At 42.1% G+C, this 144,179-nt stretch overlaps 2 protein-coding genes and 1 pseudogene across 3 annotated transcripts in view; 2 read left to right on the top strand and 1 right to left on the bottom strand.

Moving 5' to 3' along the window:
• Positions 1-15,704, top strand: part of b4galt7 (xylosylprotein beta 1,4-galactosyltransferase, polypeptide 7 (galactosyltransferase I)) — a 22,523-nt gene extending 6,819 nt beyond the window's left edge. For both annotated transcript variants that reach the window (XM_078231197.1, XM_078231199.1), the window contains exons 2-6: positions 1,856-2,188; positions 4,824-5,049; positions 6,261-6,344; positions 10,089-10,193; positions 13,716-15,704. In XM_078231197.1, the coding sequence (XP_078087323.1) occupies positions 1,856-2,188; positions 4,824-5,049; positions 6,261-6,344; positions 10,089-10,193; positions 13,716-13,871 (904 nt within the window). In that variant the 3' untranslated portion in view covers positions 13,872-15,704. The remainder of the gene's footprint in view (positions 1-1,855; positions 2,189-4,823; positions 5,050-6,260; positions 6,345-10,088; positions 10,194-13,715) is intronic.
• Positions 172-735, bottom strand: LOC144505214 (small ribosomal subunit protein uS8-like; annotated as a pseudogene).
• A 22,568-nt stretch (positions 15,705-38,272) lies between the features above and the next one.
• LOC144505211 (uncharacterized) lies at positions 38,273-132,652 on the top strand. Its single transcript, XM_078231195.1, has 11 exons — positions 38,273-38,695; positions 38,992-39,261; positions 69,399-69,624; positions 75,314-75,544; positions 76,961-77,068; positions 92,090-92,205; positions 100,838-101,006; positions 114,368-114,420; positions 115,109-115,206; positions 119,138-119,321; positions 124,868-132,652. The coding sequence occupies exons 1-11, from the start codon at positions 38,675-38,677 to the stop codon at positions 127,061-127,063; spliced, it is 3,672 nt and encodes a 1,223-aa protein (XP_078087321.1). The 5' UTR covers positions 38,273-38,674; the 3' UTR covers positions 127,064-132,652.
• The last annotated feature ends 11,527 nt before the right edge of the window (positions 132,653-144,179 follow it).

Genomic DNA, 144,179 nt, shown 5'->3' with positions numbered 1-144,179 from the left:
AATTAATATTTTAATCAGTGTATTGTCAATTTAAAAATGATCCTGCATATCTTTAATTTGTACTGAATCGTGTTATAGTAAATTAACATCAAGTTAACATTGTAAAACTCTGTCTTGTCACTGTTAATCCTGTTCAGTTCACTCTGTTTTATTATAGACTGGTTTCACGTTTTAGAAAAGGAATCCTAGGATTTTGCCTCCTGTGTGGTTTCACTTGGCCTCTTCATGGTATGATGCCAGCTGAGGTCGTTAGAACGATGTACCCAAATTGACGGGAAGGCAGTAGACCATTTTGCCATCTTTCTATCTCCTTTACTGGAACATTTGGACTTAACACTTGTCAATCTCTCAGGCAGACTGAACAACTATTTTCCCAACTGTGGTCATCACTAATCTCAAACTCTCCAATGTAGCCATACTCCTTCATTACAGTCAGGAATCTCCCAATCACTTTGGAACATGGTCAGATGTGAAGTTGCTATTTTCCACATTTCTCTGCATTGTTGATGCTTCACAACACCAGGTTAAAGTCCAACAGGTTTATTTGGTAGCAAATACCTTCATCTGACGAAGGAGCTGTGCTCCGAAAGCTTATGGTATTTGCTACCAAATAAACCTGTTGGACTTTAACCTGGTGTTGTGAGACTTCTTACTGTGCTTACCCCATTCCAACGCCGGCATCTCCACATTGTTGATGCTTGTCAGAGCATCAGCAAGAACATTCATTCGCACCATAATGCTTGAAATTAAATGGGAACAAAACTCCACTGCCTGGGATGGCGCTGATATCAGTCGGATTACCGCTGGCCAGGCATTGCTAACTTCTGTTTCATGCCAGTCTTTAATTGGTGAATTTGGGCAGTAGAATTTCTCCCAATGGTGGTGCCTTTTCTAACCCAGTGAAGAGACAATGGAACTTGTAGAGCGTGTTTATAAAATATTTTCAACTCATGTTACTGTCCCCATTTTGTTAATCCTGTTGATGCTACAAAGGGAAACTTGCCGTATATACTGAGTTCGACATCAATTACTCAACCTGCTGAATAGCCAAGACCACAGCAGAGGTGGTTTGGGCTAGCTTGTCACCAAGTAAACAGTTTAGTGATAATTAAATGAACATGTTGAGCAATGTAGTGAGAGCAGTGATTTCACCACAGGTGGAGTTCTTCATGTATGTAATTTGGCCCAGGTAAAGCAGCTATAGAGGAGGTGGTATTGTGGAACTTAATTCATCACATCTGCTGGAAGGTCACTGCTCAAAATATTTATTATACAAGAGACACGTTCAACCCAATTACATCAGTCTTTAAGAATTTAGTACCACTTGGATTTGCTTCTTAAATTTTGTTCTATGCATGCAGTGGGAACACGAGCATACAACTAATGATACTGACTGCCCTGGGGAGAACACATGGACTTGTTTTATACCATGCTTTCAGTAAGCGTTCAAGACTCTTTGTTGCTTAATAATCTTGAGTCTTGCCAACCAGGAATCCTGACTGTCTGACTCTATAAGTTGATGGGATAGGCATTTTTTTAAGTTAATGATTTACAGTTGGAACAATTCAATATGGATGAACATTTTTTTGGAAAAGCTTTTGTGTTGATGTTGGGATGTGTGTTGTAGATCTGGAGTAAAGACTGCAACATTTAACAATTAGTTTGGCGTAATCAATAGTGCAGTTGGGTTTTACTCAGGTGGGGACCTATCAGGAAAAACAAGACCTAAGCATTAGTAGAATTTGTTTGGTACTTGACCCATTAGAAACATTTTCAGTAATTTTATTCAGGCTTGATGTTTCCAGACACTGAGTCTCTTTGGGAATTAAAGTATCTACGCTGTTGTCTTTTTCAGGTCAGGCCTGCTCCTTAGAATGTTGCCTAGAAGATGTTCCATCTTTAAACTGTTCTGTTCATTAATAGTCCTCGGAATCTTCTCTGTTGCGTGGCTGCACTACAACTGCAGACTAACCAGCAGCCAGAGTATTGGTGATGATGTCTTGGTGTACAAGTCCTGTCAAGATGAGACTGACAATTCTGCCTGGGGCCCCCACAAGATCACCATCATTGTCCCTTTCAGGGAGCGTTTCGAAGAACTGTTGACTTTTGTGCCGCACATGCATGCATTTCTCAACAAGAAGAAAATCAGACACAAGATCCTTGTCATCAACCAAGTTGATCACTTCAGGTACTTTAATGTGCTTAAATAGTTGTAATAAATGGAATTATCTTTTGTCACAGGAAGAATCAAAAACTTTTGCTAGTCACCATAATTTAAGGAAAGTCACAGCAGCTGCGAGTTTGTAAAATCAAGTTTTCACTTTCAGTCGCAAAGGGTTTCAGATATATCCAAGTTGAATTAATGTTTTCTCAGCACAGTTTCAGACTATGTTCATGCAGTAATTTCCTGATGCCTGTGTTTTGTTGGTAGCTCCTTTACAAAGATCTCAAACTGTAGGTTTTGTGTCTTCCTTAGCCTCGCAAAAGATAAATGTGATCAATGTGACTGCTCTGCTGAAGTGGAATGGCAATTCCAACCAAGACAATGGCTGGAATTTTCCGGCCAGTTACGCCAACGGGATCTTCCAGTCTGGCTGACGAGCATCCCCGGTGTGGATTTCCTGGCAGCCGTTCAACAGGAAACCCTTTTGTCACTGACGGGACCAGAAAGATCCCACCCACCATTAGACAATGATGGGCCACCTCTGCCGCAGCAAAACATATGATGGGAAAATCCCGCCCAGTGTAATTGTTAGCCACAGTCTAACCGGAGGCAGCTTGTTAATTGCATAAATTAATGCTGAGGATGTATAGGTGAAGGACTATTCATTAGATGATTGCTTGAGCTTCTGTAAAGAGATACATAACACTGATGGGGTTGCAGATTTAGGAACTATACATTTGTAATGTTTCACTTTGTGAATAAATATAAAATAGTAAAGATTGACTTCTGGTCCCACAGTGAGGCATACATGCATCTCACACAGTAGTATAAGACAGGCAACAGCCAAATGACAGCAAAAAAAAACAGTTGGAAAGGAAGATAGGAGGAATGTACCACAGGCTGCCAATTTTCCAGCATCCATTCTACACTAATGCCCAAGGTGATTTTATACTCCAGTGGGGACATGTTAAGTATGTGTCTCATGATAAGTATATGCGCATTTACCCAGTATGTGCGTTCATTTCAAATATAAACAAAAATAGAAAATGCTGGAAAATCTCAGCAGGTCTGACAGCATCTGTGGAGAGGGAATAGAGGAAGAGTTTTAACAACACCAGGTTAAAGTCCAATAGGTTTATTTGGTAGCAAATACCATAAGCTTTCGGAGCGCTGCTCCTTCGTCAGATGGAGTGGAAATGTGCTCTCAAACAGGGCACAGAGGCACAAGATCAAGTTACAGAATACTGATTAGAATGCGAATCCCTACAACCAGCCAGGTCTTAAAGATACAGACAATGTGGGTGGAGGGAGCATTAAGAGTCAATGTTTCGAGTCTGGTTGACTCTTCGTCAGAGCTGTCTCCACAGATGATGTCAGACATGCTGAGATTTTCTGGCATTTTCTGTTTAAATTCCAGCATCTGCAGTATTTTGTTTTTATATTATATATGTGCTTCAATTTGTTGAGTAATTTTTGGCCCTTCTCTTTGGTCAGTTTTCCAGTGTGTTGTAATTTTCCTTAATAAGCTTCATCTGTAAATGATTTCCTGCTTAAAATTTGCATACCTATAATATATATTTTCCCTCCAGTAGTAAATCTTCAACATTAGTAGGACCGTAGACTATACCTGCAATAGCTGGGCCTAAGGTTTCTGAAGAAAGCAATTTAAACTAGCTGGGGAGAGTAGAGAAGCGGGCAAAGATTAAGCACCAGGCATAGTGTAGAATAAGACACTAACCCAGTGAAGCTACAATCTGCAAATGCAGCAATGGGGGAGTGGGTTTTTCTTTTCCTTTTTTTTGTTAGCTAACCTTTCCACAAAGGATGATTGAAAGAAAAGCTCTGCAGCCTATTACATACAACCAAGAAAGGTGGTGGATAGTCTGGCAAGAAATCAGGGAAGGGGATCCTTGGGAAATCAGAATCTGAGTGCCAGAGAGAAAGCCGGAGCATTCGCAAGTGTTTTCAGCCAAATGTGCTGAATGAACAATTGTACTTGTCTCCTGGTTCATTCAATGTGACATTAGTAGCTGAGTGAACAGGATTCAGCATAGTCTATGGATCCTGACAGTCAATCATCCCCCTATCAGTTTTCCCACTACCATCAGCTCAGTGGCAGAAGAAATCATCAAATCATCCTGCTGGCTGATATTCAATTCGACTGCTGCCAAAATTGCACAACTCCAAATCCAGCAAAAATTTTAATTTAGAAATGGACACCAGGATTAAGTACAAGAGAAGGTGTGAGAGGCCCTTGTGACCCCCACCCCCAGATCCATTGTCAAAAGATTTGCCTCTGAAAGGCAGGTTTGTCACATATGGACTTTGACTCAGTTCCCCAAACCTATCCTTCGACTGTCACTCCATCCTAATGAAAGCTTATTCTTTCAGATCATGCCACAAAGTAGATTGGCATCCTATAAATTGATTACTCTGATCGCGGGTTGGATGGTGCTGTGTGTATATATTTTTTAATTATATCTGGCAGAAAGGAAACTAGCCTTAACCAAAGGGACTAATTAACTGATTCTAGCTATGTCCTCCCAACACTCATCAGTGATCAGTTTTTAAAACAATAAAGACTTAATTCAAAGAGTCAAAAGCATTGTTTTTTATTCTTGGAAGTAAAGTCTGTATTCATCTTAACTTATATCTTCAGGTTTAATCGAGCTTCTTTGATAAACGTGGGTTTCCTGGAGAGTGGCAATGATACAGATTACCTCGCTATGCATGACGTGGACTTATTGCCCCAGAATGAACAACTGGATTACGGGTATCCTGAGAAAGGACCATTCCACGTGGCTTCCCCGGAACTTCATCCCCTCTACCATTACAGTAGCTATGTGGGAGGGATCCTCCTCCTCACCAAACAGCACTTTGAACTGGTGGGTGATAATACAGCTCAGAGGCTGTAATTGTGAGGTTGAAGGAAACCAGCAGGGACTGGAGATAGATTGTTAACTTAGTAGTTACTACTGTGAACAATATTTATAACCACTTGGAACTGATGGAGCTAGGAATGAAAAGGGCTGAATTTGATTGAACATTGCCTGCTGGATAGATTTATCTCTAGGGTAGATTTTAGACGGAGGGATATCACTGAGGAGATCTCCGCATGTCCCAAATTGCTTTATAACCAATGAAATGTGATTTGGGCTTTCCTGTTCCTCTTTGAATAGCGCCGGCCTGAGGTGGCAGACAGAGGAGTTTAACATCCCAACAAAAAGACAGCACCTCCAACAATGCAGCACTGCTTCAGCACTGCTTCAGTACTGCAGTGAAGTGTCAACATAGATTATGTGCTCATGTCTCTGGAGTGGGATTTGAACCCAAAACCTCAACATTAGAAGCAAAGGAGGGCTACCACTTAGCCAAGATTGATATGACTTGGTAGTTTTCTTTATATTATAGCACTTGCCAATCAAAAAACTTAATAGAATTGAATATGTCGCCAATCGCATAAACACAGTAGAATGTGTCTGGGGTACAGGCCTTTTCAACCCAATAAATTTCCAGTTAAAAATTCTGAATTTATCTCTGTCAACAGGTGCCAAATTGTAGACATTAAGAATTGTCTCTGTGACCTGTTATTTTGAAGAGTGATTGTCCGATGGGAAGGAGAGTTTATAAATGCTCTCTTTTTATGATTATAGAAGCTGAAGTTCCAGAAGCAATACTTTTCACTGTATACTAATACATGTGACAATAAATCAAATCAAAGAAGTCTACATGTAGTGAAACATGCTGCTTTTAATTTGTGTTCTAATTTTCTTGACATTAGTTTCCTGGCCAAATGATTCAGAATACAACCTTTTAATAATTAATAAATCCAATAGGGAATTCAGAAGAAACTTCATTGCTGGGTGAGAGTGATGAGAATATGAAACTTGCTACCACACAAAGTAGTTCAGTTGACTAGCAAAGCTATATTTAAGGGAAAACAAGATGCACGTATGAGGGAGAAAGGAATTGAAGCATATGTTGATACGGTGAGTTGAAGGGAGGTTGGGAAGAAATTCATTTGGAGCATATACTCAGGTCTATTGGTCTGTTTCTGTTCTGTAAAATCTATGTAATTCCTCCTTTTTTTTTGCAGTGTAATGGGATGTCAAACCGGTTTTGGGGATGGGGCCGTGAGGATGATGAATTTTATCGTAGAATAACAGCAGCTGGGCTGCAGGTAATCATTTCACACTCGCGCAGCAGAATTTAACAGGGAGCCTTCAACGTCTTAGTTTTCATGTAAGCAAGTTTAAGCTCGGATCTGTTGTGAAATTGCTGCTCCATCTGTTCAGTAATTTCTCATTTAGAGCTTTTGAATGCTTCTTCAACCTGTGATCGCCAGTGAACTAGGGTAATGCAAGAATGGTGCTGGAAAATGTGGGTGGGAAAGTTTGTGTAAAGAAGTACCACCAGCAGTTGGGTGATTTGACATGGTAGCAGTCAAAAAAAGGGTTACATTGTATTTGTAGTTTATATTAGAATCATAGAATCCCTACAGCACAGAAGGAGGCCGTTTGGCCCATAGAGTCTGCACCGACCACAATCTCACCCAGGCCCTATTCCCATAACCCCTCATATTTTACCTTGCTAATGCCCCTGACACTTGGGTTAATTTAGCATAGCTAATCAACCTAACCCACACATCTTTGGACTGTGGGAGGAAATCGGAGCACCCGGAGGAAACCCACGCAGACACGGGGAGAATGTGCAAACTCCACACACACTGACCCAAGGCCGGAATTGAACCCGGGTCCCTGGCGCTGTGAGGCAGCAGTGCTAACCACTGTGCCACTATGCTGCCCCTATGTTCATCAAATTCAGGATTTCTTTTCCTTTCTTCTTCTCATGGCATCAACCTTTATTAGGATAAGAACATAAGAAATAGGAGCTGAAGTAGGCATGCGACCCCTTGAGCTTGCTCCAGTGTTCAATAACACTAACTCCTGTCATTGCAGAGGTGCATGCCCACTCACATGACAAATTCATTAGCAAATATAACAAACGGGGGAACCAGTAGACGTACTTGGATTTCCAAAAGGCATTTAATAGGTGCCGTATAAAAGATTACTGCACAAGGTAAGCTTTTGTGGTGTTAGGGGTGATATATTAGCATGGATAGAAGATTGGCTAACCAACAGGAAACAGAATAGGGATAAGTGGGTCGTTTTCATGTCAACAAACTGTGATTAGTGGAGTGCCACAGGGATCAGTTCTGGACCCTCAACTATATAAAATCTGTATTAATGACTTGGATGAAGGGAACGACTGCATTGTAGCCAAATTTGTTGTTGATATAAAGATAGGTGGGAGGCAAGTTGTAGGGAACATACAAATAGCCTGCAAAGAGACATAGGTTGAGTGAGCAGCCAAAAATTTGGTAGATGGAGTGTAACGTGGGAAAATGTGAGGTTGTCTACTTTGGCAAGAAGAATAGGAAAGCAAAATATTACTTAAATGAAAAGAGTATACAGAGCGCTGCAATATTTAAGGCACTAGGACCTGTTGAGATGCATCCAAGGATATTGAGAGAGGCACTGGCAATAATTGTGGAGGCACTGGCAATAATTTTCCTAAGATTCGGAGATGGAGCCGGAGGCTTGGAGAATTACAAAAGTTACACCATTGTTCAAAAAGTGTGCAATGATAAAATCAGCAACTACTGACCAGTCTGTTTAACCTCAGTGGTAGAGAAGCTTCCAGAAACAATAATTTGGGACAAAATTAATTGACATTTGAGCTAATGTAAATTAATTTAAGGAAATCAAGCACAAATTTGTTAATGGTAAATCATGCTTAATTGATCTGTTTGAGAGAATAGAGCATCCTATCAATTTATAAAACACTAGTTCAGCTTCAACTGGAGTATTACGTCCAGCTCTGGGCACCACACTTCGGGAAGGATGTGACAGTACCAGAGAGGGTGGTGGAGGAAGGTTCAATTAAGGCATTCAAAAGGGAGTTGGATCATTATCTGAAAAGGAAGAATGTGCATGGCTACAGGGAGAAGGCAAGGGAATTGCTCTAGGTGAATTGCACCTTCAGAGAGCCAGCGGTGGTCACAACAGGCCGAACGTCCACCTTCTGTGCTGGAACCATTCTATGATTCTAAAAAATAAGCAATCTCCTATTTAAAATGTAGATAAGGAAGGGTTTCTTCTTAAAGGGCCATTAGTCTTTGGAATTTTCTTCCACAGAGAGCAGTGGAAGATGGGTCCTTGAATATATTTAAGGCTGAGTTAGTCAGATTTTTAATCTACAATGTTAATTGTGTGAATTACGTAAGTGTATACAGACAGAGGGGCACTCATTGGATAACGACTTGAGCACATATAAAGAGACACTGTGGGGGCTGGGGTGCATCATTACCCCCGAGAATGACATTTTAATTTAATTAGTTTGGTCTCCTTTTGAGATTTTACATTATTAACACTGCCCTGCCAGGGTCTGTATTTCTTGTTCAAATTATTATTGGTTCATTAGAAGAGTATGAAGAGACTCTTATTGGCACTGGTTGGATTGTGGAGTTAGGAATTATACATTTGTAATGTTTCATTTTATGAATAAATATAAAACTGAGTAAAGATTGACTTCTGGTCTCCTCCTTTATCAACTTGCTATCAAAGTTCAGCATATATTGGAGTCAGAGGATATGGGGTCAGACAGAAAAGGAGTTAAGCCCGTAGTAAGATCAGCCATGATCTTATTGAATAGCGGAGCAGATTCAATGTGTTGAGTGGCCTACTCTTATTTCTTATGATTTTATCCTTATGATCTGCCAGTAGATGTGTGGTTTCTCCTGCTGGTAACATCATTGTTGTGTGCCCATTGTCCACCTCCGCTTGATGCCTGCTGGCTGCTTCTTGAGCCCTCGCCATCCATTTCCCAAGCTCTCGCTGTGTCCTGCTTGCTGTCCCTCAGAGTGGGTGTCAAGTGGCTACACGCAACTGTCCCTGTGCTGTGACAGCAAAACCAGTCATATTTCATATAGGTTCATTCAAGAATTTGCTAAAGAAATTTACTGGTAATTTCACTGTAAATTGGCATTAAATGTTCGGTGAAGTTTGTGCAAGAATTCAACATCACTTGAGAATTAATCAACAAAGGAAATTCCAAATCGAGAGTTTATAATGAAAAGCTGGACTAAAGTTTAAAGTTTATTTATTAGTGTCACAAGTAGGCTTACATTGACACTGCAATGAGGTTACTGTGAAAATCCCCTAGTCACCACAATCTGGCAACTGTTCAGGTACACTGTGGGAGTATTTAGCATGGCTAATGCACCTAACCAGCAAGTTTTTTGGACTGAGGGGGGAAACTGGAGCACCCGGAGGAAACATGCAGACATGGAGAGAACGTGCAGATTCCGCACAGTGACCCGAGACAGGAATCGAACCTGGGTCCCTGGCACTGTGAGGCAGCAGTGCTACTAACCACAGTGTCACTCTGCCACCATAATGGCCACTATGCCACTGTGCCGCCATTATGAGATTAGGTAACAAGACAACCATATGATTGAGCAATAATATAGTGTACATTGTAATAGTCTTTTACAGAAGTGCAAATCCTATACATCTTGTACTTCTGCGCTCTTTATAATTGCAGTAGCGATATTTTTGTGTTAATCTCTTTGACACTTCTCACAAAGATATTCTCAGGTTAAAGTTTTACAGAACAGCATGAGGAGAGAATGTTGTATTTCCCATGGAATACTTTTGTTTCTGTGCCTGCAAAAAACTATGCTATTATTAAAATGTTCCATTTTAATTAAGAAGGGACTTCTTTGCTCTCTGGTGTGTGCAGTTAGCAAGATCCTGATATTGTGTTACTGCATGTTTTCTGAAATTTTCTCTCTCAATAACGCAAAATGAGCTGCAAGCCTCTTTTGTTCAAGAGACTTTAATCTTTTTTTCATCATCTGCAGGTTTACCGTCCCACTGGAATTGAAACAGGTTATAAAACCTTCAGACATATCCATGATCCAGCATGGCGGAAACGAGACCAGAAGAGAGTGTCAAGGCAGAAACAGGTATTGAATGTACTTCTGGTTTCAGCACCAGTGGGTACTGTTAGATTGTAACTGGTGACAACTTTGTACTGGATGTAATGTGACCGCTGGGAACAAGATGTAAGGGTCAGCTGACCCAGTTAACCATGGAACCAAATACAGAGTGGTGTAATAGTCAGCTGATTCACTATAAATAAGGAACTATGTAGAATTGTGGGGAGCTTGGAGTGGCCCAGGGCGAGGCCCCAAGATTGGAGTAATGATGTTTCTTTATTAAATCCTTTCTTTGATTTATAAGTTGGAGTAAGTTTTGTTATATTTTCATTAGCTGCATTTTGAAGAGTTCCTTCTGAGGAAACAGGTGTAGGTGAGCTTTAAATGCTGTTACCATTAGATCCCAGTGAGGAATATTCTGCACCCGGCACACCAAACAGGTCAGAGGGAAGGGTACACTGCAGTAATCAGTATTGGCGGATCCAAATAAGATACACTGTATTGTATCAGCTGTGGCTCAGTTGGCAGCACTCTGATCTTTGAGTCACAAAGTTGTGGGTTCAAGTTCCACTCCAGGGTTTGAGTATGAAAATCAAGGCTGAATAATCCACTGCAGTACTGCGGGTGCGCTGTACTGTAGGAGGTACTGTATTTTAGATGAGACGTTAAACCAATTGATTGGTTTACTTGGCAAAACATGTTGGCAACAACAAATTGGTTGCCATGTTTCCTACATTACGACAGTGACGACACTGCAAAATATATTACTTGTAAGGCACTTTGAGGCATTTGCTGGTCATTGAAAGCACTATATGGCCCAAATCTTCCAGTCAGCATCAATGCTGAACACATTGACACTGCACACCAAGGTTTCTGTGACCCAATCATTTTACAATTTTTCATTTGAGCTTCTAATCCTGGCTGAAGTATCAAAGTCAGCGCAAACCTCACTGCAGAAGTTGGAGTCCTGACATACACCTCCCAATTTGTGTCCAATCTCTGATAATCTGGAAACTAGACGATTTGAGTCTAACTATATAAATACTTTCTTTATGAACACTAATAGTTTGATTGGGAAAGCAATCATCAGTATGGAACGGTCCAAGTGGGGAATATATTACAATTAACTATACTTTGTTCCGACTGAGGAATGGAGTGCAATCACTAGTACCCATTTGCCTTATACTGTGGGCTATGCAGGATATACACAGTGATCATCAGGAAGATGGGCCCTGCTGCAAATGCAATAGTGAATCTGAGAAAGGAAAGGGGTGAGAGTGATGGGAGTAGGCTGGAGTTAACAGTGAGTCCAAGGGGAAAGAGTGCTGAGGTAATTAATACCAGAGGTTGAGTGTGCATTGTCATCAATATCATTGGGTTTTGAGCAGGACTGATGCTCTTCTTTTTGATCAGAGTTAATGCAGTTTATTTGGCTAAAGCTTGAATAAGGTTGCTTAAAACTGCTAAATTTTTAGATCTTATTGTAATTAATCTGGCCTCTACTATTCTTTCATACACTTGTTTTTTATTCATTCGTGGGACATGGGTGTCGCTGGCTGGCCAGCATTTATTGTCCATCCCTAGTTGCCCTTGAGAAGGTGGTGGTGAGCTGCTTTCTTATAAAACTGGAGTCCACATGAGGTGGGTTGACCCACATTGCCGTTAGGGAGGGAATTCCAGGCTTTTGACCCAGCGACTGTGAAGGAACGGTAATATATTTCCAAGTCAGGACGGTGAGTGGCTTGGAGGGGAACTTCCAGGTGGTGGTGTTCCCATGTATCTGCTGCTCATGTCTTTCTGGATGGAAGTGGCCGTGTGTTTGGAAGGTGCTTTCTAAGACTCTTTGGTGAATTTCTGCAGTGCATCTTGTAGATAGTACACACTGCTGCTACTGAGCTTCAGTGGTGGAGGGAGCAGATGTTTGTAGATGTGCTGCCAATCAAGCAGGCTGCTTTGTCCTGGATGGTGTCAAGCTTCTTGAGTGTTGTATAAGCTGCACCCATCCAGCTAAGTGGGGTGTATTCCATCACACTCCTGACTTGTGCCTTGTAGATAGTGGACAGGCTTTGGGGAGTCAGGAGGTGAGTTACTCGCTGCAGTATTCCTAGCCTCTGACCTGCTCTTGTAGCCACTGTGTTTATGTGGCGAGTCCAGTTGAGTTTCTGGTCAATGGTAACCCCAAGGATGTTGATAGTGGGGGATTCAGTGATGGTAACACCATTGAATGTCAAGGGTTACTTATTATAAGTACATAAGTTCATTATAATTCTCGTTTGTGTTGCCATTTTTAAACTGTCTTTTGATCCACTTTGGCCAATAGATCAGGAAAGCAATTATTTCCTAATGTCTTTACTGATATAGCGAGATGTGTGATATTATTCGAGGTAATTTTTACCCTTCTTACCTGTGAGCTGGTTAACCGACTCGCTGGTACAGTTCAAAATAGGACGTTGCTATTTACTAAATTGCAAATGTTCATGCCTTTTACTTCACTCTTATGGTCGCAACTAAAAATAATTCCCCAGTTAACAGTTCCTGATTTGATGCATTTTGTTTATTTTTTTTATTCATTCATGGGACATGGGCGTCGCTGGCTGCCCAGCATTTATTGCCCATCTCTAGTTGCCCAAGGGCAATTGAGTCAACCACATTACTGTGGCTCTGGAGTCACATGTAGGCCAGACCAGGCAAGGACAGCAGATTTCCTTTGCTAAAGGACATTAGTGAGCCAGATGAGTTTTTCCGACAATCGACAATGGTTTCATGGTCATCAATATATTCTTATTTACAGATATTTATTTTTATTGAATTCAAATTCCACCATCTGCCATGGCGGGATTCGAACCCGGGTCCCCAGAACATTAGCTGAGTTTCTGGATTAATAGTCTAGCGATAATACCACCAGGCCATCACCTTCCTTGAATTCCTCTTGTTGAGAAATGACATAATACCACCATGCAGACTAAAAGGTCCCAAGTTCAAACTGGTCTGTGCTGTTTTCCTAACCAGAACAATTGCCAATAGCACAATTGGATGGGGTGGGAGAGGGATGAGAGAGACAGCGGGAAGAGAAAAATTGGCCAAGGTTCCCTCTCGTTATTATTATCCATGACTTTTGCTAGAAAGTGCAGATATGGACTTCAGCTGAGATTAGGATCAGACTGATGGTGATGTTACTAGTGGATAAAGGGCATGAGGAAACTCACTGTATTGATTTGCACCTAAAGAATGGTCACTTGGGTGAATTGCTGGAAGGTTGTTGATACCCACCAGACCATATCTAGCAATGCCTTCAGGACAAGAAAGAAGAGAACCTGATGCTGGGGGGCCTGATGGAGTCTTTTGATAGTCTTTGACCATTGCGTCTAGAAGCAGAAAACAGTAATGTCAGTGCCGTGAGTTGGGTTGATTTAGTATCTGTTAGTTTAAAAGGGAATCAATATTACTAAAGTGAGATTCAATAATACCTGATTGTGCCCTCAGTTCTTCCAGTCACATGATGGAGGACTAAATTTACTGATATGTCTATTTCTTCTCCTTCATTTGCAGGAACAATTTAAGATTGACAAAGAAGGTGGTTTAAAGAATTTGAAATACAGTGTTGGGTCGAAATCAGAAATAACGATTGAAGGGGTGCACTGCACCGTCATCAATATCCTATTGGAATGTGACCTGAATGAAACTCCTTGGTGTGTAATAAACTGACTGGACAAAAGGCAGAAATAATAGGAGTTCACTTTGTTGACATGGTATTGGCGATACAGTGAATGGGCCTATCACTGTGTGGTTTTGGGCTCCTGTTCCTACCAGTGATGCTCTTAACATGGAAATCAGGTGCCAAAGTAGCGCAGTATTAGACAGAAGCAGAGATGGAATTTCCTTCTCCAGGTTGTCCTATGTTGATCAATATGGTTACAAATTATTACAGTATTTGACAGGGCATTGCAAGAGGCCTCCAAAGATGGAGTAATATGCTACTCAAGGGAAGTTACTCATCAATAGAAAATATCAAAGCAGTTTAATTTTTTTGTTCGAATGTTTTTATCGTACAAAACCCTTGTTTTATTATTGAGAACAAGGCTTATAAACCATTACAGGTGGTCTCCTGATGGACTGTACCATGCCACTCAGTGGTGAGGCACGGGTCCTTTACCATTGTTGTGCAACAATATAATCTATCTGGAGTCCATCTGCCAGAGCTCAGTAGAGTAACAAGGACCATTGTTAGTTAAAGGAACATTTTACCTTAATTAAGTGACTATCCAGGAACTGATTGAGTTACCTTTTGCCTTCAAATAAACAGAAAACCCACCAACATCAGTCTGGTGATTTAGAGCCTAAAGGTGTCCCTTTTTGATTCATCTAGTGATGGGACAAATATTTACAAAGAAATGGATACTAATGACTTGGCTCCTGTTGTTGGCAAGTATGGTTGTTACATAGAGATAAGCAGTCAGCTTACTCTTGTCTACAAGATGGGCACTTGGTAATGCTGTTACTGAGTTTGAAACTCAGTCAATGTGAATATTCTAAGGATTATCATCTCTGCAATTAGAAACAGATACATTCCAAACCAAGTGTAGAGATTGGAAATTATTTTGTATTGAAGGAAAAGGACACCGTAGGCTATTGTAAGGCAATGGGTTTTGCATTTTTACTGCTGATTCACTGTGATATCTGAAAAAGAAACCTCTATACACCTACGGTTATTGTTATAATATTAGCGCTAACCTTTGCGGTTTGCTATCTTGATTCTTTCCAAGCAAAAACTCCAATGAGAAGGAGCAGAGCAGAAGGTATTTCTCTTCTGTTCTGCCATCTGGTGGAAAATTTGCAATACTACAACCAGTAAAGTATTTTAAAAAAGGGCAGACTTTCTGGACCATATGATTTATTTTCCACACTTCAGCCATCGGTGAATTTTTTTTTTCTCCTGCTTTGAAGCTGTATTGTGCATTAATTTTTTTTTCAGTTCCTAGAGTTTCTTTGGGAGTGAGCGTCTTTCTAAAACTTTTACATATCTTTCAAAAATCAAAACTTCCTGAATTGCTGAAATATGAAATGAACTATAATTGAAACAGATTCACACAAAGAGAATAACAAAGTGACACAAACATAAATATTGCCTTGTTTATTTCTATACTCTTGAAGCATTTGGATTCACTGAAGTAGAAAAAATATCAATGGCAAAAAGTTGCTTTTTTTTAATCTATACTTTACAAAAAGGTATTTTACCAGTTTACTTCATGTTAGTGGCTGTTGAAGGGCTACAGCAGCAAGCTACAGCAATGTTGCCGATTGTTTGGTATTTGTGAATGAAATAGAAGGGAAGAATTGTAAGTGAATCTGAAATTGAAACGATCTTTGGCAAAAAAATTTCCAATTTGTTTTAGTGTCTATTATGCTTTTCTATATAGGTCCATGAGACAAAGAATGTTATGCGTTCCATATTACTGCATAGAAACTGCCATTTCAGTGCATTTCTTTATATTTATTAATTTTACAGATTACTATTGTAGAAATAAATTAATTTTTACCAATTGTGTTGTGCTCTACTTTAAATATACAGATTTACTCTTAAAATCACAAGCTGCTTGCTGATGGAACTGATATTCAATAGGTTTTGTAATTGTCCCCCCCACCACCACCACACACCAAATTTTTTCGTATGCAGCTCAGAGAGAACAGGCTCATCCAACATCTTTCACCCAGAGTGAGCTTCCAATCACATGTTTTATACAGTGCTTGTTTTTATATAAGTAGGTTGTATTTTAGTATGTTGCATTAACGGGCAAATGCACCACATAGTCTGATACTAAGGTATAAAGATGAGAGGTCAATGGTTTAAATCCAATTCTATCATAATTTTTTAAAGTTTTAAGTTATTTATCCGTGTCACCAGTAGGCTTACATTAACACTGCAATGAAGTTACTGTGAAAATTCCCTAGTTGCCACACTGCAGCATCTGTTCAGGTATACTGAGGGAGGATGTAGCACTTAACTTGCACATTCAGATTGTGGGAGGAAACCGGAGCACCAGGAGGAAACCCACACAGACACGGGGAGAACATGCAAATTCCACACAGTTTGATTCCCAAACCGGGAATTGAACCTGGGTCCCTGGCACTGAGAGGCAGCAGTGCTAGCCACTGTGCCATGAACAATTGATAACTTGATGCATGAGCCACATGAACAATCAATAAGATAATCACCCCAGCTTATAATGTGGCTCAGTTACACTTACTAGAGGTGACATTTTCTGCAAACAAAAGGAACCTGTTCAAGCCTTGCACCTTTTTTGAATTACCTGGCAGTACAGAAAGTTTATCGTTCCCTCTTCCTTTGACCAGAGCCAACATGCCAACTAATCAGTACCCCTTTTCTCCTGCATTCTTGCACCAGCAGGATGAAAAGGTTCAGCTCTTTACAGCATGTCTCTCTACAGCAATGTAATTTTTATTCCATCTGGGTCTTCACTTTAGTGAGGATCTATAATGCGATCCAGGACTCTGTCATAATGGAGCATGACTAAGATTCCTTTGGTTTTGCTGACCCAAATAAGCTTATTACACAAAATCACTCTTCCACTTTTGTTGTACAGAACATATTATCTTACAGCTGTTGTTCAGATGTGCTCCCTTTACTACTGGAAAAATGGAAGACAGATTTGGTTACATTGTGTTGTGGATTGGAGCTGCTGATGGACCAGATGATATTGCAGTGTTTATTTATTGGGAGTTAATGCTTCCTTGCTTAAGAAAGGCATGGTCTTGCATCCTATCAGGTTTTTACGGAGGTGACTGGTATACAAGTTTTTTTTTTTAACCAGCAAGGCATTTTTGAGATACTGCTGACAAACCCAATTAACTGACCGTAATAATTCCTCAGGATGGGTGTTGAGCCACAACATTGCTGTTTCTAGAGAAGATCCTGCAGTGTGCATTTCACAACATCACAGGAAAGTCTCATAGTTCTCCAATAGTTATGTTGCTACAATCTTGATGTTCTGACTGACCCAGATCTCAGTTTCTTTCCAGTTTCTGAGATCCAAGATTATTTGTTCAACCATCAAAACTTTTCCCCCACCTGTGAAACTTTAAAGTTATTATGGTTTGATTTCAATCCTTCACAACCAATGCTTCACAGCTCCAGGGACCTGGGTTCGATTCCCAGCTTGGGTCACTGTCTGTGTGGAGTTTGCACATTCTCGTCGTGTCTACGTGGGTTTCCTCCGGGTGCTCCCGTTTCCTCCCACAGTCAAAAGATGTGCGGGTTAGCTTGATTGGCCATGCTAAAAATTGCCCCTTAGAGTACTGAGATGCGTAGGTTAGAGGGATTAGCCGGTAAATATATAGGGATATGGGGGTAGGGCCTGGGTGGGATTGTAGTCGGTGCAGACTCGATGGGCCGAATGGCCTCCTTCTGCACTGCAGGGTTTCTATGATTCTATGAACCACTAGATTCCTTGCCTACTCCAAAACACTTTGTCCATGTCCTCATCCACATTTACGGTCTGCACCACCAGCCTTACCAAGTTCCACTAGCTCCCCAGATAATTGAAGTAAGTCCCATCCCTCACTGGCGGGGTCTTTTGGCCTCAACCAATCAATGACTTCCTCCGCCCTCCTGCATGCACATTCCAACCTTCCAACACCAATGTATTCCTTGTTCCATGCTATAGCTGATCCACTATCACTGCTGTCACCTCAACTATCGCCTCAGGCAGCTCTGCCTTTTCTGCCCTTTCCCTGCCTTTAGCAGCCTCCAGAGGGCCTCTGCCAGTGCGTTTCACTTCTCCCCAGTGTGGAGTCCTGTGCTATCCTGTAAAGTGTGAGGAGCACAATACAACTATAACTTTTGTTTCTTGTTTAATTCAAGCCTCAAACCCTGATCGGTGTTCTTATACCAGCCTTGTCCTCAAAGTAGACAACCACTGCACAATTTAGAACACAAGAAATAGCAGGAGTGGTGTTGACCTTGCTCTGTCATTCAACAGGACCGTGGCTGCTCTTGCACTTCAACTCCATTTTCCTGTTTTCTCCCCTTATAGAACATAAAGCTACAGCACAAACAGGCCCTTCGGCCCACAAGTTGCGCCGAACAATTTCCTTACCTTCTAGGCTCATCTATAACCCTCTAACTAACCTCCATGAACCTATCCAAAAGTCTCTTAAAAGACTCAATCGAATCCGCTTCCACCACCATTACCGGCAGTTGATTCCACGCACCCACCACCCTCTGAGTGAAAAACTTACCCCGAACATCTCTATACCTACTCCCCAGCACCCTAAACCTGTGGTCTCTCGTGACAACCATTTCAGCCCTGGGTAAAAGCCTCTGAGAATTCACTCTATCAATACCTCTCAACATCTTATACACCTCTATCAGGTCACCTCTCATCCTTCGCCTCTCCAAGAAGAATAGACCTAGTTCTCTCAACCTATCCTCATAAGGCATACCACTTAATCCGGGCAACATCCTCGTAAATCTCCTCCGCACCCATTCTATGGCTTCCACATCCTTTCTGTAATGAGGCGACCAGAACTGGGCACAGTACTCCAGGTGGGGTCTGACCAGGGTCCTATACAGCTGCAGCATTATCTCCTGATTTCTAAACTCAATTCCTCTATTGATGAAGGCCAGTATTCCATACGCCTTCCTAAACACAGCCTCTACCTGCGACGCCGCTTTGAGCGTCCTATGAACCCGGATCCCAAGATTCCCTCTGTTCTTCCACACTACCAAGCGTCTTACCCTTAATATTATATTCTTCCATCCTATTCGACCTGCCAAAATGAACCACCACACACTTATCTGGGTTGAAGTCCATCTGCCACTTCGCCCAGTCTTGCATCTTATCTATGTCTCGTTGCAACTGCTGACATCCCTCTACACTATCCACAACACCTCCAACCTTTGTGTCATCAGCAAACTTGCCAACCCATCCTTCCACTTCCTCATCCAGGTCATTTATAAAAATCACAAAGAGCAAGGGTCCCAGAACAGATCCCTGGGGCACCCCACTGGTGACCGACCTCCACTCTGAAAAAGACCCATCTACAACCACTCTTTGCCTTCTGTGGGCAAGCCAGTTCTGAATCCACAAAGCAATGTCCCCTTGTATCCCATGCCCCTTCACTTTCTCCATAAGCCTTGCATGGGGCACCTTATCAAACGCCTTACTGAAATCCATGTAAACCACATCTACCGCTCTTCCCCCGTCTAAGTGTCCAGTCACATCTTCAAAAAACTCAGACTAGTAAGGCATGATCTGCCTCGGACAAAGCCATGCTGGCTACTTCTGATCATACTATTCCTTTCCAAATGTTCATAAATCCTGCCTCTCAGGATCTTCTCCATCAACTTACCTACCACTGAGGTTAGACTCACCAGTCTATAATTTCCTGGGCCATCTCTTCTCCCTTCCTTGAATAACGGAACCACATCCGCCATCCTCCAATCCTCCGGAACCTCTCCCGTCTCCATTGACGATGCAAAGATCATCGCCAGAGGATCAGCAATCTCTTCCCTCGCCTCCCACGGTAACCTGGGGTACATCCCATCCGGTCCCGGCGACTTATCTAACTTGATGCTTTTCAACAGCTCCAACACATCCTCTTTCCTAATGTCCACATGCTCAATCTTCTCAGTCCACTGCAAGTCTGCACTGCAACTACCAAGATCCTTTTCCACTGTGAATACTGAAGCAAAGTATTCATTGAGTACCTCTGCTATTTCAACCGGTTCAATACAGACTTTCCCACCGTCACATTTGATAGGTCCTACTCCTTCACATCTTATCCTCTTGCTCTTCACATACTTGTAGAATGCCTTGGGGTTTTCCTTTATCCTGTCTGCCAAGGCCTTCTCATGTCCCCTCCTAGCTCTTCTAATTTCCCTCTTTAGTTCCTTCCTACTAGTCGTATACTCTTCTCGATTTCTAACATTACCTAGCTCCCTGAACCTTTTGTAGGCTTTTCTTTTCTTCCTGACTAAATCCGTTACAACTTTCGTGCACCACGGTTCCTGTAACCTACCATAACTCCCCTGTCGCACCGGAACATTGCCGTGCAGAGCTCCAGACAAATTTTCCTTGAAAATTTGCCACATTTCTTCCGTACATTTCCCTGAGAAAACCTCCTTCCAATTTATGCCTCTAATTTCCTGCCTAATAGCATCATAGTTGCCCTTACTCCAGATAAACACATTCCTAGCTCGGCTGATCCTATCTCTCTCCAATGCTAGTGTAAAGGAGATAGAGTTATGATCACTATCCCCAAAATGCTCTCCCAATGATAGATCTGACACCTGCCCAGGTTCATTCCCTAATATCAAATCGAGCACAGCCTCTCCTCTTGTAGGCTTATCCACATACTGTGTCAGGAAGCTCTCCTGAACACACCTAACAAACTCCTCTCCATCTAAACCCCTTACCCTAGGGATATTCCAATCGATATTTGGGAAATTAAAATCTCCCATCATGGCCACTCTGTTATTATCACATCTCTCCAGAATCTGCTTCCCAACCTGCTCCTCCACATCTCTGCTACTATTGGGCGGCCTATAGAAAACACCCAGTAAAGTTACCGACCCTTCCTGTTCCTAACCTCCACCCACAGAGATTCCGTAGACAATCCTTCCGTGGCATCCATCTTTTCTACAGCTGTGACACTATCCCTGATCAACAGTGCCATTCCCCCACCTCTTTTGCCTCCTTCTCTATCCCCCCTGAAACATCTGAAACCCGGCACTTGAAGTACCCAGTCCTGACCCTGAGATAACCAAGTCTCTGTAATGGCCACCACATCACACTTCCAAGCAGCGATCCACGCTCTAAGCTCATCCATTTTGTTCACTACTTGCGTTAAAATAAACACACCTCAACCCTTCGGTCTGAGAGCTCTTGATTCTCTTGATTCCCTGAAAGACCAAAAATCTGTTTATCCTACCTTAAAATATAGTCATCATGAGACATCCACCCACCTCTGAGGTAGAGAATTCCAAAAATTCACAACCCTTTGAGTGAAGTAACTTCTTATTTCAGTCCTAATTGATTAGCCCCTTATCCTGAGACTGTGCCGCTGTGTTTTAGATTCCCTGACCAGTGGAAGCAATCTCTCGGCATCTATCCTGTAAAACTGCTTCAGAATGGGGTGGCACAGTGGTTTGCACTGCTGCCTCACAGTGCCAGGGACCTGAGTTCGATTCCTGGCTTGGATCACTGTCTGTGTGGAGTCTGCATGTTTTTCCCCCGTGTCTGCGTGGGTTTCCTCCAGACACTCTGGTTTCCTCCCACAGTCCAAAAATGTGCGGGTTTGGTGGATGATTAGGTTGGCTATGCTAAATTGCCTGTTAGTGTCAGGGGGACTAGCTAGAGTAAATGTATGGGGATAAGGCCTAGGTGGGATTGTGGTTGGTGCAGACTTGATGGGCTGAATGGCCTCCTTCACAGTATGATTCTGCGATACTCTATGATACTCTAATCATATATGTTTCAATGAGATTGCTTCTCATTCTTCTAAACTCCAGAGAATATAGGCCCAATTTACCATCGTATCTTAGGACAACCTCTTGTCCCAGGAACAAATTTATTGATCCATTCACCTCCATTGCAAGTATATCCTTAAATATGAAGAACAAAACTGCACACAGTATTCCAGATGTGGTTTTACCAAAGCCGTATATAATTGTAGCAAAATTCCTTTAGTCCAATATTCCAATCCCCTTGGAATAAAGGCCAATGTGCTGGGCAGAATCTTCCCCAAAAAATTCCAAGTGTCATAAAAGTCTGAAAATGGGAGTGTTCCACACTGGTTTTATTTTGGGCGAGTTCCGCACTCTGTCAGTTTTTCAGACAGCTGGGAGCTGTGGGCCAGGGAAGCTGCCTTCAGAGCACTTGGGCGCCATTGCGCAGAGCACCCCAATCTCCTCCTGAACGGGGAGATCTCCTTCCCCCACCCCTGCCCCATCATTGGTGGCATCGCTACTACCCCCCCCCCCCCCACACCCGCACAGGTTGCCAGCATTGGAGCATCAAGACCCTGCTGATGAATCCCCTGGCGGACCCCCAACATGTCCACTTGCCCCCCTGTAGAGTCCACCCTTACAGAGCTCCCCTCCTGCTGATCACCCCCTTGCAGAATTCACCCCCCATCATCATACATTCCCTGTGTCATAGCCGCACCCCCACTCACTCCCTTGGCACTGCCCCTGGCATACTTATAATTTCCAACTGGGCACTGCCCGATGGGCACTGCACAGCCAAACCCCGTGACCTCTCGCCAGCGAGGGAGGGGAAGCAGCGTGATGCCAGAAGCCAGGCAGGAGCAGGTAAGCCCTTCTAACTTACCTCAGTTTTATGTAAATAACCGTTCTCGCCAATAAAACAGGGCCGAGAAGATACGAAACTGGGCGCAAATCAGTTTTTAGCCTCCCACCCCATCTTCCCAGCTCACCACGCTGATCAACTGGCACGGCGAACCGGTAAGACCATGTCCCCTATTTTCCTCCCTAATTGCTTGCTGTACTTGCATGCTAACTTTCTGCATTCTTTGTACAAGCATAGTCAAGTCCCTGAACCTCAACATTTTGCACTTCACACCTTTTAAGCCTTTGTCCAACCTCCAATATTTTAACACTAACACTTTACAAACTAGCAGATACCTCCAAAACATTTGCAGTCACATTGGGATCTTCATTGCAACAGTACTTCTTTAAATACAGAATTTCTAATTATTCCTTCACCACTTAACAGAATCAAAACTGCTCACTCGAGAAAAAGCTACATAAAGCTGTCTATGTGTAAAAATAGGCCAAGGAATACAAGTACAAATTTTGCTGAGTCTGTCTTTGTGACTTGTTTATAGTCATCAGATATGAAAGTCTAATTGGGAACTATTTTTTGCTGAGTTCCAAAGGGAGATTTACATCTGAGAAACATTATTTCCTTGAAATCCCCCGTTATAATTTTCAGCATTTATCATTGAAGAAAACAGCTTCCAAAATGCCAATCTTCTCCCATGACGAAGTACTTATTTAGGCTTCAAGTACTGTAGCAACATTATAATTGCTCCTTCCTTGAGCCTCTCAGTTTCTGGGATGGCATGCACATTGGAGTTGGATTGTGTAGAAATTCTGGGGTTTATAAGTTATATCAACAGAACCAATACTGCTGTATTATTTTAATTCATCTGACAGCTTTTCTAAAAATCATACACTCAAATCAAGCAAATCTTTATTTTTAACATAAAAACTTTCAAAGAAAAAGTGGTGGGGGGGGGGGGGGGGGCAGGGTTTTCCGACCTCTCCACACCTGGTACGTTTGCACCAATCCTGGAAAATAGTGTGCGGGCCTAAAAAGCAGCTTCGTGCCTGGTGCCAAGCAGTTTGCAATTGTCCTGGTCCCTTTTAACATTTAAAGTTTGTTTATTGGTGTCACAAATAGTCTTAAATTAACACTGCAATTAGGTTACTGTGAAAATGCCCGAGCTGCCACACGCCTGTTCGGGTACAATGAGGGAGAATTTAGCATGGCCAATACACCTAACCAGCACGTCTTTTGAACTGTGGGAGGAAATCAGAGCACCCGGAGGAAACCCCCGCTGACACAGGAACGTTCATACTCCACACAGACAGTGACCCAAGCCAGGAATCGAACCGGATCCCTGGCGCTATGAAGCATAGAAACAAGAAACAAGAAGCAGGAGTAGGCCATTCAACCCTTCGAACCTGCTCTGCCATTCATTTTGATCATGGCTGATCATTAAATTCAATATCCTGACGCCCCCCCCCCCCCCCTTAATCTCTTAATCTCTTTAGCCCCATGAGCTATATCTAATTTCTTCTTGAAATCAGACATTTTAACTACATTCTGTGGTTGTGAAATCCACACATTCACCAGGCTCTGGGTGAATAAATTTCTCCCCACCTCAGTTCTAAAAGTTTTACCCCTTATCCTCAAACTATAATCCCTAATCTGGACTCCCCCACCATTGGGAGCATTCTTTCTGAATCCACCCTGTCTAACCCTGTTAGAATTTTATAAGTTTCTATGAGATCCTCGCTCACTCTTCTAAATGCCTAACCGACTTAGTCTCTCCTCATATGACAGACCTGCCATCCCAGGAATCAGCTTGGTAAACTTTTGCTGTATTCCCTCTATAGCAAGGACATCCTTCCTCAGATGAGGACACCAAAATTGTACACACTACTCCAGGTGTGGCCTCACCAACGCCCTATACAACTGCAGCAAAACATCCCTATCCCTATTCACAAATCCTCTCGCTATGAAGGCCAACTTACCATTTCCCTTCTTTACTGCCTGCTGTACCTGTGCACTTACTCTCAGTGACTGATGCACAAGGATTCCAGGGTCTCGTTGAGTATCAACCTCTTCTCAATTTACACCCATTCAAGTAATAATCTGTCTTCCTATTATTGTTACCAAAGAGGATAGCCTCACATTTATCCACATTATACTGCATCTGCCAAGCAGAAGTGCTAACCACTGTGCCACCATGTTGCCCCTACTGGCATGAACCGGGTCACACCCAGAAAGGAAGCGAGGCAGATTAGCATGAGACTGACTGGATTTCATTCTCATTAACAAGTTCAGCACGCGATCATCCCCCTCCCACAATGTTCCCACCTATCCGACGGGAAGTATCCATTGGTCTCCACTAGCGGAGGACTGTTGCGATGGCCACACTGAGGGGGCTTGGAGGCCATTGAAGCCTCCAAGTGGTTGGGGGCATAGCCAGGCAGTGCCTATTGGGTAGTACCTACCTGGCAGTGCCCACCAGACACTTTTGTAATGGTCATTTCTGGTCTCAATCTAATTTTGTCAATAATCTTATTTGTGGGAACTTATGGGGGGGGCGGGCGGATAAAGTACCCACCCACCTGCTAACCTAAAAGTTCATATGCACCATGGCAACTGAAAACCCAACTGCCCCACAGCAATGTTTTGCTGAGGGCAGTCTTAATTGATTCACAGTGGGGATTCACTCCTTCTGGGAAGGAGTCCTGCACTGGGGAAGTTGCCAGCTGATATGAAAGTCTTTGCTGGAACTGCAAGCTGTCTCCAGAGAAAAAGATGGATGGACTTCGGGGGATTTTGGATGGGTCTGTCTGGCAGGCCCCAGTGAGTGGAGGAAGTGTTAGGGGCCAGTGTTTTACAGGCCAATGGAGCTGGATTAAAGAAGGTGATATAATAGAGCGGGGATTGGGGAGGATGCTGCCTCCAATGGGCATAGGAACTCCACTCAAGGAGGTGTACCTTTGCTGCCTACCAGCAGCATGTGCAGTGAAAACTGCTGGGCTGCCTGCCTTGCATGCCGCAAGTGTTATAGCAACAGAGGTGCAATTGGGCCCTCAAGTGGCCATTAGTTGACTCAGGACAGGTGTGCTAACAGATGCCTTAGCTGCCCACTGCTTTATGGAGACAGGTTGGTGCTGGGCAGAAAGGCGGCAAACATCTTATTTTACAAGCATCTGCCTTCAAATATGCCAGGGGTGGTAAAATTAACCCTGATTAAACTATCTTGAGTGAAGCTGGTGGCATCTCACCATATCACTTAAGGCAACTCATATGATTATTCCAGTTTGGCAAGATTTCAAGGAACTCTGGCAACATCCTTGAGCTGTGCAGCAGAAGTGACAGGGCGATGTGAGGATGTTATTTCACCCTGCTGCTGGTACACACATCATTCTTAACATTGTCAGTGACCCGAGGTCTCAGGCATGTTGTCTCAAGATGGGTGAGGAAGTTTGAAGTGATTACCCTTGATTCCTGTGGCTGACGTTTCTGCCCTCCTGCTTTCTGCAAAGACTGACCTTCTGGAAATTTGGATGTGTTTGTGACGATAAATTTTCCTATTCATGGTGACTGTTGGATTATGGAAACCCAGTGCCTAATTCCTTCTCTTCTGTTTCTTAAGGGACAGTATTACCATCTGCAGAATTAATGTGAAAGAATTGTCTGGGTAGACATAAATGTATTTTCAGTACAACTTTTACTGCATGATTTGAAGAGTTTTTAACCAGATTGCTACGTAAAATTAAATGTTCAAAGTCTGGAATGCAGATAAAAATAGGCATCTGACATTAAATATGTGTTTTGATATCCTGTGGAATGTGACATTGGCATCCAACTCATGTTAGTCGGCAGTGCATGTGATTGATATTTTCATACAGTGAAGAAGGCTCAAGTGAATTTGTCACTTAAACAGCCCAAGGAATTGATTGTGTCTTTTTCACTCACAAAGATAGATTATATAGACATGTTGAGCAATTGTCAATGTTTCAGAGAAACATCTCTATCCTTGCCAATTTTTTTCATGCTGTTATTATGGGACAGCTTCCAACATACCAATCTTTTATTGTCATTGTGTTTTCTGCATTCTGGATTTTTTAAGGATTGCTAATATTAGCCCAGGCATTTGACAAGTCAATGTAAGTTAATATACTAGCTGACCATTTCATGTTTTTTTTTTACTGTTTATAATGAACTATTTTAACAAGTTATGAAGCTTCCTCTCCTTTAGCATGGCTTGCGTGTCAAGCAGAAACACACTAACACTATATTTAGTATCAGTGTACAATAAATCACATCCAACCACAATAACTCACAATTATATAGCACATTTAGTGCAGGAAAATGTCCTATGGTGCTTCATTGCAGCGTAACAAGGCAAAAATTGGCACCAAGTCAAATAAGAAATTGCTTTGCTGGCATTGTGGTAATGTTGTTGGACTAGTAATTCAGACGCCCTGGCTAATGTTCTGAAAACATGAGTTCAAATCCCACCACAGCAGCTGGGGGGATTTAAATTCAATTAATTAATAAATCTAGAATAAAAAGTTAGTCTCACTAATAACGATCATGAAATCACCAGATGTCCTTTAGGTGAGGAAATTTCTGCCTTTACCCTGTTTGGCCACATCCATACAATGTGGTTGACTCTTAACTGCCCTCAACATGACATTCAGTTGTACCAAGGGCTACAGAAGAATTGAATGAGAATAAAACCGGACAGATTAATTGACATTGCAAACAACAAAACCACCCCTTGCCCAGTCAGCGCTGCAAATTCTTCCTTGCTAATATCTGGGGAGTTCTGCCAAAATTAGGAGAGCTGTCTCACAGACGAGTCAAGCAACAGCCTGACATGGTTATACTCACTAGATCATATCTTATAACTATTTTCCCAGACACCACCATCGCCATCCCTCAGTATGCCCTGTTGCACTGGGAGGACAGACCCAGCAGATGTGGCAGTGCAGTGTTCAGTCGGGAGGAAGTTGCCCTGAGGATCCTCAATATTGACTCCAGGCCCTATGCTCTCATAGCATTAAGTCAAACATGGGCAAGGAAAGATCATGTTGATTACCACCTATGCCCTGACCTCAGCCAATGAATAAGCACTCCTCCATGTTGAGCACTGCAGTAACAAAGACAAATGGGTAAATAATAAACTGAAGCAAGTCAGTAACAGGGCACAGACTTGGGCACTTAATGTCAATTAGCAAAGGAGCTTGGTAGGACTACTACTGTCAGATATGACCAAGTCCTGAAGGACATACTTGCAAGATTGATCCTGAGGCAGGTAGTGAGAAAGCAACAAAAAGAAAAAAAACTACTTTACTATATCCTCACCAATCTACCTGTCACAGATGCATTTGTCCATGATAGTATTGGTAAAAGTGACCACTGCACGGTTCTTGTGGAGACAAAGACCCAACTTCACACTGAAGATACTGTCCATCATATTGTATTGCACTGCCACTGTGCCAAATGGGATAGATTCAGATTCAGCAGGGCCACAATATCACAATGTTCAATATCACTCACAACTCTAAAAATACTGAAACAGTTCATCCATTCATGCAGCAAAACCTGGACAGCTTTCATGCTTGGGCCAGAATTTTATGCTCCCCCCACCCTGGTGGGTATTGAGATGGGGTTGGTGGGCGGAGCGTGAAATTGAAGTAACAGGATTCCCTCCAGGCTCCCGCCCACATGACCAACAGCAACTTTACACTGGGGTGGGCAGTTTTCAGATGGGAAACTTGCCCTTTCCCCAATAGAGGTCTTTACATGGCCAATTTTCCTGGCCAGCCTTCATTTTTAGGTTGGCAGGAGGAAAGCTTGAAAAAGAACACAGATTCCAGGAGGGAAGGAGTGGCTCCATAAGAAGCCCCCTTCTGAAGCTGGGTGCACCTGGACCTCCCTGGGCCCAAGGCCTCTTACAGTCTTTCCTCCAAGACTCTGACCTTTGCACTCCTTCCCTACCATTCTGGCCCTGGGACCCCCTGAACTTACCTGGACCTCCAGTGCCCAGAATTAAGCTGCAATGTCCATCTGAACTTCTACTTCTGTTCACTGCAGCACTGGCCAGATCAGATTGCAGTAAGAAGTCTCACAACACCAGGTTAAAGTCTAACAGGTTTATTTGGTAGCAAATACCATAAGCTTTCGGAGCGCTGCTCCTTCGTCAGATGGAGTGGAAATCTGCCTGATCAGATCAGATTGTAAGAAGTTTAACAACACCAGGTTAAAGTCCAACAGATTTATTTGGTAGCAAAAGCCACACAAGCTTTCGGAGCTCTAAGCCCCTTCTTCAGGTGAGTGGGAATTCTGTTCACAAACAGAGCTTATAAAGACACAGACTCAATTTACATGAATAATGGTTGGAATGCGAATACTTACAACTAATCAAGTCTTTAAGAAACAAAACAATGTGAGTGGAGAGAGCATCAAGACAGGCTAAAAAGATGTGTATTGTCTCCAGACAAGACAGCCAGTGAAATTCTGCAGGTCCACGCAACTGTGGGAGTTACAAATGGTGTGACATGAACCCAATATCCCGGTTGAGGCCGTCCTCGTGTGTGCGGAACTTGGCTATCGGTTTCTGCTCAGCGACTCTGCGCTGTCGTGTGTCGCGAAGGCCGCCTTGGAGAACGCTTACCGAATATCAGAGGCCGAATGCCCGTGACCGCTGAAGTGCTCCCCAACAGGAAGAGAACAGTCTTGCCTGGTGATTGTCGAGCGGTGTTCATTCATCCGTTGTCGCAGCGTCTGCATAGTTTCCCCAATGTACCATGCCTCGGGACATCCTTTCTTGCAGCGTATCAGGTAGACAACGTTGGCCGAATTGCAAGAGTATGTACCGTGTACCTGGTGGATGGTGTTCTCACGTGAGATGATGGCATCTGTGTCGATGATCTGGCACGTCTTTCAGAGGTTGCTGTGGCAGGGTTGTGTGGTGTCATGGTCACTGTTCTCCTGAAGGCTGGGTAGTTTGCTGCGGACAATGGTCTGTTTGAGGTTGTGCGGTTGTTTGAAGGCAAGAAGTGGGGGTGTGGGGATGGCCTTGGCGAGATGTTCGTCTTCATCAATGACATGTTGAAGGCTCCGGAGGAGATGCCGTAGCTTCTCCGCTCCGGGGATGTACTGGACAACGAAGGGTACTCTGTCCACTGTGTCCCGTGTTTGTCTTCTGAGGAGGTCAGTGCGGTTTTTCGCTGTGGTGCGTTGGAACTGTTGATCAATCAGTCGAGCGCCATATCCTGTTCTTATGAGGGCATCTTTCAGCGTCTGGAGGTGTCTGTTGCGATCCTCCTCATCCGAGCAGATCCTGTGTATACGGAGGGCTTGTCCGTAGGGGATGGCTTCTTTAACGTGTTTAGGGTGGAAGCTGGAGAAGTGGAGCATCGTGAGGTTATCCGTGGGCTTGCGGTACAGTGAGGTGCTGAGGTGACCGTCCTTAATGGAGATGCGTGTGTCCAAGAATGCAACCGATTCCGGAGAGTAGTCTATGGTGAGCCTGATGGTGGGATGGAACTTGTTGATGTCATCATAGAGTTGTTTCAGTGATTGTTCACCATGAGTCCAAAGGAAGAAAATGTCATCGATGTATCTAGTGTATAGCATCGGTTGAAGGTCCCGTGCGGTGAAGAAGTCTTGTTCGAACCTGTGCATGAAGATGTTGGCATATTGAGGTGCGAATTTGGTCCCCATGGCTGTTCTGTGTGTCTGGATGAAGAACTGGTTGTTGAAGGTGAAGATATTGTGGTCCAGGATGAAGCGGATGAGATGTAAAATTGCATCTGGAAACTGGCAGTTGTTGGCGCTGAGCACTGAGGCCGTTGCGGCAATGCCATCGTCATGGGGGATGCTGGTGTAGAGTGCCGAGACATCCATTGTGACGAGGAGCGCTCCTGGTTCAACTGCTCCATGTGTGCCGAGTTTCTGTAGGAAGTCCGTCGTGTCGCGACAAAAGCTGGGGGTTCTTTGTACAATGGGTTTCAGGATGCCCTCGACATAGCCGGAGAGGTTCTCGCACAGGGTCCCATTGCCCGATACGATGGGACGGCCGGGTGTGTTTGCCTTGTGTATCTTCGGGAGGCAGTAGAGATCTCCAACGCGGGGAGTACGTGGGATGAGAGCACGGAGGGTGTTCTGAAGGTACGGATCAAAGGTCTTGATCAGAGTGTTGAGTTGACGGGTGTGTTCTTTGGTCGGATCTGCACGGTACACGGTACATACTCTTGCAATTCGGCCAACGTTGTCTACCTGATACGCTGCAAGAAAGGATGTCCCGAGGCATGGTACATTGGGGCAACGATGCAGACGCTGCGACAACGGATGAATGAACACCACTCGACAATCACCAGGCAAGACAGTTCTCTTCCTGTTGGGGAGCACTTCAGCGGTCACGGGCATTCGGCCTCTGATATTCGGGTAAGCGTTCTCCAAGGCGGCCTTCGCGACACACGACAGCGCAGAGTCGCTGAGCAGAAACTGATAGCCAAGTTCCGCACACACGAGGACGGCCTCAACCAGGATATTGGGTTCATGTCACACTATTTGTAACTCCCACAGTTGCGTGGACCTGCAGAATTTCACTGGCTGTCTTGTCTGGAGACAATACACATCTTTTTAGCCTGTCTTGATGCTCTCTCCACTCACATTGTTTTGTTTCTTAAAGACTTGATTAGTTGTAAGTATTCGCATTCCAACCATTATTCATGTAAATTGAGTCTGTGTCTTTATAAGCTCTGTTTGTGAACAGAATTCCCACTCACCTGAAGAAGGGGCTTAGAGCTCCGAAAGCTTGTGTGGCTTTTGCTACCAAATAAACCTGTTGGACTTTAACCTGGTGTTGTTAAACTTCTTACTGTGTTTACCCCAGTCCAACGCCGGCATCTCCACATCAGATCAGATTGGCCAGCAGCTCTCTAAGGCAAAATTTCCTTCTGCAGATGTGTAACGCTCATTCAAGCACAAAATAGCTGCAGGGCACTCAGAGTCAGCAAGGATGTGTTCCGCATCGAATCTGCAGATGGCAGGAAGCAAACCCCGCCATCTGAAAATACCAGGCCTTGGGCTGATAAGTGACGTGTGACATTTGCGCCACACAAGTGCCAGGCAATGACCAACTCTAACGACAGGATCTAATGATCTCCCCTTGATGTTCAATAGCATTACCATTTCTCAATCACTCACCATCAACAGTCTGCGACCCGCCTGTGGCCAGGATTTTCTGGTGCCGCCAAAGGTCAATGGATTTTTGGCTGGCTCTCCAAAGTTTCTGTTCCCAGCCGTGATGGATCACACCACAGGTGGGAATGGGAAATCCCGGTCTTTACTGTAAATACTCTAAATAGAATAGCAGGATGTGGAGATGCCGGCGTTGGACTGGGGTAAACATAGTAAGAAGTCTCACAACAGATTTATTTGGTAGCAAAAGCCACTAGCTTTCAGAGCACTGCTCCTTCGTCAGGTAAGTGGGAGTTCTGTTCACAAACAGGGCATATAAAGACACAAACTCAATTTACAAAGTAATGGTTGGAATGCGAGTCTTTACAGGTAATCAAGTCTTAAAGTCTTAATTAAAGTCTTAATCAAGTCCTCTGCAAGACGTGCCGGATCATCGACACAAATGCCATCATCTCTCGTGAGAACACCATCCACCAGATACACGGTACATACACTTGCAACTCGGCCAACATTGTCTACCTGATACACTGCAGAAAAGGATGTCCTGAGGCATGGTACATTGGGGAGACCATGCAGATGCTACGACAGCAAATGAATGAACACCACTCGACAATCACCAGGCAAGAGTGTTCTCTTCCTGTTGGGGAACACTTCAGCGGTCACGGGCATTTGGCCTCTGATCTTCGGGTAAGCGTTCTCCAAGGCCACCCTCACGACACATGACAACGCAGAGTCGCTGAGCAGAGACTGATAGTCAAGTTCCACACATGAGGACGGCCTCAACCGGGATCTTGGGTTCATGTCACACTATCTGTAACCCCCATGACTTGCCTGGGCTTGCAAAATCTCACTAACTGGCCTGTCTAGAGACAATACACATCTCTTTAACCTGTGCTTAATGCTCTCTCCACTCACATTGCCTGTACCTTTAAGGCTTGATTACCTGTAAAGACTCGCATTCCAACCATTATTCTGTAAATTGAGTTTGTGTCTTTCTAAGCCCTGTTTGTTTGCAGAACTCCCACTTACCTGATGAAGGAACAGCGCTCCGAATGCTAGTGGCTTGTGCTACCAAATAAACCTGTTGGACTTTAACCTGGTGTTGTGAGACTTCTTACTGCATTAGAATAGCAGAGTAAGGAGTCTAACAACACCAGATTAAAGTCCAGCAGGTTTATTTGGTAGCAAATGCCACTAGCTTTCGGAGCGCTGCTCCTTCGTCAGGTGAGTAGCGAATAAGCAGGCCAGAGGTTGGGAATTCTGTAGTGAGTGACTCACGTTTCAACTCCCCAAAACCTGTCCACCACCTCCAAGGCATGAATGAGATGCAATACTGTCCACCTGCCTGGATGAGCGCAGCTCCAACAACACTTGTAAACTTGACACCATCCATGACAGTGCAGCCCACCTGATCAGCACACTCACCAGCACTTTAAACATTCACCCTCTCCACCACTGTAGCAGCAGTGTCTACTATCTACAAGCTGCACTCCAGCAATTATCCAAAGATCCTTTGACATCAACATTCACACTGCTGATCTTTATCATTTAGAAGAACAAGGCAACAGATGTATGGAAAAACCATCATCCTGACTTGGAAATATATCACAGTTCTTTCTCTGATACTAAAATCTCTGATAAAATCCTGGAACTCCCTATTTGATGGCACTGAGAATGTACCCACATCACATGTAATTCAGCAAAGCAGTTCACCACCACCTTCTCAAGGGAAATTAGTGATGAACAATAAATACTGGCCTTGCCAGAGATGCTCACATCCAATGATTGAATAAAGAATGATTAAAGATGAGTAAAAGCATGGTAAAAGAAGCAGGTTTAAGGAAGGTCAAAGGAGGAGAGTGAGGCAGAGAGTTTCGGCAGGAAATCCAGAGTTTAGGGTTTAGGTAGCAGAAGCCACGGAAACCAATGGCAGGGTACACGGAGTGGGGTCGACGCAAGAGGCTAAAGTTGGATGAAAACAGTGTGCTTGGAGGGTAATGGGTCAGGAGTAGGTCATGATGTGGAGATGCCGGCGTTGGACTGGGGTAAACACAGTAAGAAGTTTAACAACACCAGGTTAAAGTCCAACAGGATTATTTGGTAGCAAAAGCCACACAAGCTTTCGGAGCTCCAAGCCCCTTCTTCAGGTGAGTGGGAATTCTGTTCACCTGTAACAGGAGTAGGTTACAGGGACAGGAAGGGTGAGGCCTTGGAGGAATTTGAAAACAAGGATGAGAGTTTTAAATTCATGGGTGTTCAAAGATGTGAAACCAATTGAGGTCACCAAGCACAGGAATGGTGGGTAAATGTGATTTGGCATAGATTCTGACATGAGCAGAGTTTTTGGATGAGTTAAGCTTAATGGAAGGTGAAAGATGTGAGGTTGGCCAGCAACTCATTGATTTGAGCGTGATGTAAGCAAATCATGAATGGAGGTTTCAGCAGCAGATAAGCAGTGATGATATCACGGCGATGAAAGTAGGTGATTTTCGTGCTACAGAGGATATAAAATTGGAAGCTTAGCTTTGCTTCAAATAGGACACCAAGGCTGCAAACAGCCTGTTTTAACCTGGCGTCATGGAGGGGGATGGAATCGGTGGCACAAAAAAGGGTTTGTATCAGAGGCTGAAGGCAATGGCTTCAGTTTTCCCAATGGTTAATTCAAGGAAATGGCGATTGATCCATAGCATCCCCACAGCGCAGAAGGAGGCCATTCGGCCCATCAAGCCTGTACTGACAACAATCCCACCCCGGCCCAATCCCCGTAACCCCACATATTTACCCTGCTTTGACACTCGGGGCAATTTAGCATGAGCAATCAACCTAACTCGCACATCTTGGAATGTGGGAGGAAACTGGAGCACCCAAAGGAAACCCATGTGGACACAGGGAGAACATGCAGACTCCAAACAGACAGTGACCTGAAGCCAGAATTGAACCCAGTCCTTGGCATTGAGACATCAGTACTAATCACTCTGCCACCCTTCCAAATCCAGGATTTGATGAAGCCTGAGAGCAATGAAAGGACGAGAAAGGTGGTGGTGAGGTAAAACTGGATGTTATCACCCTACCTTGGAACTTGATAATGTCTTTTTGTATGTAGATGATCTGGGAACGTTTAAGACTTATCTCGATAGCCATATGAACGGAGTGGGAATGGAGGGATACAAAAGAATGGTCTAGTTTGGACCAGGGAGCGGCATGGGCTTGGGAGGGCCGAAGGGCCTGTTCCTGAGCTGTATTGTTCTTTGTTATGAAAAATAGGAAATGTCCCTTGAGGGCCCCATGAGTACATTCCCAACACCAAATCACTTTTTGGCCTTACTCAATGTTATGTCTGCAAAAACTCTCCACCCATATCTCAACATATACTTTCTGACTCTGTTCCACTGCATGCTTCTCTCATTCCTTTCATTCCAACATAGAAGAGAAAGTTTCTCATCACTAAGCCCTTGCACTCTGATTCTGTATTTTCACTCTCCAGCATTAAAAACCTCAAAATGTGCCTTCTCTGTGCCTTCAATTGACTTATCTATTTTGTGCTTGTGATTATGTGACGGCTGCTATACAATATCTGCTGTTGTAAATGGTTTGTGTTTAACTTGTGTTCCACTGGATGGTTTATGGTAATTTGTCTCTCTCAGGAAAGGATGTAGAAAATATTATTAATGGTTCACGAGAATATTAGAGGAAAGTTGCTGCCAGAAAGACACGTAGTCCTTTAATATTGAAAAATGTCCTTGATACTTTGATCAAAAATATCAATAATTGAGTCTTATTCAGCTTGATGTTCAAGTTTAGAGTATCATCAAGGTCTTTGTCTCCTTCTTGGAGTCAGGGATCACCCCCATAAGGAAGCTCTCACCCTTGCAAAATGAGATGTGATCTTACATGCCCAATGTTTGTTTTTGAAGTGTTGACCAGAGTCACGACCAGCCTGGTTACTGTGATTGACACAAAACCCTACCATATACTACTAGTCTTCAGACAGCATAAGAAAAACAATCAGCCCATTTGATTTAGACTATAATCCGTAGAACAGGTTTATCAAAAGAAAGCTTGTTAAACAAGCAGACAACAAAAACTGAACTTTTAATGTACACCTCCTTTCACACAAAAAGAGTGCAAGACTGTCTGCGCGGAGTTTGTATGTTCTCCCTGTGTCTGCATGGGTTTCCTCCGGGTGCTTCGGTTTCCTCCCACATTCCAAAGATGTGCAGGTTAGGTTGATTGGCCATGGTAAATTGCCGCTTAGTGTCAGTGGGATTAGCAGGTTAAAAATGTGGGATTACGGGGATAGGGCTGGGTGGGATTGTTGTCGGTGCAGGCTCGATGGGCCGAATGGCCTCTGTCTGCACAGTAGGTATTCTATGATTCCAAGATAAGATGCAGCTTCTGACAAGCCAGCTAACGATACTGAACCTGGACCAAATACCCATTAACAAATCTGCATGAGGAACAGTCTCTCCAAGGATCTGTGTGTGTGCACATCTATGTAGGTTCCAGGACAGTTAAACAGGAAGAGGTAAAGATCTCCCCATCTTGGAGTGAAATATACCTCTTGCCACTTTTGAAGTTCAAATAGAGATAAAGAAAATCAAAGAAATAAATCAGCCAGCCAGCAGCAGAACTTAAAATGTACATGCTGTCATGGAAGCACAGCATTGAACAGCCACAGACTCAACATTATTTCGTTGTCATCAGATTTAGCTGTCTGAAACACCTGAAATGCCCACACAAGTTTTCCTCATTTTCTGAATGATTACTTTAAATAATGTCAGTATGAAGCAAGCAGATGAACAAAATTGCAACTATGTTATGTTATACCTATGTGTGGAGGGACACAAATGACTTTCCTGTCCTACCACTCCAGTCTGACCATAACAGGCTTTGATGAAGGAATTTTACTTGCTCTTTGTGTTTAACTATTTACATTCTGATTGAGAAACAAGTCTGGCATTTTGAAGTTCAAAATAAAAAGGGTTCAATTCTGTTGAGTTAAAACCCCATCCAGATAAAGACATCAAAATATTTTTTTAAAAATAAGCCTGTGCTTCTCAAACTTTCATGACCTGCATTCACACACACATATGCCTACAAAATTCACAAAATTGTAGGTAATTACTTTCTTAGCCAAATTCAGTTCAGTGCTGAAAGTTAAAGGAATTGAGAGTTCATTGTTTATGGGCCCCTGGCTGCATCCCTGTGATTTTTCCAAGTTCCTTTAGGTTCCAGGAGCTAAATTGAAGCTAATGTAACTGCAATTGCTGGAGACAATTTATTTTTAAATTGTTTTTAAAATTATTTTTAATGCATAATTCTTCCAGAAGTTGATGGATTTTGCACTTGAGGTTCCTTTCAATGGAATATTCCGTGTCCCCATGCTGGATTTTTAAACTGTAGGGGATAGAGTCTTAACTTGGGAAAGGAGAGAAAGGAGCTTCTGCTGCTTCATTGGCTGTTTTTTTTCTGATTACTCAACACTGTTCGCAATTTGCATGCTGTACCAAAGGGATTTCAAAAAGATCACTTTAGTCACACAACCTCTCTCTCTCCCCATAATGATTTCAGAAGGGGTTTGCCTATGTCTGAACTGGCAGTGCTTTTATTTTATTGCTGGGGGGGGGGGGGGGGGGGGGACGGGGACGGTGGGGGAGTGAGTAGATTCTGTAATCTCCCAGCCATTAACCCCCTGAATGAGTAATTACCCATCTTAATGAGATAGGAAAACATACTTCCTATGACTATTGCCCTAGCCGACCTTCTGTTTCCGCTGCAGAGGTAGTCTTATAGAACTGTAAATTTAGGTCCAGTACATTTTCCGGTAAATCTTTTTGAAGTAGTTTTTTACATCTTCAGGTGTGAAATTCCACAGAAGGATGTCATGACATGTCTGAATTGTATTCCATGTTAGAACTTTCCAGAAACTGGCCACTGGCAATCCCAGATGTCAGGTGACTTGCAGTAGCCATCTTTGGTCAATGTTCTTATCTTTAAAAAAGTCCCCTTTAAAACCATTCAGTAAATGTTTGGTCATCTGGTGAAATTTACAGATTGGTTTCACTCAGGCACCAGTCAAATCACTGTGACAATAAGCATATCAGAAACACTTTGCCTCATTGCAGCCCCCTGTGGAAAGTTTAACTCTGGGAACAACTACAGTATATCAAACTAAACACCTAAAAGAAGTTTAAAAGAAACCCAATTTAATCCCCACAGCACCAAGTCTCAATTTTTGTCAACCATATTATCTCAACCTCACCTTTCTGTTAATTGATGCATGAACCTGGAGTATTGTTTTCCGTCCCAGATTTCCAGCAGCTCCAGAGTTTGCATGCTTAATCTTATCTCCTTATCATCTCTCAACAGGAATTACAACCCCACCTGCACATTATCAGCATCCCTCTCTCTGCGGGGTTTATGCATATCCCCAATCCCTGTCCACAGAGATGCAATTCCCAATCTTCACACCCCTCATGACCATGCCTTTATTACCCCGCTTTCCATCATTAGTTTGCGTGGAGATTAGATTCTCAATCCCAGATTCCCAGCCTCTCTGCTGGAAGCTCCTTCCCATTCCCCGTGACGTCACGGCGTCCTGGCAGCTGGGTAAAAATAAAAGAAAGTTTATTTTCAGAAAATAAAAGAAGTTTGGATTTTGATTTTTTTTTAAAAATGGGGTGGTGGTAACAGTGCTAAAAAAAACCCCCACCCCAACCTGTAAATAAGACATGGTTGAGCAGGCAGCTGGCTGCCAGAGAATTGAAGAATAATATATTATTAAAGTGATAAAATATTAAAATAATAAAAGTATGATTTGCGGCTTGGGGATTTGATGAGGATGTTTGTGTGTGTGCTTTCACTTTGATTTTGTTTCTCTGGCTCTTTGCTATTGGGAAGTTGTTGATTGAGTGTGTCTCCAGTGATGTTCTTGTTTGTGATGTAGATGTGAGAGGCGTGTGTAGCTGCCAGGACCTTGCTGCTTTGCAGAGTGCCGGAGGAGATATGGAGCCGCGGAAAATCGAGGTAAAGGAAAACAGAATGGTTAAAAGTTTGAGGAAGAAAGTTTTTTAAATCTTTGGAGGTGGTGAGGGAGGACGGAAGAGAAGTTGGAATAAGGGCAGCCGGCGGGAGAAGTCAGGCCTGAAGGGGATTGCACTGAGGGAGGAGGAGGAGGGGGGAAGATTTTGGCTACTTGTTTCCGAATGCAGTGAAGTTTGATACAATGTGTTTGGCTGCATTGATACTTCTCTTATTAATGGCTTTGCGGCTTCTTTGTTACTTTCTCTCTTACCCTCTCTCTCTCTCTCTCCCCTTCCCAGTGGATCGGCTCTCCCTGCGGCTCCCACGGACCTTACACTTTCTACCGGGCTTTCAGCCTGCCCGAGCCCGGCTCCTCCGGCAAAGGGAAGGGGCTGACGGCCAGGCTTGGCCAGTTCTTCTTTGTCAGATGCCAGCCCCATGAGCCCGAATGCATCGCCGAGCTGCAGCTCTTGTGGGAGGACCGCAGCCACCAGCAGCTCCTAGCCAGCACCAGGCTCTACTTCAGCCCCGAGGATACCCCGCAGGGACGGAGCCAGCACCACGGCCAGGTAACAAAAAAAAAAGAGGGGGAAAATGGGCAACAAGCTTGTGTCTAGTTTTTGAAGGGTATTAAGGGGGTTTTTTTTTGGAGAGGTAGGCTCCAGCTCACTCTGGGATGAACATTCCTTCACCCCCTTTCCAAACCCCCTTTCAATACTTTACAGTTGTTTCAAGGTCAGATGATCACTGCCCAAACATGATTCCAACAACTAACTATTCCTCGGGAAGCTTATTCAGGCCAATATAGTATATGTAACACTCAAACGTTTCAGGAAGATTGGCATTGTTAAATGCTTGTGATTGCTGATCTGAATTACTCAGGGCGTCGTGTCACTTTTGTTTGGGCAGCACCTCAACAAAAGGGTTTTTTAAAAAAATGATATTTTTTCAAATCCTTCGAAGTTTTACCTCGTCGAACATTATCCCCGTGGCTCCAGGGTGGATAAATTGGAGAGTTTATTTCCAGGAATTTTCAAGTTGAAAATTGGTATGCATTTTTAAAAAAAGTATTTTGAACAATGCACATTAACAGTTGCCATTGGCACCAGTTCAAAACTGCAAATGGCTTTTAAACGATTGGTGTGTATTACTGTGATTTAAAATAATAAAAGTGAGATTAAAGTCTGGTTGCAGTTTGATCTCTACTGCAAAGGGCGTGGATCCCCACTGTTTCCTCAGTGTGGGTTAGATTCAGTTCTGATGATGAGTAATAAATATCATAGCTGCAAATCCTCTCTAGAAAGACTATTCAGATTCACTAAATCGGTTTACCCCAGAATCTCTGGCCAGGATTGCAGCATTATGCAAATATTATTATGTATCTGCATTGGGGGAAGTTGGGCTGGATTCAGAAGGACCTCCCCCCCCCCCAACCTTACAGCAAGGTAATTGTTTGAAGATAGGCCATCTCGGATGAAGAAAGCATAGTTTTACATATCAGCTTTCATTTTTTTTCCTTGTGTACTCTGTAATTTGGGATTTGTGAAATAAACTGTTCCGGATTCAAGCCAAGCATTTCCTGACAAACTAGTTTGACTTTTTTTTTATCCCAGAGACTGCTTCTTTGATGTAAATGGCCTTTTATTCTTTTTCAATTCATTTTAACTGCAGAGTTTCTTTTAGGCTTGGTATTTTACAGTAAGAAGTCTCACAATACCAGGTTAAAGTCCAACAGGTTTATTTGGTAGCACAAACCACTAGCTTTTGGAGCACTGTCCCTTCATCAGGTGAGCGGGAGTTCTGTTCACAAACGGGGCATATAAAGACACAAACTCAATTTACAAAATAATGATTAAAATCAATTAATAATTAAAATCATTATTTTGTAAATTGAGTTTGTGTCTTTATATGCCCTGTTTGTGAACAGAACTCCCACTCACCTGATGAAGGGGCAGCACTCTGAAAGCTAGTGGCTTGTGCTACCAAATAAACCTGTTGGACTTTAACCTGGTGTTGTGAGACTTCTTACTGTGTTCACCCCAGTCCAACGCCGGCATCTCCACATCATTTTACAGTAAATCAGACAATATGCTATAGAATTTTTTAACATACTTTAACTTCAGTGTTGTCTCGTTGAGGCACTAACACTAGCAATAGATTCCAATGATAGACTGGCATTATTGGGAAGGATTTTCATTTCTAAAAAAAGTCACAAAACTGAAATCTAATGACAGCCGTACATCCTGAAGCATGTGTTTATATCATATCAAAGCACAGTTTCAATTAGCTGTCGGTTTTGCATCTTGATGAGATTCCCTGCTGCTGTACTTGTTTCATAAGAGATCAGTGGTTTTCGGTGTTCCTGCATGGGGATGATAACACATCGTCAGGGTCCCCCTGTCCTATGTTTGGAAAGATTGTAACAACCGCCCAGAGGAAATTAGTGATATTCTTGCAGAATTTTTTTTTTATGTGGCACAGATACAATATTTCAATATGTCAACAAATCTAGAATGACCTTCAATTCTGCCCACCTCTTCCGCCTCCTTTCCAATTATATAATTCATTACACCTCTACCCCTCTTCAGTTCTGTTGGAGAGTCAAACTGGACTCAAAACGTTAACTTTGTTTCTCTCTCTGGGCAGATGTTTACCCAGCGTTTTCTGTTTTTAATTTAGAATGCTGTCTACAGTACTCCTCTCTTGAATCAATATTGTCTAGCACTGACTGTGTTATTTGTTCAAATAATTGAACTTTTCGAACTTTTTTTTAGTTCAAAAGATTACTTCTGATTATCAGGGGAAGAATGTGCAGAATTGACAAAACTCTGAGGTCTGATTGTATTTGAGATTTTCCTTGTTTTTAAATTTTTTAAAATCCAATATAATGATCATCCATGTCAATCAGTAACATCTCCACACCTATCTCAACTCATCTGCCGCTAAAATCTTTATCCATGTTTTTGTCACCTCTAAACTAGCCCTAAGGTCTCCTGCTCCACTTTTCCTTTCATATACTTCAGCTCATCCACTACATGCATTTTGTTCCATGTCAAATCCTACATAGGTATTGCCCTTGTTGTCACTAACCTGCATTGGCTTGATTCCCAAAACCCTCTAAAATTCTCAAGTTTATTTCTACATCCTTTCTTGACCTCATTCCATCTTTGTAACCTCCTGCCACTCAACAACTTTACCACGCCACCCATTGGAGTACACTGTTCCTCTGATTCTTGCTTTGTGTACATCCTGCTCCTTTTGTGCCCCACCATTGACCGTCATGCTTTTTACTGTTTAGGTGTCACAGCCAGGAATGCACTCCCTTAAACCCCTCTATCTCTTTTCCGTGAGTACTCTCCTTAAAATTCACCTTTCTGATCACACTTTTGTCATTCCTCCTAATAACTTCTTTTGCATCCTTCTTTAGATTCACTCTGCCGCCGCCGCCCCCCTCCCCTCCCACCCCATATGTCACCAAAGTGAGGAGAAGAGGGTAAATTTGGATTTGAGCTGGTGAGGGCTGTGTAGATTTTGGGTTCATGATGTGGAGATGCCGGCGTTGGACTGGGGTAAACACAGTAAGAAGTTTAACAACACCAGGTTAAAGTCCAACAGGTTTATTTGGTAGCAAAAGCCACACAAGCTTTCGAGGCTCTGAGCCCCTTCTTCAGGTGAGTGGGAATTCTGTTCACAAACAGAACTTATAAGACACAGACTCAATTTACATGAATAATGGTTGGAATGCGAATACTTACAACTAATCCAGTCTTTAAGAAACAAAACAATGGGAGTGGAGAGAGCATCAAGACAGGCTAAAAAGATGTGTATTGTCTCCAGACAAGACAGCCAGTGAAACTCTGCAGGTCCACGCAACTGTGGGAGTTACAAATAGTGTGACATAAATTCTGATTCTAGGATCGCATGATAAAGACTCAGGAGGAAAAAAGCAGAAATATTTATGTGAAATAGTGTGACATAAACCCAATATCCCGGTTGAGGCCGTCCTTGTGTGTGCGGAACCTGGCTATCAGTTTCTGCTCCGCGACTCTGCGCTGTCGTGTGTGTGAAATAGTGTGACATAAACCCAATATCCCGGTTGAGGCCGTCCTTGTGTGTGCGGAACCTGGCTATTTTGTGAAATAGTGTGACATAAACCCAATATCCCGGTTGAGGCCGTCCTTGTGTGTGCGGAACCTGGCTATTTGTGAAATAGTGTGACATAAACCCAATATCCCGGTTGAGGCCGTCCTTGTGTGTGCGGAACCTGGCTATTTGTGAAATAGTGTGACATAAACCCAATATCCCGGTTGAGGCCGTCCTTGTGTGTGCGGAACCTTGTCTGGAGACAATACACATCTTTTTAGCCTGTCTTGATGCTCTCTCCACTCCCATTGTTTTGTTTCTTAAAGACTGGATTAGTTGTAAGTATTCGCATTCCAACCATTATTCATGTAAATTGAGTCTGTGTCTTATAAGTTCTGTTTGTGAACAGAATTCCCACTCACCTGAAGAAGGGGCTCAGAGCCTCGAAAGCTTGTGTGGCTTTTGCTACCAAATAAACCTGTTGGACTTTAACCTGGTGTTGTTAAACTTCTTACTAGATTTTGGGTTGTCACTTGCTGGCAAGGATTAAAAAGTTTGAGATTTGAACCTGAAAATTGCATCTCTGACTTCTGGAAAAATTCCAAAAAGAGTGTGATTAATTTAAGTTGAACTTCTTGAAATTTACCATTTTTGGAAGTTGTAATTTTGTATGTGGTCAACCACTGTTTAAATACAGGGCACGGGTGATGTTTTGTGATTTGGGAGGAGAGGTATTCTTTAAGTTTCTTTTAATTTGTTAATGAGATGGGTCAATAGAGGGGATGTTTGTATGAAAAGGCATTGTGAACTTAGTGAAAAAAAAGTTCTGATTTCCTGACTTTTGTTGCGATCTTAGAAATTACAGCATATTTGGAGGCAACTTGGCTCATGTGTCCCTGTGTTGGTGCTTGCTTCTCAACTGGAGCTATCTATTTTAATTTTCTTCCCTTTTCCAAGTATCTTATATTACCATCTGAAATAATTATCCAATTCCTTTTTAAACTGTGTTAATTTGCCTCAATAGCCACCCACCTGCAGTAAGTCGTTCTATGCTCTTGTAGCTAGCTATGCCCTATTGAAACTCCAGCCTTTTCAAGATGGTCTTTGATCCCCGTTATTGATTTACTGTACCAACTTCAGTGAAAACAATTTTTCACTTTATCCCCTTAGAGTCTTTCATAATTTTAAAGCTCCTTATCAGATTCCCAATCATCATTAAATTTAACCATTCCAGTGAAAAGATTCATTATATCAATGATACTTGGTTATTATCATCCTGATGAATCTTCATTGTAGTATTTCCATCGCATTAATATCTTTCCCGTATTGTGATGCAAGGAACTGCATCAATATTTTTGCTGTCACTTAACCAATTACATCACTCCCTTGTTTTTAAATTCAATATATATAAATTCAGAACTCATTTACTTGCGCTCTCACCATTAACAATTGTGGCAAAACCACAGATCTTTGTTTCTCCTCTATGTTAAGAGCATTTAGATTATACTTCCTTTCATTGTTCTTTTTCCCAATGTGGCTATTTCATATCTTGCTGCATTAAACTGCAGCTGCCAATTATTTGTTCCTCTGTATTCTTCCTCATCAACAAACTTTATAATTAATTCAATATTGTTGTGTTGGATGCATTATGCGTTCTGTTGGATAGAGGGGCTAAAGTGTGTCAAATTGCCGTCACCCTCCATATCCATCTTGTGTTAATGACATATCTAGCTTTCGGAGTTTTTCTGGTCTGCAAATAATTTGTCAGTGTAGGTCCTTTGGTGTTGCCCTCATTGCTATGGCTGAGTTTCCCCATTGTACTTCTATCTCTATGATGGGAAAAGTGCTGTAATATTATAATATTCTGGGGAAGAAGCAAGATGTTAAGTAATAAATTATCAGCTTGTTTATCATTATTTGATCTGTTTGGGGGTTCTATCACTTTGTGTTTCCAAATCCAAACTGTAGAAAATGAATGCAGAATTCCAGCTAGGGTTAGATTTTCTATTGTTTACTATGAATAGGCAGAAACCAGCCTGGATACCTGCTCTTTTCGCACAAAGGACTCTCCTCACTCGGCAGCTCAATTTAATGACACTTGCAGTTGATTTTAACAAAATATTAATACATTGTGTTAGTTTGCTCCACAACTATCTTTCCCCAATGCATATGGATTATTCATAGTAACTTCATTGCAGTGTTAATGTATGCCTTACTTGCGACTAATAAATTAAAAAACTGCATATGGACTATTCAGGTCTGACTGCATACTGTTTAAGGGATACGTAATACAATAGGTCTTTCAAGCTACATCAAATATAATTGAAATTAAATAGTGATATAAAGTACAAAATATTTCAGCAAGGAGTAAAAATGAAGTATAAACTATACAGACAAAAAATATCCATAATCAATCCTATTGCCCTCAAATAATAAAGGGGTAGTTATCAATAATGGTTGCACAGATTTGCTGATTTCTGCTGTCAGAGGATACCCATTTTGTTGCACGTGTTATAACATACATTGGTGGAAAGTAATATGCCAAAACTGAAAGTGGTTTTAGATGGGAAAAGGAAGTAGCTGATAACTGTTAGACATTGTTCTGCTTGGGAATGGAAAATTCAGCCATAAAATTAATTCTCTCTTGCTACTTTTCAATAAGGGCGTGGTGTTTTGTGTCCTAATCTTCAGAGAAAGAAGGCCAATTCAGAAAAGGGACAAAAAAAGCTACAAGTCTGAGATAAATTGGGATCTGCTGATGAGATAAAAATAAATCTAGAGCATGAAGGATAAGTTCATGCGAAATCTAAATAAGGATTCGCAAAGAAGCCAAGAACTAGGAGAAGGAAATCAGAATTATGGGTCAAGAAAAGGTTTGAGTGCAAGAAAATTGAAAGGAAACAATTCAAGAAGCGCACTTAAGAGAATGGAAATGGACAAAATGAGTTAAAGAAATAGTCAAGGCAGGAAATTGTTAAAATGACTCTCAGACAGGAAAGGAAACAACTGTATAAAGGGAAAGATAAAGACTATTTATTACTTAATTGCAGAGTAAATTGGAGCAGACAGTAATAATGATTTTAATTTTAACCTGGAAACAAACGTGTAAAGCAAAGAACTTATCTTTGCAGAATTAAAGAATAAGTGGAATAAGAGAGCCATACAATTGTCATTTAGAGGTAGAGATATAGAAGGAAGAGTGGATCATTCAGCCCCTTGATCCTGTTCTATTAAACATTTAGATCATGGCTGATCTCTCCCTGCACCCTACTTGTCCGCCATTACTCCATATCCCCTGTTACCCTTAATGTGATGAAAATTTTAATTGATCCAACCCATACATAAACTGATAAAAATCACTTCAAAATTTCAATTGACCCAACATATCTGGATTTGGGAGAGAGAGCTTAGATCTCCACTGTGCTTCTTAATGTTGCTCTTAAATACCCTAGTTCTAATTTTATGGTCTTGTTCTGATTGTTCTGGATCCCTAGCAGAAGAAATCGTTTCTACCCCTTTTTTTTTTAACCAGCTGAATTAAATAATTTCTCAACTTTCTAATCTTCAGAATAAAAGGCAAGTTGATGCAGCTTGGTCACATAATTAAACCTTCAATGTTCTGGTATAATTCTGGTGAATTTGCAAATTACCCCCTCTCTAAGGTTACATTCATTGCACAGTCAGTCGGCAAAAAAATGTAAATTAGTGACGAGCAGAAATGACTCTTGACTCCAGAAATTTTATTTTAATATGGGAAAGAAGGAATAACTTCTGGATTACTCCCTAAATCATGGGTAAATTGGCGTACGGAAAATCAGATTAGAGAGATAAATGCATGGCTCAAAGATTGGTGAGGTTGAAATGGATTTTTATTAAGGGCTCACTGGCACCAGTACTCGGAAAAATGGGAGCTGTGTTGTTGGCACAGTCTTCACTTGAACTGTGCTGGGATGAGTGTTCTAGTGAGTTGTATAACTAGGGTGATGGAGCATTAAACCAAATAATAGCGGTGAGGGATTAAGTTTGGGAAGGTGTGATAAATTGAATAGAGAAGGCAAAAGCAAGACAGGAATAAGGGAAACGAAGGCAGGAATGGACAGAGTGTTCAAATCTAAGAGTGTACCAGCACATAGTCTAGGGTTACAAAAATGGTAAAAAGATAGAACTCAAAGCTTTATATCTGAATGCACGTAGCATTTGTAACAAAACCGATGACATTATAGTGGCATTGCTGCAACATGGCAAAGATTGGGATCTGAATATTCAAGGGTACATGGCAGGAATCTAGGAAAAGGTGGTAGGGTAGCTCTGTTAATTAAGGATGACAGTGCAATAGAGAGAGATGACCTAGTGATCAGGGTGTAGAAACAGTTTGGTTAGAGAGGCACAATAGTAAAGGTAAGAAGTCACTTGTGGGTGTGGTTTATTGGCCCTTTCATAGTAACCAACACTAGGGTGGGGTTTTACAGGAAGAAATATTTTGTCTTGTGACAGTGGTACAGTGAGAATCATCAGTGATTTTAATCTGTATATAGATTAAATTAATCAGATTGGCAAATGTAGTCAGGATGATAAAATAACGTTTTTGGGACAGTTTCTTAGAGCAGCATATGTTCAAGCCAACCAGAGAGCAGGCTATGCAAAATCTGTTATGTGCAGGATTAATTACCTAAAAAGTGAAGGCGTCCCTGAGTAGCTTTGATCATAATATGATTGAATTTCACATTCAGTTTGGGGGAGAGGAGTGGATCTAAGACTAGTGTTTTAAATTTAAATAAGGGCAATTATGACGGCATGAAGACAAAGCTAGTTGAAGTGAGCTGGGAAATTAGGTTTGGAGATAGGCCAGTAGATGCAGTGACAGACATTCGAGGAGAGATTTCAGAATACTCAAAAATGTACATGTCAGTGAGAAAAAAATACTTTAAGGGAAGGACACACCATTCTTGGTTAACTAAAGAAGTTAAAGTTAGTATCAAATTGAAAGCCAAACCATATCATTCCGTAAAGATGAGTGGTAGGTCACAAGATTGGACAGAATATAAAGAATGGTGAAGAATGGCTAAATCATTAATAAAGGAAGACTAAATTAAGAATGCAAGAGAAAATTAGCTGGAAATATTAAGAAAGATAGCAAGAGTTTCTACATGTATTTAAAAAAGAAAAGAATAAGTAAAATGAGTTGGTTCCCTAGAAAGTGAGTCTAAGGAATTAATAAAGGATTGGTACCTGAATTGAACAGATATTTTGCCTGTCTTTACTGTAGAGGATACAAATAATATCCCAGAAATAATTGTGATTTAGGAGATGGAAGGGAGGGAGGAACTCAAAATAATTATGATCACCAGGGAAAGAATACTAAGAAAATTATTAAAATTAAAAGCTGACAAGTCCCCAAATCCTGATGGACTTTGTTCTAGAGCCTTAAAAGAAGGGAATGCTGAGATGGTGGATGCATTGGTTTTGATTTTCCAAAATTAATTTCATTCTGGAATGGTCTCACCAGATTGGAAAATAGCAGATGTGACTCTTCTATTCAAGAAAGAAGAGAGACAGAAAGCAGGAAACTACAGGCTAGATAACTTAACATTTGTGATAGGGAAATTCCAAATTCTATTAAGGAGGCTATAGTAGAACACCTAGACATTCTCAAAGTAATCAGGCTGAGTCAATATAATTTTGTGAAGGGAAATCATGTTTGACTAATTTATCGGAGTTCTTTGAGGACATAACAAGGAACAAAGATAAAGAGGAACCTGTGAATGTGCTGTACTTAGATTTCCAGAAGGCACTTGACAAAGTGCCACGAGGGTTGCTATGCAAAATAAGCACTCATGGTGTAGGGAGTAACATGTTAACATGGATAGAGGATTCATTAGCTAACGCGAAACAGAGTAGACATAATTGAGTCATTTTTGGGTCGGAAGATGTGATGAGTGAAGTGTCACAGGGATTAGTAATAGGTTCCTCAAACTATTTATATTAGTGCATGATGGGGCTGAATGTATGGTTGCTAAATTTGCTGATGACACTTAGTTGTGAAGAGGACATAGATTAAATGACTAGGCAAGATTTGGCAGATGGAGGATAAAGTGGCAATGAACTTGTCCACTTTTGCAGGAAGAATAGCAAAGTAGTATGTTATTTAAATGATTGCAGAACTCTTGAGGTACAGAGGAATCATCTAGGTGTCCTGGCAAATGAATCACAAGTTAGTATGCAGGTACAGCAAATGATTAGAATGGCAAATGGAATATCGCTGTTCAATGCAGGGAAATGGAATATAAAAGTAGGAATGTTACGCTACAGTTGTAAGACCACATCTGGAGTACTGTGTACAATTTTGGTATCCTTATTTCAAAAAGGATATAAATGCTTTGGAAGCAGTTTGAGGAAGTTCACTCAACTCATTCTTGGGTTTGGGTGGGTTATCTTTGAGTAAAGGTTGGGCAGGCTGAGTTTGTATCCATTGGAGTTTAGAAGAATGAGTATCTTACTGAAACATACAAGATCCACGGTGGATGCTGAAAGGACATTTCCCCTTGCAGGAGAGACTAGAACTAGGGGACACAATTAAGAATAAAGGGTCTCCCATTTAACACAGTAAGAAGTCTCACAACACCAGGTTAAAGTCCAACAGGTTTATTTGGTAGCAAATACCATAAGGGTGAACAACGGAACGACAACGGATGAATGAACACCGCTCGACAATCACCAGACAAGACTGTTCTCTTCCTGTGGGGGAGCACTTCAGCAGTACGGCATCTCCACATTATGTCTCCCATTTAAGACAGAGATAAGATTTTTTTCTGAGCTGTGAGTCTTTGGAACTCTCTTTCCTGGAGAACAATGGAGGCAGGGTCATTGAATAATTTTTAGGCAGAGGTGGATAGATTCTTGACTAAAAAGAGAGTTGAATATTATCAGGGTATGCGGAATGTGTAGTTGAGGCCACGGTCGTAACAGCCATGATAATTGGCAGAGCAGGCTTGAGGGGCCAACTCCTCCTAATTCATATGTTCATATGAATAAAACTGTAAATGCTGGAAATCTGCAATGAAAACGAATGCTGAAGATATAGAAAAGTATTGTCAGAATCTGAAAATAGAACAGATCAATTAACAATCTTGGGTGGATACCCATCATTAAAATGGTGTGGCAAAAGAGAACCAATTCCTGTATCCTACATTTGGGGACTGAAAATCTTGGCACAGTACATTGTTGTAATCCTTTATCAGATCTATGTTGTTTGAGCATGACAACTGGATGCATGGAATTGACTGTAGGATCTCCATTTGAAATGCTATTTCCGCTTTCTCCAAATGGTGATGGGTCTGCTATAAACTTTCTGCATGTTTCTAAATTAATTGAGCAGCATACTATGGGAAAATGTCCCTTTACAAATTCAGCTAGTTGTTTGCTTCACTACTTCCATTATTAATTTGCAGCGATAGACTGAAGGCTGGGATCTTTATTCCTTGCGGTGTCGACAGGTCTCATGTGATGGCTGGCCAGTTCAGTTCTTTATGGGCACAACTACTTCGACAATCTTACTTGGAGACCTTTGGATTGCTAGTGTGGAAATCGCAAAAATCTTGCAGTTGTGCAGTAGGATTTAACCTTAATGAGGTTGGAGCTGAGGCACATTATTGGCACAGAATGAGGTGATCACTGTTTTACCTGACTAGAGATTGCTTAATGCTTACACTTGGGATAGAATTTTCCTGTCCTGCCCGCCACGAGAATCATAGTGGGCAGGGGCGCACCATGCAAAGATCCATTGACCTCGGGCAGGAATTTCTGGCCTTGGGGCGAGCACGGCTGGAAAATCCCGCCCTTGGTGTCCATAATGGAAAGTATATTGTTCGCCATTGGTAACACCTCAGATTAATGAGAACAGAAATTGCTCAGCGCAACTATACTGTCCACAGAATTACAGTATTTTGCCAATCATAGAATCTTACAGCACAGAAGGTAGCCATAGTCTGCAAAGGGATATAGATAATCTAAGTGAGTGGGCGAGGGTCTGGCAGATGGAGTACAATGTTGGTAAATGTGAGGTCATCCATTTTGGTAGGAATAACAGCAAAATGGATTATTATTTAAATGGTAAAAAATTGCAGCATGCTGCTGTGCAGAAGGACCTGGGTGTCCTTGTGCATGAATCTCAAGGAGTTGGTTTGCAGGTGTAGCAGGTAATTAAGAAGGCAAATGGAATTTTGTCCTTCATTGCCAGAGGGATGGAGTTTAAAAACAGCGAGATTATGTTGCAGCTGTATAAGGTGCTGGTGAGGCCACACCTGGAATACTGTGTACATTTTTGGTCTCCTTACTTGAGAAAGGATATACTGGCACTGGAGGGGGTGCAGAGGAGATTCACTAGGTTGATTCTGGAGTTGAGAGGGTTGGTTTATGAGGAGAGACTGAGTAGACTGGGGCTATACTCTTTGGAATTCAGAAGAATGAGGGGAGATCTTATAGAAACATATAAGATTATGAAGGGAATAGATAAGATAGAAGCAGGGAAGTTGTTTCCACTGGCGGGTGGAACTAGAACTAGGGGACATAGCCTCAAAATAAGGGGAAGCAGATTTAGGACTGAGTTGAGGAGGAACTTCTTCACACAAAGGGTTGTGAATCTGTGGAATTCCCTGCCCAGTGAAGCAGTTGGGGCTACCTCATTGAATGTTTTTAAGGCAAGGGTAGATAAATTTTTGAACAGTAAAGGAATTAAGGGTTATGGTGAGCAGGCGGGTAAGTGGAGCTGAGTCCACGAAAAAATCAGCCATGATCTTATTGAATGGCGGAGTAGGCTCGAGGGACCAGATGGCCTACTGCTGCTCCTAGTTCTTATGTTTTTATATGACCTGGTCTTTGAGTGTGGCGACTAGGGGATTTTCACCATGGCTTCATTGCAGTGTTAATGTAAGTGTACTTGTGACACTAATAAAGAAACTTTAAAACTTTAAATTAATTAATCCACTTCTTTGCTGTTTCCTCATGGCCCTGCAAATTTTTCCTTTTCGAGTATACCTTCAATATTGATTCTGCTTTCATCACCCTTTCAGACAGTGCATTCCAGATCATCGTAATTCGCTACTTTAAAAAATATATATTTTTGGTTCCTTTGCCATTGATCTTAAGTCTGTGCCCTCTGGTTACCAACACACCTGTCAATGGAAATGATATACAATATACAGCTAGCAAACATTGCCCCAGATATTCAGTACTTTGCAGATGTGTTGTTTGATTTTTAAAATGGCTTATTATTCTCTTTGCCGGATTTGTAACTGGAGCTCATGCTGACATCATCAAATTTGTTATTGTAATGTTTTCTTGCATGGGACTTGAAATGCTTTAAAATCCCTGTGACAGGCAATGTTTGCAATGCTACGACATCTGATATGGTGAACCCTGGCACTGCCACCCTCCATCCCCCACACCCCAAAATCCCCTCCACCCTGGCTTCTTGGCCTCGCCAGTGTCAGAGAAAGCTGAGCCTGGGGCATGTGGTGGACTGAAGCTGCCAATGAGAATTACATGAAATATGAGATTGGGAATCATCAAAAAAACACACAGAATGGTTTGCAGATTGGCATTGTCATTGAGCTAATAACAGACTGCGAGGGGTGTGATTTCATCTTTGTTGGAAATGCCACTAAGCTCCCATGCCCTCCCCAGTCACCTTGCCAATGTTCTGCAGCTGGGTGAGCAAGTTGCAGCCTATCATCAGCGTTGGGTCATAATTTTCCCGCAGTCAATGGTGTATGCCTCTGCTTCACACTGACTGGAAAATCCAGACCATTACATGTCACGTATGCCCTTGTTGGCACAGTAATGCCTATACTTTAAAGTAGTGATCTTCATTTCTTTCAGAAAATTGACTGAACCAACAGTACGAGCTGCATGTTGTGCAATTTGTCACAGGCTTATTCATTTCAGTTTGATTAGAATGCAGAAATATCAGACTGGAAGTGGCGCGTGATTTTATAATACTGGTATGGGGGTAAAGGTTGAGGCTCTGTCCGGTCCTACTTAGTATGCAGAAATATTTATAGATATGGAATTCGTTGTAGTTTCCTCCTGCACATTGCATAGAATACCCAGCCAAGTCTCCTGAACGTATGCTGTTTTACATACTTCTCATTCCTAAAATTTCTGTTTCCTGTTCGTTTGTTAAGAGCTGTGGTACAGACATGTTCAGGGCCACAACTAGTCCAGGAAAATTTTAACTGAGGGATGAGAAGGAAGAAGTAAGAATAAAAATCTTAATAATTACTTAATGTTTTGCAAGCCAAACAATAGATCCCAATCTGGAGAAAAAAAGAGGAAAGCTTTTCTTGCAGATAAATATCTAGAGAAGACCACTTTCTAGACAAGAATGTCTTGAATGTTTCAAATTAATTATAATACTGAGAATTATTTGGACTTTAAGAATGTGGACATTTTCCTTGTCATAACATTTTGTACTACGTGCATAGAAAATTGTGCACTCAGCAAGTAAAATCTAAGAACCTATTTGTAAGTTCCTAGCTATTATGATCATTTCTGCTTTCTAAACTCCCTCCGCCCTGGAGACTGAAGGGAGTGCTTTTGCTCTAAGGGTGCAAAGTTCTTTTGGCTGGCACCTTCCTCATGCATATTACAAGCATGTGGTATTTTTAGAGAAGATTTTCCAAATTGTCATTTGTACAGCCATGTTCACTTGGAGTTTCGAGGATGTTTTATCATTGTTGACCTCTGGTGTTGATGGGGTGGGATCCTTTTGCCATTTTCCTGCACTGCAGACTGAGTTTCGCTGTGTGAAAAGGGATCTTCCAACTGTGGGTGTCTGGTGAGGGGGTGGGGGGGAGGAGGAGGAGGAGGAGGAGGGGAGAGAGAGAAAGAAAGAAAGAAAGAGTGTCTCTTGATGTGATTCTTCACACACATATCTAAGCTTTACCAGGATGATACAGGTCTCTTGTAGAGAGCAACAATGTCGAGGAGGACAAGAATCAAATGAAAAGCTGATCTGACTTCACTGTGTGGTTTCTAGTGGCTGTGTCATTGAGTGAAGTCAGTTCCCCTGTATTTATTTCCTGCAGAGAAGGAAGGAACAGAATGAATTAAAAACTCACGAGGGTGTAATGTCTAATGCAGGATGATTGATGTCTGTTAGGGGTTCCGTCTTCCCCTGAAAATTCTGGAGAGCTTTATTGCTAAGCACATTTGCAGCAGAAATTCTTTTTTTTTCAGTTATGAAAAAGTGCATGGCACCTTTGTTGAGATGATATTTGGTTCTTCAGTAGTTGTTTTCTGTTCTGAGCCATTTCAGCATTAAGGTAATTGCCTATTTCAATCACATTTTCCAGAGACTCCATGGTGATGGTATAAAAGCATCTGTTTACGAAACACATTAGAATGAGATTGAAGTAGCAAATTAGGTTATCGAGCTGGTTTTAAAATATTATATCAGTAGGGCAATGTGGCTAATTAGTTTTGGTCTGATTACACTCTTGTGTGGCATCTTGCAATATTTTACAATGTCAAAGGTGCTATATGAATGCAAATTGTTGTTGAAAAGGAGAAAAACAACCTTCCATTACTGCTGTCTGGTATCAAAATGTAAATTCATCTGACATTGATTGAGAAATTGGTTGGAGTTTTTGACACATCAGTAATAGGTAATTTTGTTTAAAAAAAAGTTCCAAGATTTTGCTGTTAAATGTTAATTTAGGGATGAATTGCAGCACTATGATTGATAGCGGAGTAGGTGTTAGCATAAGAAATAAGAGCAGGAGTAGATTCTTCGGCCCCTCAACCTTGCTCAATAAATCGTGACTGTTCTACCTCAGGTACGCCTTGCCATACTGACCCCATATCCCTGAATTCCCTTAGTATCCAAGAATCTAAAGAGAGGTCGACCAGCCTTATCTAATGTTCACTATACGCTTGTAGCACAACCTCAAGGGACATTAGAGGGAAAGCTAATTTACTACTGATCAAAAGGCCCATGTAACTGTAAGACTAGTAATTGCTGCTAATTATGTTCCAGCGTTACATTTTCAGCTACAGTAATTAGAAGTGTATTGCTTGCATTTCATTCAGCGGATAAACTTTTCAAGGGATAATGAATTCAATTTTGTTACTTGTATTTATTTTTATTTAGATAATTGCTTTTGTTGTTTTGTTGGAATTGGATGCACACTATCAGGATGAAAATTGTTTATCAAGTTATTTAAAAGTGTAATGAGACAATTCAACATAGGTGCAGATTTTGTTGTGCAGAGGTATACTTTAATTCATAAAATACCTGAATGAGACATTACAAAAACATCTCAAATTATCACAACAAAGTGCAATGATATTCACATTTTCTCCAGAGATCAAGATGCACTCTGAGGTGCTTCAGTTCAGTAATGAGAACATTACAAACACTTTAATGTTTTTGTTACAAAGACTACAAGTCTGTTCAAACTGTATACATTGGTCATATTGCACTCTTAAGGTACTTCAATACATTTACATATGGTTAGGGTTAAGCATACACTTCAAGAGATTTTACATGGTTCCCAGCTGCTCGGTGTAGATTGGCTGAAAGGCCTTTCCCCATTGCGCGGCTGCCCTAAGCATAGGTGCAGAATTTTGGTTTTTAATTTTAACTCCATTCTTAAAATTACAAACTCAACGCGCAGAGTGGATCTTGCTTGCTCCAAAAACCATATTCAAATTGAATTACGGTCCCCACAAGAGAGACAAACAAAATCCAAGTTGATATCTTGGGCTTGATCTTAGCCAAAAGGCTGAGGTGCAGTTACTTCATTTCTACCAACTCTATCTGTGTGTCAGGTCATGTTTTTTTAAAAAAAGGTTCTGATCTCTTTCAGGGCAGGGTTTTAAATAGCTGGTAGTATAAGTATGACTGCCTGTGATCAGGACTTTGCTTGCACTCAATCAATCAGGAGACATGAATACATCTCAGAAAGGATCAGACTACTTCACGTGGTGACATCTATTGATAAACTGCTGGTTTACTTGGGTCATTTTTCCAGTAATATTCATTATGTGTTAATTTGGGTCAGTAGTTGTGTTTATGTCCACTGTGTGGTTTTTAATTTTAACTCCATTCTTAAAATTACAAACTGTGTAGACATAAACATGGGAGACAAAATAACTTGGTTTTTTTCAAGTAAACTTCTTTAACTATAAAAGTACTTGCCGTAGCTTCACTGTTTTTATGTCTTAAGTGGCAGTACCATAGAAACTTGTAATTGCAGGAAAATAGTGAGTACCATTAATTGTTAATTGGGAGGGGGCAGAGCTATGATAATTTACAGGGTGAGAAATTGGATTGCTTAGCACCTGTTTAAAAGATGTGCTGATTTAAGCAGTGGTCCAGGTTTTTGTTGCATTTAAAGTTTAAAGTTTATTTGTTATGTCACAAATAGGCTTTCATTAACACTGCAATGAAGTTGTTGTGAAAATCCCCTAGTTGCCATACTCTGGCGCCTGTTCGGGTACACTGAGGGAGAATTTAGCATGGCCAATGCACCTAACCAGCACATCTTTCAGACTGTGGGAGGAAACCGGAGCACCCGGTGGAAACCCACACAGACATGGGGAAAACATTATCACTGACTCCGCACAGACCGTGACCCAAGCCGGGAATCGAACCTGGGTCCCTGGCGCTATGAGGCAGCAGTGCTAACTACTGTGCCTCCCAGAGGTATGCCATGTAATGATGCATTCACCCACTGACCATGACCACTTCTGAGGCTGTTGAACTTCTTGTGGCACTGTACCCAGGTCCTCGAAGCTTGACCCATGGCATTGATATCCATGGCTCCCTGCTCCTAATTCCACACCTACTGAATGTTTAGAGATTACAGGGCATCTTTCTTCTTTTCCACCTTCTCCACCAAGGCCTCCAGTGCAGTGTCTGAGAAGTTTGGAATCCGCTCTTTCCCATGTCTTGCCATTCCCCACTCTTTCCCAAGTTAGATTCTCTTCAACCACAACTCCCAGCATCTACTCCAGCCACAGCGTACCTCCTTTTAAGGCCTGCAAGCTCACTCTAAACTGTGCAGGCTATCTTCTTGAGCAGTATCACTTGCAATGTTGACCCCGTGCTGGTGGGTCCAGCATTGATCAGCATGTTTTGTTGCTGGCTGGAGGCAGGGGTCACTCGGGTAAGTAGGTATCATGAAGTTGGCTGCTACATGCATTGCAATCAGTGGGCACTGGCGAATCAGACATCACAATGCCACACGTGTTTTTGGGAAATATCCAGTTTGGCCCCCTTGGTGTTTACAGCAAGAGTAATGAAGGAGAGGCAGAAAACGTCCCAAGAAATTGTGGAGAAGCGTAATTAATAGCGTGAATCCATTACCCCATAATTTCCACTTTCATTTGTGTCTTTAGAATGACATAGGCCCTCTGGAGATGCAAGCTGGAACTATCAGGGTCTAAATGTTGATGCAAATGTCAGTGGGTGTTTGCGGGGCAGGGTGGGGGGCGGGGGGAGGTTTGTGGGCTTCAGTGTGTGTATAAAACAATGTCTGCAGGTCAAGTAAAATGATATTTCTTTTAGTTGAAATAACTCGGCCAAGGCTAAATATGATGAGCTGCATGCAGGAAGGTGGATGGTAGTGTGTGATGGGAAAAGGTGCTGTAAAGAATCTACCAAATGCCAGTAGCAGGTCAGTGAAGAGTGCTTTGTGGAGTGTACCAAATTCCACAAACAGATCAGGCTTATCTCATGCACAGAATTGCGTTGCATACTTGTCCCAGTTTTAATGTTAAGACCAGTGTGTTTCCATGGCAGTGAGAGCTTTTAACAATAGCCATAATCCGCTGATCTGACAGGAGTTGCCCAGTGGGAACATTTCTAAAGATATTGAGTAAAAGCTTACTTGTATGAGGAGCTGGGCTTAATAATGCAATTCTTTTGTTCCATATAGAGTTACTCACAAATTAATAGAACTATTTATAATAGATTTAAATAAAAAATATCCCCGTGAAATCAGGGCTGTGGCAGGCATTTCATAAAGCTTCAAACCAGAGAAGGCTTTTGAGAATTGTTTTTCCTTTGTAAGTACTGGTTTTGAAAGCACGGTGGATTTATAAGAGGGACTCTTGCTGTCTGCTGTCTTTTAAGCAGTCAGGTTTTAGAAAGACATTTTAGCGCTTGAAAGGGCTTTTTGTTTTCCTTCTTCGGGTGAGTGTATTTTAAATAGTGATCACTAATGGCATCATTGGGAAAAATGGAATTAAAATGATTACCGATCCTGACAGTGCGAGGGGTTCCAATTAACTGAGCCACTGCTGAAGCTGGGTTGATGTGTTTCATTTAATTTCAATTGTATATGTTGTTTGTCTTTAGGGTTTAATTTCATTACCTTCATTCTTTTCCCTTCTTTTGGGTCTTATCAGTCCCACTGAGGGTGGGGCGAACTCGGCGCCCGGAAATACTGTTCTCGGGTCTGTTATTGACCCAGCAATGGTTTTGCCCTCCTGCCATAAATCAGTAGGCCTTTATACAAGTTTCTCTTAGTAATGCGGATGAAATTGGGAAAGTAGTGGAAACGAGGGAGAGGGTGGTGATTTCCACCACGTCGAGGTTCCCCTCCAAGTCACTCACCATCCTGACTTGGAAGTATATCGCTATTCCTTCGTTGTCACTGAGTCAAAATCCCAGGACTCCCACACTACCAGCACTATGGGTGTACCAGCACCATGTGGACTGCAGTGATTCAAGAAGGCAGCTCACCATCACCTTCTCAAGGGCAATTAGGGATGGGCAATAAATGCTGGCCTAACTAATAACGGCCACATCTCAAAAATGAATAAAATAAATATTTGACCATTATTGTTCAGTGCCATCTTCAATTCCATGTTAATTTAGCTCTTTTGCTCTGTTTTTTTAAAATTCCAATTCAATCAAATCAAGTCCAATTCAGAGTCTCAACAAGTTGAGACATTCCCGATCCAAGCTGACAAGACAGGGTCTGCAACCCCTGTTTTGGGCCTGATCTACATGAGCCAAGCTGATTGGAGTAGGCGCAGGTCTTCCTCCTCCAACGCTTGATCTCATTTGCATCTTAGCCAAAAGGCTGAGGTGCCGCTTTTAAAAATAGCTTCATATGAAAATGAAGCTTAAATGTAACCTAATGACCTCAACCAAGTGCAGCATCCGCACACTACACTTGATCTTAGCCAAAAGGCCGAGAAGTTTTGCTCTGTTGGTATCTGTAGTGGTGTTTAATCCTCCAGTGACAAAAGAATGATCACAAGTCATGTTATGCTGAACCTGACATACTTCATAATGATACTCACTGGGAATTTTAACTCCTTCAAACTTCCCCCGTCTTTGGTGATTATATGAGATTGACTGCGAAAGTCCATCAGCATCAGGGCCACCATGGTCTATGGAGTTCCTTTACGATCGAGTCTGTATAATGTACACTGGCACCTTGATCTCTTGTAAAGGCAATTATGCTAATGTGGGGACCTGGTTGTTCACTGGTTTCTTCTCTTTACAGTTGGGAAATAAGACTCATAAAAATGCGAGATGCCTAAACAGGATCTGACGTTTTTGAAGACCAACATAATGTCAGATACCTGGACAGTGCCATTACTTATTACATGGCATTTTCTGTTTCACTCTTGTCAACCTCCGTATGAATACTAATCCCTATTCTTAAAAAAATCTTGCTGGCCTTGTGTTTTTTGGATGTTACCATTTTTAAAGTGTTAATCCAAACCTTAAAGCACAAAACAAAGCCCATTTTTAAAAATTATTAAATAAGTTGGGACTCCTTGAGAAGGCTGAGGGATGACTTAATAAAGGGCTTTAAGATTACAAAGTGGTACAATCAGGTAGGTGTAAAGAAGATGATTCCACTAATGGAGAGTCCAAAACCATATAAGTCACTAATAAATCCAATGGAGAATTCTGAGAGTTAATACAATGTGGAACTTGCTACCACATGGAGCAGTTGAGACAAATGGCATAAATGTAATTCATAGAATCCTTACAGTGCAGAAGGAGGCCATCTTGCCCATCAAGTCTACACTGACTCCCCCCCCCTTGCAGCCATTAGTCTGTAAGAATCAGTGGGATCATGATCTGGGTTTGTCAGATTTTCAGGTTCTGACTGAAAATTGGGTTCTGTATATCCAGATGGACAGCCAAATTTTCAGATCATAGACAAAGAAATCTATGGTGTGGTTTATGCTGTTGCTCTGACAGGGTTAAAACTTCCACCAGCGCCCACCCCCCGCCACGACAAAGATACTTGCCCCGCTCCACCTCCCACTCACCACCACCCAGTCCTAACAGCACAACCATTGAGGCTCTCCATCCCCCCACAACCAGCAACCATTGCAGCAGGATCACCTCAGCTCTCCTGCCCGCCCCCCCCCCCGTCTCAGTGTCCACTCCCCTGTCATTGCCAAATTCCCCCCCGCCCCGCCCCTCAGAAGCCTCGGCGCACACTCTCCCGCCACCACCACAACACATAACGGGAACCCCCAATCCTAATTGGGATCCTCAGAGGGCTCACCCCTGGCACTGCCTCCCAGCACAGGTTGTGTTGGTGAGGTATGAATTTTAAGTGAGGTGGGGGGGGGGGGGAATCATGTGGCTGGGCGGGCTTGCTAATAATATTAGCATTTATGTAAATGTATTACAATGAGGTTCTCAGCCTTTGTGGGCGGAGACCTCATTATATCATCGGCGATGGACGTGGAAAATTGGGAAATGCAATCTCGCCGGCAAGAATCTGGTTTCCCAATTCTCGTGGAATCTTGCACCCATGTCACCATTCTTGATGATGGCTTACGGGGGGTGAAAATTCCACCCAAAGTTTCAACAGCAAAACTAGAAAGCATTGATTACTTGAAAGAAGACTGTGGAAAAAAGAACAAAACATTGATGTTAATGATAGGTAAGCAGCCTGGAATGAGCAGATAAAAGCAGTTACAAATAGAGGAAAAGATAGATGAGACATTTTAAATATTTCTTCTGATAAGACTGAACTGTTGAATCATCATAAATCTGTGCTTACTAACTGTTAAAGGAATGTGTAAGTGATTCTATGTATCTATGACTGGTGGATCTCTTGGTTTTGTTCACAGTGAGTTGGAGGATGTGGTATTTGCTACTTGAATCTGCTAAATGCAGAAATCAACTCGTTTTTTTTCTCTTGTGTAATTGGGTGGAATTTTTATAGTGAAATGTGATTGAAGTTTAGGTGAAAGGTTCTGTATAATGGTTGAGTTTCTGTAGTCAGTGGTGAAGCAAAGACCTTGGAGAAAGCTGTGCTGAGGGATTTAACGATCTCTGTGTTGAGAGCTATGGCTCTCTTGATGTGCAATGGATTGGAACATTGTTTATTGGAGATTCCCAGCATTGAGGTGCAGTGATGTAATCAAGCTGTCCAAGCAGCCAATTGCAGTAAAGAATTCTCACAGCCAGCCAACCGGGAAATGAGAAGCATAAATATCAAATCAATTATATTAATTTTAGCGTGAAATAGAGATTGGGTTACATACATGGAGTGAAAGTTGAAATGGAAATATAATGAACAAGCTGTAAAAAAAATCAATTAGTTTACATTCCTCCACTATGATTAATTACTAGATGTTTGAACATTGCACAAAATTTATTTTTTTCCGGGTTAGATCTGTTCAACAGTGGTTATTACTCATCACTGTAAATAACCAATTACCCCTCACTGAAAAAGGTTTATCTTTTTGTGGTATTTTTAGCAGTAATAAGCGAACAGGAAAAAATAAGTTTGTGGCAGTTTAATTAAATCCCCTGATTGTTGGTTTGGTTGGGGGGCCATTTTATATACCAAAAAATTAGAAATGCAAAACTACAGATTCTTAACTATTGAAGAAGAAGAAAAGACTCTGGTCACAAAACATACAGAAATTCATAATACAGATGTATTCTGTTCAAAGGTAAAAAATAATTGGTAAACAGGAAAGATAGCTACTGAATTATGTTTCATTAAAGTGCATTGTGCAACGTAGGTTAAGTAGTTTAGAAAGTAACAGCCAGGCCTGCGTGGCACAGGTGGCACAGTGGTTAGCACAGTTGCCTCACGGCGGCAGGGACCCGGGTTCAATTCTGGCCTCAGGTGATTGTGTGGAATTTGCACATTCTCTCCGTGTCTGTGTGGATTTTCTCCGGGTGCTCCAGTTTCCTCCCACACTCAAAGATGTGCAGGTTAGTTTGATTGGCTATGCAAAATTGCCCCTTAATTTTGGGTGGATTGATAAATACATGGAGTTATAGGGATAGAGCCTGGGTGGGATTGCTGTTGGTGCAGGCATTTTGGGCTGAATGGCCTACTTCTACACTGTAGAAAGTCTATGATTCTGATGGTAATGCCCATTAGATTCCGCAGCCGTGATGCAAAAGAATTATGAATGGTTCCAAATGCTTACTCATTCAATCAATCTCCAACAAACTAATCAGTATTTTGTTTCTTGAGAACTGATCTGAAGATTAGGAGCAGAACATACAAGAATTTTATTTTTTTAGTTTCTGGAGGAGGGGGGAACAGCTGAGGCTTTGGATTATGTGGTAGAGGAGGGGAGCGGGTTGATGAAGCCATTGTGATCACAGTATAGTCCCTTTCTGGCTTAGATCAAGGCTGGGGAACTGATCAGTTTTAAGCCAAACGATGGAACTCTGAGGGCTCTATTTTACCATTTTGATTCTAAGTGCTGGACGGACTTGAAACTGGGAGTGTTTCAGATCCAACTTTTAGACCCGTTCTCAGGTGCCCCCATACGCACTCTGTCTGAAAAAATATCAGCAGTTCCGAATTGTGCTGCAGAAGCCGGTGGGCGGGGCTTAACGTGTTCGAAATTCTGCAGCTCCAATCATCGCCTCCAGCTGCGCATGCGCAGAAAAAAAAAATAGAACGCGGCACCTACCACATCCCTCCCAGGCTGCATAATGCCTCCCCCTGGCCTCCACAGACATTGCCCCACCTCCACAACATTACTGACCCCTTTATCCCCCATCCCCTCGGCCACTCAGACTGATAGTGGGCTCCCACCAGACCCCCACCGATCTCGGGCAGAGTGGCAGCAGAACCCCTTCTCCCTCACTGATCACAGGCAAAGTGGCAACAGCTCCCCTTCCCCCTCACTGATCACAGGCACAGTGGCAGCGGACCACCCCCAAACCGATCTCAAACAGAGAGCCGTTGGATTACTTTCTCTCTCTCTCTAACCCCCCCCAACCACCACCACTGATCTCAAGCAGTGAGCTGTCAGATGCTCGGCACTTACCTCCTCACTAACTGGAGCACCCAAATCGGACTTATGTGGAGTCTGTCTGTTTCGCGGCAACTCTTCACGGGCGAATGCGGTGGTAAAGGGGGAAGTGCCGTAAGGTTGGACGTGCAGCCCATTAAGTCAATTTAAATGCATGGAAATGCACTTAAATGGCCATCCCATCCGTTATAGGCACTGTCCCGATCGCGGCCACTTTCGGGCCTTGGTAAAGGGGGACCTGGCACGGATCGCGCTACTCGCTTCTTGCCCGACTTTACCAAGTTTTTGCACCCGAAAATGGGCACAACTTGATGGCAAAATCGGGCCCTGAGAGTCTGAATATGGGGAAGCATTGTATGTAGCAGCGTATTGAAAGGGCATGGCGGTAAGGTTTGAAGAATGGATAGATATTCTCAAATGGAAATTGAATTTGAAGAATACAAGATGCAGCTTGCAAGAAAATCAAAAAGTTTTTCAGACTCCTACACCAGGAGAAATTCCAAGGCCAGTAAATGAGGATTTACATCTGTAAATGAGGATTTCTGTGGCATGATCTTGTCCGTTCTGGGACAAGATCAGGAGACATAATGTAGCAGACATTTATTCCCATCTATTGTCATAGAATATTACCATGGCTAGGAGGGAAAATTGGTGATAATCCAAAGGAGTTTTTGGGAAACTACTGGTTGGAGAAATAGTTTTGTTTTGTTCTGGAAGGGGTATAATGATGGAATGTTCAACGGTTGCTTTTCCTTCAGGATTTTGCTCAGAATCTCATGAGTCTAATTCACAAAAACAAATAGCCAACCAATGAAGAATTCTGAACATATGACATTGGAGCTATAATAGGCCATTCAGCCCCTCAAGTCTGTTCCATCATTTGTGGCTGATTGATTTGTTTCAAATTCTACATTCCCATCTAGCCCCCAATCATCTTTGATTCCCTCTACCTCCACCTTAAAAATATTCAATGGCCCTGCCTCCACTGTCTTCTGGGGCAGAGTTCCAAAGTCGCACAGCCCTCTAAGATAATTTTTTTCCCCTCATTTCTGTCCTATAAAGGCGACCCCTAATTTTAAAACCATGCCTCCTAGTTCTTGACTTGCTCACAAAAGAAAACATCTTTTTCACGTCCAACTTGTCAAGATTGTTCAGGATCTTATATATGTCAATTAAGTCACTCTTCACTCTTCTAAACTCCAGTGGAAACAAGGCCAATTTGTCTAACCTTTCCTGATAAGCCAACCTGCTTAATCCAGGTGTCAATCCAACAAACCTCCTTGGAACTGCATCTCTAATGCATTTATATCCTTCCTTAAATAAGGAGACCAAAACTTCACCCAGCATTCAAGATGTGGACTCACTAATGCCCTGTATAACTGAAGTATGACATCCTTATGTTTATGCTCAATTTATCTCATAATAAATTGCTATGTGTGCATAATAATCTTTTGTGACTTGGGGCACAAGAACATCTAGATTCCTCTGCATTTCAGAATTCTGCTGCAATTCTCCATTTAAGTAATACTCTGCCTTTTTCTTCTTCCTGCCAAAGTGAACAGCTTCACATTTCCCACATTTTACTCCATCGACCAGATTTTTGCACACTCACTCAACCTACATCCATCAACAACTTTCTTATGACCCCTTCATAACATATTTTCCTACCTATCTGTGTGTCATCTGCAAATTTAGCTACCATGCCTTCACTCCCCTCATCTAACTCACTGATACAAAGTGTAAAAAAATGAGGCCCCAACACAGGCATCTGCGAGACTCCACTTGTCACATCCTGCCAATCAGAAAAAGATCCATTTATGCATGTTCTCTGTTTTCTGTCCGCCATCCAATCTTCTAACCATGTTAATATATCACTCTTTACACCATAAACTTTTATTTTCTGCAATAATCTTTGTGACACCTTACCAAATGCCTTCTGGAAATCCCGGAAGAGTATGTCTGCTGGCTCCCCTTTATCCACAGTGGATGTTACTCCATCAAAAAACTCCAATAAATTGGTTAAACATGATTTCTCTTTCATAAAACCATGCTGACTCTTCCTGATTACCTGACAGTTTCCAGTTTTCTGCCTCACTCCCTTCTTTAATAGAGGGGTCACATTTTCTACTTTACCGTCTGATGTAACCTTTCCAGAATCGAGTGACTTTTGGAAAATTACCACCAACGTATCTACAACCTCATTAGCCAAGTCTTTTAAGACCCTAGGTTGAGGTCCATCAGAACTCGGAGATTTGTCAGCTCGGAGCTCCATCAGTTTGCTCAATAAGGCTTCCCTCGTGATTGTAATTTCACCAAGTTCCTCTCTGCCTTGCACCTAGATTTACAGCTATTACTGGGATTTCTTTGTATCCTCTATAGTACAGACAGAAGCTAAATATTTATTCATGTCATCTGCCATTTCCTTATTTTCTACTATTAACTCCCCATTGTCACTCTGTAGAGGACCAACACTCACTTTACTTACAGGTATTTTTAAATACCCGTAGAAACCCTTGACTTCTGTTTCTAAATTTCTAGCTAACTTTCTTTCATACTCTAATTTCTTTCTCCTGATTAACCTTTCAGTCATTTTGCTGTTTTTTATACTCTGGCCAAACACCTGGCCTGACCCTCATCTTTGCTGTTATCTGCTTTTTCCTTAAGTTTGATACTTTCCTTAACTTTTTTATTTAACCACCATGGGTCCTCCCTTTGTAGTAGGAATATGCTTATGAACTTTCTGGAATATCCTTTAAAAGTTTGCCACTGCTTTTCAATTGGTCTAGCCTAATATCCCAGTTCACTTAACCCAGCTCTGCATTCATGCTCACATAGTTGCCTTTATTTAAGTTTAAAATACAATTACACCCACTCTTCTCCATTTCAAATTGGATGTAAAATTCAATCGTATTGTGGTTGTTGCTACCTAGAGGTGCCTTTACTTTGAGAACATTCATTAATCCTGTCATATTACACAATACAAATCTGCTGCAGAATGTGGTGCTCTTTAAGAAACTATCTCAAAAGTATTTTATGAACTACTAATCCAGGCTACTACTGCCAATCTGATTATTCTAGTTTATATGTAGATTAAAATTACTCATGATTATTGCTGTCCCTTTATTACAAGCCCCCAATATTTCTTCTTGTATACTTTGCCCTATGTTGTGGTTATGGTTAGGGGGCCTGCAGATCACTCCCATTAGTGACTTCTTTTCCCAACTATTCCTAATCTCCTTCCAGACTGATTCTGCATCCTGATCTCCTGAACCAAGATTATCTCTAACTATTTCTCCAATATCATCCTTAATTAACAGTGCTACCCCTCCACCTTTAACCAGCTTCCTATTCTTCTTGAATGTTATTTAAACCCTTAAAATTCAGAACCCAATCATTGTCATCCTGCAGCGATGACCCTGTAATGGCTATCAGATCATATTTATTCACTTGAATGTGCATTATGAATTCATTTACTTTATTATGAATGCTCCACACATTCAGATACAGAATCTTAAGTTTTGCCTTTTTGTTGTCTTTGTAACATCTAGTCTTGATTGTTGGTGTGTTCTTGCATTTTATCTGTCTGTCCCTTCCTGCTATTCCACAACCCTCAACTCCCATATTACAATTATATTTTCCTGCCTTGACTCTATCCCTTGATTTGCTACTGGGGAGGCATAGTGGTATTGTCACTGGACTGATAATTCAGAGAATGCTCTGGGGAGCTGCATTTGAACCCCACCACAACAGATGGTGAAACTTGAATTCAATGAAAATCTGGAATTAAAAGTCTAATGATGACCATGAAACTATGGTTGATTGTCATAAAAACCCATCTGGTTCATTTAATGTCTTTTAGAGAAGGAAATCTGCCATCCTTACCTGGTTTATGTCACTCCAGACCCACAGCAATGTGATTGACTCTTAAATGCCCTCTGAAATGGCCTAGCAAGCCACACTGTTCAAGGGCAATTAGGGATGGGCAATAAATGTGGGCCCAGCCAGTGGCACCCACAACCCTGAACGAATAAAAACAAATCTTCTCAAGCTTGATCTCTTGCCCTACTTGTTTAGTTTAAAGCCCTTTCTGCTTTCCTAGTTATGTAGCTCACAAGACACTCGGCCCAGCCTGATCCCAACAATATGACACTCACTTTCACTATTACTGATGTAAGTGATCCATGAACCAGAACCCCCACTCTCACGCCAGTCTTTGAGCCACACATTCATCTTACTAACCTTATTTGCTCTATGCTAGTTTGCAGGTTTGCTCAGATAATCCACAGATTATCACCTTTTCAGGTTCTGCTTCTGAATTTGGTGCCTAGCTCTTCTTACTGACTATGCAGAACCTTTTTTCTTGTCCTGCCTATGTTATTGATAACTACATATATCAATGAGAACTGGATTCCTTCCCTCCTGCTAAGTTTTTCTCTAGCCTTGAGCAAATGTCCCAAACCGGGGCACCGGGCGGGCAACACAGCCATTTGGGCTCTCTCTCTTTGCTGCAGAGAACAGTGTCGATCCCCCTCACCATACTGTCGCCTACTGCCACCACATAACGTTTTGCTCAGCCCACTTGGCCGACTTCCTGTACCATGGTGCCATGGCCAGTCTGCTATTGCACCTTGCTCATCTCGCTTTCCTCCACCTCAAACCTGTTTGATGACTGCAAAGTCTGAGGTTCTTCCACTGCTGTCTGCTAAGGTCCCTTTATCTGCCTCATTCATGGTCAAGTCTCCCTGTCCTTCACTTCGGTTCAGAACAGACGTCAGTGTGACACTGGAACAGAGTGTTGAGGTATTTGTCCCTCTCCCTGATGTTGCACAGTGTCTGCAGTTCAGCTTCCAGATCAATAATCTTGATTCAGAATTCCTCTAGCTGCTTACACTTTCTGTAGACAATTTGTCCTGGGTCACTTTGGCATCTAGCAGCTCTCACAGTCTATACTTGCAACGTAACACCTGTGCCACCATTGTTACTTGTGTTATTTAGTTAATTTCGTTTAATTGCTTTCTTAATTAACTTGGAATAATTGCTACATATGTTGCAATTTACTGTGCTTATTAAAACTAAGTGCCACCTACAACTAAAAGTTATATGTTTCCTAATTACACTGATATATGTTTCAGGTATTTATTTTGGTTTTTAAAAATTATACAGATGTGTTTTAGGTATTTTTTTAACTTATTTACATTTATCTTATTTTAATTAGTAAACCCTACTGCTGCAATAATCTTTACCACTGCTTTACAACACATTATGAAGAAACCCTTGGATACCAAAAATTGTAGCAGCATTTAAATATAAATTAACAAAATAAATGAAATACTGAGTAACCAAACCCTTACCTAATTCCCTAAGACATCACACTTTATTTTCTCCAAATCTGGATGTCAACTGAGACCCAGCAGCAGCAGTGCATTCAACCCCTTATCCCTCCAATTCTGTTCTGTCTCGCTCCTTATCTCCCCAATTCCGCTCTCAGTCTGGCTCCTTATCCTCTCGCTCTGCGCTAAGTCTCGCTCCTTATCCCCCCAATTCCGCTCTCAGTTTCGCTTCTTATTCCCCCCAATTTCACTCTCAGTCTCACTCCTTATACCCCCGATTCCGTTCTCAGTCTCGTTCCTTACCCCCCCCCCCCCCCCGATTCCACCCTCCGTCTCGCTCCTTATCCTCCTCGCTCCACTTTCAGTCTCGCTCCTTATCCTCCCGGGTCAGCTCTCAATCTTGCTCCTTATCCTCTTGGCTCTGTCCTCAACCGTGCTCTGAACCGTGCTCTCAGCCTCGTCCTCAACCTCGCTTTTTCTCTCGCTCCAATCCAATCCAAAATCCAATTCGGTGTTTATGGATCAGTGATCTGCTTTTATGATATTTAGTTAAAATGACTTGTTAAACATTGATTGAAAAACAAATAAAGAATATTAGGTTTTTGAAATCTGTTTCGAATTATTATAACTGTTTCCTCTGAATTGGAAAGTTTGAGCTCCCCATCTATTTGGCATTTCCAGTAAAGTATTGAAAGTGTCCTTTGTCGTTGGAGGTTGTCAACTTTCAACTGAGCTGCTGAACCCAGGTCCTGTTTTGGTTTCCAGATTTCTGGCCAACATTATTCCCTCAATCAGAGCCACCATTACCAGAACCTGCTGCCATTCATCTTCTTTTCAGTTGTACGATTTTGTTCACACAATAATTTGTGCATCAGGTGTAATTAATTTGTTTGGGAAGTGCTTTATAATGTTTCAGACGGACATGACGAGAATTTCTGCAAGTCCTTTTGCTTTTGAATAATTAGCCGGTTGAAGCTTACTAAAGCTTGGGTATATTTTATTTTTTCTTGTGATAGGATGAGGTCATTGCAGTCTCCAAAAGAATAATTATCCGGCTACAAGATTTGGCGAAATGGGTGTGCACTGAGAGTTCACAATGGGCTACAAACACCAAGGAAGCCAAATCCAGCACTATCAGTTTGGACAGCAGTGGCTGCGAGGAGAACCCTGAGCTGAATGTCAGACCACCTTCACGCTGCTGCCACCCCTCAAACAATGTGGAAAATGAATCTGAAAGTTCAGGTGAGGATTCTTCTAGTCAGTGTGTGAGCTGAATTTATAAAGGATCTTAATGTAGGGCTAAAGCAGTGACCAAGTCCGTGTCCCTCCTGTTTTCCTCTCCGGCCTTTGTGAATCACGTAATGATGATTTTTCTCCTGGACCAGCTAATTCTCATCCACTTTTACAAACCACAATTTGACTTTGGTAGCAGTAGAAAGTGGGACTGAGCATGGTGCGGTCATACTATTGATCACAATTGCCCATTTTGGATACCCGTGTTGGCACAGTGGCATGGTGGTTAGCACTGCTGCTTCACAGCACCAGGAACCCAGGTTCAATTCTGGCCTTGGTTGACTGTGTGTGGACTTTGCTCATTCTCCCCCTATCTGCGTGGGTTTCCTCCACTTGTTCCAGTTTCCTCACACAGTACAAAAATTGCAGGTTAAGTGGATTAGCCATCAATTCCCTGACTTGATTCCTTCACTGAAGCTGCCTCTGGCTCAGCTCGCCTGGCGCATCAATAAAACCTGCTAAGGTCTGGATCAACTTGTCATAAGGTCCTTTCACTTAAAAAAAAGTGTTCAAAAAAACCAACAAAATGAAGTAACTGGGAGACAGGGAGGTGTAATGTATCAGACAATGGCCTCCCTCTGGGATTAGCACACATTTCACAAAATCAAAAGTCAATGTGAAAATTGCTGCAGTTAATTGAAGCATTTTGCCTTGTCCCATTTTCAGAGTGGTACATAGTGGAACACAAATGTATGTTCAGGAAACTGGCTGGTAACTGGACCATCGTGGACATACGGGCATTTTCACGTGGAATTATTAAATCCTACAGGAATGTACTTGTGACAGCAGCCAAGGTTAATCAAGTGCTTATTCCTTAGTTGCATCCTTACCTGTAATATTAGCTAATCAAGACACTGCATTGATACAAATCCAGTAATTGCTAAGTTTTAAAGTGGTGAAATAATGAGGTAATGGTGAGCAATGGAACTAACATTTATAGGACTCTGGATTTCAATAATCTAACCTCGTGCAGTGCTGTGCTTCAGAGTCATACAGCTGGAATACTCCTTAAGCGAGTAGGTAGACTCAACAGCTTCTTCCCTGCTGCCATCAGATTTTTGAATGGACCTACCTCACATTAAGTTGACCTTTCTCTACATCCTAGCTATGACTGTAACACTACATTCTGCACTCTTTCCTTACCTTCTCTATGTACAGTATGCTTTGTATAGCATGCAAGAAACAATACTTTTCACTGTATACTAATACATGTGACAATAATAAATCAAATCAAAGACTATATTTTGGTTTATTGCTATAAAGCCGGTTCTGCATATATAGCGAGAGCTTGAGAGGAGTACAGGTCAGTCATGGAGCTGCCAGACTGTGATCCTGATTCTCAGTCTGAGAATTCCTTGCTGGTTGTCACTCCCTCCCCTCCACAAGCAGCATAGATCAAAAATGTATACCACAGTTCTGTAATTTTTACTACCAGTAGGGTGAGGAGACCGGCCCCAAGTCAGCTGGAATGGGAATTGAACTCTGTGATGTTGGTAATAATCAGATGCACATGCTAGCCATCCAGCTAACTGAGCTAACTGGTCCCTCAGTGATGTGTAGAGGAACTTGAACATTGAGCAGTCTCAATAGTCTTTGTGATGTTTAAGGAAGAAGTCTACAGTACATTGATGAGTTTGGACAGGGAATGTTTACAAACCAAGAAGGATGAGCTTGGTCCTGACCTGTCCATTGATTTTGTGCTGTGATTATTTTTTAAAGCCCCAGTGCTTTTGCTGAGGACCTTGTGGGATTATAAAATATCCCAGCAGCAGGTGATAGATATTCCGTGGTGTAACTAATGTCAATGCTTTTGTATGAATCATCCAGATTATTTTTATCTGGCCTGTACTTTTCAGTAACAGTGAGAACAAAACTGTCAGTGTCATCATCATGATTTCTCAAACTGACAGCAATTACAGGAACCTGTACATGCAGTTAAATGTGAAAATCCAGATATTTTACGTGTCCCCATTGGATATATTGTTGAAGACCTCCTCCCCTCCCTCCACCCCCAGAAATCACTGAATTGATACGAACCTGCCCTTTTATGCTGTTAGCCTTGCTGTAAAAGGCCTTGAAGAAGTCAAACCTTGTTAGATGAGATGTGACTCCGGTTTTTAAAGTTGGACTGAGTTACTGCTGAATAGCCCCACTGACCCTGAAAAGAACTAGCTTTATATTTGTGGAATGCCAAATTTCCCCATTGTGATGAAATCTCAATTTTAATTGTTTTTTAAAACATTGTTTATAATCTTTGCAGTTTTTACCTTAATCCCAGGATGTCTCTCTGCCTGATCATTCTTTTTTTTTCTCTGTAATTGAAGTGATTGGAAAATCACTGCATTTTATTTCCTTGTTTGCTATCTGTGGGAATACATAAAAATGATTGGCTGAGTATCCCGCGTGATGATATCACTTGTTGAATGGATGGAGATCACTTTGACTTGACATCAGATTCAAACTGATGTTGAGGAAGGGGAAATTCATGCCACAGAGATCAGTAGATTTTTGTGAGTAGCTTTCTTCAAGGTGAGCGCTGTAGCTTTGCTACTGGACCCATTTTCCAGTTCAATTTCTTATTAAAAAAGTTTTCCTTGGGTGAGCAGGTATGTAGACTGATTACAAATCTAACTAAAATGATCTGAATAAACCATAGTTTGTTTCACCGAAAGAAAGGGAGTGCTGTTTCTACAGAAGAATACCCTCATTAAGCTGAGTATAATCATTTGCAATTGGCGGTCTAAGGGAGGTTCAAAGTTTTTATTGCTGTTTTCCAATTTCAGTTCTCCAAGATAATCATAAAACATTAAATGAGCTGGGAATTAGAAATAAATTCTTCACACAAAGGCTGGGCAGAATGACAAATTCTTTGCTACAATTATGTGTAACCTCTTGCACGAGGGATTTAAACACTGCTTGAAAAGGGGGATATTAAAGAGATTTGTTGAGATTTGGATGCCTGATCTGTTACAGTGGTGGAAGTAGAATATGTGATAGCATTTAACACAAAAATTAGATAAATTGAAAAAGAAATATTAACGGGCAGGGGATTGAGAGTATGCATACTGTTGTAGATTGATAGCATGAGGATTAAATAGCCTCCTTCTGTGCCGTAAATTTACATAATTCTATGCAAGGGGAAGTGAGCATATGAGCAGGATTGAACTCAGGAGGCTCATTTAGAAAAAAAGTTATCATTCCAGATTTCATGGGGTGTTTCCATGCTGTTCCAAATTCCTGCCCATTTGCACTTAAAGGAGCTTCACACATGATGGTTGAACAAAACTGCTCCGTAATCACATTAACCTTACCTTTACCTGTGTAGTTTTGATATTGAATATCCAATGTGGCATTTTTCCTTGTATCGCATTAAAAGAGTAACTCACTATCTTTGTCCTAATCTTTGTACTTCCGTGAAATTCCTGTGATTATCACGTCATAATCCCTGCACTCTCTTACTTGCCCAAACAGCTCACCAGTACTTCTTGAGCAGGCAATCAAATAAAATGAACAAATATTACTTAAGGACCATGCTATTAATACCTACCCTTATTGCTTCAGCTTCCACCCCTTCCTTCCTGTTCATATAGTCCCTTAATAACAATACCACACCTGTGCCTAGGTTAATAAGTCTACTAGTGAAACATTCCATCTCTGTTGGCACCATCTCCTGTTCATTTTCAGATTGCAGCTATCTTCAATATTTTCACTGGATTCCTTTACCTGTAATCACAATGTTATGTTCTCCTCACTCATTTGTGTTGTTACCAAATTGATCCTTACACTGCCACCTGGTCTTAATCTTTCATCCTTGTTTTTCCCCTGTTGATTTTCTCCCCTCTCTGAGAATATACCTGGGATAATTCTCCTCCACTTTGCTCAAGTGGCCATTCACTCCAACCATTTGAATGCCAGCTGGTTATTTGGCCAAAGGAGGCACTTGGTGGTGACGGTTTCTGCTGCTGTCAGACATTCAAATGTCATGCTTCCTGTGGGCAATGCTGGATGACAGTCAGAAATACTAAACCTGACATTTTCCTACTCTCTAATGTTGAGACACTAAAGCTGACTATTACACCAATACTGTTGACTCTGTCTAAGATAAATTAACTTGGCACAGAGCAGGGATGGAATGTGGCACCTTTTTGATCTGTACAGTCCAGATGACTAATTGGAGAGCTATTTTAGTTTATTAAATTATTTGCATCCAATTTCTTATTGTTTTCATTCATTGCATTTCTATAATGCCTTTCACTACTTTGGTATGTCCCAAAGCATGTTAAAGCAAGGAAATTCTTTTTATTTTGAAGTGTGGTTACTGTTGTAATGTAAGAAGCCAGCCAGCCAATTTGCAAACAGCATTGAGGTAATGATCAGATGTTTTGTATATATAACCTGCTTTGTTTGTTCTATCATCTTTTATGCCTTTTTTAATGAACTAAGCATTTTACTTGTCAATTCTTCTCTACTTTACGGGTCCCACTTTTTTTAAAGGTGGCAGTAAGTTTGAAAATAGCCGAATACTCTCACCAGAAAATGACAGTGTCATGTGGCCTGGTGAATCTCTTTGTTGCTTTAATTTGCAATGCCCATTAGGAGTGTATAATCCCTGGATAGACTCCCAAGCAGCAGCAGCTAGGGTAGGCAATTTGTTAACCACGGTAGGTGTTAAGAGTATACTTCAACAACTTAGTCTTGTTAGAGATAGTTTATTAATTTGCATTCATCTCTGTATCCAGACCATTTTATTATTCTCAATTCCTGACAGCTCTAAGGTCTTCCTCTTGCATGTTCCCTAATATCTTGGCCCTCCTCCTCTCCTTCCCTCCCCCACCAGAATTTGGCTAATATGTATCCCGATTACTGTTCGTATTTCATTTTTGGATTACTGTTGCTGTGTTTTACACAAATTCCATCTCTCAATGAGGATTTATTGTCTGTTCTCATGCTAGGTTGGTAGATACTGCAATGCATTATAGTGAATGTTGGGGTTGGAAAGTTTGGCATGTATTTAATAGGGTGGGTTTGGAATAGAGGTGCGTGCATCAAGTGTGTGAGGACCTTTGTGTGTGCTGGGTGCACAGGGAGAGTGGAGCTATTTGCTGTCACAAGGTGTTTTTGGGAAGAATGCAAAATCCTGGGGACAATTTTCACTGTTGGCTGGCCAGGCATTTATCTGTTGGAACAGATTACTTGTTTATTGTTGAACCCACTTGATTTCATCTCATTGAACTCACAGAGATGAAAATTGGACAGATTTTACTGTGAGCTGATGATCAGCCCTATCAAATTACTCTGCCCTTTATGAAGTGAAAGTCCCCCCATGTGTTTTTTTAAGCTGGGGAAGGTATGTGGCCATGGTTGTTTGAAATGAATCAAAACAGATAGCAAAGGCTTAGCTTCCCACCCTGTGCTTCACAGGACTGACCCCTGGACAGGCCACTGCAATAGCCGAGATATTCATGAGAGCTTTGTCTTGTAAGTTGGATCATTTTTCACATCTACTATAGTGATACAATCAATGAGGTAATCAATAAACTGCCTATATCTATTCAGACTAAAGCAGAGGTCATTTACATGTGATGAATTGGTGCAGGCAAGTCTTTGATGTTACCAAAGTAACTTCTTTGTGCTCTAGGATTTAAAGATGATCGACCACGAGTTAAAATATTAAGCTACCCCCAGTACTGTCGCTATCGGGCTATACGGAAAAGAATTCAGAAGGCGTCTGCTGACTGTGTCAGTGAAGCACAGCTATTGGCTCTTGGAGGGATCCTTTTGGTTAACCAGAACACCAAGATTCTTTACTGTCGTGAAACATTTGAACACCCAACGCTAGGGGATAACAAATCCATATGTGATGAGTTTGGTGAGTTCTGAAAGTTTGCCATCTCCTTGCCTGTTCCTTTGCTTTTGTTTTAAACTGGTAGTTCAGCACTTTTTTGTTCCATGATGTGAAATGAAACCTCGCTGCCCGATGTGGATTTGTCCATGCTCGGTTGAAACCTTATGGGGGTGAATCTTACCAAAAAATGACAAATGTGTTATTTCTGGTGAAAAAAAATTAGCATGTCTGTCTCCAGATTCTACCATGCTGTCCAAAAAATAAAGGGGGCGTGTTTCATGCCATAAAGCAGTGGGCAGAGTCTCAACTTTCCAGCAAAGTCTAGCTGCACAGAAATCGGGGTGCCATCTTTAACGGGTGCCCCAATCAGAGCATGTATAAATTCAACCCCCCCCATTCTGCCATGGAAGTCCTGTCAGCATCCCCCCGCCCCCCACCACCCCCGATCATGTGGATGGCGAACGTGGGCTCAAGAACTCACCTATGTCTTGAAATGGAGGACTTGAGCCTACAATTCCAGGCTCAATCACATGTCAAAGGAAGCACTGATCACAAGGACAAAGGGAATGTTTTTTTAAAGAACAGTTGACCAAGAATGTTCTGGACGTTCCATGGATTGACTTGCTTTCTGACCCTTTAATTTTCATCCGAGCAGACTGGCAACACGCCAGGGTTTTTGTGACCAATGTTACTTCTTTTTTGAGTCTGTAGGTAATTTATTTCAGTGCTGAACCCTTTTAACATTTATTACGAAGCTGTGATAATTTAAATGGGCCAATTTTGTGCATGTACTGCACAGGAACTTTCAGGTTTTTTGCACAGCTATGCAGTTTGCATGGAACATTGCTTGTGACCACAGTTGCCAAGCAGCAATTGATAGCAAACATGTGATGACTTGGTATAACTATTAAAGTGCCTTCACAAATTTTGTGGATATATAGTATGTCTGGCATCATCGCTAGTAGAAAATAACAGACAGCCCAGATGCAATGATGCAACTAACAACCATGTGAAAAAATGTAGAGAAGAACAAATGAACCTGCACTTTTTTGCTCCAGACATGGAGTTGTAACAAATATATCTTTTGTGTTATCAACTTCTGTGTTTCTACCTTACCAAGAATCGTTCAATAGGATGAATATAGAGGGAACTTGACACTGAAATTAAATTTTTTTGTGCTTTAAACATTCAGGCTTTAAAGTTAGTTGGTGTTTCTTCCATTCGTCCACTGTAACTTCAGTGGAAGAGCCACAGAAATACTTCATGCTTTCTTATGGAGTTTTCCCAGTTTTTCAACTGAGGTTATGGAGGATGAGCAAGAGAGCTGTTGCAGGAAATTTTCCACTCTGTATTAAGATGAGCCCCCATGTAACTTTGATGGCAGAGTGCTTTTGCATGTGTGAATTTGGGAAAAGTTCATGCTCTTTTTGTCCTCTTTAGCGCCTCGTGTATTGACACGTACTTCAGCCGGGAGAGTGGTGCGAACAAGGCTGCAAATTACTACACAACCACGATCTCTGACGTTGCTGCATCTTCAACTGACAGGAGGTAAATTCGGCATTTTAGCCAGGTTGATAATTTGACATGGCTTTTCTATTATTCTAAAGTGAGTTGCTTCATTTCCATATGGCATTCTGTCTAGCAGTCTAAAATAGAAATTGGTTAATTCCTCCAGTATGTGCAGGCATTTTAGCCAGTAGCCAGGAGATATGCAGTGAGTATCTTAACCCACTGATGCTCATAATGTAACCCAGGTATCGCAAGAAATCCATTCCACTTGTGACCCTCAATAGAACTACGGCTTCCCTTTCGACTCCGGAGGCACTATTTGCTGCCTAATTATGAGATATTGCTAGACCCAGAAATCGGCTCTGTTCCCATTCCCTGTCTTTTTCTTAGTCCGAGAAAGTGAAGGGATGCTTGTAGGAAAAGTAAAGGTTTATTATACAACAACATTTTGTACCGCAACTTCAGTGTAGTAAAATGCCCCCAATCATACCTGGACCGAATCACCTTATGCTCGGCATAATGCCAAAATCAATGCAAAATCAAAAACGCTGGGGTCCAGACCAACTTCATAGTATACCTTGGGGTTTCTGATTTCATCTCTAACAGTTGCATTGGTTAGGGAAATGGGAGCAAGAGCTAGGAGGGATTTGAAAATGAGGCTGAGAATTTTAAAATTGACATGTTGCTCGACTAGGAGCCAATGGAAATGTTAAAAAAAGAGCAGTATGAGGAGGCCAGTGGTTATGTGACTGGACTGGTGATCCAGAGGTCTGGATGAATGTCTAGAGATGTGAGGTCAAATCCCATGACAGTTGGAGAATTTGCCACTAATAAAATCTGGAATTAAAAAGCTAGTCTCTAATGGTGACCATAAAACTTCATAACACTCTGAATAAAGAAATTCCTGCTCATCTCAGTCCTAATTAGCCAACACTTAATCCAGAGGTGATCCCTCATTCTAGACTCTCCGACCATGGGAACTACCCTCTCGACGACTACCCTATCAGGTGCTGTGTACATTTTATACATTTCAATGAGCTTACCTTCTATTCTTCTCAAGTACAGAGAATATAAGTTCATTCTTTGCAATCTCTCCTCATAGAATAGTCTTCTCATCCCAGGAATCACTCTACTGAACCCTTGTTACACCCACTCTAAGCAACCCAATTATTCTTCCTTGGGTAAGGAGACCAGACTTTACACACTGCTCCAGGAGTGTTCCCACCAAAACCCTATCTAATTGCAGCAAGATTTCCTTAATTTTTTGCCTGCAAACCTCCTTGCCACAAAGGCTAACCTACTATTTGCCTTCCTAATTATTTTCTGTATGTGCATGTCAACATTGTGATTTGTGTGCAGGTACACTCAAATTCCTGTACCAACATTCACTAAGCACTCATTTTGGGGGAAAATATTGTGTTTTCTATTTTCTCTTAAAAAATGGATAATTTCACATTTCCTCACATTGCACTCCATCTGCCACCTTTTTACTCCTTCACTTAACTGGTCTATACCCCATTGCTCCCTCTGCGTGTGCTTCACAGCTTACTTTTACCTTAAGTCATTGATTTTGTTGCAAGTAGTTGAGGGCCTAGTACCGATCATTGTGGTACGCCACTAAGTGCAACTTGTCACCCAGAAAATGATCCATCTATTCCTACTCTGATTTCTGTCCATTGACCAATCCTCTGTATATGATGATATATAAGAACATAAGAAATAGGAGCAGGAGTAGGCCATCTAGCCCCTCGAGCCTGCCCCGCCATTCAATAAGATCATGGCTGATCTGACGTGGATCAGTACCACTTACCCGCCTGATCGCCATAACCCTTAATTCCCTTACCGATCAGGAATCCATCCATCCGCGCTTTAAACATATTCAGCGAGGTAGCCTCCACCACCTCAGTGGGCAGAGAATTCCAGAGATTCACCACCCTCTGGGAGAAGAAGTTCCTCCTCAACTCTGTCTTAAACCAACCCCCCTTTATTTTGAGGCTGTGTCCTCTAGTTTTAACTTCCTTACTAAGTGGAAAGAATCTCTCCGCCTCCACCCTATCCAGCCCCCGCATTATCTTATAAGTCTCCATAAGATCCCCCCTCATCCTTCTAAACTCCAACGAGTACAAACCCAATCTCCTCAGCCTCTCCTCATAATCCAAACCCCTCATCTCCGGTATCAACCTGGTGAACCTTCTCTGCACTCCCTCCAATGCCAATATATCCTTCCTCATATAAGGGGACCAATACTGCACACAGTATTCCAGCTGCGGCCTCACCAATGCCCTGTACAGGTGCATCAAGACATCCCTGCTTTTATATTCTATCCCCCTCGCGATATAGGCCAACATCCCATTTGCCTTCTTGATCACCTGTTGTACCTGCAGACTGGGCTTTTGCGTCTCATGCACAAGGACCCCCAGGTCCCTTTGCACGGTAGCATGTTTTAATTTGTTTCCATTGAGATAGTAATCCCATTTGTTATTATTTCCTCCAAAGTGTATAACCTCGCATTTCTCAACGTTATACTCCATTTGCCATATCCTCGCCCACTCACTCAGCCTGTCCAAATCTCTCTGCAGAACTTCTCCGTCCTCCACACAATTCACTTTTCCACTTATCTTTGTGTCGTCTGCAAACTTCGTTACCCTACACTCCGTCCCCTCCTCCAGATCATCTATATAAATGGTAAATAGTTGCGGCCCGAGTACCGATCCCTGCGGCACGCCACTAGTTACCTTCCTCCAACCGGAAAAACACCCATTTATTCCGACTCTTTGCTTCCTGTCGGATAGCCAGTCCCCAATCCACTTTAACACACTACCCCCAACTCCGTGTGCCCTAATCGTCTTCAGCAGCCTTTTATGGGGCACCTTATCAAACGCCTTTTGGAAATCCAAAAACACCGCATCCACCGGTTCTCCTCCATCAACCGCCCTAGTCACATCTTCATAAAAATCCAACATGTTCGTCAAGCACGACTTTCCCCTCATGAATCCATGCTACGTCTGATTGATCGAACCATTTCTATCCAGATGCCCTGCTATCTCCTCTTTAATAATGGATTCCAGCATTTTCCCTACTACAGACGTTAAGCTGACCGGCCTATAGTTACCCGCCTTTTGTCTCCTTCCTTTTTTAAACAGCGGCGTAACATTAGCCGTTTTCCAATCAACCGGCACTACCCCAGAATGCAACGAGTTTTGATAAATAATCACTAACGCATCCACTATTACCTCTGACATTTCTTTCAATACCCTGGGATGCATTCCATCCGGACCCGGGGACTTGTCCACCTTCAGTCCCATTAGTCTACCCAGCACTGCCTCTCTGGTAACATTAATTGTATTAAGTATTTCTCCTGCTGCCAACCCTCTATCGTTAATATTTGGCAAACTATTTGTGTCGTCCACCGTGAAGACCGACACAAAAAACTTATTTAAAGACTCAGCCATATCCTCATTTCCCACTATTAACTCCCCCCCCTCGTCCTCCAAGGGTCCAACATTCACTCTAGCCACTCTATTCCTTTTTATATATTTATAAAAACTTTTACTATCATTTTTTATATTAATTGCTAGCCTAGCTTCATAGTCTATTCTTCCTTTCTTTATCGCTTTCTTAGTCTCTCTTTGTTGTTTCTTAAATTTTTCCCAATCACTTGTTTCTCCACTATTTTTGGCCACTCTGTACGCAGCTGTTTTTATTTTAATACTCTCCATATTACTCTTAATTCCTTGAGACCTATTTGTGTTTAACAACCTCTGTGTGGCACCTTATTAAATACCTTCTGGTAGTCCAAATAAATCATGAATATTGAATACCCTTTATCCACTCTGTTAGTTGCACTTTCAACAACTGTAATAGATTCAACAAACACTTTCTTTTTCATAAAAACAATATTGACATTATTGTGATTTTGCAAATGCCCTGTTACAACATCCTTAATAATAGATTCTAGTATTTTCCTTTACACTGATGTCAGACTAACTAGCCTTTAATTCCTTGTTTTCTTTCTCTCTTCCTTGAAAAGTGAGGATATATTTTGTTACATTCTAATCCAGGAATCATTAAATCCCCACAATTTCCTGTATGCTTTTGTCTACTACTGTGAAGACAGACACTAAATATTTGTTTAGCATCTTGGCCATATCCTTATTTCATATTATAATTTCTCCTGTATCTGCTTGGAAGGGACCCGCATGTACTTTAACAGAACAAAAACATAAAAGTGCTTGAAAAACTCTGGCAGGTCTGGCAGCATCTGTGGAGAGAGAAAATGGGGTTAAAGCTTTGAGTCCATAATCTTCATAGCTCTTATTAGTTTAAAAGCTCTCTTGCTTTTATTATTGTACTTTAATGAATCTCTTTTTACATAATTTTAAAAGCTCTTGCTTTATTTTCATTCTATTTTCTCCCTTTCCATCAGTTTCTTGGTCATCATTTACTGATTTTTGTAATTCTTCCAGCCCTCAAGGTTTATTACTATTTTTGGCAACACTACAAGCCTCGTAGTTTTAATCTAGTACTGTATTTCTTGCTTAGCTATGGCTGTGGCCACTTTTCCAGTGGGATTTTCATTACTCAAGGGAATGTATATTTCTTGAGAATTATGAATCATTTATTTAAATGTTTTCCATTATCTATCAGCTGTGATATTTTTTGGTCTGATTACCCAATCTGCCTCAGCCCTCTGAGTTAACAATTGGCTTTGGTTAAATTTAAAATCTAAGTTTCGAATTTAAGCACATTACTGTCAAACCTAACATGAAATTCTGTCATATTATGATCTTCTTTAGAGGATTCATTACTAAATGACTCTGTGTAGTTCCATAATACTAGATCTATAGTAGCCTGGCACACAACTTAGAATATACTGAGCTATGAGGGGGTTAGTGATAGATTTCAAGAAGACATAGGCATGCTGGTGATATGGATAGACATGAGTTCAGAGGAGATTTGCTAAGGGTGTTTAAAATCATGCGAGCTCTGGCGAAGTAGAAGACATAAAACGGTTCTGGTTTGCAGACGGATGGAGAAGCAGAGGGGGGTAGATTGAAAGTGAATGGTAAAAGAACCAAAGTTGACACGAGGAAAAGCTTTTTTTATGCAGTGAGTGGTCAGGAACTGCAATAAGCTGCCTGAGAGTGTGGTGGAGGCAGGTTCAACTGTGGCTTTCAAAAACATCTAATTATATTTGCAAAGCTTTGGGGAAAGAGCAGAGAGGAGTGGGACTAACTAAGTTGCTGTTGCAGAGATCGCAAGCAATGCTCCACAGTCCAAATGACCTATTTTCTGTGCTAACCATTCTGTTCCCCAGCTCGCTTCTTGACATTTTGCTCTAGTGTAGGTCAGTGAACAACAGGAGGCTGTGCAAGAGGCTAGAGTTGAGAGTAGCGCAGATATTTTGGAGGTTCTAGAGTTAGAAGAGTTTAGAGATGGAAAAGGTGAGACCATGGAGGGGATTTCAAAACAAGGATGAAATTTTTAAAATCAAGACGTTGCTTAACCAAGAGCTACTGTGAGGGTAGGGGTGATGATGAATAGGACTAGGTGCAAGTTAGGATAGAGGCAGCAGAGTTTTGGAAAGGTGAAGTTTATGGAGGGTGGAAGTTGAGATGCCGCCTCGGAGTGCATTAGGATAGTCAAGTTTAGGGTAAGGGGAAGGGTTTCAGAAGCAGATGAGCTGAGATGCGAGTGGAAGTAGAGCAAAATAAAGCTGAAAATATTTTGGTGTTAGCATAAGTGAACCCTTTCTTGTCCAATTCACATTTCCTAATTCCATCACTTATTGCATCCTTGTTCCCTACCTGTCCCTATGATTGTTCTGAAATGAAACAGCAGGGGGCACCATTTGTGCACTTACTAAATGGAAGTGGAGTCGCATTGAAAGGGCTTCAACCTGATGCCAGCTGGTCTGTGACCAGCATTTGATTTGGAGATGTTTGGTTAACATCCTTAAAAACTGTCTTTTTTGAATCTGCATAGGTTTCTGGCATTCTTCAATTGATTGACAATAGACCGGTTAAACATGGATCTTCTCTTTGCCCTCTTTGAACAAGGAGAAACCGTCTGACGAAATCTCAGTGGTAGTCAGAAGTTGACTATGTCCAAAGATTGAAACTTTGCTGTGATCCCGAGTGTGGAGAATTATTTTTTTTCTGCTCAGAGTAGCTCCCAGTTAGAAGCAATCACAGAAGATCATTTGGGCAGTTATAATTTTAAAGTGGCATGGACAGAGAGACGAACAGGAAAAATGTCTGAGGTTCCTAATAGGGTAAAATAAAATTGACTGAGAGGAGGCTGGTGTTGAGCACCAATATCCGCATCGACCAGATGGGCCAAAGGGCCCATTTGTCTGCTGTATATTGTATGCAGACCTGCTTAGCTGGCTACAGTGCTTGAAACATGCACATCAACTGACAAACCTTGGAAAAGCTGGCAAACAACTTCAAAAAATTCAACAGCTTAAAAAAAACAACTTGCAGCTGAACAGGAGCCAACGATTGAGACCACTTCTTCAAGTTCCAACAGCTTCATTACAATAGATTTCAGAACTTGTATTAGTTTTGGGACCACATTCTGCAATTGTTTTCTCTGAAAACTGGAAACCTTGCATACGATGTGGCAATTTAAGAGCAAAAAAAATGCAAATGGTGAACATGTACATTTTTGTCTGGGAGTCAGCAAGCTCACTATGACTTTTTAAAAGAGTGTCAGCTTGCCTCTTCTGCAAATGTGTGCAGGTTACTGGGAATTCAGAAACATTTCAGCCACTATGTGGCTGGTGCTAGCTCTGCCCAAATTGCTGACTGCTGGTATAAAACACAGGAAGTTGACAACTACACCATAGATTTTCAGCATGGATTATGAAAAACTGAACTGTAGGGGAATGGAAATGTTATAGAGAAATTTGGTTTCATCGTTGGATCTGAGTGAAGTAAAATGTAGTATTATGATATTGTTCTGTGAAACTGAAGCCTGCAGTAAACAAGTTTTCATTCCGGCAGATCAGGGCAGCAATAAAATCTGGTGCCTGCCGGTGGAATTTCCCTCCATGTGATGAGTAAAGAGCTGTATTGGTTCAAGTGTTTTTTTTCCGGCTCTGAAGTATATTAATGCCAATATGATTACGAAATATAAACCTCCTGATCATTCTGCTAAAGTTCAGTGGGAGGTTTTGAGGGCCTTGTCCATGTAAAATACTTTTCGGTGAAATGTGAACTTGTCCACATGGCAGGGAGAAAAACAAAGCAGTGTATTATTTAAATAGAGAGATATTGCAGAACTCGGGTACAGAGAGACCTGGGTTTCCTGGTACATGAATCACACATCAGTTTTAAGTTTATTTATTAGTGTCACAAGTAGGCTTACATTAACACTGCAATGAAGTTACTGTGAAAATCCCTTGGTCGCCACACTCTGGCACCTGTTCAGGTACACTGAGGGCGAATTTAGCATGGCCAGTGCACCTAACCAGCTCATCTTTTGGACTGTGAGCACCCAGAGGAAACCCATGCGGACACGAGGAGAACATGCAGACTCTGCACAGACTGACTAAGACAAGAATCGAATCCGGGTCCCACAGAGGCAGCAGTGCTAACCTCTGTGCCACCATGCCGCCCTAATAGATACAGCAAGTGATCAGGAAGGCAAATGGAATATTGGTGTTTATTACAAGGGAATGGAATATTAAAGTAAGAAAGTTTTGCTGCTGTACAGGATGTTGGTGAGACTACATCAGGAGGACTATGTACAGCTTTGTCTCCTTACTTAAAGGACATAATTGCATTTGAAGAAGTTCAGAGAAGATTCTCTTGACTGCTTCCTGATGAAGGGGTTATCCCATGAGAAAAGGTTGGATAGGTTTGGGCCTGTATCCATTGGAGTTTAAAATAAACGAAAGGTGATCTTATAGAAACATTCTGAGGGAAGTTGACAGGATGGATGCTGAAAGGATGTTTCCTCTGTGCGACAGACTAGAATCAGATGACATTGTATAAAAATAAGGGTCTCTCATTTAAGATAGACGAGGAGAATTTTGTTTACTGAGGGGTGTTGGTTTATAGAATTCTCTTCCCCAGAGAGCAGTGCAGGCTGGGTCATTGAATCTTTTTAAGGTTGAGTTCGATTGATTTTTGATTGCCAGGGGAGTCAAATAGTCCAGTTAGTAAACCGGAAAGTAGAGTTGAGGCCACAATCAGACCAGCCATGATCTTATCAACTGGCAGAGCAGGCTTGAGGGACCAAATGGCCTCCTCCTCCTTATTCGTGTGTCTATGGCAGGTTAGTGGCTGCTGTGGCTCAGTTGGTGACACTCTCATCTGTCAGAAGGTTGTGGGTTCAGGTTCCACTTCAAAGACTTGTGCTCAAAAATCTAGTTCTTTGTCCTCGTGCAGTACAGAGAACACCTTATGTTGTTGGAGGTTCCATCTTTCAGATTAGGCATTAAATCAATGTTGATGCTCTGCAGTTGATGCATGCGACCCCATGACAGTATTTCAAAGAACAGTTGGGAGATTAGCACTAGTGTCCGAGCCAATATTTATCTTTCACCAACCTCTCAAAAACAGATCACCTGGTCATTATTACTGACCAATGAGCTAAATACTTACCTGTAATTTACCCCTTTTGTTCTTCACACTATGCTGATTGTGATGCCACTTTTGAGCGTTCATCTCTATTTGTCTGATATCCACCATTTTGGTTCCCCTGACACCAAAAAGACAGTAAGAAGTTTAACAACACCAGGTTAAAGTCCAACAGGTTTATTTGGTAGCAAAAGCCACACAAGCTTTCGGAGCTCCAAGCCCCTTCTTCAGGTGAGTGGGAATTCTGTTCACAAACAGCGCATATAAAGGCACAAACTCAATTTACATGAATAATGGTTGGAATGCAAATACTTACAACTAATCAAGTCTTTAAGAAACAAAACAACGTGAGTGGAGAGAGAATCAAGACAGGCTAAAAAGATGTGTATTGTCTCCAGACAAGACAGCCAGTGAAACTCTGCAGGTCCAGGCAACTGTGGGGGTTAGAAATAGTGTGACATGAACCCAATATCCCGGTTGAGGCCGTCCTCGTGTGTGCGGAACTTGGCTATCAGTTTCTGCTCAGTGACTCTGCGCCGTCGTGTGTCGCTAAGGCCGCCTTGGAGAACGCTTACCCGAATATCAGAGGCCGAATGCCCGTGACCGCTGAAATGCTCCCCAACAGGAAGAGAACAGTCTTGCCTGGCGATTGTCGAGCGGTGTTCATTCATCCGTTGTTGCAGCATCTGCATGGTTTCCCCAATGTACCATGCCTCGGGACAGCAGAAACTGATAGCCAAGTTCCGCACACACGAGGATGGCCTCAACCGGGATATTGGGTTCATGTCACACTATTTCTAACCCCCACAGTTGCGTGGACCTGCAGAGTTTCACTGGCTGTCTTGTCTGGAGACAATACACATCTTTTTAGCCTGTCTTGATGCTCTCTCCACTCACGTTGTTTTGTTTCTTAAAGACTTGATTAGTTGTAAGTATTCGCATTCCAACCATTATTCATGTAAATTGAGTTTGTGTCTTTATATGCTCTGTTTGTGAACAGAATTCCCACTCACCTGAAGAAGGGGCTTGGAGCTCCGAAAGCTTGTGTGGCTTTTGCTACCAAATAAACCTGTTGGACTTTAACCTGGTGTTGTTAATCTTCTTACTGTGTTTACCCCAGTCCAACGCCGGCATCTCCACATCATGACTACCAAAAAGACAGCCAGACCTTTGGAGAATGAGACCTTACAGTCAGGTAGCGGTGTACAGCAAGAAGATGAAGAAAAGGATACCTCGGAGAGAGTTCCCTCTTGCCTTTGGAACAGGATTATTCTATTTAGCAATTGAGACTGAAACACAAGGTGGTTTTTACCTCTCTAGTCCAGACATGCTGCAATTGAGTGTTTTTCCAGCAGACATTATGTAATTCAGCATGATCAAAAATTCAGACTTGTATCTTCAAAGAATCATAGAATCCCTACAGTGCTGAAGGAGGCCATTTGGCCCATTGAGCCTGCACCGACAACAATCCCATCCATGCCCTATCCCTGTAACCCCACGTATTTACCCTACTAATCCCCCTGACTTTAGGGGACAACTTAACATGGCCAATCAACCTAACCCACACAGCTTTGGACTATGGGAGGAAATCGGAGCACCCGGAGGAAACCCACGCAGACACAGGGAAAACGTGCAAACTACACACAGTCACCCAAGGCCTGAATTGAACCCGGTCCCTGGCGCTGTGAGGCAGCAGTGCCAACCACTGTGCTACCATGCCACCCTTGTTGGTCTATGTGGCTTCCTGCACCCTAGCTTGTCATAATCCACTTGACCATCAGGACGGATTTGTGTAAACCGATGAAGTATTCTGACTGTCTGCTCTTTCTTCTGTATCCTCTGAATCCAATTTCTCCTCCAATTCGATTTTCATGTTTGCTGACGCCACCACTGTAGTGGGTCAGATCTCAAACAATGACAAGACAGAGTACAGGAAAGAGATAGAGAATCTGATGAACTGGTGCGGCAACAAAATCTCTCCCTCAATGTCAATAAAACAAAAGAGAAGGTCATTGACTTCAGGAAGTGTAAAGGCGAACATGCCCCTGTCTACATCAATGGGGACAAAGTAGAAAGGGTTGAGAGCTTCAAGTTTTTAGGTGTCAAGATCACCAACAACCTGTCCTGGTCCCCCCATGCTGACACTATAGTTAAGAAAGCCCACCAACGCCTCTACTTTCTCAGAAGACTAAGGAAATTTGGCATGTCAGCTACGACTCTCACCAACCTTTACAGATGCACCACAGAAAGCATTCTTTCTGGTTGTATCACAGCTTGGCATGGCTCCTACTCTGCCCAAGACCACAAGGAACTACAAAGGGTCGTGAATGTAGTCCAATCCATCATGCAAACCAGCCTCCCATCCATTGACTCTGTCTACACTTCCCGCTGCCTCGGCAAAGCAGCCAGCATAATTAAGGACCCCACACACACCCCGAAAATTCTTTCTTTCACCTTCTTCCGTCGCGAAAAAGATACAGAAGTCTGAGGTCACGTACCAACTGACGCAAGAACAGCTTCTTCCCTGCTGCTGTCAGACTTTTGGATGGACTTGCCTTACATTAAGTTGATCTTTCTCTACACCCTCACTATGACTGTAACACTCCATTCTGCACTCTCTCGTTTCCTTCTCTATGAACGGTATGTTTTGTCTGTATAGCATGCAAGAAACAATACTTTTCACTGTATACTAATACATGTGACAATAATAAATCAAATCAAATCAAAATCAAATCCTGCTTACTTCAGAGTTACTACTCTAATTGTTTCTCGTGTACCTTGTAGATTCTACATGGTTTTCCATCACATGACCAATTGTTGATTGGCTAGATGTTGATAAGGGTACAAGTGTTGAATTAAGACATTGTATTTAATAATTGGGAAGTGGTCTTAGTAAAATTTGTGATATATTTCAGCTGGTCTGGGCATGAATTGTGGGGGAAGGTGACTGTATGGAATGCATGCTTTGCAGCTTGAGCAAACCTGGGTGAGTTGGAGAGCAGAATTAGCCAAATTGGTTTGGATTTTCAATTTCTTTCCACTTGCACGATGCAACAGATCTCAGATAACAGGACAGCATACAATGAGTGAAGATAAAAAGGTTTGGAATTTGTTCTCATTTGCTGAGCTGAAATTTCTGTCTATAGATTTGCTCTGAAATGCGGTTAAGCGTCCAGTCCACTCATGCTGAGTAGCCTTAAAGCTTATCTTCAGGAGGAACAACCTATAGGTGTTGACACATACAGTACCCAGGGACCTCTTTTTGAAAGTGACTTTTCAGCTTCCAAATGAAGATCATTATTGAAGATTATTTCCTCTAATGCATTGCATTAGAAATAAAGTGGCATGAGGTTAACCAGTATATAGAGGTCTGATCTAACGACAAATTAACAGAAATCTGTGCTTGGGATCCCGCTTGGTTTTGGGAGGTTCTGTTTGGGGGCTCAGACTCTAAATGACGAATACCTATTGTTTTGGAGATGAGAAGGACCCGAATGAAGATCATCGTGTTAGTTCAAATTCCTGCTTCATGCAGATTGCGAGACAGGCTACAAATCACGCACTGCAATTGTGCAATGTAGCTTTCAATAGAGGGGAATGGACTTTGAGCAACTTTCTTTCGAAGATCATGACAAGTGTCCCACTGGAATGTCATGAATTTATTTTTATAGAAATTATAATTTTCTTGAATAATTGCTAAATACCTTGGATGCCGGAAATCTGAAGTAAATATAAAGTGCTGATTTGAAGCTGCAGGCCTGACAACATCTGTGGAATCATAGAATCCCTACAGCGCAGAAGGAGGCCCATTCGGCCCATCGAGTCTGCACCAACTCTCTGAAAGAACATCTTTCCCAGGTCCCCCCCCCCCCTAACATACACATCTTTGGACACTAAGGAGCAACTTAGCGTGGCTAATCCACCTAACCTGCATGTCTTTGGACAGTGGGAGGAAACTGAAGCACTCGGAGGAAACCCATGTAGCCACGGGGTGAACGTGCAAACTTCACATGGACAGTCACCTGACGGGTGGAATCAAACCCGGGTCCCGGTTGCTGTGAGGCAGTAGTACTAACCACTGTACCACCATGCTGCCCACAGAGAGAAACAAAAATAATGGCCAGAATTCTCCCATCCCGCCTGCCACTGGAATTTTAGTGGGCAGGTTGCGGAGAATGTGAAACGCCATTGACGGTCGGACAGCTTTTAGACCAGCGCGGCTGGAGAATTCCGCCCAACGTGTCGAGTCCAACATGACTTCTTTAGAATGATTATTTTCCTGAAAGTATTGTGGGGGATTTATTCACAAATATGTTTAAAATTAGTGACTGGGTGGTTGGGACCCAAAGAATGGACAGACTTCCTGAATGTTTAGAGCAGCACCCTGCAATCTCCTGTTGAAAGTGACTCTCACCCTAAACTCCTTTTGATATAATAATGGTTTATTCAGATAAAAAATAAACTGATATGAATTGGCGCGGAGGATGGTTATCTAACCTGGTTACAGCATGATGCTATCAGTGCCAGGACTGCAAGCTGGATACCTTGTAAAAGCCAAAATATTATCTAAAATAGGTAAATGGAGATTGTTCAATTGAACATTTCTGAAAGCACCTTTTCTTTTCTGAAGGTCACATAATGGGAAAGATGACACCACACAGTTCTGCACAATGTAAAGCTGCTGGGTGGGTTAATGCAAATTTGAATAGTTGCACATACTTGGACAAGATGCAATAAAAAGCCAATTGTTCTCATTGGTTAGGTATTCAGGAAACTACTGATTCAGTGTGCGCTGTAAATGACTTGTTTAACCTGTCGCTGCTTCAGTGGTGATTTCAATTGGCTGTTTTAATATGTGCATGTAACTTGGGAGGATATTAGTGAGTGCATCTAAGGGCAGGGCTAATTTGTTTTGAGATAATCAAGAGCAGATCAAGGAACACGGAACTATCAGGAGCCGCTTTTATTTAACCTCACTGGCACAACATTGCTTTGGTGTAGCAGCAGCCTCTACTCTGAACAATACTCCAGGGGACTAAATGGAATTTGTACTATTGATCTGCCACAGAGTGAACTCTGGAAGATCAGTGCCGGCTGATAAAACGTAAAATTGTAAGTATCATAGTAGTCAGTTATACATGAAGGAATATGAAATACCTTGAAATCCCTAATGTGAAGGGAACAACATAAAACTCTTGCAGCAAATATACAGAGAAGGAAGCATGTAAAAAAAATTACAAGAAGAAATAGTTAAAATACTATATTTCCAAATAAGCAGAAAGGGGTTTTGTAAAATTATAATTACAAATCAAACAGGAAAGGGTGTAAATACTTTTATGCTTCTATCTGTATTTTGGTAATTTTTAAACAATATTATTGTGAATAGACAGGAAACGATCTAAGACTAATTACAAATCCCAGTACACAGGAAGGAATATATAAACTTTTATAATTACAGTAATGTGGAAGCCAAATGACTCAAAAATTTTCTTTTATAATGGCATTGGAATGATAAGTGGTTGGACAGTTACATGGAATTGAAATAGTATCCGTGATGGTATTTGGAAATACTTGGACAGAACTGTTTGTTTTATTTTCTTGTGGTATGATGCAGATTTATCGCGATCATTGTGCATTTTATTTACTTTTATCGTTCTCCATCTTTAGGCACATTTAAATGAAGTTAAACAGGTTGAGTGAGAGTTTTCAATTGTCCTGTTGGATTTGCCATTCGAGTTGAATTACTTTTGCCGCAACAAGCAGACCCTTGGCTTGCCTTGTGTAACAAAGCCGGTTGGGGTTGGGTCATGGACAGAGTGCATGTGGCGACAGACTGATTATTGATGGGAGTGTAGATAAGGGTCAATCATTGCATGTATTCGTTTTTACATTTCAGTGTTGTAGCTACAGTAAGTAATCTCAACCCGAATTTAAAAGTAGCAACAAAAGAAGGCTGTGGTTTCCAGTCCCTTTGACATAACTTTCATGGTGTTTATATTTGTGGGTGGGAGGCAAGGTGGTCTATATTCGAACTCCCGGGGAGTGAATGCTTATAACTTTAATGTCAGCATGTGGACTGGTTCTTGGTTGATAGTATGCAAGGGGTTAATGTGCAAGAAGATTGTTGAGTTTGTTGACACTGTTTACATTATTTGCTGCTTATGATTCTATACGCCAGAAATGCCATGTAAATCGCCTGAGGGTGGTTGCTTATACTGTATTTTGAAGCGCATGGAATTCATTTATTGAAATTACCCTTCATACCAGAAGAAAACCACAGAAGGGAGAGAAAAGCAACACCAAGGGAATGGTATGCAAATTTCAGCAGTTATTGAATATACTTGGCTGGAGCCAAGCACAACTCCATATTTGGAAAAAAAAAAAATGTGTGCTTTGCCTTGAGCAATGATCTAAAGAATCTAAAGCAGCTACTTGCCACTGATGCTTTTCCTTGTTTTGTTCTTCCTTGCAGCAACTCACCTCAAAGGACGGTCTCGAAAGAAGAAAAAATTGACAAGCAGAAAGAGCAACGAGAGCCCATCGCGGGAGAACCGGCGGCCCAGCCAGTCGGATGTCAAGGAAGAAAAGGTGTGTGGTCGTTTGCCGCGGTGAGGATTGGTTTTGGAGAATTTTTCCCTCTGGCAGGGCTCGCTCAGTAATATTGTGTCTCATTTGCTCGATAAGATTTTGACACCGCAAGCTGGCAGTCTCTGGTGGTAGAAGCTTCACTATTTGTTTGTGGTGAAACTGTTCACTCAACACCTGCTCATCCTTAACTGAACAGTTTTTCTTTGGCGCTGCCTGATTTCATGACCATTATTTTTGACATTCTGCCATATTTTAAATGGCTACAAAATGGGGATGGCTTGGTATCTTGATGAGGACAGAATCCAGTCAACTAAATGAAGAAATACTTAATTTATACAGTGCCTTTTACAACTTATGTTACAAAGTATTTTACACCAGTTAAAGTATAGTCACTGTTGGAATATAGGAAATACAGCAGTCAATTTACACACAGCAAAACCGACCCGCAATATGGTAATAGTTCAGTAATCTGTTTTATTAATGTTGAAGGAGAGATAATTATTGACCACAACACCAGGAAGAATTCGACTACTACTCTTCTAAACATGTCATGGGACCTTTTGCAGCTATCAGAGAGGACATAGGTTTAATATCTCCATTGAAAGATTCCATCTCTGACATCTTCAACTAAGGTCCCAGGATACATCAATAAGTAGAGAGCTTTGTTTACTACTCCTGAGTACCAGATGTTCTGTATGAGTTCTTCTGCAGCACAACAGGATGAAACCCAACCTCGCCACTTCGCTTCTATTTGCCTTCCTTGTTTAATCAGGTCACTTCTTCGTCAGAAAATCCAGTGATAAACTCCTTTCCCAGAACCAGTTTAGAATTTTGGGTTATGGGGTTATCTCAAAAATGCAAGCTTCCTGCAAAATGCCAGGTTCATTTCATAGTCCAGAGATAACGGCATTCTATTATTGTATACTTGCCAAACTTGAGTTATTGGATTATCAAGTCTGTTGCAGTGTTAATTTGGTTCTGATCTTTCAGCAGGTTTGTCATCTTGGAATTACCTTGACCCTTAGGGATCTAACTTTTATTCCCTTTGACCTCTTCCACACAGGCCCGAGGAGATTAGTTGATGGTTGGTCATTTGCTATATGACCAACCATCCAAGGGCGGCACGGTAGCACAGTAGGGCGGCACGGTAGCACAGTGGTTAGCACTGCTGCTTCACAGCTCCAGGGTCCCGGGTTCGATTCCCGGCTCAGATCACTGTCTGTGTGGAGTTTGCACATTCTCCTCGTGTCTGCGTGGGTTTCCTCCGGGTGCTCCGGTTTCCTCCCACAGTCCAAAGATGTGCGGGTTAGGTTGATTGGCCAGGTTAAAAATTGCCCCTTAGAGTTCTGAGATGCGTAGATTAGCGGGATTAGCGGGTAAAATATGTGGGGGTAGGGCCTGGGTGGGATTGTGGTCGGTGCAGACTCGATGGGCCAAATGGCCTCCTTCTGCACTGTAGGGTTTCTATGATTTCTATGATTTCTATACTGTTAAGTAATGCTGATACCTGCTAAAATACATTTCTCTTTTAACGTGGAATGTGTTAGTGATCAGCCTGTGGCTCATTCTGGATATCTTCTGAAAGGGTGGTTTTGCTATTTGCTATACTGAATGAATGCTTGTGTATAAATAGGCTGTTTTTGGAATCTGAGTCTTAGTTTCAGCAACACAGTGTCTTGGTTTTTGTGGTGGGCCAGGTTTTGTCTGTCAATTTAATGGTTAAGCGCTCCTTTTTGTAGGAGAAACCGGTTTAACTGGTGTTGGCCTTGTCTATGGTGACACACTTGTATCTAGGTCAGGATATCATAAGTTTAAACCCACTCCAGGATTTATGCAAATAATTTAGAATGGTCATTCCAGTGCAATAGTGTGTGAGTATTGCATTGTCAGAGGTGCCATCATTTGGATGATTCATTAATCTGATGCACTGTCTGCGTACCCAGTGGATTTAAAGGATCTCATGGCATTATTTGAAGGACAGGCGAGTTCTCCTGATGTATTAACCTAGATTTATAGCTCACCAACACAATGATTGCCTATAAAACAATGGTGACTTTGTTTAAAATGAAAGTGTACCAGCGCTGTGCGGTTCTTGAGGCGTTCTGAGCATGCAACAGGTATAAAATAGATGAAGATTCTTTCTTGCTCCATAATTCCTGGAATGCTTCAGCAGCAACTTGCATTCAGATCTTAAAGTAGCAGAGTGTCTTAAGGAGGCTCAAAGTTAGTATTAAATCTGAGTAGGAATAGGAGGTGACTAAATATAGTGGCCAAACATGCTGTCAAAGAGATAGGTATTAGAGGGAAATAACAAATTAGAATTTTAAGAAGGGAATCCTAGAGTTTAGAAGCAAGGTGGCTGAAAACATTATCATCAATGACAGGGGAGGGAGGCTATTATTAGATCAGCTTTGGAAGAGCAGCGAATAGGCAGCTACAGAGGCCAGGGGTGGTTGAATGGTTTAGCAATGTGGAGTGAAGCCGGCAAGTTGTATTGGAAAACTTGAATTTGGGTGTGACAAAGGCATGAGAGAATTTCAGCAGCAGTGAGATGGGGTAAAAACAGATGAATGATATTTCAGAGGTGCAGAGAAGAGCGGGCAGAGGAAACCTCTTTGGTCTGGTCTGAGGGGGTGGGGAGGTGACATGATTAAGGTGCTTAAAATTATTGGGGTATGGACAGGGTGAATAGGAAGCATCTATTCCCCTTGTTTCAGGGATCAATCATGAGGGGGCATAGTTTTAGGGTAAGGGGCAGGAGATTCAGAAGGGACTTGAGAAAAAATGTTTTCACTCAGAGGCTGGTGGGAATCTGGAATGTACCGCCTGGGAAGGTGGTGGAGGCCAGAAATCTTACAACCTTTAAAAAGTATTTGGATGAGCACTTGAAAGGTCATAACATTCAAGGATATGGGGCAAATATTGGAAAATGGGATTAGTGAGTCTTTAGTGGTAGTTATTGTTGGTGCAACTCAATGGGCCGAAGCACCTTTTCTGCAATGTATAACGCTATGACTCTATGGTCTATCTTGAGCCTGGCCATTGGCCCAAGTATTGGGGGTCAGTTGGCCTGATTGCATATCCATGGCCAGGAGAGGGAACATGCTGTGTCCGCCGGTACACCTAGGGCTTTCCATTATTAGTGGGGCAGGGGTGTCAGTGCTGGAATGCATCAGCACCCCAGGAGCATCATTTTATTTGAATTCTTCAGTTAACTATAAAGTTTTAGTAGGTTAACAGTGTCCTTTCAAACGGGCATTTAATTGTTAATGGGTGCTTTAAGCAAGTATTTTGGAGATGCAAGTTAATAGTCTTGAAGAGGAGGTTGCAGTGTTTGAAGTTCTTGTCTCTGGCTGAGCAGGACAATGATAAATGAATGCAGTACTTACTATATTTTACATAAGGAGATATACTGAGTGCCTGACATTTTCATGTCATATCTACTTGAAGTGTGAAAAATACGCAGGTGTACATTTCTAGACTTTGTCTTTCCGAGTTTAAATTGTGTCCAGAGAGAGCATTTAGGGCTTGTTGGCAGGAAGGTGAAGTCCATAGCTGCTGGTCATGAATTGAGGTTGTCAAAAAGAGGCATGCTATACAGTATTAAAGCTTGGTGACAATGCTGCCACTTCTATCTTCCACCACTGTGTATAACTTGGAAAATGGGGGAATCTTCACACGCTCACTGTCTGACAACATTGTAGCCTAGAACTTGGTGTGGTATCTTAATAACAAATGTAGGTTAATAGAGTAAAAGCCAAAATCATGGATGCTAAAAATCTGAAATAAAAACAAAATGCTGGGAATACATAGCATTTGTGGAGAGGGAAACAGAGCTAAACGTGTCAGTCAAATATAACTTCCTCTGAACTGGAAGGGTTTCTGTAGATTATTAGAGGTTACCTAGTCCTATCTAGGATAAATTCATCCTCTGTTGAATTAGGTTTGCTCTTATTTACCTGTGACTCCCAGATATTCTGCAGCAAGCAACTTGCCACCTGAATCCCCAAAAACAAGCCAAAAACCAAGTGTGTGATGGGATATTCTCCACTCATTGGAATTATGGTTCTCGAGGCAACACTCAAGGAGTTTGACACTCCCTCGACCACCAGTGCGCTATAGCTACAGTGTTGTACCATCTACAAGATGCATTGCAGCAGTTAGCTCGCCAACTCTTCTTTGACAGCCCCTTCCAAACCTGTGACTTCTAGCACCTAGGCACATGGAAATACCACCATCTGCACTTCTCATTCCAAGTCCCACATCATCCTGACTTGAAATATGTCACCATTTCTTTATTGTCGCTGGCATAAAATCCAGGAACTCCCCACCTAACAGCACTGTGGCTGGGCCCACATGGATTGCAGTGATTAAGAAAGACAGTTCACTTCCACTCCCTTGAGGACAATTGGAGATGTGCAACAAATGCTGGTCTTGCTTGGAATATCCACATCCTATCCACAAATTTTAAACAAAAAGGAAGTGGAAATAAGCTAGTTGGAAACTTGAAGCAAGTTAAGGAAGAGAGTGAACCAGAGATTTAAGAAAGTGAGGTAGAGCGACATGGTGGCTGTCAAACATTTCTCTGCGTTACCGAGGTGAGTACTCTCGCAACCTCTGCAGTTAATGTGAATGTTGGAGCAAGACTGGACTTGACAATGACGGCTCCTGCAGTCACAAAGGCTGGAATTTTCCAGCCCTTCACGTCGGCAGGATCTTCTAGTCTCGCTGATGTGAACAGAGATTTCAATGGTCCGCCGGGCCTGCCACAGGGAAATACGCAGCCGAGCAGGGGGCTGGAAAATTGTTAAATGTTGCATTGTGCAAGCCGCTAACAAGATATTGAATCTTGTAGGAATAATAGTAGGAGAAATATAAAATTGAATTCTACAATTTACATTTCCTGTTTTTCCACATTGCTTGGGTAAATGTTCTTCTTTTGGCTTTGTAGGAAAATAATTGAGTTACTGTCTATAAAACAGGTCTGTCTTTGTTCCAAGACTTTGTTGGACAGGTTTGCAAACCTGATTTTTATAAGTACGTAAATCAGATTTGGTTTGGCTTGTATTTATTTATTTCTCTCTTGTGTCGTGGAGAATCTCAGCAACCCCTTTACCCTATCAGCTAAGGTCAGGGCATCTTCCCACTCCACTCTTGGTGAACTTTACATTGCAGACGGTGCCACTTCTGTAGGTTTGCTGCGCCAATGACCTTTTATCCATCTTGAGTAATGGAAGATTGAGGTGGGAAGGACAATGTTAACAATGACCCTTCCTGCAATCTTTAAATCAGTCAAATGCACCACCGTGTGCCCAGTTATTCAAAATTGAGATCCAGATTTCCATTTTGAGCTGAACAGCAGAAAATAATGGTATCCTTAATATTGGCTCTAGTTCAAATCAAACCACAAGGCTGAGCTCCTGCTCCTGACTTGCAAGCAAAAACTGGAGCGGGAGAATCCGTCAAAAGAAAATTGTGCAATGTTAGTCTGAGGAATCGGATGATTTCCTACAGGGCTGCTTAGAGTCAGTGGACTGGTCAGTATTTAAAAACTCTGCCACCAGCCTGAACGAGTACACCACTACAGTAACTGACTTCATCAGTAAATGTGTAGAAGACTGTGTGCCAAAGAAGCAAATCTGCTTGTTTCCCAACCGGAAACCATGGATGAACAGGGATATCCACTGTTTTCTGAAGTCTAGGTCTAAGGCATTCAAGTCAGGCGGCCCTGATCTATACAAGAAAGTAAGAAGTTTAACAACACCAGGTTAAAGTCCAACAGGTTTATTTGGTAGCAAAAGCCACACAAGCTTTCGGAGCTCCAAGCCCCTTCTTCAGGTGAGTGGGAATTCTGTTCACAAACAGAGCTTATAAAGACACAGACTCAATTTACATGAATAATGGTTGGAATGCAAATACTTACAACTAATCAAGTCTTTAAGAGACGAAACAATGTGAGTGGAGAGAGCATCAAGACAGGCTAAAAAGATGTGTATTGTCTCCAGACAAGACAGCCTTGTCTGGAGACAATACACATCTTTTTAGCCTGTCTTGATGCTCTCTCCACTCACATTGTTTCGTCTCTTAAAGACTTGATTAGTTGTAAGTATTTGCATTCCAACCATTATTCATGTAAATTGAGTCTGTGTCTTTATAAGCTCTGTTTGTGAACAGAATTCCCACTCACCTGAAGAAGGGGCTAAGAGCTCCGAAAGCTTGTGTGGCTTTTGCTACCAAATAAACCTGTTGGACTTTAACCTGGTGTTGTTAAACTTCTTACTGTGTTTACCCCAGTCCAACGCCGGCATCTCCACATCATGACTATACAAGAAAGCCAGATATGATCTAAGAGGTTCCATCAAAGATGCCAAAAGACAGTACCGGACCAAGCTACAGCCCCAGGCTAGCCTCACGGACCCCTGCCGACTATGGCAAGGTCTGCAAGACAAAGCAGGCTACAAGATGAAGGCATGTAAATTCGCTGGCACCAACACACCTCTCCCTGAAGAGTTCAATGCATTCTATGCCCGTTTTGAGCAAAAGGTTAGCGAGAGCACGCCCTCCACCCCTGAAGCCTCGGATGAACTTGTATCCGAGGTCACCATCACAGATGTCAGAGCAGCCTTCTCGAAAGTCAACTCACGGAAAGCGACTGGCCCGGATGGGGTACCCGGACGAGCACTCAGATCCTGTACGGACCAGCTGACAGGGATATTCGCACATATCTTCAACCTCTCTTTGCAATACTCTGAGGTCCCTATCTGCTTCAAAAAGAGGACCATTATCTCAGTACCAAAGAAAGCCAAACAGCGTACCTTAATGACTATTGTCCGGTGGCTCTGACATCCATCATTATGAAATGTTTCGAAAGGTTAGTCATAGCACAAATCAATTCCAGCCTCCCAGACTGCCTGGATCCACTACAGTTTGCCTACTGCCTCAACAGGTCCACAGCAGACGCCATCTCTCTGGCCTTGCACTCAACCTGGGAACACCTAGCTAACAAGGACACCTATGTCGGACTCCTGTTTATTGACTACAGCTCAGCCTTCAACACCATTATTTCTATGAAACTCATCTCCAAACTCTGTGGCCTGGGGTTCGGCTCCTCCCTCTGCAAGTGGATCCTGAACTTCCTAACTCACAGACCACAATCAGTAAGGATAGGCAACAACACCTCCTCCACGATCATCCTCAACACCGGTGCCCCACAAGGCTGTGTTCTCAGCCTCCTACAATACTCCTTATACACCTATGACTGTGTGGCAAATTCCCCTCCAACTCAATTTTCAAGTTTGCTGATGACACCACCGTAGTGAGTCGGATCTCAAACAATGACGAGACAGAGTACAGGAATGAGATAGAGAGTCTGGTGAACTGGTGCGGCAACAATAATCTCTCCCTCAATGTCGACAAAACAAAGGAGATAGTCATCAATTTCAGGAAGGGTAGTGGACAATATGTCCCTGTCTACATCAATGGGGACAAAGTAGAAACGGTTGAGAGCTTCAAGATTTTGTGTGTCCAGATCACCAACAACCTGTCCTGGTATCCCCATGCCAATGCTATAGTTAAGAAAGCCCACCAACGCCTCTACTTTCTTAGAAGACTAAGGAAATTTGTTATGTCCGCTACGACTCTCAACAACCTTTACAGATGCACCATAGAAAACATTCTTTCTGGTTGTATCACAGCTTGGTATAGCCCCTGCTCTGTCCAAGACCACAAGAAACTACAATGGGTCATGAATGAAGCTCAATCCATCACGCAAACCAGCCTCCCATCCATCGACTCCGTCTACACTTCCCGCTGCCTCGGCAAAGCAGCCAGCATAATTAAGGATCCTTCTTCCGTTGGGAAAAAGATACAAAAGTTTGAAGTCACGTACCAACCAACTCAAGAACAGGTTCTTCCCTGTTGCCATCAGACTTTTGAATGGACTTACCTTGCACCAAGTTGATCTTCCTTAGCTATGACTGTAACACTACATTCTGCACTCTCTCCTTTCCTTCTCTATGAACAGCATACCTTGCAATAAACAATACTTTTCACTGTATACTAATACATGTAACAATAATAAATCAAATCAAAAGTTCATGTGTTGACCTGCAATTGACTGACTGACTGAACAGTGGCTCGATAAGTAGTTAAGATCTTGTTTTGTACATCCCTTCAGTTCCTGCCTGTCAATCCTGTTGGCAGACTGACTTTTATAAATATTGTGATCAGTTCCAGTTGCACAATAAGTGTTACAATATGTAATTTGTCATACATTGTCAAACCCTGACTGAGTCTATGCAGAATTGGTGTTTCTTCTTCATTGTTCTCTCAACAGAGGCCAGCTAGATAAACTAAATGCAGTTAACGAATGGCAGTAGAAAGACTATAGAGCTTTAGTGAGAGGTTTGGGTTATAGGTTTGCATGGACCTCTTCACTTGCCAGATTGTAGATTGTCTACCCCGATTTACACCATTGTTCCTTAGTGGATTGCCTTGTTGTTAGCAAGTCTCTCTGTCAGATGGTGATATACTCCGGACTCTCAGCCCTCATTTGTTACCATGACATTCTTGTTGCAAGATGGTTCTGTCTTTTTAATTCTTGAATTTCAATGCAAGATATTTTTCCTTCCAGAACAAAGTTGAATCAGAAAGTATGGCAGCTGGAAGTGCACAAGCGAATGAACTAGCCAATTCCAATGACCTTCTTTCTGCAGAGCAACACTTCCTAAAGGCTTTGCATAACTTCATGTGTGATCGCAACACTCCCATCGCCAGAATACCTCACCTGGGCTTCAAGAAAAGTAAGAAAGGCTTTGCATTCAGGCTAATGTAGTTTGGTAGATGTATTAAGAAATGGGTTGACTGGGGTCCAACTTAATTAATGACAAATATTTTGTGTTTGATGTAGCATTCCACTATTTGATTTTATCTGTCACACTGACATCCTGCTCTTACACAGCCTGATGTCACCCTTGACCCAAAGGATGACCAGCTACTCTGGTCCTTAGCACAAAAATATGCTTTGTAGGAAAATAAATGGTTTCATGCCTGTAAAACAGGTCATTAGTGTGGCTTGGCACTAATCCGCCCATTGAATTTTATTGCTTTCTGTCCAGGGAAATGTTTGGCCTCCTAAAGAGTAAAATGAATTCGACATGATGCACATCATGGAACAAATATGGTTAATTTGCAGCGTGTTTTAACGTGTGGGTGTTCTGCTTCTCTCACTTCATCCAAGAGTGAAGTAATTTTCCAGGTGATCACTGCAATGATTATGTTGGCATTCGCTCAGCTGTAAGCTGCGGTAATGTTTAAAATTAATAGTACGAGTGAATGCCAGTGTTCAGAGCAGAGCAAAACATGATTCTGTAAGCCTGGCTGGTTACCATAACAACTGCTCATGTAGTCAGTACATGTTGCATTCACTGATACTTCGCTGATTCTAAACAGTGCTGGTAAAGGAAATAGATCAGTGTGTTACAGTAATCGGGTAGACACATTTCACACCTCAGTAGGCTGAGAGAGACAGAGACTGGCGCTTTAAAACATGCTACATTTAAAGTGTAGGTGAATGAAAAGACTGAGAGGGAATATTGCATACAATGGTGCGAAGCACAGGATGTTGCATCATGATAAAAGAATTGCACTACTTGTGGCTGATTTGCAACATTATAAGGTGCAGGCATTCAGCCAGAAATGATTGAAAAATGATTATGTTGTTTAAAAAAACTGCATGCATTAGTTTCTTTTCATGCAGTGAGTACACTAGCCATTATGTACTGGAGCTGGATACCATGAGCTTTCTCCAAACTGAGAGATTGTCCACTTCTACTGATTTTTGGGATTTATTCACAATTTGGGTATTAAAAGGCAACCACTTCATCTCCCAGTTCCTTTATTCAGAGAAACATCATGTGATCCTAATCGATGCCTGGTCAAACTACAAATAGGGTGCACTAGACAGCGGTGGGTTGTATAATAAAAGGAGGAAGTGGACCATTGCTGTCAGCAAAAACTAAGGAAATGTCAGGTTGCCTGCCTGTTGTAGTGAGTTTTTCTAATTAGATTTTGGTGTATGAAGCCAGCACCTATAAGATCTGCATGATATTGGATTGGATATATATGCTCTCTCACCCTTCCAGCTTGGATTCAAACTTTGGTTAGAGTTGCTTGCTGAGGTTTTAGAAGTGGCAATGGATGTTCTTATTTTATGGGGGTAAGATGCCCTTTTGGAGAATCAGTGTAGACTTGATGGGCTGAACAGCCTCCTTTTGCACTGTAGGAATTCTGTGGTTATATAATATGCCAATCATAAACTTGTGCTCCAGTCTCCCTAGAAAAAGATTAATTAACACATTAATGAGACACCACCAGATAGAAATTGTTTTAACATACTTTATTTGAACATATCACTAATCAGCTAGAACACAATTTTGGTCTATATTTGTAAAAATGAAAATAAACTGTAACATATTAGTTAGCTAATTAATATTTCTTACCAACTTGAGTAAAATCTAATCTTGCCAATGCACAGAGAATATGTGTTCTGCTGTCCACTCTATGGGCAGGAAATGAAGGCTTGATCTCTCATCCCTCCAGGGCTGGGGGCTGCCAATTAAACTGACTACTGCACCTTAAATGGAAGTGATTGGCAACCAAAAGTTGCTGTTTTCATAATGAACAGGGCAGTTCCAATACATTGAACCTAATTAATTCACTCTAAAGAGTCCCATTCTTCAATCACAGTTACAAGTAAGGCTTACATTAACACTGCAATTGAAATTCCCCTAGTCGCCACAGTCTGGCGTCTGTTCGGGTCAATGCACGTCTTTCAGAATGTGGGAGGAAACCGGAGCACCCGGAGGAAACCCACGCAGACACGGGAGAAGGTGCAAACTCCACACAGACAGTGACCCAAGCCAGGAATCAAACCCGGATCCCTGGCGCTATGAAGCAGCAGTCCTAACCACTGTGCTACCGTGCCGCCCCATCTCTTGTGCTCCTCGATGCAGGGGTTTTGTTTAAACCTTTCTGTGCAGAGTAACAATTAGTGAGCTAGCCTAGCTGATTCTTTTCTACCTTACCTATCGGCACTGAGACAAAGTGGGTGATTTTCACTTTGGATGCATCCAGAAAACTGATTGGCTGTCCACTAAATTCAGTAAAAAGGAAAATCAGAGAAGGTGTATAATGAACAGGAATTCTGCTACTACCAAATTTCTGCCTGCACTTAAAGTAAAAATTATTCAAAATGCAACTCCCCTATTACCATGGCTGAGACCAACTATGTCACACACAGGCAAGGCATTGAATATAGCATCTTCCTTATCTGCATGGATAATATATAGATTTTTGCATTTAAGTCTAACAAGTGTGATAGGCATTGCAAAGGGGGCAGTGAACACACTACGGGAGCCTGTAAGAACTAAACTTGTAGGTATTTCTGGAGTTAGGACACTATTTGTTTCCTGTGTCTTGAATACTGTAAGATTCTTCAGTCATTTGCCTAGCCTATTACCTTTGACCTAATGCATGTTTGTTTAGATTAATAGTTAACCCTATTGTAACCTTTGGACCACTGAAATGGTTCGGTGTCTCAAAAAGCACCAGTGATAGTTATATCATCTAAACAACATGAACTAACTCCAGAGATCTGGTTCATCATAACAAATTTCTGCCATATAATATTTTAATGAGTTATTCAACAGTTTCACTAATCCAAGCTAGGGGTTAGTGCCATGAGATTTATATTAACTTGAACTCACAATAAAACGGCACTGTGTAGTTCTTTTAATCATTGGGAAATAAATGGTTTTCTAATCTCCTTAGTACCTAGTTCATTAGCCTCTGAAATGTGGCTGAGACCCATGGAAAACAAAGGGCATCACTGTAAAGTGATAAAGACTGACTGATGTAGGGAAAAACATCTCTGCTGCCTAACCCGCACACAAAATCAAATGATCTGAAGTACTTGTAAACCATGCTTTCTCCTTGACAGACAAAATTCAAAAGCAGAATCTGAAAGGGCCTTCTGTCAGTCCATTGGAATAGGATGTCTTATTTGTTCCACTGTTCACCATTTCCTCCAATATGAGGGAGCTGAATCTTTGTGAAATTCCTTTCAGTGGTCATTTTTTCCCCTGAAAATGGCATTAAACTGGTCAATGTCATTAAATGTATCAAAATTTCTGTATTTGCCCAACTTTAATTTTTGTATTGTTGAAAAAAGAGGCATGTTGTTGAAGTTTTATCTTGCACTCGTCAGGTCAGTTCACAGGAATACCAATAGTAAAGGGAACAACAGTTTATTCTACATAAGAAGGGAGTGTTGATTGGTTGGTAATTGAAGTCTGAGTGCTAGAGTGTTGATGTGGAGATGCCGGCGTTGGACTGGGGTAAACACAGTAAGAAGTTTAACAACATCAGGTTAAAGTCCAACAGGTTTATTATGTAGCAAAAGCCACAAGCTTTCGGAGCCTTAAGCTCCTTCTTCAGGTGAGTGGGAATTCTGTTCACAAACAGGGCATATAAAGACACAAACTCAATTTACAGAATAATGTTTATTATTCTGTATGAAGGTATTGTGATGATGTGGTGACCATAGATTTCAAAAGGTATTTGATGAAGTGTGACACAAGAGATGTCAGCAAAGTTGAAGCCGATGGAATAAAAGGGGCAATGGCACCATGGATATGAACTTAGCTGAGTGACAGAAAATGTAGAAGAATAATGGATGGCTGTTTTTCTGACTGGAGGGAGGTGTCCAGTGAGGTTCCCCAAAGGACCACTGCTTTTCTTGATACATAAAAGTGACATAGACTTGGCGGGCGGACTTTACAGGCACAGTTTCAAAATTTGCAGATTTGCAAACTTAATGTTTTATGAACCGTGAGCAGGATACTATTAGACTTCTCAGGACATAGACTGAGGACAGATCAAATTTAATTTAATGCAGAGAAATTTTATATTTTAGTAGGAAAAAGGCATATCAATATATTCTAAAGAGTATAGATCTAATGGGGGTGCAGGAATATAAACACCTAGGAGTATATGTGCACAAATTGTTGAAGCAGGACAGGTTAAGAAAGTGGTTAATAAAGCACATATGGATCCTGAGCTTTAGAAATAGAGACAAACACTGGTTTGGCCTCAGTTGGAGTATTGTGTCCAATTTAGGATGGGTATGAAAGCATTATAGAGGGTGTAGAAAAGATTTATGATAATGGTTCCGTGAATGAGGGACTTTAGTCAAGTGGATGTTCAATCATGAACAGTCCAGACAAGAGAGAGAAAATGTTTGGCAAACAAAGTAAAAAACAACAAAAGAAAATCTTTCTACGCCTCAGTTGGATAGGATCTGGAAAACACTGTCTGAAAGTGTGGTGGAGAAAGATTTAATAATGCTCTTTGATAGGGAAATGGAGAAGCACCCGAAGAGGAACAAAATTGCTGGGGGAGTGGGATGAGCAGAACTGCTCTTGCAGAGAGCCAGCAGGGACCAGATGGGCTCAATTGCATCTTTCTGTTCTGTACCCTTTCTGTGGTTCAAGTTCCACTTCATTATTTACCGTACTCAGATAAGTGACCAAACTGAATTGAATTCTCTGGGGTAACCTGCAGAGGTTAAATTGCAGGACTATCTCTGTGAAAACTCTGGTTACTACTGCAACAATAAGTAACTATGCCTGACCCTCTACTAATCCAAACATAAATAAGAGGGAGGTTTAACATCTCCACATACACAAGATAGTTGGACTTCTTGATTGTACCCCATGTACTTAGTTAATAAATGTTGGACTTGTTGTTACTGCTCCCTGAATGTTTGTACTTCTTCCTCTCCCTTCCAGTGTCAATGCAGCAGTGATCAAATCCACAGTCCTGGGTAAATAATTGTGGCGGGCAATAGTTGAAGTAACATGGTGCATTCTGGAATTGTATTAATTCTAAAGCAAAATATGGAACATGGTACCAGATGTATTTGATGTTTTGGTATATCCTACCAATGTGCTCTGTTGGTAATTAGCTCAACTGTTGCTATATTATTTATTTCAAGGTGTTTCCTTGGTTAGTCAGTGAATCTAAAGCTGCAGCAGCTTCAGGGTTTTTCTCCAGATTTGCAGTAATGGCCTTATCCTGAGAAGTTGTTTGGTCTGTTCTCCCATATGTTCCAAATTATTTCCCTCCATTTGCAATTACTTTTGGTACATTTTTTTTGTTTTATATGGAGTGTTGTGGACCTAACTTCACCTTGATAAACTTCTGAGGGTAAACCACTTCATCTATTTTACACTTTAACTTGCAGTCGTCCTTGGCTTATTCAGTACCCACCATTCTAAAATAATACGTTAATTCTGATAATAAGCAAGGGGTCCAGCTAGGTTATCTTGTTCTATAGGTAGCCATTGAGTTGTTCAAATAGTCAAGGATAGTTCTGATGTCCTCATTACTCTGCAGTTCCTCAGTTGTCTTTTAAGCTAATCTTGAATTATTTTGTGTGCTCTGTGGGAGCAGTTGAACTGCTCCAGTTGTCTTCATCCATTTCTTCTTCTCACTATACCCCGTCTATGCCATAACTTATTCCAGCACTTGTGTGAAAGATCTTTCCCCAGGATGTGCCAGGATTTCATTGATTCACCTTTACTTGTTGTTTCAAGGATAATTACAGCATGTACTTCAGCATCATTCATTTTCATCAGCATACAGACATGGGCTAGGAGTATAATTTGAGCTTGCATCAACATCTGTCACAGTGTCTAAAAGGCACATCACATCCCATTTCTGATGTTAGGATGTGATAACCTCACCTGGCAGCAAGCAGCCTTGGATACAGGCTGACATTGCCATAGAAAAGTGGATGGAAATTGTCTATATTGAAAGGTGTTTCTTTCGGAGGAAGAGAAAATGTTAAGATGTCCTAAGATTAAGACAAGGGCCCATAACTTCCGAGGTTCCGGAAATCATAACTGGGGGATACCTCAAAGATGCGCAGGGGACCCACCTCTGGAAGTCCCCAGGGTGAGGATTTCCTGGCAGTTGCTCTGGCAACTAACATTGGGCAATTGCCCTGCACTGGAAACCACAACTTAAATCACAAACTTCAGATGGTTCTAATTGTCCTGCAATAATAGTTCCCAGAAAAAAATAGAAGAATTAGAATCATTTCTAACTCTTTTAAGTAACTATAACATTGATCCCTGACACACCACCACCCCCTCAAACCATGCAACCCCCCCCCCCCCCCCCCCCCGCCCCCGCCCCCGGCAACAGCTAACCCTTTGCTCTGATCAGTCCTCTCCACCACACTGACCACTCAACTGTCAACTCCCCTCCCCGTCCAACTGACAACCCCCTATCCTGCCCACTTACCTGCAAACCAATCTTCTTCCTGGCTTGAAAGTGTCAGAACCTTCGAACGTACTGGCTTTATGACAGCTATGCCATTAAAAAAAAGAGAGTATGGCTTCCGTACCTCTGTTTCTAACACGGTTATGTTCATTTTTTATTTACTAATATTATCTCTAATATCCCCCCTTCCTCCCCGATCCTTATGGATTAGTTATAATCTGCAATATTTAGTGGACCTTTCTTTCTTGTAGCTTTGTTTTAGTTATTCCTACTTCATTTGAGTTCCTCGCTGTAGATTATTGCCTCTAGTTCCCCCATTTTATTTTGAAGGCTGCGTACATTATTGTAATTTGTCTTTGGTAGTTTATTTTATTTTTAATCAGATCCTTTTGTGCTTCTGTTTAATTGTAATGTTACCCTTGTTCCATACCTTGGTCTGACTTTCACTCTCATTTATAGCTTTTGCCATCAGACTAATGTTATTTTTACCAGGATCTTCCCTTCGGCTTACCGGTTTTAAAAATCTATTGACATGACTATTTATCCTTTCTGCGAGTATATTGGTTTCAGTCAAGTTCAACTGAAACCTGTCCCAGTGGTACTCCTTCCTACACTAGGCTTTCGGCCAAATATTTACCTTCCTTATCTGTATATACCTAATTAGTATTTAGCTGGAGCAATTATTCCAATATTACTATCCATGAGGTCTTATTCTGATAGTGTCTTAGCAGGACCTTATTCTTTTTCTTCCCTTTGTGATTAGTCCCAGTATGGATCGTGACAAATGGATCTTTCTGCACCCTTTCCAAATTCCTCTCTAGTTGCTCTTGAATGTCCTTCACCTTTGCACAAGGTAGATAACACATCCATCTAGAACTTTGGTTGCGAGTGGAGAGGATACTATTATCAAATGTTCTATGACTATAACCTTTCTATTCTGTTCTTCAACTGCCTTGAACTCTGTGTCACATGGTTAGCATTCCAGCTGTCTAGTCCGTGGCCGGCATCCTTATCCTTGCAGGCAGCTAGTACATTATAAAATGTTGGAAAATTTCACCAGGTCTGACAGCATCTGTGAAGAGAGAATAGAGCCAATGTTTCGAGTCTGGATGACCCTTCGTCAGAGTACATTCTACCTGTTTGAAATGATTGGTGTCTGCAGTGCCTTCTCTATCTCCTTTCAGATCCTTGTTACCCTACTGATTAACAGTCATACATTCCCCTTCCTGAACCTGTGCTTTTCTCTGAGATAAGACTGTTCTTTGGCAAAAGCTATCCAAAAATTTCTCTTTCTCCCTTTGTGTTAGAGTGTCTCTAACTCTCAGTCCAGCTTAAAAACCTCTGTGCCGAGTGTCTCAAACCAGACTTGTTTACTGCAATGTAGAAATCAAGGTTAATCTTACTATCCACGAATGCCCACGTATTACAGTACTGACACCTCTCTTATTTATTTATTCATTGGAAGTAATTTATACTTGCAACTAATATTCAGTTGAGGTCTAGTGTTATGAAAGAAAAATACTGTGGATGCTGAAAATCTGACTTAAAAACAGAAAATGCTGCAAATACTCAGCGGTGCCAGGAAGCATTTATGGAGAGAAAAACAGAGTTAATGTTTCAGGTCTGAAGAAAGGACAGAGATCTGAAACCTTGGTCATAATTCTCTGGCTGTTTACACCAGCGGGGTTCTCCGCTCCAACTGCAGTGAATAGAGATTTGGCCAAGTGCCAAATTCTCCATCATTGCTTGCAGCAGCAGCGGGGTGTGAACAGCCAGAAAATTCCGGCCCTTAGCTCTGTTTTTTAGTTAATCTAATGGATCAGTTTTTTTCTACTGCTGTTTGAGTGGCCAGGAGTAGGTAGTCTGACTGGTGAGGAGAGTGTTCCAGAATGGACTACTCCAGGTATTGTGCTCATGCCTAATCGCCACATTAGGAGCAACTAGTTTTCAGTCAGAGCAGTTGGACGCACCAAACCTGTCCACACTTGTCTTGGCAGTTAAACTACTGATCCGATGCTTTTTTGGTTGCTATTGGCATTCACATCAGTATCCCATGATGTAGTATCATATTACTCGCCAAAATAGTTGGGGAGGAGGAGAAAAACATTGCATTATTTCTCTGCTGGTGCAATCCAGTGTAAAATAAAGTTTGAACTTGAAAGCAAAGTGCTGGAAAAGCTCAGCAGGCCTGGCAGCATCAGTGTAGAGAGAAACAATTAACATTTTGAATCCAATATGACTCTACTTCGGAACTGGGAAACATGAAGTTTACCATTTTCCAGCCTGGTTTATAATCATGACAGTTTTTACTCCCCTCCCTGCCCCATTGCTAGAGAATGGAGAGGCAATTGACTCTCAGGCCTCTGGTAACAGACACGTGTAAGAGTAGCCTGAAGCACCTGCCCCTGCAATGTTCAACCATGATGTGGAGATGCCAGCGTTGGACTGGGGGTGGGCACAGTAAGACATCTCACAGCACCAGGTTAAAGTCCAACAGGTTTATTTGGTATCACGAGGTTTTGGAGCGCTGCTCCAAAGGAGCGCTGCTCCAAAGGAGCGCTGCTCCTTCATCACTCTGGCCGCCACACTACCAGAAGGACGTGGAGGAGTTAGAGAGAGTGCAGAGAAGGTTTACCAGGATGTTGCCTGGTATGGAGGGTCTTAGCTATAAGGAGAGATTGGGTAAACTGGGGTTGTTCTCCCTGGAAAGACGGAGAATGAGGGGAGATCTAATAGAGGTGTACAAGATTATGAAGGGGATAGATAGGGTGAACGGTGGGAAGCTTTTTCCCAGATCAGAAGTGACGTTCACGAGGGGTCACGGGCTCAAGGTGAGAGGGGCGAAGTATAACTCCGATATTAGAGGGATGTTTTTTACACAGAGGGTGGTGGGGGCCTGGAATGCGCTGCCAAGTAGGGTGGTGGAGGCAGGCACGCTGACATTGTTTAAGACTTACCTGGATAGTCACATGAGCAGCCTGGGAATGGAGGGATACAAACGATTGGTCTAGTTGGACCAAGGAGCGGCACAGGCTTGGAGGGCCGAAGGGCCTGTTTCCTGTGCTTGTACTGTTCTTTGTATCACCTGATAAAGGAGCAGCGCTCCGAAAGCTCATGATACCAAATAAACCTGTTGGACTTTAATCTGATGTTGTGAGACTTACTGTTCAAGCCATTGTCATATAAGAACTTCCCAGTCTCCACATTATGACTCCCAAACAATGGAATGCCCAAAATTGGGAATTCAAAGGTACAGGGAAGCCAGTCCATGACCTATGTCACATTTCTGCCACACAGCCGAGGATCCAAACTGGTGCAAGTATAAAATGCAATCTGCCGATTAAGTAAATGTGACACAGTAGAGGATTTAGAGTTAGTGGGGCCCTGTGCATGGCTTCACTCCCCCTTGCCCCAAGAGGAAGAACATTTTCTCTTATCTCTTCCAGCGTTTCCTCCACCCCCCCCTACACAATCACCACCAGTCAGCTCTCCCCCTCAAAGAGGAGAGCAGCATACGGTCGTCCGGGACTATGGCGACTTTACCTTTATTCTTGGAACCCCAATAAATTGCTTAAACATTATTTTTCTTTCACAGAACCATATTAACCCTACCTGATGCCCTTTAATTTTTCTATCATAACATCTTTTAACAATAGCTTCCCCATGACGGATGTTAAGATAACTGGCCTGTACTTTCCTGCTTTCTGTTTCCCTTTTTGAATAAGGAGTTATATTTGCTATTTTTCATTCTAATGTAACCTTCCCCAAATTTAGGGAATTTTGGAAAATTAAAACTCAATGCATCAACTCTCTCACTAAAGACCCTAGGATGTAATCCACCAGAACCTGGGGATATGTCAGTCCGCAGACTCAACAATTTGCGAAGTGCCATTTCCTTGGTGATTGCAAATTTCCTGAGTTCCTCTCTCTCCCAATTTGTGATTTACAGCTATTTCCTGGATGTTACTTGTACTCTCTATGATGAAGACAGGCATAAAATACCTGTCCAATTCATCTGCCATTTCGTTATTATTATTAATTCACTTTAGGACCAATGCTCACTCTGTTAAGTCTTCTTAAGTATCTATAGAAACTCTTATTGTCCATCTTTATTTCTAGCTAGCTTTCCCTCACATACTAATATTTTTATCCTTTATCTTTTTTGTCATTCTTTGCTGACCTTTATATTCTCTCCGATCTTCTAACCTGTCACCCGTCTTTGCACAATTATAGGCTTTTTCTTTAAATTTGAAACGATCTTTAGCTTTTTAATTAATCATGGATAGTGGGCCACCCCTTGGAATTTTTCTTTCAAGTTGGAACATATTCTGTTTAATCTGAAATATCACTTTAAAGTCTAAATTGCATCTCTTATTGACCTACCTCATTTGCCAATTCACTTTAGCCTAGCTCTTCTTTTATTCCCACACAGGGGAGACGGTGGCATAGTGGTATTATCTTTGGACAACTAATCCAGAAGATCCAGGGTAATGATCTGGAGACCCAGATTCAAATTCCACCATGGCAGATGGTGAAATTAAATTCAATATAAAACCTGGAATTAAAAGTTAAATTATGACCATGAAACCTTTGTCAATTGTTGTAAAAATCCATCTAGCTTATTAATGTCCTTTCGGGAAGGAAATCTGCTGTCCTTACCCAGTCTGGCCTACATGTGACTCCAGACCCAGCAATGTAGTTGACCCTTAACTGCCCTCAGGTATAGGCATTAAATGCTGGCCCAGCCAGCGACGCCCGCATCCCATGAACGAATAAAAAAAAACTGCCTTTATTTAAGTTTAAAATATTAGTCTTGGACCCACTATTCTCTCCCTGTAGATCCAACCATCTTCAGCTACTTAATCTTCCCTCCATCGTAAGATCAGAAGTGGGGATGTTTACAGATGATCACACAATGTTCAGCACCATTCGTGACTCTTCAGATACTGAAACGGTCTATGTCCATATGTAGCAAAGACCTAGACAACATTTGGGCTGATAAGTGGCAAATAACATTCATCCCACAGAAGTGCTATGACCATCTCCAACAAGAGAGAATCTAACCATCTCTCCTTGATATTCAATGGCATTACCATCACTGAATCCCCCACTATCAACATCCTGGATATACCATTGACCAGAAACTGAACTCACCAGCCATATGAATATTGTGGCTACATGAGCAGGTCAGAGGCTGGGAATTCTGTGGTGAGTAATCCACCTTCTGACTCTCTAGAAATTTCCAAAATTTCCATTTACTGTCGCAGTGCATTTATTAATTTGTACAGCTTTGTGTTCCTTTAGTTCTTTAAAATGATGATTAATGTTCAAGGTGGTTATTGAGTCATTTTTCCACTTAATTATTGAATGCCACCATACAATGGTTAGCACTGATGCCTCACAGTGCCAGGGACCCGGGTTCGATTCCTGGCTTGAATCACTGTCTGTGTGGAGTTTGCACATTCTTCTCGTGTCTGCGTGGGTTTCCTCTGGGTGCTCCGGTTTCCTCCCACAGTCCAAAGGGGTGCGGGTTAGGTGGATTGGCCATGCTAAATTGCCCTTTAGTGTCAGGGGGACTAGCTAGTGTAAATGCATGGGGTTATGGGGATAGGGCCTGGGTGGGATTGTGGTCGGTGCAGACTCAATGGACCGAATAGCCTCCTTCTGCACTGTAGGATTCTATGAGTTATGTCAGGTATAATTAATGTGGAGCTGAGTCACATTCTCTCCTCCTCCCCCAGCCCAGATAACCTAATTGATGCTCTTTTTCCACCAAAACACCCTCTGTGGAACTTTTTTGGGGTTACCTTGTTGCATTAGTACTAATTATGTCAAACCTGGGTTAGTTGTGCACTACAGCTGTCCAAATACAAACAAACCCTTAAAATGGAGCCTTAGCACCTAAATAAATTTTTCGTGCTAGGATTTATTTTTTATTTTTTACATTGGTAAAAATTCATTCCTAGGTGGTTAAAATTGTTCAGTCATTTTGATCATCATCCCAGTCTTTCTTCTGTGCTGGAGATTTGGGTGCACCTACCTGTTTTGCTATTATTATCTGATCTGCTCTCAGAACAATTACAGCAGCGTTTGTAGAAAGCTTAATTTTCCAGTATTTAACCAAGTATGGGTCTGGTATTTCAGCCTCAAGCATGTCCTTTGCACCTGAACCTTCACCTTCAATATCAAATTCGATGTTTTTGTTTCCTTCCTGAGGTACAGCATACAATTTTGAAATGATTTCAGTTGCTCAAACATCAGAGTTCCCAGCCAAAGTTCATGGTATACTTTCAAAAGCTTCCACAAATTTCTTGATGCCATACTGCTCAAGACCAGGACATGACTCTCCGTAAGTTGTGATCCACTTAGCCAACTCGATCTCAGTTGCTCCTGCACCTGGCACACAGCATTTATCCTTTGTAAGAACTTGAAAAGTGTTGACACCATCATCAACTGCCCTCTCAACTTCATCCATTATGTTATCTGTAGAACCATGGACTACAACTGTGGAGATTGCACCGTCTTCTTTCTCATGCTTAAATATTACCATCTGTGTGTCTGGGACTAAAGGGATCAAGGGGTATGAGTGGATAGCGGGGTCAGGATAATGAATTTGATGATCAGACTTGATCAAAAAGAATGGCGGAGGAGGCCAAATGGCCTAATCCTGCTTCTATTTTCAATGTTTCAATGTAAATTCAAGCAGTGTATCTGGCAAGGGGTGCATTCTAATGTAGTCAATGAATAGAGGGTATTGAATTTGACATGTCTGAAAATACACTGCTCACCCACTCTGACATGCTTTTTGTTTCATCAGTTGATCTGTTCATAATGTTCACTGTCACGCAACGGCTTGGAGGATACGAGGCGGTGAGTATCCTTCCTCTTATTTTGTTGGGGCTGTTAAGGCATACCCTTGTAACTAGTTTTGAAATAAATGATTCTTGGAACTCTGACTCATGACTGTATTGGAAAAGTTGCTAAGTTCAGAAATCTGTGTTCGCATTTGAGGATCTTTCTGACACTCCCAATTCTCTACCCTTATCTAAGGTGGTTTTTCCCAGATGCATCCGACCCCCATGCCATTAAGATATATTTCTTTAATGATGTTTGACTGATCATCGAGGACAAAATCACACTGGATTTTTTCTATTCTCTTTAACTTCCTTCTTCCACAGTGAAATGGAAATTCCAAAGTATTATTTATTTTGGCCTCCCTTAAATTAAGGCATCCTTCCATAGTCTGACCTGCTTCAGTGTTTGAATTTGTCACAGCTGTGGTATTCAGCGAATTTGTTTCTTCGTGGGTAGCTCGTAACTTGAGTTCAGAGGAACTATCTATTCTGATCTTAAGGTCCTAAGGATTCTGTTCACATACACAATGGAATGCTGCTTCCAATAGTACATGTTAGGGTAGCACCTGTCGTATCTAACTCCCCCTTTACCAGTACTTTAAGGAAAATGGAATTTAAATTTGCAAGTTATAAGTTATGTAGCTTTTCATTTTCTTTAAGCTAGAGGTGGCTGTTATTAAAAATATCCTGACTTCTTATTGCAGGTAACTGCCCGTCGGTTGTGGAAACATATCTATGATGAGCTGGGTGGTAACCCAGGGAGCACTAGCGCTGCCACTTGTACCAGGAGACACTATGAGAGGTAGAGTACATTACACCTCACTGTCAATCTGCACTCTTAAGACTTCAGTTATCAGTGAAACCTTCAACTTCTTCAAACAACGGACAGAATCTGATATCAGATCAGTAGCTATTGCACCTGGGCATAATGAGATGGTACGAAGTTGATGAAAGAAGTCATCTGTCTTGTACTCTGGAACTTAGGTTTATATCCACCCAAGTGGAGGTGGTCCGGGTTGCCTGGCTTTCATAACTGACTTGATGCCAGAATCTGTTACAGCTTTTACCTCGAGGCACAGGAGCACAAACTGTCCGTTTCTGCAGTGCGAATTCAGTCCCTGGAAAAGTGCATTCGAAAGCTTTTTGGTTCAGCCCAAGAGAAGATGCAGGCAACCTGGAGCCAAACTGAATTAAACTGAGGCACTTTCAATTTTTCAGCAAATTAAGATCCACACTAAAATTTATTCAAATAATTGAAATTTAAAGAGGCACAGTTTTGTATTAAGAAGTGTTTGCTAAGAAAAACGGTGAAACATGATGATGTACTTTGTATCTTTGTCATTGTGTTAATTGGATATGGTTTCATCTTGAAATGACGCGAAGTGGCTTCGTTTTTCTTAACAGCACATAAAGACTAAATCTTGCTAAAAGAAATAGAGGTGAACCAAAGTGTAAGCCTTGGCTCATTGGTTGCACATTCATCTCTGTGTCAGAAGGCTGCGAGTTCAAGATGCTCTCCAGTGACTTAATCACATCTTGCCTGCCAGTCCTAGTGCAATGTTGTGGAGTTCTTCCACTGCCAGAGTCAGATATCAGATGAAACATTAAATCAAGATTCTATAAAGCTTCTTAGATGAAGGAGAAAGATCCCATGCCATTATTTGAAGAAGAGCAGTAAAGCAACATTTATACTATAAGCCCCAAATCTTCTGGTCTCTTGATTTTCGGATACCACACATACAACCCCAAAATGCATGTTGGGACCCCGCGGAAGTCTCAATGCACACAATGTACTTCCAACAGTCAATTCCCTTGTTCCCTGGGACCCTCCACAAAGGTCTTGGAATCTGAGTTCTAACATACTTATTTGGATAATTACCCAGGAATTGATAGACAGTATATCCTACTCTAACTTCTGAGTAACTATTGACTCTCCCAATCACTCGCGTTGATTTCTCTGCCCCACTCCCAATCAGACCTGACTAACCTCCAACCTGACTACTCCTCCCAACCTGACCCAACTGGCCTCTCACTCACTCACCCATCACATCCACTTCATCCACCTGCCACTCCAACCACTTACCTCAACCCCTTTACCACCCTACCTATTAACTCATTCATCCATTCACTAGCATTTACACTGGATGTTCACATACACGCTCGCACTTATGCACATCCCCCAATGGAGGTCTCAGATGGACGGTATGCTCTGGATGCCTGACATGACAGACCCCGACAGAGATGTGCAGCTATATCTGGGTGCTCCTATCTTTTCAATGTGTTATTGCTTCAGTGCAGAAGCTATAATTTACCTGACAACATCAAGGTCATTAATTGACATTTGCAGTGTCGGCTCAATCTGATGTTGCCATGGATTTTCTGCCACTAACCAGTGAGAAAGAAAGGAAACTTGCAGGAGGATCTCAAGGCACTCCTCAAAGTGTTTCATGGCAAATGAAGTACTTGGAAGTGTAACGGCTGTTGTAATGCAAGAAATATTGCAGCTAACTATGCAGAGCAAGAGCCCACCATCAGAAAAGAATAAATAACCAGATAATCTGTTTTAGTTATGTTGGTTGATGGATAAATGTTGGTCAAGACTCCAGAGGGAGTCCTCTGCTCTTCTTCGAATAGTGTCACCTGAGAGGGCAATCGTTTAATGTCTTACCTGAAAGACTCCACCTCTGACAATGCAGCATTTCCCCCCCAACTGCACTGAAGGGCCTGCCTAGATTATAGTTTTAAATCTCTGCAGCAGCTCTTGAAATCGTAGCCTTCTGTCTGAGTTAAAAGCATTACAACTGAGCCAAGATGAAGAAATTGTTTTAAAAGGCAACTAAATATTTGCATGAATAAGGAGGTATCTTGAAGTACTTGGGTAGCAAACAGCATAGTGCGTAAGCTTGGCTAGCTTGTGGTGTTAACCTGTTATGGATTTGAGCTGAATGACCAGTTTCCAATCTGAATTCTGAGATTCTATATTTAGGGAAATGAACTGTTAATCATTGTAAACTTTCAGGCATGTAGAAGCAGGTCCTGAAGAACTGGTTTCTGGAGGATTGCTCCAGCAAAGTTATTGTTCATTCTAGTAAGGATATTACAGTGTCATGAAGAAATTTTATTCTGTTCTGATGAAGAGTAAGAAGTCTCACAACACCAGGTTAAAGTCCAACAGGTTTATTTGGCAGCACTAGCTTTCGGAGTCTCGGGCTCCTTCATCAGGTGAGTGAGGACTTGTGTTCACAGACAGGTCATATACAGACACAAACTCAATTTACAAGATAATGGTTGGAATGCAAGTCCTTACAGGTAATCAAGTCTTAAAGGTACAGACATTGTGAGTGGAGAGAGGGCCAAGCACAGGTTAAAGAGCATAATTTTGAAAGAATGACTCAAAAAGCAGATGAAATTCACTGAAGAATAAATTATAGCTCAATTTTTTTTTTAAATCATACAAATTAGGCTGCAAATCAGATGATTTCTGATTGTCTCCAGCCTGTGTCATGGAATTGAGGAAGGGGTGGAGAGGAGCGAGAAGAGTGTGCTGTCTGTGGCCTGTAAGGGAGAGCGGGGAAGGTGAGAGGAGTTTGCTGTGTCTGGCCTGTGAATGAGGGGATAGAGGGGTCTGTTGTGCGCACCATGGACAGGTAGGTGCCTGCCTAATGCAGTCCAGGTGCCAGTGTAAAAAGACTTTAAAGGTAACCTTGTCCAGCTCAAATAAAGCACAAATACTGATCCAAAGTTCAAACCCCTCCTGAGATAGTTGGAAGTTAACTAGAAATCATCTGATTTGCAGCCTAATTTGTATGATTTTTAAAAAAAATTGAGCTATAATTTATTCTTCAGTGAATTTCATCTGCTTTTTGAGTCATTCTTTCAAAATTATGCTGCAGCCATTAAAGTGCACATGACGGGAATTGGAGGTGACTTCCCATATTTTTGTTATTGTCTAGTAAGAATACCTGTGAGATGCTCAAACCCTACAGTGCTGTGGAGTTGTGGGTTACATGAGCGATTTTCTGCTCAGCATAGCTTAAGGGACCCGCAAAGGTACGAACAGTCAAAAAAAACTCATACCCACAACATACCACCCAGTTCAGAGATATTCAATCTTTTGCCTCGACCATTTAGGTGTATCTGAGGAACCCAGGGACTGGATATAATCCCTCTATTGCCATTATTTTTAATATATATATTGAACATTGATACTGAGAGATCTTGAGTATTCTGAATTAGGTGCGGAGGTTAATGCAATAAACCCAGGCCTTTTCAAATCTCCAGGTTTACATAACTGAAACTCGGCAACCTTGAAAGTAGGATCAAGTTGCCTGTGTAATGAAGGTCAGATTAACAGGGCTCCACTTCGGCAACCACTCCCTATCTAATGGTTCACAAGAATATTTATTGATTTGTCAATGCTGTCAGGCTCCAGTTGTTATGTGATATGAAGAAATATTGGAGGGGTGAATGCTAACTAGGATGATTCCAGCTCCCACAATGAAACAACTAGAAATGTGGGGCTGAATAAGGCACCAGGAAGGACCCTGGTATGCTGGACGTAAATTTGACAGCATCAACATTTGACCGCTTTAGAGAACCCATGGGTAAATTGATGTTGTTTGAGTCCTGCGATGTGTGCAATTACTTCTGGAGTTTGGTTTGGGGAAAGCTGTGAGAATGATGATTAAAGCTATTCAGTAAGTGAGGTGATACCTGATGCTGTTTCTCTGCAGGCTGATCCTTCCATATGAACGCTACCTCAAAGGGGAGGAGCACAAACCACTGCCACCAGCCAAACCACGCAAGCACACTACAAGCACATCTGAGGACTCTGAGAAAGATGTAAAAGCGAAAAACGGGGAGCTGAACTTGAAAGTGAAAAAACTTCAAGAATCAACTCCAATGTTACAGAAAGAGGTGAGATTTCCCTCGTTTCACTGGATACCGATTTACAGCCGGGATCATGGTATACAATGCTCTTTCTTCTTCAAAAAGCCTCCCTCACTCAATGTGGAAAAAGCTCTTGTAACCTCCGCTTGACATATATATTGCGCAGCTCGAGTCATTAGCAAAGTCCTTTTTCCAGGGTGACCGATAGAGGCCTCTGTATTCGACTGAATGTTTTCCATCAACCATTGTGCTGGGTTTTAATTGAGACAGAGTGATATAGTGCAACTTAGTTACTTAAAATCAGCAGGTAAATTTGCAGTCATTTTACATGTGCCATTTTCCTTATAACTACGAAGTGGCACAAAGTGTTGGCAGAGTCATAAATGTATGTAGGTTACAAGCTGGCATCAGAGCGAGCCCCAATGTACGATGTCATATTTTTAGTTTATTTACTGTAAGATTCCTTTTATTTATTTTCTATACTCTTAAATTAGCAAGCTCCCAGTTCCATATAAGTGCTGCCATATTATTTACCACTAGGGGTGCGCAATTATACAGAAATTATAGTAGAGAAATCACTGTATGTTGGTTCTTATCCTCCGAACGATCAGTGGTCCTAATCCCATGTGTCTGCCCTGTTCCTGTATCCTGTTTACATAAGAACATAAGAAATAGGAGCAGGAGTAGGCCATCTAGCCCCTCGAGCCTGCCCCGCCATTCAATAAGATCATGGCTGATCTGACGTGGATCAGTACCACTTACCCGCCTGATCCCCATAACCCTTAATTCCCTTACCGATCAGGAATCCATCCATCCGCGCCTTAAACATATTCAGCGAGGTAGCCTCCACCACCTCAGTGGGCAGAGAATTCCAGAGATTCACCACCCTCTGGGAGAAGAAGTTCCTCCTCAACTCTGTCTTAAACCGACCCCCCTTTATTTTGAGGCTGTGTCCTCTAGTTTTAACTTCCTTACTAAGTGGAAAGAATCTCTCCGCCTCCACTCTATCCAGCCCCCGCATTATCTTATAAGTCTCCATAAGATCCCCCCTCATCCTTCTAAACTCCAACGAGTACAAACCCAATCTCCTCAGCCTCTCCTCATAATCCAAACCCCTCATCTCCGGTATCAACCTGGTGAACCTTCTCTGCACTCCCTCCAATGCCAATATATCCTTCCTCATATAAGGGGACCAATACTGCACACAGTATTCCAGCTGCGGCCTCACCAATGCCCTGTACAGGTGCATCAAGACATCCCTGCTTTTATATTCTATCCCCCTCGCAATATAGGCCAACATCCCATTTGCCTTCTTGATCACCCGTTGTACCTGCAGACTGGGCTTTTGCGTCTCATGCACAAGGACCCCCAGGTCCCTTTGCACGGTAGCATGTTTTAATTTGTTTCCATTGAGATAGTAATCCCATTTGTTATTATTTCCTCCAAAGTGTATAACCTCGCATTTCTCAACGTTATACTCCATTTGCCATATCCTCGCCCACTCACTCAGCCTGTCCAAATCTCTCTGCAGATCTTCTCCGTCCTCCACACGATTCACTTTTCCACTTATCTTTGTGTCGTCTGCAAACTTCGTTACCCTACACTCCGTCCCCTCCTCCAGATCATCTATATAAATGGTAAACAGTTGCGGCCCGAGTACCGATCCCTGCGGCACGCCACTAGTTACCTTCCTCCAACCGGAAAAACACCCATTTATTCCGACTCTTTGCTTCCTGTCGGATAGCCAGTCCCCAATCCACTTTAACACACTACCCCCAACTCCGTGTGCCCTAATCTTCTTCAGCAGCCTTTTATGGGGCACCTTATCAAACGCCTTTTGGAAATCCAAAAACACCGCATCCACCGGTTCTCCTCCATCAACCGCCCTAGTCACATCTTCATAAAAATCCAACATGTTCGTCAAGCACGACTTTCCCCTCATGAATCCATGCTGCGTCTGATTGATCGAACCATTTCTATCCAGATGCCCTGCTATCTCCTCTTTAATAATGGATTCCAGCATTTTCCCTACTACAGACGTTAAGCTGACCGGCCTATAGTTACCCGCCTTTTGTCTCCTTCCTTTTTTAAACAGCGGCGTAACATTAGCCGTTTTCCAATCAACCGGCACTACCCCAGAATGCAACGAGTTTTGATAAATAATCACTAACGCATCCACTATTACCTCTGACATTTCTTTCAATACCCTGGGATGCATTCCATCCGGACCCGGGGACTTGTCCACCTTCAGTCCCATTAGTCTACCCAGCACTGCCTCTCTGGTAACATTAATTGTATTAAGTATTTCTCCTGCTGCCAACCCTCTATCGTTAATATTTGGCAAACTATTTGTGTCCTCCACCGTGAAGACCGACACAAAAAACTTATTTAAAGACTCAGCCATATCCTCATTTCCCACTATTAACTCCCCCCTCTCGTCCTCCAAGGGTCCAACATTCACTCTAGCCACTCTATTCCTTTTTATATATTTATAAAAACTTTTACTATCATTTAGTTTCCTTTCCTTCAGTCACCAGCCTAATTTATCCTTAAACCTTCTCGTTGCCTCTGTTTTGATTACAGGTAAAGCAGCTAGTGATTGTCCTGCCTGTTTTCTCTCTTTACTGGGTAGCGTCTCCTTTTATTTCTCCCTATGATTGCGTGGCTGAGATTGGGAATTTGCCATGAGGAAAATTAGGCATACATTCCTGTTCTACCAGTATTTGTTGCTAAGACCTGAATCTGTCATGCATGCTTCAGCCACCTGTTGTGTTTGTTTGCTAAGTTTCTAAGCTGGAAGAAAAAGCAGCACTTATCAAAACTTTATTAGTGATTAGACTGATCCAGTTGGTGCACTTGTAAGCAATTTCCTTCACAATATGAATGGATGTTTGACAGATTCTTACAGGAATACTCATCGTATGGGAAACTGCCCAACTGTAAAGATGACTTCAAAGCGAAAAAGAAGTCTTTTTGATCCTTCCTAAATTTGCAAGGAAAGCATCAAGTAGGAATTGGATTTGTGGCTCCCAATGCAAACATTGCTGCTTGTTACATGCACATGTCGGGAGTTAAAGTAACGGAGGAAATAGATGTTTGTTCGGCATATTTAAATTTGGGGAAACTAAATCTGAATTTTTAACTATCTTTTTATAAATGTTATAGGATCCTAGCTCCTCCCCATCCAAATTTAAAAGATTGTACTGAATCATAGAATCCTACAGTGCAGAAGGCGGCTGTTCGGCCCATTGAGTCTGCACTGACCATAATCCCACCCAGGCCCTATCCCCATAACCCCATGTATTTACCCTAGCTAGTATCCTGACACAAAGGGGCAATTTAGCATGGCCAACTCACCTAACCCGCACATCTTTGGACTGTGGGAGAAAACCGGAGCACCCGGAGGAAACCCACGCAGCCACAGGGAGAATGTGCAAACTCCACACAGACAGTGACCCAAGCCGGGAATTGAACCCAGTGTCTGACCCTGTGAGGTAGCAGTGCTAACCACTGTGCCACCATCAATAGGCAAATTCATAGTACTGAGTCATATCTAACAGGAGTGTCCCAGGTAAAGTTCCCTTTAATTTCTCCATCTCTTCATGGCACTGCACAGTCTCTTTAGGATTGCTGCGCATGTGCATATCTCAAAAAGGGACTTGCTCTTGTACAAGCCTATTTGTCTGCTGCATAGTAAGTTCTGCACCATTGCGCAACCACACAGCTTAGAGGGAACAATGGTCTCAGGTTTTATTTGCACATCTATGCTGTGTTAGTTAGTGTCAACTGGTCACTGGTGATACTGGCACTAAAGTTAACCTCTATATAGAGGTAGCCAATGTTGTTCCTTTGTTTAAGAAGGGTAGCAAGAATAATCCAGGTAATTACAGGTGAGCCTTACATCAGTGGTAGGGAAATTATTGGAGAGGATTCTTCGAGACAGGATTTATTCCTACTTGGAAATAAGTGGACGTATTAGTGAGAGGCAACGTGGTTTTGTGAAGGGGAGGTCATGTCTCACGAACTTGATCGAGTTTTTCGAGGAAGTGATGAAGATGATTGATGAGGGTAGGACAGTGGATGTTGTCTACATGGACTTCAGTAAGGCCTTTGACAAGGTCCCTCATTGGCAGACTGGTGCAGAAGGTGGAGTCGCATGGGATCAGAGGTGAGCTGGCAAGGTGGATACAAAACTGGCTCGGTCAAAGAAGACAGAAGGTAGCAGTGGAAGGGTGTGTTTCTGAATGGAGGGCTGTGATAAATGGTGTTCCTCAGGGATCAGTGCTGGGACCTTTGCTGTTTGTAATATATATAAATGATTTGGAGGAAAATGTAACTGGATTGATTAGTAAGTTTGCGGAAACACAAAGGTTGGTGGATTTGCAGATAGCAGTGAGGACCGTCAGAGGATACAGCAGGATATAGATCAGTTGGAGGCTTGGGCGGAGTGATGGCAGATGGAGTTTAATCCGGACAAATGTGAGGTAATGCATTTTGGAAGGTCTAATACAGATAGGAAATATACAGTAAATGGCAGAACTCTTACGAGTATTGATAGGCAAAGGGATCTGGGTGTACAAATACACAGGTCACTGAAAGCGGCAATGCAGGTGGAGAAAGTAGTCAAGAAGGCATGTGGCATGTTTGCCTTCATCGGCCGGGGTATTGAGTTTAAAAATTGGCAAGTCATATTGCAGCTTTATAGAACCTTAGTTAGGCTGCACTTGGAATATAGTGTTCAATTCTGGTTGCCACACTACCAGAAGCATGTGGAGGCTTTGGAGAGGGTACAGAAAAGATTTACCAGGATGTTACCTGGTATGGAGGGCATTAGCTATGAGGAGAGATTGGAGAAACTTGGTTTGTTCTCACTGGAGCGACGGAGGTTGAGGGGAGACCTGATGGAAGTCTACAAGATTATGAGAGGCATGGACAGAGTGGACAGTCAGAAGCTTTTTCCCAGGGTGGAAGAGTCAATTACTAGGGGGCATGGGTTTAAGGTGCGAGGGGCAAGGTTTAAAGGAGATGTACGAGGCAGATTTTTTACACAAAGAGTAACGGGTGCCTGGAACTCGTTGCAGGGGGAGGTAGTGGAAGCGGATATAGTAGTGACTTTTAAGGGGCGTCTTGACAAGTACATGAATAGGATGGGAATAGAGGGATATGGTCCCCGGAAGGGTAGGGGGTTTTAGTTAAGTCGGGCAGCATGGTCGGAGCAGGCTTGGAGGACTGATGGGCCTGTTCCTGTGCTGTAATTTTCTTTGTTCTTTATATTTGTGGATTTCTGCTTTGGATGGCTATCCAGTTAACCTTAGCTGGAGTGTACACACATGAGATAATTGACAGGAACAGGATTGGATTACATACACAATGATGAGTTCAGAGTTGAATATGCTATTGGCAGTCAGATGGCCAAGAGGCTATTTCGGCTGCATTTTGTGTTACTGTTTGTGAAACAGTGTCATAGTGACAGTTAGTGCTTGGGTAGAAAGTTGGAGATGGTGGGAATAGATAAACTGAAGAGAGTGAAATGGGATTTTAAAGAATTAAACCATTTTCCCTTTCTTTTTCAGAGTCATCCAGCAAGTGCTGAAAGATGCCAAGAGAAAAGCCAAAGGACTATCACTGCTCAACACACAGGTACTCAGGGCAACTCCCAAGACAAACGGATACATACTCTAAAATGTAAAACCCAAGATGATGGTGCATCAATTGCAGGGGAATATCCCAGAAGCAAGAATCTCCCTCCTACAGGGCTAGGAAAGGGTGAGATGTCTGAGATTGAAACACGCAGATTGCATGATCAAAAAGTAAAAAATCAGAAAAATAGAGTGTGCTCAAATGCAGGAAAAAGCCACAAGTCACCCCTGCAGCCCCAGGACTTGTCCAATGGCCCTAGTGTTAAACAAAGTCTGCACATTGGCACAGAGGGCAGTAAGTCCATTTTTCCATCTGCAATGTTCCAGCACCTTCACTCTGGTATACTGAACTTCCAGTTACCTGAAGGCATTTCACCTCTTGATGTCCTTAAAAGCAGGCTGGGCTTGACCACATCCAAAGATGTATCTAGACCTGCTTTGCACAGGGCACTCAAAATGGAACAATCACAGAGCATCAAACTGGATAGCAATGTGTACTGCAAAACTCTGAGCGAGAGTGAAGCACAAAATGTTGTTGGGCTTAGTCACGAAGACTCAGAATGTGATCCTCAAACAGCAAAGAAGCTTTGTTTTGGACAAGTGAATGGAATTCGACTGGTGAAAGGGAATAGGTCTCCTCTACCCCTGTTAAGTAACTCGAATTCTGCCAAACATATTGCAGATTCAAGGGAAGAACGCAAAGGTAACCTAAGGACAGTAGCATTTGAGGGAATAATTGTGAATAGTCAGCACGGAGATTCATTAAGTCGCCCGATGAAGAGGGGTTTGGTAGAGGAAGGATTGAATTTAAGCAAGTCCATGGACAGCAGCTATATGTATGATCGGAAAGGACAGCTGTGTGAAATTTTACCTCAGAATTTATCCAACAAACAGTCACCACTACAGATCGAGCCTTCAATGCAATACAGGGAACAGTCCTCTCCATTAAACCTCAGTAAGTCAAATAGAAGTTCTCCAGGAAAGAGAACTGCAGACTTCATGGATGCACCAGTCTGTTTGTCAAATAAGAGTGTCCCTCTTTATCTGCTTCCTAAACCTTCGCAAAATCTTTGTGAGAACAGGGAAAGCCATCACAAAAATGAACAACCAACCAAGAAACTGAGGCTGGACTCCTGTTGCAGCACAGAGGTGAGTGACCAGAGAAGAGAATCTATTCATTCCGATCATAGCTCTGGTGCTGAGTCACTTAGTTCATCACCCAAGAGCTTCAGTTCTGGAGTTGTGTCTGATGATCTACCCACAGACTTAAGTCTACCAAAATATCCTAAAGTCCAAAAGCCTGATCATACTTCCACAAGTTCAGACAGCACTCAAGACACAAAAACACGATTGAGCTCTGAGACAGTAGACAAACATCCTACAGATATGTCCCAGTTGTCTTCCTTATCTGCTGTCTCTGAAACAATTACTACAACAGACAAAGACCAAAGGTCTCCAGCACAAAGTGGGCCTCATGCACCACTTGGAACAGCCTTAGTTTTGGACGGAACAAAGAACTGTCAAACAGAGTTGCAAAAAAGTTCCATAAACAGAGCATTTCCATCAAGTAGCATGTCATCAGTTAAGCAAAGCCTTCATGCACACCGACTAGATGAGTCAAGAAAGGAGGTAGAGGAGCCATCAGGAAAAAAGTCGCTTAACTCTCGGGTGGATCAAGTCAGCCAAGAAGAAAAGCCTGAACGAGGCCAAGAGTTAAACCAGTCCAATCATCAGGCTGTATCCTCAGTGAGTCAAGTAGACAATAAGAAAGGAACACAGACAAGCCCTTATCTTCTAGGAGGCTATCATCCGGAACTTCATAATATGGCGGAAAAATTTGGAGCACATTTTCAGTTGGTTGATTTGAATAAAAATTCTGCAAAGACACGCAAGTCCGATGCAGTTATGATGCCAGTATTAACCCCTGGCCTTCCTGTTATGGTTCCTGGTTCTGTGCAACATCGACAACTTCTTGCTTCCCATTCCCAGCAAATGTATAATCACCTCCTGCGGACTTCAGTGCTACCTAACTTGCCTTATGATGAGGTAGTAATGCGTAGACTGTCTTCCAACACATCAACGTTCTCTCCCTCTCACCTCTCTACAGTTTACTCTGAAAAGCGAATGTGAATTGCTTTAGCAGTTAAGTTAAAGGTGGGGCAAGTTATCTCTCATGGATTTACTAATGCTGGAGTTCAGCTTGACAATATGCAAGGTTGCACCTGCACTCACTATGCTGTTAAAGTTTCTTTCTCCCACGCCAAACTTTCCAAATCTTTGAGCTACGCGTCAACTGTGGTCAAGAGGGAGGATTATAAACTATCTCTATATCCTTGTCTTACCACTCTGAGCAATTAGTGATGATCCCCATGAGGATGACCAGATGGCAATGATGTGTCCTGATTTGTTTTTCTCTCCTCTCCCTGTATGAAGAGAGATGAGGGAGGGGTAGATCACTTGGCCTCCTCACAGCTCCTGATGTAACATGGCCAAGAGTAGCAGGGTGGTGTAATTCAAGCCTAGTTGCATTGAAGCTTGTCGTAGGTGGAGGGTAGGGGTGTCCATTCCAGAAACGACTGTGGCTACAATTTGTCATTCGGTATTTGCTTTGAGCAGGGAAGCACTTCCTTTAAAGCAGAAACTAAAACACTCAGAAATTGAATGATTCTACTGTTTAACATGCATTCAGAATCTCTCTCAGAGAAAAATGGGAGTTGTGCTCAGGGAGCATTTTGTATAATAAACTGCTGAATCAGACTGATCCCAGTAGAGTTATAAAAGGTAGCTTAACTTTGATATTCGACTTCTGCCCGTCATGGTCTTAAACACTAGAGGAGAGTGCAAAAGGCTCACATTTGTCACCGCTCCCATGGAGAACTTACCCATAACTGAACAATGGACAAATCTTCAGAAAGATACTGTGAAGTAACAATGTTATACTCCAAGGTGCTGCTTGAGGATTTGTGAGCATAGGCGGGACCCCTTAAAACTCAGCCAGAAGGAATTTTCCCTGTGGGGGCCAGTCTCCTATCCTTTTGCTTGCCCTTGTTTCTGCCCAATTTAAACAGAAACTCGGGACGTGGGTTTTCTGTTCAGTTGGAATGTCTGTAATTGCACACATTTGACTACTAAATACTGTGGAACTCTGATGAGGTCAACTCTAATTTGCCAAAGAAGAAAACTTGACCTTAACCACAAACTGATCTTATCAGGGATATTTCTCGAATTCTGTACATCCTTTGCCTCATCTAGTTTCCTTTACATATTGATTGTACATGCGAACAGCGTAGGGATGTTTCTGAATGACAGCCTGTTTCTTTTGGTTTGCTTGAACTATATTCAAAGTTTTTTTTAAATGTGCTTGTCCTTTTGAAAACAATACCCTTGTTTCCAGAATATATCTGCGCAGATGATGTTGAATCACGCTGTAATGTATTGATGACAAACACAACGTGCGATAGGTCCATAGCATTTAAAAAAACGCTATTTCTGTTTGTAAAGAGACCTCAGGACTTAACTTGCAAGACAGACAGTGCACTGGGTCAGTTTGGAGGATGAGAACAAAGCAGCAACACAGAGTCTGGTTACTTCTGGTTTTTACACAAAGGTGATCTGATCGCACCTCTTGAGACTATTTAAAACTATAATTGTTATGAACGTGGATTCAATGAATTAGACTTAAGACACTGCCTCTCTCATTCTGAATTGGCCATGTGCAATTTCTGTTTTGATGCATTAATTTTCCTTAAACCAATGCAGCCGCTTTTAATAACTGACTTTAAACTATCGTCTCTAAATGTTTGTATTTGTATTATTTTTAGTACTGACTTTAGTGTAAATTAATCCCTGTAAACTCTGGCAATGGAGGTATTAATAATTCCCTCAGGTACTTGCAGCTCATTGCACCTATTAAAATGATTACAGCAAAGCAGTTCACCTTTATCTCCATTGTCAGAAGGTCCAGCTTACCTGGCACGATGAGGTATCTGAGGCGTACCTCGAGAACTGTACTTCCAAATGGTTATAGTGACCTAAAAGAGGATAGCAGCAGAATTTTGAAATACAGTTGTCGTCTTTGACTTATTTTAACTCGCCTTCAGCTTGTTGGGTAAGGAACAGCTGATTGAGAAGCTGTGTACATGTGCTGGAAGATATGTTCAGCCTTTTCAAACTAGCAAAATGGATGCACTCTGGTGATCTTGGAAAGAGGAAACTAAAGAGGAGATAATGGACATAAGAAACTACTCACTTACATCTCTGTTGTCCTACCCAGATATCTCCAGTTACAAGTACTGTATGTGTAGCTGAAAATAGCCAGCTATACTGTGTGGATTTTATTTGACTAACCTTGTCTTGCTTAAAGACTTGAGAGATCAAAGCTAATAATTTAAACTATAGACTTTTATACTCGTATATACAAATGACACTAGAATCTCCTCAGCAAGATGTTAGGGTCGCAGATCATGTTAATCCTCCAGCTTTCTTTTCCCAGAATTTCTGTTGTTCCCTCAATGAAAGGTTTAATGTGTATGTAATTATGAACACTCTATAAGAGCTCATTAAATGTATTATCCAGTTACAAACTTGGGCTGAGAATCTGAAAAGGAAAACCACCTTGAAATGGTCGCTAGCATTTTCATATTTATTTTGCGCTAACTTTTTTCAGAGTTATTTTAAAAAGTTAACTGTATTCTTTGTTGAGTGGTTAAGTTTTTCTTACCTGATTTAGGAATAATTTCTGTTGCATAATAACTGATTTTGCATTTAGGTTAAATGTTAGCTTTATATTTAAAAAAATGTTTAAATGGTTAAGTTTTTATTTGTCAGTCATTCCTGTGATCCAGCCACCTCCTCCTCCTCCACCCCCACCCCAACCCTCTCGTCCTCTCTCCTTTCAACGCATTAAAGTGCTGAAATAACATAAAAGAGGTCTAGAAAGTTAGAGCTCTTTGCTGAATAAAGGGCTCAGCAATAGGATATTGATTAATGAGGCGAATTGTTTTGATTAAAAAGCACTATTGGGTACAGATTGAAAACTCCACTTTTAATCTTACCAACACCATTGAACAAGTCAAACAGGCTGACTGATGGTTTGATGCTTCAAGTTTTAACCCTTCCCCTGCAAATTTTCTCATTTCCAATTATTTTAACCAAAATCCCCTACTATTTTTGAATTGGAAAAGGCATTATCTTAGTACTTGCAGGAGCAGATCTAGATTGGGAATTAGCAGAAGAGAATAAACCCTGTGAAAGCCAAGACCTTGTGCCATTTGAACTCCCTGCGTCACACCGAACTCACTGAGTTCTTCGTAAGGGTAGAAATGTCCCTTTGTAAGTAGGCGAGCAATCTGAGAATAGCTTCAAAGCTAATCTCAAAGCTGCCCTGTTCCCAATTGAAATAGATCTTTGTCCCTTTGAGGCTATCTTAGTTTTCGTGATCCCCAATGCCACCTCTTGCAGATAGAAAGGACAAGTCTCCGCATAACTGTGGCACTCGTCCAGGCGGGTGTTAACCCAAGCACTGTAGGTATCTGTTGCTTCAACACCTTAATGAGAGAGTTCACATGGATTAGCTGACTCTTATTTTTGTGTTGCAGTTAAATACATACTCCCTGCAGCTTTTTAGTGGTATGCAAAATTGTCATAATAAAGGAATGTATCTGTTCAGTTACTGAGCATTAGACAATAATGTTTTATTGCCCATTGAATAGGTAGCTTGGATCGTTGTACTGTGTGCAGGAAGCATAGTAAGGGATAGAGCCATTGAGTTTGTAGTGTAAGGGAGACAGGCACATGCTACAGTTTGTACAGATATGGTCTGTAGGATGCGAAAGAGTTGCCCACTGTGATAATCATACCTTTCCAATCCATTGTTTATTTGTGACACTTTGTAAAGAAAATCGAGACAGTTTGCTTTTTGCATGTACATATCCTATAAACTGCCAGATGCTATAAGCACAGGAATTCTTTCTGTATATAGCTACTTGTGACCAAGTATACGTGCATGTGTTATTAATACTAAGTTTCTGAATTTAAAAGACAATAATGCACATCATTTATATAAAACATGTAAAGTCCCAATCTATGGCCAGAAGCCCAGTTACTCAAAATTCAAAATGTTGCTGCTGCATTTGACAGCCTGATTGTGCTGGATTTTGAGTTTGGTTTGCCTCCCTCTCAGTACTCCATCAGTAATGTAGATGAGAGTTCTATTATGTGAAGAGTGAGCAACCCAATTTAATTGAATCCAGTCCAAACCAACCTCGCCCTATCCAAATCACCCACGGTCCTCTGTAAGAATAGCTGCTTTGAAGAAATGTAATAATTTGTGCCCCACTTTGCTTAATATAAGATTTTATTCTCTTGTCCTACCTCATCCTTCCAGAATTTAAATGTGTGATTTTAATCAGGTCAGGAATGTAGCTGCCTAACGACAGCGGTTTTCAGTAAAGTGCATTGAATATGTCCTGTTTATCCAGGACCAGTACAGTATATCATTTTGATGAAAATCTGTTTGTATCTATTGAAAATCCTGGTCCACTACATGTTATGTGGGCTAGACTGGCCAATGGGCATTATACCACTAATGTCCTGTCCCTGTGAGCTCAACACCCAGCACTTCCCCACATTTGATTCCAAACCCCCCAGTTATTCAAAGTAGTAATGAGCTCTCTGCTCTAGGTGCTCTACATAATGCCTTCTGGTAGTAAAACTATATTCTACTTCAGGTTGGGCAGATTGTGCATCAGCTGAGCCCTGTTCGGTTTCTATGAAATTGGATGGATTGAAAGAAACAATGCTGGTCCACAGTTTACTTGATTTCTTGCCCCTCACCCTGGCTGTTTCTCAATTACTTTAACAGTACTTGCTCTTTTGTCTGGAACTGTGATGGAGTAGTCTGGGATTTGGAGTCTAATGGAACTTGGGACTTTCAAAAATGAGAGTTTCAAGGCTGACACTTTTGACCCAAACCTTCTGTTTCCCCTGCAAAACTAAGATCTCATTTTTGTCGCAGTGCGGTTGATTTTTGTGGGATTATTTATGGACTTTTGTCGGTATGGCTATGGCACACCACAGTGGGAGCCCAGCAACCTCCAGTAATGTTACTTTGCAAATCAAGACCACTTACAGGGGAGGGGAATCCCTCCCCTGTAGTGTTTCCCAAGTGGTAAGCACACTTTTAGAATTCGCAGGTATATAATTAGTATGAACCTTTCCCAGCATCTATCAAAATGTGACAGTAAATCTTCATTTCCAAAAACTTCAGTTAACAATATTTACTTTGTGGAAGCATGTATTAAGAGTTTTGAAGTAACCCTTTGGTCACACTGGATTGGGGAATACTGTGGTATTTAGTTACGCTGTACTGTGGATTTAAAAAGTGCTGTTTTTGTTTTTTTAAAAATTGCTGTCTCATGCACTGTTTCAGAAATATTGACATTTCCCTTTTAAGCAATTTTCAAACAAAGAAGTGTACTGTATCAAATGGGACCATGTATGGAATAAAGTATCCTTTGGAGCATTGTCTTACTTCCCTTTGAAACTTCAAAGTATTTTTGTATAATATTCTGATAGTTTGATTCATTGTTTGCTTATATTTTCACACTACATTATACGAAGATAACTACTTTTTGATAAAAATTACAATTAGATTACTAACTGATTTTTTTTGTATGATTTTTCTCTTTCAGTATATTGCAATCGTAATAAAAAAATTTGCAAAGTTTCTTTGTTTCTTTCCAATTGAGTCTTTACCCTTCACAGAAACTTACTGGAAAACTCGGCTTTCTTTCAGAACAGTTTGGCTTTCCCTGGAATTGATTCCAAATCGTCTCGTTGGCATGTGGGTGTTAAAGGGTATCGTACAAAATACTAAGCCCTGTTGAATTGGAGTTTTGACCTTGCAAAAAAAAATCATTTGCCAGTTATTCTCAAACAAGTAACAATGGAGCACTTTTCCAGCACTGTTGCCCTTCACCATGATGCACACAAAATTAACCAGAAGATGCTGAAAATGCTAATTTGGGCTTGGTTACAGATTCAAGGATGCCGGCAATCTGTTGACGCACATGACAATTTTTCATTTCGGAGTTTTAGCGTCAGTCAATTATAAAACCATGGGGTGGTGGTGGTGGTGGGGCATGCAGTCTGATTCTGCCCTTGTCTGAAATCCATGTACACACTTTTCACGAAGTATCATTGGGTAGCAGATATGAATGGAAACCCTAATTATAATTTATTCCCTCCTCACTTGTCTAGACTGAGACACCGAGGCTAAAGTTGGTAAATTTAATTGCTACCTTGGTTAAGGCTCTCTTTGGGAAGTGCATCAGTTGTTTGTTCTCCGTGTTTCAATACTGCACCAGGTAATACCTTTACCCACTAGCTCATCATGGGAGCTACATCATCTGATTGAAACATTCCCGTTGGTTGAAAGTGACTAATGAAATATTTGGTTTGAACACCATTTCCTGTATCATGAGGGGGAGTAGACAGTAAAGTTGGGCAGATTTTTGGCGATGCTTCTGTTCGTATTCTCTATATTGCATTCTGCATGATATTGTGAGGGAAGTAAACAGTTAAACAACGAGCCCAAGTATTTGAAGCAAATAGTACGCTTCATTATTCTTATTTCTAAGTAATGCATAGATGAGAAAACTTGAGCTATGACTCTGGACTTGCTGTAATGGCTTTAGATTTGTCATCAATTCCAAGCTGAATGTGGATCACCTCCGTCCAGAGTACAGCCAACCCATGATAGGCTGGGCCCAATCTCCCAGGTGAACTGCAGCTTTTACATCTCCCAAAGCATTGGTCCCACCCTGTGATACCACTTCATTAAGGAGTGTTGGAAATGTTTTAACTCTTCATTGGTTAAATTATTTTAATTTGATAAAAAGCTCCCTTTTTAAAAGAGTGCAAATTTATTTATAAATAGAAAAAATCTTAGTATTTCCTGTACTCTCAACACCGAATGATTACCCACATTGGCTGTGTCTAACTTAGACCTCTAGGCTATCTTTGTCAGGCCTAGAAACAGACCCACAAGGATGTCATACAATCTCTACAATGCAGAAGGAGGCCATTCGGCCCATTGAGTCTGCACCGACCACAATCCCACCCAAGCCCTATTCCTGTAACCACGATGTGGAGATGCCGGCATTGGACTGGTGTGAGCACAGTAAGAAGTCTCACAACACCAGGTTAAAGTTCAACAAGTCCAAATAAACCTGTTGGACTTTAACCAGATGTTGTGAGACTTCTTACTATTCCCACAACCCCACATATTTACCCTGCTAATCCCCCTGACACGAGGGTCAATTTAGTATAGCCAATCAACCTAACCTGCACGTCTTTGGGAGAAAACTCACGCAGACGCAGGGAGTGTGTGCAAACTCCATGCAGACAATGACCCGAGGCCGGAATTGAACCAGAGTCCCTGGCGCTGTGAGGCAGCAGTGCTAACCATTGTGCCACCATGCCGCTCTTGTCCTCTGACTTTCCCACCACCTGCTGCCCAAACATCAGGAACATGGAACTAAAGCAATGCTAAACATTAAGGACAGCCCCTTCAAATAGTGAAACTCTCATGGTCCTGATAGATCCAGATAACAAAAGTTCCAGGTGGCCTCGGAGACTGCGGCCATTCACTTGTATTGAATGACAGAGCTCAATGCAGCATCACCCACATCAGATCCCCTGGGAATAGTTGGGCTGCTGGAGCGGAGAGGATTTGAGCTGGACTAGAAGGTGGGGGCGGGCCGGGAGGGGGTTGCAGCTGTGGTAGAGGTAAAGGAAGAAGCTTGGAAATTAGGAAGGTGGTGGGATCAGAGTTTGAAGGGAAGTGACAGTGCGCACTAGGTATAGGGATCATGGGTGATGAAGAGAAGATTGGTATTTGGGCTGGGGGCCACAAAGACTAGGCATGGGAGAGCTGGGCAGGGTGAAGGTTTGGGAGTTGAAGATGATATCGGAGGGTTTAGGAAAGGCAGAAAGAAGAGAATGAATTTGAAGGGAGTAGGGCTTGGTGGGGAGGGAAGAGACTCAGCCATGTCAGATAGGGGAGTGAGGGATTTGGGGGATTGAAAGGATTGGGGTTTGTACATGAGGAGGATGAGGGCAGGAGTGATTGAGACTTGGGGAAAGAGGGAAGATTGGGGGATTGAGGCATGGAGAGGGAAGAATTAGATTGAAGGGGTTAGAATATGGGTAGGGGTTGGAGGGATTGGGGCTTTGGCATGGGGAAAGAGAGCAGGACTGGTGGGGGATCAGAATGATTGGGTGTCGGGCAGGACAGAGGGAGACTTGGAGAGGAGGCCTGGTGTTGAAATATGGGAATTTGGACAGGTCTGGGGATAAGGTGAACAGGGGAGAATTAAAACACTTCCTACAGAGCCAAAAACAACAGTAAGGGTTAAAACAGAGTAACGGCATCACTGAGTGGCTTTCTCCAGCACTGCAATCTCAATTAAAATTCATATTTTGTAGAAACAAGAGATTGCAGATTTGGATCAGTTAGTAGCACTTTTTCCTTTGAATCAGAAGGTTATGAATTTAAGTAATACCTCAGGAATTAAGGTTGACACTGTTAGAGGTGTTGTCCTTCGAATGAGACATTCAACTGAGGCCCTGACTGTCCCTCAGCTGGATGTAAGGACGTAAAAGATTTCCATGGTATTATTTTGAAGAGAAGCAAGGGAGTTACTCCCAGTATTCTGGCCAAAATTTACACTCAATCAGCATCACAAAAGCAGACTATTTGGTCATTATTACATTGTGGGAACTTGCTGTGCGCAAATTGGTTGTTGCATTTGTTACATGGTAATTGGAGCCCCCCCCCCCCCCCCCCAATCGGAGCTGGCACCTCCCACCCTCCTGCTCGGAGCCAGCATCTCCCCCTCCTCCCCCCCCAACCCAACATCGGACCCTTCCTCCCCCTCACCCCAACAGTCAGTGCCAGCAGCCCCAGCTCCCACATCTGCTTCCCCCGACCATCGCATATAAATGAAACCTGCCCCCCATGAGGCTCCTACTGAGGTCTGCTTGGCACAGGTTGGCGTTGTCTGGATGGCATGGTGCCAACCCGTACTGGAGGCATTGCTAGGCCACTGTGTGGCCATGTTCCACCCACCCTGGGGCTATTCTTACCTTTATGTCCCCGGGGGCATTCCCATAACAGGTTGCTGTCTGGGTGAACCTGTTGTAAACTGCACCGACGTCACATCAGCGCCATTTGAATATACAGCAGGGGGGCAATATAAGGTGAGGGGAGAGTTAATGACATGCAAATCTATTAAAATATATTTAAGTGTGGGTGAACCTGATTACATCACCAACGAGGGGGAGCAAAAATTGGAAGTCTCGATCTTACAGGTGAGACCTGCACCTTCCGGGTTTTGCCACATCTCGAGTCCTCATGGGCAATCTCGCAGACAGTGAGCGTGAGCTCAAGATCCTGTCCCAAGTCTTTCTTCTGTGAATTGTTGGTGCTGAGCTGATTAACGGCACTGTACCATGTTTGAAATGTCCCAAAATCCTGACTTTATTGCCCTTTTGTGCAATCTCTGGCTTCAGTTCAGGTCAGTCTGTAATTGTTAGTTTCGACATGCAAAGCCCAAGTGTAGGTCAGCTCTGTCTGTGACCCCTACGTGTCAGTTCACACGTAGGGATGACTTTCTAAATAGATTATATATAGGATTGACATGTGCAAGAGATTAAGAAAAAACTGATTTACTCCATTGCAACTTTGAAAAAGATATTCAATACCTCTTGAAGTAACAAAATAATATATGGAGGAGTGAGGCACTGTTCAAAAAATGACTACAAATAAGAATTTTCCCTTCAAATATCATTGTTCAGCTGTTTCTGCATAGTTTGCAGAATGCTCTGCATGCTTTGCTGTTTTGTTTAGTTGAAAAAAGTGGGATTTTATTGGTTTATTGTGAGCACGCTGAACTAAAGTAACTTGAGCCTAGTAGCTGAGAAAGTGTGAAGAACTTCAGGCTAAGACTGCAGAAATAGGGGAATTCCAAATGTCTGCCAAAAACCAGGACAGCGGCTCACCTAAAACTTGTCGTTAAACCTCATTTTATTATTAGTACTGAGCTACCACACCTCCAGAGGAAATGGAGTGTGGCAAAGTGCAGGAAAGCTGAACAGGCTGATAGTAGCCCGCGCCAGTGCTGGGAGGAACACTTAGGGGTGAATTTTCCCATTCCGCCCAATATGGGAATCGTAGCGGGTGATGGGCGGACCATGGAAATGTCCATTGACCTCAGGTGGGATTTTCCGGTTTTGGGGCGAACGCAGCCGGAAAATCCCACCCATAGATTGCAATCACTTTGCTGCCTAAGAACACATGAATCGCAAAGTGTTTTCCAACCAGTTCAGTGCATTTTGAAAGGTGGTCACTATTGTAGGAAAAGTGGCAGTCAAATTATGTGTCAAATATTCCAGAAATAGCAATGTGATAATGATCAGATAATCTGGCTTTTAAGCGTTTTGTATGAAGGATAAATATTGTCCAAGGAGCACTGGGGACAATTTCCCTGTTTTTCTGAAATAGTAAGCAGTCTAACAACACCAGGTTAAAGTCCAACAGGTTTATTTGGTAGCAAAAGCCACTAACTTTCGGAACAGGCTGTCCCTTCGTCAAGTGGGTGGGAGTTGTTTGTGATCAGAACTCCTGACGAAGGAACAGCCTGTTCTGAAAGCTAGTGGCTTTTGCTACCAAATAAACCTGTTGGACTTTGACCTGGTGTTGTTAGACTTCTTACTGTGCTTACCCCAGTCCAACGCCAGCATCTCCACATCATTTCTGAAATAGTGTCATTTTATGATTCACGTCCAACTTGAGAATATGTATGTACTTGTGTACGTGCATCTGTATTGCACAATCACAGAAGAGGATCTTCTTTGTAGGTGCTGATATATTTAATTGCTAATTGACCTGTCCTTTTAAGGCTGCTGTTCAAAAGTGCTTTGAACCTCAGGACGTTTATAGCAAATAGTCGTTTGGTAGTACAGAGCTGAGCGTTGCTGAAAAAAGATACTTTGTCAAAGCTTTTTGTCTTGCAGTCATCAGGACAATTGCAAGAATACTAATGTCAGGGAATACAACACCTTTAAACTGTAAGAAAAGACAGTGGTGGTTGGTTGACAAATGGATTGGTAGAAACATTGCCATGAAGAATGCACCAATTAATGGTGACTGACAGTTAACTTCCAAGCATTGTTTGAAGATGTAAACCAGACAGCTTGACTCTGATTGGTTAAGAATTGCTATGAGGAATGAACCAGCAAATGGATGTCAATTATTTTGTTTTGCTGAAAAAGGGCGCAATATATGCACATGTTCCTTCTGTCTGCAAAGAACAGGGCACTGTGCATTAATACACGCAAATGCATCACACTGCAAGCCCGACTGACAATCTTAAATTGGTTGTCAGCATAATTTTAAGCACACTGAGGATTATTTAGCAAATGTTGTCCAATCACAGAATCACCTTTAATGTTGGACACTGTTTTGGTTTTGCAAGCACAGGCTGGTTGGGTACAGTCTGTACCTTGCTTGTTGCAAACAACAGAAGGGACATGCTGTTCGATACAATCTGCCGCCAGTCATTGGGACGTACGGTACACATATCTCACATCACACCGGCACTAAAATTCATATAGCACATTACTCGTGTGCGATGGCTAAACATATTTTTAGCTTGACTGCAACATCCTGTTAGTGATGAACACCACTCTGGTTGCCACTGATTAGTAGCAGTGTGAAACAGCTGGCTTCACCTGCTGCTCGACCTTTTGAGATACCTTGTCCTTCCAGGGTAATCCTGAGGTAGAGTGGCCAAAAGTGATGGTCTTGGGCCCATTCATGAGTTTCTGTGATGTACAAAGCCTTGTTCTTTGCAGACAGAAATAATATGTACACATTGCTTCTGTTTCAGCTAAACAAAATGTGATAGCCATTTGCTAGGTCATTCCTCAGTGCAATGCCTTGACCAATCAGAGTCAGGTTGCCTGGTTTGATTTTTCAAGCAATGCTTGGCAGTTAACTATCAGTCACCATTAGCTAGGCAGCAATGCTCACGTCGCATTAAAAAAATGAAAAAATTCACTGAATTCATCAGAACACTGCAATAGCTCAGTAGATATTAGCATTAAAGTCCCTAATTTGTGAGGTTTAACATTTCAATTGTAGTAGGTAATAATATAACAACAACTCCTCGTTCAAAATATACATTGAAGCAGGGCAAGGGGGAGAAATCCTGGGCCATGGAGCTTCTCCTGTTCTGAGGCTCTAGGTCCACCTTTCATTATTCATAGAGTCCCTACAGTGCAGAAGAAGGTCATTCAGCTCATCGAGTCTGTACTGACCGCAATCTCACCCAGGCCCTATTTCCGTAACTCTATTTACCCTGCTAATCCCCCTGACACTAGAGTCAATTTAGCATGGCCAATCAACCTAACCATACATCTCTGGTGTGTGGCAGGAAACCAGAGCACCCAGAGGAAACCCACGCAGACACGGGGAGAATGTGCAAACTCCACATAGACAGTGACCGAGGCCAGAATTGAACCTGGATTCCTGGTGCTGTGAGGCAGCAGTGCTAACCACTGTGCCACCGTGGATCTGAAGGGGAGAGGGAGGAATGATGGGAGACTGGATAGATGTTGGCTATTCCACTAGGGAAATGTTTTTCAAACAGGGGCTATAGGATTTTTAAACTCCAGCTGAAGCAGCAGGAGAGGGTAAATGGCTCCTCTGCCACGCAGTGATGAAGGAGGGCAGCTTTCACCTGGAGAGGGTCAGAGGTGTTCCAGTTCTGGAAAGTGAGGGGCTTTGAAGCCAGAGGCTGGAGGCTGATGGCCCCATTAATCCTCTCCCATTTTTAACATCAGCTGGAGCCTTGCAGAATAGGAACCATCGCCAACCAAGCCCAACCCTGGAAACAGCTGGACAAAGAAAATATTCACACAGCTCGATAATGTTAAGGGTGACCAATATTACCTAGTCTGGTTCCTATCTACTCTTCCACCACATCCTCCAGTACATTTCACTGCACGATGCAGCCAAACCCTCTTCCTCCTGCTCACCCTCCCTTCCTGGACCTTACATTGAGATGCTGTTCTTTGAGAATACTTAAGAACAGCTTGATGGGATGCCATAGTGTGTGGTAAATTGCAATTTTTACAGAACGATGGACGGAATAGCAGAATAATCGCCAAAGCCCCAGCCCAACAAAATCCTATTGAAAATCTTGGACTGTTCCATAATACCATTTAATGAAAGAAAATTTGACTTAATTAGTCACTGTAACTAGTGAATCCAATTCTAAAATTGGACAGAATTACAGAGCACAATTCCCCAAAGTGGTGTTAAATTTCCCAGAAATCCATTCAATAATAAGGGGATTTGACTTATTTTGTAGAACAAACAGCCCCAACAACAATGGTGTAATGATGACAAACCCATGGGTTTGCAATGACATGCAATCATACACAGGGAAATCCAGACTAGCTCTGGCAAAGGGTCATCCTGACTCTAAACGTTGGCTCTATTCTCCCTCCACAGATGTTGTCAGACCTGCTGAGATTTTCCAGCATTTTCTGTTTTGGTTTCAGATTCCAGCATCTGCAGTATTTTGCCTTTATTATGCACCTGCGCTATATTGGGGCAGGTCAGGTGCTTACCCACAGCAATAGAAAGTTATAAAAAAAAGCACGTTTCACTATCTCGTGACATTCCTTGGGAGGATGCTTGAATTGCATGACAGTGCTGCAAGTTAATTTTTTAAAATGTGCAATAGATACTGAGGTTGGGAATTTGATCTGGTTAGTCATGTATGTGCATTTGAACATTTCGTTTGCATTTATTGGCAAGAAGGGAGGACAAATTGTGCAAATGTTTTGATTGTTATGGGGGCTTTACTCCCTTGTTTACTAGAAGTGGTATGTATCCGTTAAAAAAATACATTTGCTCTGTTGGAAGTAGCTTCCATCAGATAAGACATTGAATTACCCAGTCAGGTGAATGTGAAACTTTGTACGGCTTTATTTCATAGAATTACAGAATGCTTGCAGCACAGAATGAGGTTATTTGGCCCACATCTACATGTTTGCACTCTACAAGAGTAATTCAGCTCAACCACTCCCCCGCCCTTTCCCCGTAGTCCTGCTACTCACTTCATGTGCTTATGACAAAGGAAAGTACAGCACAGGAACAGGCCCTTCGACCTCCAAGCCCATGCTGATCATCATGCCCTAACTGTTCAATTCCCCATGATAGTACCGATTGAGTCTGCCTCCACCACACCCTCCAGGCAGTGCCCTCCAGATCCTAACCACTCACTACCTAAAGAAAAATCCTCATGACACATTGGTCCTTCTGCCGTTCACTTTCTGTGTTGTCTGTTTTTCAATGGGTAGTCTTTCTCTCTGGCTGCTCTGTCAAAACTGCCTCATAGTTTTGAACATCTTCATCAAATCTCCTCTCAACCTTCTCTTTTCCAGGAAGAACCACCCCACTTTCTCCAATCCGTCCTTGTAACTTTGTGCTTGATCCACTCACAGAAATGTTTCTCTCCACTTTAAAGTTTAAAATTTACTTATTAGTGTCACAAGTGGGCTCACATTAACACTGCAATGAAGTTACTGTGAAAAGACTTTGCATCCTTCCTAAAACGTGGTGACCAGAATTGGGCACAGTACTCTAGCTGAGGCTGGAGTTTTGTAAAAGTTCATCATAACAACCTCATTTTTGTACTCCATGCCTCTATTTGTAAAGTCCAGCATACCACATATCTTCTTTAACCACTTTCTCAACCTACCATGCCACTATCTACAATGTGTGCATACGTTCTCCCAGGTCTCTCTGCTCCTGCACTCCCTTTAGGATTGTACACTTCAGTTCATATTGCTCCTACTTCTTCTATCAATGAGGACCTTGGTCTTGACCTGGAAGCTTCGCAGGTTGAAGAGCTTGCTGTCCATTCGGTAATTCACGTCTATTCCTGGGTCCGCATTTTGGAAGGTGTTGGTGAGAATGGCTGAGAACATGATGCTGAAGAGGGCCAGTACGCAGCCCTGTTTCACTCCATTAGTGACAGGGAAGGAAGCTGAGGTCTCATTGTCATCAAGGACATGGGCCTGCATGCCATCGTGGAACTATTGAATCATCTGAATGAATTTGTCTGGGCACACATAATCGTCCAGAGTCTTTCATGACTGACAGTGTCGAAGGCTTTGGTTAGGTCAACAAAGGTGGTGTGTAGGTCAGCATTTTGATCTTGGTGCTTCTCCTGCAGTTGGCGAGAAACAAACACCATGTTGATGGTTCTATTACCTTTTCTGAAAGCTCACTGGCTCTCTGGAAGTAGATCCTACTCAAGATGTAATATGAGCCAGTTTAGAGAGATTTGGGTAAGGATCTTTCCAGCAATAGACAGATGAGATATTCCTCTGTGATTGTCACAGGACTGAACAATGAAGGCATCTTGTGGAAGAACCTCTTGCTCCCATTTGGACTGGAAGAACTGGGTGAATCTTTAAGTAGCTGTGATCCTCAGTATTTATAGATCTCCAATGGAATTCAGTTATCTCCAGCGGCTCTGCCACTTGATCATTGTTCTCCAGCTTTCTCTGTTTCCAGCAGTGTGTGTGGACTGCCCAGAGCAGGGTTGATGTTGACATGGGGCAGCCTAGTTATAGCTTTGTCATTGATGTGGAATGGTCTGTTGAGAACATTAGTGAAATGCTCAGCCCAACTCTCCAGGATCTGAGATTTCACTGCAAGTAGCATGGTCCCCTCAGCACTGAGTAGCTGAGAGGAGCTGGCTGGTTGAGTATCAGAGACCATCGTGACAGATTTGTAGAAACGCTTCATGTTATTTTTGTCAGCATAGGCTTGTATTTTCTTTGCCTTCTGGCTCAGTCACTTGTCCCACATCTCACATAGTCTGCGTTGGACTGTGCTGTGAAAGTTGTTATAATGTGGAGATGCCGGCGTTGGACTGGGGTAAACACAGTAAGAAGTTTAACAAGACTTGATTAGCTGTAAGTATTCGCATTCCAACCATTATTCATGTAAATTGAGTCTGTGTCTTTATATGCCTTTATATGCCCTGTGTTTTTATATGTGAATAGAATTCCCACTCACCTGAAGAAGGGGCTTGGAGCTCCGAAAGCTTGTGTGGCTTTTGCTACCAAATAAACCTGTTGGACTTTAACCTGGTGTTGTTAAACTTCTTACGAAGTTGTTATAAGCAGTTTTTTTGGCTGTGGACTTGTCATTTTGGTACACTCTCTGTAACTTGTATCTTTCTTTAAGAAGATGTTTGATCTCAGTGTCATTTTCATCAGACCAGTCCTGGTGTTTGTGCTTGGTGGGACTGAGTATCTCGCAAGCTGTGGTGTACGCAGTATCCCGTAGGGAAGCCCAGATTTCCTCAGTGTTGTCTCCTCCTTCCTGATCTCTCTCACTTCTCAGTCATACATTCTGACATCATTATTACATCACATCAGGTATACTTCTGATGTTAACCCTTTACTCTATATCTCTCCTCTCCTCCCCAAATCTTTATCCTCATCACATTTACATCATCCTACATCTGCCCCAAGTTATCAAGCTTCACAGGATTCATCTCTGAAGTGTCTTAACCAATCTCCCTGACCTTATTCTGAGTCCCTATGTTGCCCTGTATAAGCCGGCCCATTGACCAGATTCGCTTAGTTATTCATGTGCTCATTGTTTATGCCAATGTTGACACTCTATCCTTTTAGCAACTTCCTTGCTGCACCAATCATGTGATGCTCATGTGTTAATCTCTGGCCGGTATTTTCCCAAAAAAATTCTAAGTGCCGAATTCATGTAAAAACTGGAGTAACTCCCGTTGTTTTCTTTGAAGCAGGATTTTCAAAATGAATCTCCCACACTCTGTCCACTGCAGTGTGCTTCAGGGAGATTCACGCTGCAAATCTGGGACGGGGCCTATTCCCGCTGGAGAGGCCGGCAGCATAGCGCTGAGCGGGCCACTGCGCATGTGTCGATCTGTCATCGTGGAGATCAGCGAATGCATAGTAGCCCTGCACTGCCAGTCTCCCAATCGCTGGCCAACTTGATCGCTGGCCAGCCCTGTGACCCCGCTGTGGCTCTGATCCCCCCCACTCCTGATCGCTGGCCTCCCGGACATCTCCTGACATCCCCCCGCCAGCCCCGATCTCCCCGACCCTCACACCCCCG

This window comes from Mustelus asterias, chromosome 16 (assembly GCF_964213995.1).
Source record: "Mustelus asterias chromosome 16, sMusAst1.hap1.1, whole genome shotgun sequence".
Taxonomy (NCBI): domain Eukaryota; kingdom Metazoa; phylum Chordata; class Chondrichthyes; order Carcharhiniformes; family Triakidae; genus Mustelus; species Mustelus asterias.
The sequence above is the reverse complement of the archived record's forward strand: the minus strand, read 5'-3'. Positions and strand labels throughout refer to the sequence as shown.

What these genes read in the sequence shown, in the direction of transcription:
- LOC144505211 (XM_078231195.1), top strand. Translation starts at nt 38,675, where the DNA reads ATGGAGCCGCGGAAAATCGAG. An exon ending in ATCCATATGTGATGAGTTTG is followed by an intron (nt 75,545 to 76,960) that starts GTGAGTTCTGAA and finishes TGTCCTCTTTAG; the next exon opens with CGCCTCGTGTATTGACACGT. An exon ending in CGGATGTCAAGGAAGAAAAG is followed by an intron (nt 92,206 to 100,837) that starts GTGTGTGGTCGT and finishes TTTTCCTTCCAG; the next exon opens with AACAAAGTTGAATCAGAAAG.